Source organism: Tamandua tetradactyla, chromosome 9 (genome assembly GCF_023851605.1).
Source record: "Tamandua tetradactyla isolate mTamTet1 chromosome 9, mTamTet1.pri, whole genome shotgun sequence".
In the NCBI taxonomy this organism is placed as follows: Eukaryota; Metazoa; Chordata; class Mammalia; order Pilosa; family Myrmecophagidae; genus Tamandua; species Tamandua tetradactyla.
In genome coordinates this window covers 58,835,533-58,979,711 of record NC_135335.1, presented here as the reverse complement: position 1 = coordinate 58,979,711, position 144,179 = coordinate 58,835,533, and the positions used below count along the sequence as shown (strand labels likewise).

The following is a 144,179-nucleotide window of genomic DNA, read 5'->3' as shown; positions in this document are numbered from 1 at the left end:
CAGATCAACATAGACTTCTACCATCTCTGATGTCCCTTTGTACACTTTGCAAGAAAAGAGGCAATGGGAAAACATGTCCTGATTTAGAAGTTTGGTTATGTTCACTGGAAGGACAGATCTTCACCTTGATCTCGAGTAAGCATGGCAGGGCCTGGACTGGATAGCAGTGACTAAGTCAAGAGATGGGCAGACGAGGCACTGCCCTTGGAAAGGACCAGAACAAGGGATGCGAAAACCTCCAGGGTCCTTCTGCTCAGCCTCTCCTTTCAGCACCACACTCCCAATACAAACATGCTTCTCTGCCACTGGGACACCCAATAGAGGGGGAGTTTCAAGTGAGCAGGAGCCTGGATCTGGGGCTCCACTGTATGGTGACAAGCAAGTTACTTGACCTCTGCTTTCACTGCCTCTGCAGTATGAGGTTAATCATAATGCTATCTACTTCATAGAGTCATCATGAAGATTAAATGAGTTATGGTATGGAAAACAGGCAGAATTACAAACTGGCCCCCAGATTACCAGCCCTAGTGTTCTTGGCTTGTAGAGCCTTCTTTTTGAGTTCCTGGCATGGATTAGGTCAAAGTAGATTAAATTGCCATTTGGGGGGGGGTGAAAAATGGAGATTATCAGTAACATAGGTTTTAACTGAATAGCAAGTGTCATATATGTGGTAGCTATATTATTGCCACCTGTGGATCTATGCCCCCATCTTAATGGCTCTTTAAAGAGGAAAAGGAAAAGGCTGGCACACTCCCAACTCCAGGCTGGAAAAACTCAGGGAAGGCTGTGATTCACTGAGCATAGGTCATGTGCCAACTCCCCTGGACAAATCACTGTGGCCAGGAGGGGAATGCTATGATTGATCTAGCCTAGAGAACATGTATAATCCTATTGGCTACAATTCAAGTCAGAAGAACTCAAACACTAATTCTTGCTAATGATTGATGGATGGTGTGCTGGTCTGAATCTGTGGTGGACCCCAGAAAAGCCATGCCCTTTGATCCTCATTCAATATTGCTGGATGGGAGCATTTTGATTGTTTCCAAGAAGATGTGACCCACCCAATTGTGGGTGGTAACTTTTGATTAGATGACTTCCATGGAGGTGTGTCTCCACTGAAGGTGGAGTTGCTTGCTGGAATCCTTTAAAAAAGGAAACATTTTGGAGAGAGTCCCCTTTTGGTTGAGCCATGTGAAAGCCAGCAGACACCGTCATGTTTGCCATGTGTCCTTCCAGCTGAGAGAGAAACATTGAACGTCATCAGTCTTCTTGAACCAAGGTATCTTTCCCTGGATGCCTTTGATTGGACATTTCTACAGACATGTTTTAATTGGGACATTTTCTCGGCCTTAGAACTGTAAACTAACAACTCATTAAATTCCCCTTTTTAAAAGCCATTCCGTTTCTGGTGAATTGCAATTCAGCAGCTAGCAAACTAGAACAGATGGACTGATACATAGTGCAAACACAGGGTAGAACTCAATTAGGAGAAAAAGTTACACAATAAACATGGGGCACCTTCTCCTCATTTCGCCTCTTCAGAAGTTTCTACCACTGAGCATCATTACAGAATTAATTTATGCATCTATAGGCATGCCTATGGATAGGTAAAGAGATAAATATAAATTTCTCTACCCCATTTTCCACACAGATGGTTGGGTGCTGGCTAGTTTCCATTCTTTCTCTAGAATTCCTGCCCTTGCTCTGTCCTGCCCTGTGCCTGGGAGCATTTCATGGCCACCCTGTTAACTGCACTAGATCAGAGGGTGGGGCTGGGGCTGGGATGGTGAACACCTGGGACAATTGCCCAAGAGGGAGCTGATCTCCTTCCCAGGGCACCAGAAAGCCTGAGTACAGAACTCCTGTTTCACCTTGGCAGGGCTGACACACCAGCTGTCCATGATGCCTCAGGGAAGGGCCACAATGTTCCAGAAAGGTTGTACTTTGATACGTCAACACCCATTCAGTCTATTTTTACCTGCAGTCTCAGTATCGCGTGGAAAGCCAGAGCCAGGAGAGGCAGGTCACAAGGAATGTTGTTGATGTGGAGAGAGTTGGGGAGGACAAAACAGGAGGTTAGGTGGGTGGGCCTGAGCCCTGGAGGCAAGAAGAGGCCCTGGGAAGCCACAGACACCCTAGTTCTGGTTGACACCCTTAAAAGGGGTTTAATTGTACTTCTGCAGCCCATCTCACAGGGTTCTGATAGGACCCACTTTCATAACCAAGGAGAAAAAATTCTACAAACACAACATTGCAATTTTCTTTAGAGAGTGGTTTGATCATGCTTCATTCTTTTGCTGCTAAGGCACAGAACCTCAGGCCTAAAAGTGTTTCAAGGACCACTGAAATGTTGAAGACTTAGAAATATGTATATTGGCTGTGAATTATGGAATTAACAAAATCAAACCCAATAAATGTTTAATTTATATGGTCAGTTTTCATTAACTGTTAAATTGAGTGCTTATAAAAATCTTACTACATTTGAACACCATTTAATAAGTTTGATTTCCTCACTTTGCAGGAATTCAAAGGAATGCCCAGTGATTGTCAAGAAATAATAGCTATTAGTAAGTTAAAGGTATTGGGGAATCAAAGTCATATATTAGGTGACCATCACCCAGACCTCACCTACCCCCACCTCCTTCTCTGGGGGAATCAGGAACACACCCTAAGTGGCCCCCTTTTGGCCTCCCACAACCTCCACCTCCTTCTCTATTGTGTGCCGTCCCACACCCTAAGAGAGATGCTAAATCTAATGAAAAGGCCCAGCCAGACCTTGAACCTGGGAACAAGCAACCACAGATGCTTGTCAGAACAGGAATTCTCAGTGGCAGCCCCTGTCCCACCCCAAGTGGATTAAAAACCACACTCAAACATAGAAAGTGGTCTTTCTTCTCCGACGCAAAGTGGAGCATGTGGAGCTGCCGTCTACCATCCCGGACCCAAGCAGTTTCAGCCACTCGGGAGGCCAGCCATGATGGGATCCCTTCCCCTGCTCTTGAGCTGTGTAAGTAACAAAGCAATCCTTTGCTGGAAGCTTCTGTCGTGTCCATGATGAGCCTGTGTTCCCACAAAGTACCACTGTAGCAACTCATCCTACAAAAGGAGCTACTTGGAGCAAAACGATTTTAAAAGCAAAATCATTTAAAAATTTTAAAGCAAAAAAACACATTAAATGATGGGATATGAGGTTCCCCCCAACCCCAAACCCAGTAAGAGTTGGCAGGACCCTATAAAATCCTCCCATGCCTGGGACCAGCCCTGCCCAAGCACCTAGATCTCCATCAATCCCAGAGGACTGCATATTTCTGGAGTTGTTCCTACTTCCACCTTTACTTTTTCTTACACCATGAATATGGACAGAAGATACTTTAAAAGAAAAAGAAAAAGAAAAAAAAAAACAGACGCTTGGTCCAGAGACGAAAAATACAGAAATGACAAGTAGAGTTAGATGCAGCTTCAGGAACAGAGGATTTCAATGGGACAATTAGTGGAGCAGTAAGACCACAGCCACCACCGGCTCCTTTGTGTCTTATGCCTTTTCCAAGCCTGCTTTTCCCACCTCTTTCCCCAAAATCCAGAGAAAACAGATAGTTTAAAAACCCACACCTTGCAAACACCAATGATTTTTTTTTTGAAAATGCATGTATTCCGTGATTGTCAGTCTATTTTTAAAAACCTTCTTGGACTCTTCAGGTGCTAAATCTGGGGTCCACCTGCCTCGCTTCACAGTGAGCAGAGTGCCCCTCCCCACACCAAGCACCTAATGATTGCAGCAAAGGGGCATTTGTGAGGCTTTCCGCCCTGAGCACTCGTGTGCAAACAGACCATCCTTTGAACAGTGTACTTTTATCCAACACATTGATTAGTTATTGTGACTTGCAGCAAAGCTTGCAGGTATTAATCAAACCAATTAAGCCAAGTGCCAAAGACAGTTAACCACACTTCCATTGGCTGTCTTATGGGGCTGAGCTGGTGGACCAGCTTCCCTCCCTGGGAAGGCCAAGTTTCAAGAGGGATCAAAGGAAGATTCCCGAAATCATCCTGGGGAGGGGCAGGGACAGAGAGTCAGGCAGGGGAATGTGGACATGGTGGGATCTGAGGGGCAGGCATCCTTGTCACTGTACTCATTGCAGACAGTGGGCAAGCCTTAGGGCACAGGGCATCCACCTCTAGCCCTGCTTTGACTCCAGAGCACTTTGCAAACATAGCTTGGGTCTGGTTCCTTGGATGAGGAAGACTAGAACCTCACTTCGGTCACGTCCCTGAGTGCCAGGTGTGTGTAGATGGCGTTAAGTAGACAAAGGAGAGGTCAGCTTCTGGGGCAAGGCCCTCACTCCCTGAGTCATGCCAAAATAATTTAGGGGAGGAGCAGGATTTTGCGGTGGGGAGGTGCTGCATGGGCTGAGAATCGAATCTGGGTCTCCCGCATGGCAGGTGAGAATTCTGCCATGTAGCCACCTGTGCACCCAGGGTATTTTTCTTAAAGGAGTGAATGCTATCTCTGCTTCCAAGACAAATCCAGCCCCAGCCCTGCCTTTCAAGTCGAAAGTCATTTCAAGGCATGAATACCACCACCTGTTCACAAACAGATCCCTGGGTCTTTCTAGCAGCCTCCATCGTGCATCTGGGGCCACACTGTTGAGGTCAGGGCAGACCCTTTGCTCCTTGGGTCATGTGGGGTTTAGGGAAAACAGAGTAGTCAATTACCCCTTTACGTCTAGCTTGTGGGCCATTCTGGTTCAGAAAAGAGCTCCCTGGGAAGGCCAAGTTTCAAGAGCAGAAGAAAACACCCTCCTGCCATTCCACTTAAATCCCAAAACCAGTGGGAGGGGCCTCAGCGGGGACTAGGCCCTGGTCCTGCAGGACTCCTGAGGCTACACTGGGCTTGGCTTGTCATCATGGGGTGCAGCAGGACATTGGAGGAGAACTGCGGGTCACTGCCATGGGGGTCTGACATTTGTCTCCAACATCAGTTACAGTCTTAGGTGCTCAGTTTGCCCTTCCAGGGATATTGGCTTCTTTTATTTTTTTGCATGGGCAGGCACCAGGAATCGAACCCAGACCTCCTGCATGGCAGGCGAGTACTCTGCCACTGAGCCACCATCACATCACCCAGGATATTAGCATTTTAATGATTGTCTTGAGTATAGAAATTCAGCAAAACTCCAGGGATAATTGAGACATGGTTCTCTCTTTTGAGGTCAAATTGTGGAAAGGTATGTTGTGACAGAGAGCACCACATAAATCCCACTGCAACTCCAGAAGGCTGACTCTAAAGAGGGCTTAACTTCAAGAAGACAAGTGCAAGAAGTACAAGAAGACCTGAAATACTTGGGTCAAAAATGGGTGTTTCTAAATTACCTATAAATGCACCAAAGATGGTCCTCAAAGACCACCACAGGACTGTTAAAATACAGAACAGCTTCACTGATCCTATTTAGATGAGGACAGACTGAATCAGGGTGGGCCATGATCTGTAGAGCCTGGAGACCCTCTAGGGAGAAGAAAACTAGACGGAGATGCAGATGGCTGCACAGGGAGAGGAAAAGCCAGAGGGGAAGGCAGGAGGAGGCAGCAGGAGACAGAGGGCCATATGGCAGAGGCAGAGATGGAGACCCTCCAGTACGCCACTGACTTCAGAGGAAGCATGGCCTGCCGAGACCTTGATTTGAGATGTTTAGCCTCCAAACTGTGAGACAATAAATTTGTTGTTTAAACCAAACAAGTGCTTGGTATTTGTCCTGGCAAGCAGCCCTGGCAGACACTACAGCTATCCAGCCAAACTAGACTCATGTATGGTTAGGACTGAAGTCAGCCAACTTCTAGTGTTGGCTGAAGGATTAACCAGAAATGCTCCCAGCTGGGAGGGATGGTTGAGCAGAAACTTGACATGTACTGCAGACACAGGCCTGAGAATTCCAAAATGGTATGAAAAGTAGGATGTAGTCAAAACACAGTAAGAGGACTGAGGGTGTGTGATGATGGTGTGCAACGAGGATGTGCAATGAAGATGTGTCATGAGGGTTGCAATGAAGACATGTGAAGAGGGTGTGTGAGGAGGGTGTGCAATGAGGGTGTGCAGTTAGGGTGTGTGAAGAGCAGGTGTGATGATGGTGTGTGTGATGAGGGTGTGCCATGAAGATGTATCATGAGGGTGTGCAAGGTGGGTGTGCAATGGTGTGTTGTGAGGATATGCAATGAAGATGTATTCTGTGGGTTATAATGAGGGTATGTGATAAGGTTGTGTGATATGTGCAATGAGGGTGTGCAATGATGGTGTGTTGTGAGGGTGTGTGATGAAGATGTGTCATGAGGGTTTGCAAGAAGAGTATGGGAGAAGGGTGTACGATGAGGGTGTGTGATGATGCTGTGCCATGAAGGTATGCCATGAGGGTGTGCAATGAGAGTGTGCAATGGAGTTGCACAATGATGTTAAAGACAAATGGTGAAAATAGGGAGAGTGGTTTGAATGGTGGCCACTAAAACATATGTCCATGTTCTAACTGTCCCATGTTGTGAATATGACCTTATTTAGAAAAAGGGTTCTTTACAGATATAATTAACAATCTCAAGATGAGATCATTCTCAATTAACTGTGTTGGCCTTAAATCCAGTGACAAGTGTTCTTATAAGAGACAGAAAAGGAGAAGACAAGGACACAGTGGAGAAGACCATATAAAGTCAGAGGCAGACACGGGAGTGACGCTGCTATAAATCAAGGAACACCTGGAGCCACCAGAAGCTGAAAGGGGCAAGGAGAGGTCCTCCCTGGAGCTTCAGGGAGAATCTGGCCCTGTCCACCCTTTGATTGTGGACTTCCAGCCTCCAGAAGTGAGAGAACGCATTTGCTGTTTTAAGTCATCACATTGCATTAATTTGTTAGGGCAGCCCTGGGACAGGAACATGCAGAGTAGAGGGATTAGGGTGAGGACAGGGGTTCTGCTCCAGGCAGTAAAGGGACCTGTGTTGGTTTGAAATTATTATGTACCCCAGAAAAGCCATGTTTAATCATGATCCACTCTTTGGGGACCAGACCTATTGTTTAGGGTGGAATCCTTTGATTAGATTGTTTCCATGGAGATGTGACACACCCAATTGTGGGTGTTGCCTTTTGATTAGATGGAGATGTGACTCCACCCATTCAAGATGCATCCCTAGTTTACTGGAGTTCCTTAAAAGGGGAAACATTTTGGAGAGAGTTCAGAGCCACCAGAGAGAGCAGATGCATAGACATGGACTTTTGGAGATGCAAAGCCCAGCAGACATCACCATGTGCCTTCCCATGAGATGTTAAGCAAGCCAGAACCCAGAGTTGTGTCCTGAGGAGCTACATGAAGGCCCATAGTTGCTCAGAGAGGAAACTACTGGCATCGGAAGCTGGAAGCAAAAGTACCAGGTACAAGGGCCAGCAGATGTCAGCCACATGCCTTCCCACGTAACAGACATTGGCTTTTCTTGGTCAAGGTATCTTTTTCTGGATGCCTTAGTTCAGACATTTTAATGCTCTTAGAACTGCAAACTTGTAACTTAATAAATTCCCTTTTTCAAAGCCATTCCATTTCTGATATATTGCATTCTGGCAGCATTTAACAAGCCAAAACAGGCCCTGTGGGGATTTGAACACCAAGCCCTAGATGAGCAGAGCAGGGCAAGAGCCAGCATCTTGCCCAGGAGAGCAGAGACTATGGGCTTGCTGGGCAGTGGAGTCTGGCATCAGAGGTCCAGGTAAGGAGGGCCTGGGACCAGGGGAAGAGCCTGGCCTGGTGGACTGTGGGTGCCCCCCTGTTCCTGGCCATCAGGGAAAGAGGCTGCATGGCCTTGCAGAAGAACAGGGCTCAGTGTCACCTGAGTCCAGAGGCTGGGTAAGCCAGGGCACAGAGAAAGCTGGGGTTCAGCTTTCCCACCTGCCCTGGAGGCTCAGCTCTTGGGGATAGCAAGTCCAGCAGAGCAGGCTCAGCTGGTGAAAGAAGGAGGTCTCGGGAGGTCTCCAGGGCAGGTCGCTCCCGTAGTGAACAAAGCCCACAGAAGCAGCCCACAGAAGGTCCTCTAGGGAAAGCAGGAATGCACATGGAAATGGAGATGCCATGTTCCCAGGAGAATGTCGCCTTCTAGGGCCCATCAATGGATCTTATTTTTACATTTCATCTATTTAAAAATTTACCCAGCACATTCACACAGCAAGTTAACCCAGTGAAAGCCACTGACTTTGGGGTACAAATCTACGAGTTTTTGCAAATACATAGAGATGCCTGCAGAAAATTCCTTGCGCCACCCCTTTGTGGCCAGATGCCCTGCCCTTCGGCCCTGGCCACCACTGATGGAGTCTCCATCCTATGTCACCGTTTCCAACATGCTGCAGAAGTGGGATCATAAGGTGCATAACTGCATGAGCCTGGCTTCTTTCACTCTGCATAACGTTTTTATTGAGATTGAAACCACAGTTTGTTTTCCATTCCCCAGTCGAGGTTTCCTAGGCATTAGCGAATCCCAACAAAGCTGCTATATCAACACTCACATCCAATTTTCTGCCTGGACCTAAGTTTTCATCTTACTAGGTGTGCAGGTTTAAAATTATGTACCCCGTAAAAGCCATGTTTTAATCCCGATCCAATCTTGTGGGAGCAACCATTTCTTTTAATTTCCATTCAGTACTGGAGGTTGATGTTTTTTATTGGATTATCTCCATGGAGATGTGACTCACCCAGTTGTGGTATTAACTTTTGATTAGATGGAAATGTGACTCCACCTCTTCCAAGTGGGTCTTCATTAGTTTACTGGAATCCTTTAAAAGAGGAAACACACACACACACAAAAATAAAATAAAAAATAAAAATAAAAGAGGAAACACTTTGGAGAAACATCAGAAACAGAGCCTAGTACAATGACAGAAGCCTCAGAGCTGACGGAAACTTCACAGCAGAGCTGACACAGATGCAGACACTTGGGGAACAGAGACACGAATGTTTGGAGACACTTGGAGCCCAGCAGACATCGCCAAAGATGTTAATCAAGCTAGAACCTGGAGGGAGCTCAGGGAAGGCAAGAGACGAAGGCCAGCCCCAGAGAAGCAAAGTGAGGAACCCCCACAGGAACAGAGACTAAAAGCAACAGAGCCCAGGAACAAGGGACCAGCAGATGCCAGCCACATGACTACGTAGCTGTCAGAAGTGTTCCTGACCCATTGGCCTTCCTTGAGTGAAGGTATCTTTCTCTGGATGCTTTCGTTTGGACATTTCCATAGGCTTAGAACTGTAAACTTGTAACTTACTAAATTCCCCTTCGTAAAAGCTGTTCCAGTTCTGGAATATCGCAGTCCAGCAGCTTGCCAACTAATACACTAGGTAAGTACCAGGAGGGAGGTGGCTGGAGCCCCTTCCCCAACCACTGGAACTTATTACTAACTACAGAAGTATAACCTATACCCACACCTACACAACCACAAACGTTGGTGTGTGTGCTCTACCTTAGGCACACAGGACCTCAGGTATGCACCTTCGGATATGTTACCATTATGGGTGTCGGCACACTCTTTTCATGGGTCCATTCATAGCCCATGTCTATTTTACCAATTTAGATGTTTTTTGATCACACAAATGTACCACCCCCAACAAGCTGCCTACCCCAACTGCCTCCCCTACCTTCTTCCCCTGATCTGAGGGACCCATCAGTCTAAATCCTATGTTTATTTGCTTGTCCTTAGTTTTACTGCTGGGTTTGCTCTAATGGGTAGCATCCATCTCTTTATTTAATATCCTTGATCTCTTTGGCTCTCATATCTTGGTTCTGTACTACAATTAGTATTGCAATTAGCTAGGAACTTCTCTCTCTCCTCCCCCAATATCTGATAGGGACACTATTTTACTTCCAATTAATTATAAGGCAATCAGAAAATATATTCTGCTTTTCTTATAAACTCCCCACTCTCTGGAGTTTTGATCGATGTCACAGGCCTACTTTGTTAAAAATATATAGCCCTCCTACACTTGGCTGGATGCCCTATGACCATCTTTACATCTTAGTTTCACAGACAAATGTCTATTTCATGCTCGCCACTGGACTTCATATGTTGGCCTCTCCAATGTCACTGGTTGTCTGAAACTCAGTAGATTACTCGGGAAGGAAGGGTTCATTGGAACTGATACTTGCCTGTTCAAAGGAGTTTCTCTGGCCTTTATACCTGAAAGTTCTTTGGCCAGCTGGCACAGTGTTAGATTTTGACAGCAGTCTAACACCGGAGGGACAGTGCAAGGAGGCAGTGGTAAGAAGACATTTCCCTTTCAGAGTCTGCAACTCTTTTTTTATTCAGACTCCACAGACCAGCTCCAGCAGCATCTCAGGCCCCCTCTCTCTACTCAGTGACCAGTTCCATGGTGGCTCTGGCTGTACCCTCATACCCCGCTCGCTGCACCCAGGGGCACTTCCGGGCAGTTTCAGCTGGTCCAACTCTCCAACAGTAGTCACAGCTACAGGGCAGCGCCCACTGTGCTCAAGCAATTTCCTTCACCACCAGCAGGCTGGCCCTGGAATAGCCATGACGTCTTTGATAAGGTCTGAATCTCAGCCTTGGACAGGGGTCTGGGGGAGAGGTGGGGGTATTTCTCCTTGGTGCCTGGTTCCTTCATTGCCCCCTCTCTATCAGCTCAAAGGGAGGACCTGTTATTTTGTACCTCTTCTTTTTTAGGGGTTAGCCATCTTTTACCAGTTAAAATTTGTTACATTGAATTCTCCACTGTTTCCTGTCCAGACCCTGACTACTGACTGTGGCCAGTCTGTCTTCATTAAACACGAACATCCTAAGGACAAAAAAGCAACTTTGTGTATGTGCTCCTGTGGTGGTTGATTTTCTGGCAAAAAGAAAAAAAACACAAAACCTTCTATATACATTTCTTTAGGTCTGTAGCAACTGGGCAGGTTTTCCTTTTTTTTTTTTTTTTTTGCACCTTTTTTGTTTTTTTGTGCATTTCTTTCTGCTGTGGTACTTTCATGTTGCAAATTCATTAATTCTATATGACTTACAATTGCACTTATGTAAAATCTAATGTTCCTTTTATTTATTTTTTTTTTAGCTCTATTTCATTTATTTTTTTTATTAATTAAAAAAAGAATTAACAAAACAATTAGAAATCATTCCAATCTACATGTACAATCAGTAATTCTTAATAACATCACATAGTTGCATATTCATCATTTCTTAGTACATTTGCATCGATTTAGAAAAAGAAATAAAAAGACAACAGAATAAGAATTAAAACAATAATAGAAAGAAAAAAAAACAAAAAAAACAAAAACAAAAAACCTATACCTCACATGCAGCTTCATTCAGTGTTTTAACATAATTGCATTACAATTGGGTAGTATTGTGCTGTCCATTTCTGAGTTTTTATATCCAGTCCCGTTGTACAGTCTGTATCCCTTCATCTCCAATTATCCCTTCTCTTTTTTTTTTTTTTAATTAACGGAAAAAAAGAAATTAACCCAACATTTAGAGATCATACCATTCTACACATGCAATCATTAATTCTTAACATCATCACATAGATGCATGATCATCATTTCTTAGTACATTTGCATTGGTTTAGAAGAACTAGCAACATAACCGAAAAAGATATAGAATGTTAATATAGAGAAAAAAATAAAAGTAATAATAGTAAAATCAAAACAAAACAAAACAAAACAAAACAAAAACCTATAGGTCAGATGCAGCTTCATTCAGTGTTTTAACATGATTACTTTACAATTAGGTATTATTGTGCTGTCCATTTTTGAGTTTTTGTATCTAGTCCTGTTGCACAGTCTGTATCCCTTCAGCTTCAATTACCCATTGTCTTACCCTGTTTCTAACTCCTGCTGAACTCTGTTACCAATGACATATTTCAAGTTTATTCTCGAATGTCCGTTCACATCAGTGGGACCATACAGTATTTGTCCTTTAGTTTTTGGCTGGATTCACTCAGCATAATATTCTCTAGGTCCATCCATGTTATTACATGGTTCATAAGTTTATCTTGTCTTAAAGCTGCATAATATTCCATCGTATGTATATACCACAGTTTGTTTAGCCACTCTTCTGTTGATGGAGATTTTGGCTGTTTCCATCTCTTTGCAATTGTAAATAATGCTGCTATAAACATTGGTGTGCAAATGTCCGTTTGTGTCTTTGCCCTTAAGTCCTTTGAGTAGATACCTAGCAATGGTATTGCTGGGTCGTATGGCAATTCTATATTCAGCTTTTTGAGGAACCGCCAAACTGCCTTCCACAGTGGTTGCACCCTTTGACATTCCCACCAACAGTGGATAACTGTGCCTCTTTCTCCGCATCCTCTCCAGCACTTAATGTTCCTTTTATTTTTATCCCCCCATGTACTGGGGCACTGTAGTTAGAAAAAAATACATTTTAAATTCCATAAGAAAGGAAAGTTTTGAGAATATTTAAAGCAAATTGATAATAGTAAAAGTGTTTTTAAAATTCCAGTGCTGAAAAGTCCCCTGGCGGAATGGTGAGAAAGGCGGGAAATTCAACTTGCCCAAGTGGAGAATTCTTTATATTCTCACAGGCAGTGGGGACAGCCAAAGCAATAGGCTGAGCCCTCAATCTTGAGGTTTGTTCATATGAAACTTAACCCTGCAAAGGATAGGCTAAGCCTGCTTAAAATTAGGCCTAAGAGTCACCTCCAAGAGAACCTCTTTTGTTGCTCAGATGTGGACTCTCTCTCTCCAGCCAACACAACAAGCAAACTCACCGCCCTCCCCCTGGCTACGTGGGACATGACTTCCAGGGGTGTGGACCTTCCTGGCAACGTGGGACAGAAATCCTAGAATGAGCTGGGACTCAGCACCAAGGGATTGAGAAAACCTTCTCAACCGAAAGGGGGAAGAGAGAAATGAGACAAAACAGAGAGGCTGGAGGGAACTGCCTGAAAATGTAGAGCTGTGTTCCAGTAACCATGTTTCTTAAAGATGATTATATGATGATATAGCTTTCACAATGTGACTGTGTGATTGTGAAAACCTTGTGTCTGATGCTTCTTTTATCTACCTTATGGGCAGATGAGTAAAACATATAGATTAAAAATAAATAAATAATAGGGGAAACAAATGTTAAAATAAATTTAGTAGATTGAAATGCTAGTGATCAATGAAAGGGAGGGGTAAGGGGTATGGTATGTATGAGTTTTTTTCTGTCTTCTTTTTATTTCTTTTTCTGAATTGATGCAAATGTTCTAGGAAATGATCATGATGATGAATATACAGCCATGTGATGAAAAAAAATTAAGTGAAATTCAGCAATTAAAAAAAAGAATTCTAATGCTGAAAAGTTACTTGCATTTTTATGAATACTCTATATATATATCACCTGTCCTAAGGGAAGGCCACCAAAAGTCCAGGCAAGGGATCCTATCAAATAATGTAGTTTAACATCTAGATAAAAAATAAAACAGAAAAAAAAACTTTAAAAAATAGACATTACACATCTCAGTGCAAGTCTTGTAAATATAACCAAACACTGATAACAGCAAAATGTTTCCCAGAATTTGTTTTTACACAATTCTTTGGGTAGCATTAACATTTATTAGGTCGGAGGCAAATCGGCAGAGAACCAACAAATCAAACTGTGGTTGACTGAATTATGTACCCCGAGTTCGATATATTCTTAATCTTCCTGCATCCCTGGGGTGTGAGCCCACAGAAATGGGAACTCTTGAAGATGCTATTTTTTTAGATAATGGGTGGCTCAACTGATAAGGATGAGTCTTAATTCAGATTACTGGCGGTCTTATAAAGAGAACCCAGAAGTGACAGGAGCAAAAAAAAGAGAGGACATGGCCATATGATGGGAGGCAGAGATACAAGCCAAGAATCCCACCAGGTGCCAGTGGCCAGTACTAGCATGCTACCAGCCCCGGCAAATCTATTAACTTTTTTTTTTTTTTTTTTTTGGCATGGGCAGGCTCCGGGAATCAAACCCAGGTGTCCAGCTCGGCAGGTGAGAACTCTGCCACTGAGCCACCATTGCCACCCTATAAACTTTTGAAACCATGAGATAATAAATTGCCACTGCTTAAGCCAATCATTGTGTGCTCTTTAGTGATAGCAGTGCAGGAAAACTAAGGTTTCCCTGTTCTCTGAAAAATAAGCTAAAATGTATTCACTGGCAATGTCATATTTTAGCCTTCGTAAAAGGAAAGTAAATAAAGGATCTTTGATACTTAGTTCCATTCCAATGGACCAAACACTGGTCCAAACTGCTTGTCCGATACACTTGCCAGTCACAAATATTCCTCCAAAGAACAAGCCCTCCCAGGCCTCTCCCCCAGAGGCTTTGACCTTTCAGGGGCAAAGAGCACTTTCATTTGCATTCCTGCTCCTTGAGAGTTTGAATGAAGAAAAGAACGGCCAGTTTTTAAACTGCCCATCCTATCTTCCTACTCCATTGTCTCTAGTTCTAAAATAGATTATTGTAGGGCTGTGACTTTTTTATATGCAGAGGTTTTTTCATAAAGATATAATGTGGGGAGGAAAACCAGTCTTATTCAGTTTCCATTAAGACACAAACTCACATGACACATGTATGTGGTTAAGGACAGGCTGTATTTGGTGGCAAGGTCTTAAAAGCATTTTTTCAACTTTAAAATGTGCTCTTTTCTGAATTAATAAGCTATGTCTTCTGAGATTTTATTTTCCAGGCTTTTTAAACTTTCCTCTTTGTAACGAAGAAATCTGAAAGTCCTATCATGCCATTCTTTCTGGTGTCTCTAGATTAAAAATAGATAAGACACTTATTAGCAATTTCTCATAGCACATGTAATAAAGTGTTTATAAAATGCAATGAACTTTAAACGTTCTAAAAATTTGATTATTTATGGTCTCTCTCTTATTTACAGTCACTTATATCTGTAAAAATAAAGCATTCCTATTTTCTTGACCAAAATGGGCATTTATTTTTAGGTGAAAAGATCAATAACAGTATTAACAGATTTTACTTTGTTGAAAACTCAAAACTAGTCACTAGCATAATGAAAATATTCTTCCATCTAAAAGTTGGTCCAGTAAAACCCAAAGGATTGTCTTAAGGCAACAAAACTCTGTCATTAACAATGTATCTTTTAATTTTCTCTTTATTTATAGATATTTTTATTTCCTAAAAGATAGTAAGCCTTAGTAAATATAATGCCAATATCAGTAGATGGACTGTAAAAATACCAAACTATAAGAATGCTCTGAAATTATAAAATAAACAGAGAAATTCATTTTCAATGTCAAAAGAAAAACAGAGGACCAAGTTTAGGGCTCACGTGTCAAAAGTAAAAGGAACACAAGTAACCATAGCTGACCCCAAAAGCAGCCGAGAGGAATTGTACTTGCCGAGTGGCTTCCCACTGTGAACACTTAGAGATGAAGAGCTGCAGGGGGCAGCCAGGCTGTCAACCCAGACCCCTCCCTGTCTATTTTCAGCCCTTTCCTCTCTAGGAACTCTTTCCCTCAACATAAAGACGTTCTACTCATCGCATCTTCTACAAAGTTCTTTGTCAAACCCAGCGCCCTGCGAGTTCTCACCCCGGGTAGCTGGCCTGGGGAAGTCACAGCAGACACGTTGCCATCTCCCAGGCATCCCCCGCGGTCTGCTTTCTGTACCCGTTACCCCCTGAAATCATGGGGTCCCAGGGCGACAGTGATAACCCGTGGTGAATTCAAGGGGCAGCTCTGCCGGGTGGGACAATGCCCCCCCATGCACACCCTGACTCTCATAGCGACGTTACTCTCCCCACAGTTGGATTCCTTCCTCCCCAGCTACTCCTTTCTCCCCGCCCTCCTCCTCAAGGCTGGAGTCCCTACCGCTGCACCCTCAGCCCTCTCCCCCCACCACATACATCCTTCCAAGGACAGCCCATCCACATCTGCCTATCAGCCAGCACCCAATCTGGAGGGTCCAGATCAAGATTGCCAGTTCTGATCTGAATCACATACACATACACACACACACACACACACACACTCAGCCCACTGCTCACTGCAGCCCTCCACTGGGCTGTCTCAAGGGCCCATAAACTCAGCAAGTTCCTACCTTGGGAGAGACATAAAGGTCTATTCAAGAGCCCCTGCCAGCCATGTGGGAGCAGCCCTGGAAGCCTCTCTCTTCCTCTAGTCCCACATACAGTCAGTCACCAAAATCTAAGATGGTGCAAAAGCCCTCCCTTCCTTATCACGTCTTGTCTGGTCTATGGCAGAGGCCTCCTGTCATGGTTAGGGACAGGTGTCAACTTGGCCAAGTTGTGGTACCTGTTCATCTGATTGGGCAAGCGCTGGCCTGTCTGTCGCAATGAGGACATTTCATAGGATTAGGTCATGATCACGTCAGCTACATCCACAGCTGATTCCATTTGCAATCAGCCAAAGGGGAGTGTCTTCTGCAATTAGTGATGCTAAATGCAATCATGGGAAGCCTTTTAAGGAGGACTCAGAGGAGACAGGTTGCATTCCTGCTTTGGCTGGTGAGCCTCTCCTGTGGAGTTCATCCAGGCCATCCATTGGAGTCATCGGCTTTGCAGCCTGCCCTGTGGATTTTGGACTCTGCATTCCTATGGTCACGTGAGACACTTTCATAAATTTTATATTTGCAAGTGTTCCCTGTTGATTCTGTTTCTCTAGAGAACCCTAACTAATACACCTCCTAATTAGTTTCCTTACATCAAAGACACCTTTGAACCAAAAAGCATCACCACACTCCCTCTTTAAGACCCTTCTGTGGCTTCTCACAGCTACGAGGCACCATCTGAACTCCTTGGACCGGCTGTGTTGCCTCCCACACTTCGCCCAAAGTCCTGTCCACTTTCCCCACACATCCCCATGGACACCAGTTCAGAGCACAAGACACCATTTGCTCCATTTGGCCAGGTCACTCCTTGAATAAACACACAAGATATCTCCAAAGATGGAGGAAGAGGAGATGGAGGGGCTGTTCTATGAGGGTCTCAGAGAAGGGGACCCTTGAGCTTTAGCTTGGATGCCAAGGAAGTACCAGCCAGGCAAGCAGGGAGGAGGATATGAATTTAGAGTAAGACTGGCCAGCTCCAGTGGGGCAAATTCCTCCACCATCACCCAGCAGCCCCAGAGCAGGCCAGTCAGTGGACTTGCTGGACCTGCATCTCTGAGGAAGAGGGGAAGAAGAGGGGTGCAAGAGAGGAGAGTATGGGAAGGGTGGACATTGGAGCATGATAGCTAGCTTTAAATTCTGGCAGAGGCCTGTGAGGGTTGGGCCTTACAATTTCTGTAGGCAACGTGGCCTCAGTGGTACTTACCTCCCCGTTGTCTGCCCGGCTGAGATCCATTTCTGTGCTTCGTGGTTGAGAATTAAATTCTTACTTTTGAACATGCTACCCTTTTTAACCATCAGCTTTTAAACCACTGGACATACTATAACTTGAGAATCAAGAAAAAATGAAGCTAAACTTTTCTTTCTAACAGGATCAATGTTCTCCCTGCAAAGTCTGGAAAGAACCCAACTTGAACCCCGTGCTGCCCTGAATCCCACACGAGGACGCAGCCAGGGGCTTTGCTTTCTTTTGCTGGTGACTTTGACAGGCAGCACCTCTCCGAGTGCAGCACCTGGGTCTTACCTCTGCAGGCAGGACCAGGGGGAAGAGTTATCTTGGGGGAGAGAACAGGGAGTTCTCCTGCCATCCATACACCTGGGTCCTGACGGCAGCTCATACTTACACGTTCTCCTTCAACGTGGCGAGGTAGGACTCGGTGTCCGCTGGCAGGACAGCCCCCTCTAACCCCGACAGGTACCGGCAGACGTAGGAAAAAGTCTCAAAGGGGATGCGAGCTGGCCCGCCCTCCGGGTCCACGGTAAGGATTTCGCAAAGGTGCTTCATGGCAGTGTTGATGGACTGCAAATGGAAGAGAGGAGAGCCCATCACTCCTGGGGTTCATGAACACTTAAAGCAGGGCCTCAAACGCTCCAGCATGGTTTACAAAAATTTTCCACCATGTACCTTCTCTCTCTAAATTAAGAACCAGGTGAATTTACAACTGCCATAATGAAATAAAAAGGAAAGGAAAGGTTTGGATGAGGATGCCAATGGTCCAAAAACCTTTTTTATTCTTTTCTAAATTCACAGATTATATTAATATTCAAGTGGGTATGACTCTTAAGCAAAAAGAGGAAGCGTCGCTTTCTTGAAAGACAGAACTCTAAGCCAAGCAGAACCGTTCAGATGCTTCGGGCCCAGTGGCCGGCCTGGGTACAGGGCCAGCTGTTTCCAACCCGAGGCAGGGTGGACGGACAAACCTGCTGATGTCTGCCCGAGCAGGCCCTGTGCAGGCTCCCCACCTGTCTGTCCTATCAACCCAGTGAATGAAGGAAAACATACAGCCGTGGTTAGATAATGCACGCCCCACGCAACCCCCGATATACACAGAGAAAGACATGCAATCATTAATTCGCTCCATGCTTGCCAAGTGCCTGTTATGGCAAGGGATTTAGCTGTGAGCAGATGCTGATATGGGTTGAGTCATGTTCCCCAAAATAGAAGTACTGAGGTCTGTGCTGGTTTGAAGGTATGCACCCCAGAAAAGGCCATGTTCTTTCAGTCCTTTCCTGTGGGTACAGACGTGTTGTGGGTGGGACCTTTTAATTAGGTTGTTTCCATGGACATGCGACCCACCCCGTTCAAGATGGGTCTTAATCCTTTTCCTGGAGGCCTTTTAGAGAAGATAAAAGATAAAAATTAAAAAGCTCAGGGACACCAAGAGATGCAACCAAGGAAGCTCAGAGAAAAAGCCCCTAGAGTTGCTGAGAGGAAGGCACTGAAGTCAGAAGCTGGGAGCAACAAGACCTGGGAGAGAAGGACCAGCAGGCACCGGCCATGTGCCTTCCCATGTGACAGAGGTGTCCCAGATGCTGAAGGCCTTTCCTCAGAGGAGGAATTGCCCTGTTGATGCCTTAATTTGGACATTTTCATGGTCTTAGAACTGTAAACTTGTAAGCTAATAACCTCCATTGTAAAAGACAGCCCATTTCTGGTGTGTTGCATTCCGGCAGCTTTAGCAAACCCAAACAAGGGTCTAACCCCCAGTGTCTTTATTTGGAAATAGGGTCATTACAGATGGAATCAGTTAAAAGGAGGTCAGACTGGAGCAGGGCAGGCCCTAAGCCAACGTGACCAGTGTCCTTCTAAGAGGAGGAAATAGAGGGAGTTATTAAACTGCCACAAGCCAAGAAACACCAAAGATTGCCAGCTAGCCCCCCGCAAAGTGAGGGGAGAGGCAGGGAATGGATCCTTCCCCACAGCGGAGCCTGCCCTGCCGATGCTTTGATTCCAGACTTGTAGCCTCCAGAACCTGCTGCTTGGGCCACCCAGCCCGCGCCCCCAGCAAACGCAGCCGGACGCCAACAGCACTGTGGCATGTGCCAGCCCTCGCGAGCTGGCTGCTGAATCCCTCGGGATTCAGCCAGGGGCTGATCTCCCGCTGGTGGCCACAAGTCAGCCCCAGGAGGAGTGTTTTCACCATGGAAACAAATCGGGGCTCCTCCCACTGAGAGCAGGCTGTGAAACACTCCCCGACTCTTGGGAAGTGGAAAGGGTACAAATAATGCGTAGTTCACATTTGCAGCAAGACTCAAAAGAGAGGCCAGACTCCCCCAGGGAAGCTTCCTGGAGGATGAGTCCAGAGCTATGCTTAGAAGAATAAAAATGGGAGATGGGGGTGGGTGGGTGAGAGGCTCATTCCCCCCAGGAAAGCTGCGGGTGCAGGGAAGGTGTCAGGCACAGTCACATACAGACCTGTTGGAACAGAGCTGTGACCACAGCGGGATACAAACCTGGTGTCCTGTCTCTCGGAGCCAGGCTCTCAGCTGCAGGCGGCACCTGCCCTAGACCAGGCACCCCCAGAGCTCGGCATCACTGCTCTCTTTCCTCCACCTGGTAACCAGGAGCGGGGCAGGCTGGTGTCGCCCACCGTGCACAGGTGAGGATTGAGAGGCCCAGCGGGGCTGGGGGATGGGAGCCCAGCAGACCAGCCAGGACTGGCACACCAGGGCCACCAGCTCATTCCACCAGCTCCAAGGCCCCTGGGCTGGCTTATGGGGTGAGGGACGGGGCAGAGATGCCCCTACATGCCAGGATTTGGGGCCTCTGGGCTGCTCAGCCGGGACTGGGGGTGTCTGCACCCCCCATTTTCAATCTGGAAGCCCACCTGCCGCGCACTGGCTTCACGGCTGGGCACTGGCTCTGTGGTGGTGCTGCGGGGTCTGGCCCAGCCCCGATGTTAGTCTGACTCTGAGGGGGGATACGGCGCCCTAATTAGGAGGAATGACCGAGTCCCTCCTGCAGCGCTGCAGACATTTTCTCTAAGGACAATGGACCCAATGGTACAAGTCACTCCTCCGAGACAGGACCCACTAAAACCAAACTTGTGGGTCTTACCATCCATTTTCATTGTGGGAAACTTTCTAAAGACAGGTTGTTAGGTTAGTATTTGCTTTTACAATTTGCTTTTACAAAAGCGGAAGGAAGTCATCGCCAGGTGCAGGCTGGCGGCGCCTGGGCCAGGATGAGTCAGGGAGAGGAGGCCGCACATGAGCACTGCCTGGCAAGGCACTCAGATGCTTCAGAGGAGACAGTATTTAAGGAAAGAGTAAATCCAAGCCTTCTACCAAGCCATCACGACATTACCAACGCCATCCCCCCCTTTTTTTGTTTCTGGCATGGGTAGGCTCCTAGAACCGAACCAGGGTCTCCAGTTCAGCAGGCAAGAATTCTTGCCACTGAGCCACTATTGCACCACCCGAAGCCATCGCTTTTGACAATAAGAATTGCAGCAATTTTCATATTTGAAAGGATTCATAAAACAGCTTACTTGATTTTTGTATTGAGAGTCGAGCACCTTAGAAACATCGTTCTCCGTCTGGAAGGGCTGCGGGCGGTGGGGCCTGTGATCCTGGGGCCCTCTCCCCAGCAGGGGGCCCCCAGCCCGCCGCTTGCCTGGCGTCCGTTCATTCTCACGTACAGAATGCAAAGAGGGGGCTTCCTGGGGGAAACGCCCCGCTTTTAACCAAGAAATCATGCCCCATACCAAAGCTGAAGAATAATCACGGAGGTACCTGCTATTTCTCCTGAGCATTTTCAGTGTGCCCGCTCAGTGGGGTTTTGCACAAAGCCCGAATCCCAGCGGGTCTTGTGATGGCACACACCCTCTGATCTCGGGTTCACAGGCCCCAAATGCACCTCTTAGCTGCAGTGGGAATTACAATACAGACCCGCTTCTCAACCCGTTTCAGCAGAGTAAGAAGGGAAGTCTGGCCTCAGGAGGATGGAGCGCGTGGCACCAGGAACCGAGTTGAGCATGGGACTGGCCCCAAATTTTACTTTTAAAAAGCCTTGTTCACTTCCTTTCATTATCCTTGGAGGTTTTCTCATTTAAAACACGTTGCTGGGGCTTGCGGAGGGCGAGGGGCAGCAGGCAAGGGGCAGCAGCCATGGCTGCTGGGGGTGGGCCCAGAGGAAAGCGGTGCCCACATGAGCCTGGGAGGGCGAGAGGCAGGCCACGGTCCACATGGACCGGGTGTGGCCCTAAGGACAGCTGGATTGGCAGAGGGCACACCCCACCCCGCTCCTCCTTCCCACAGAGGGAGACAGGGAAGCAATGAGTGGGGAGGGTGCTGGGGGTGGGGGCAGGGTGAGCCCAGGGCCCAAGGGCAGCTCCACAGGTGCTGAAAATATCTGCCCCCGAGGCTCTCACCCGGGGCGGGGAACAGCACCTCTTCGTTGACCCCAGGGGATGAAAGGAATTGTTGGCCTCAGACTCCTCCTGGACATCTTAGAATAGGCTTCCAACCTGAATCAAAAGTGGAAGGGGAGGTATAAGCCGGGACAGGTGGCTCTCTTGGGTCAAGAGGGTACAGTGATGGGGCCAGGTCACCAACCCAACATGCTGAGCACAGCTCTGGGTGGATACTGTTCTATGAACTCCAAGGTCAGCGCTTCAAAAGTTGCTCTTCTCCACGACAGATCACCTCAGGTGTTAACTCTAATAAGGTGGCCCCAAACTGCAGGTTGCAGGTCCCATGGGGCCACGGAGTTCCTGGGGGTGGGAGAAGGTCCCACCTATCCCCACGTGCCTGAGGCATTGTCAGGAGCAGCTCTGGAGCCAGTGGTCTCAGCTCAAATCCCGTTTCTACCACGCCCAAGATAACTGACCCAAGACAAGTTCCCTGACCTCTCTCTGCCACAGCTCAGCATCCTGCAATTCGGCAAATGGTCCCTTCCTCAAAGGGTTGTTGTGAGGATTAACGAGAGTATCCACAAAGGGCTCTGAACATTCCGGCACATGGTCAAGAACCCAAAAAAGGATGACTATGGTTGTAAGCAAGATTATCAGAAAACGGTGTCATGCATACGTACGTTGGCAATCGGCAAGTTCACGAAGTGCAAATGCATTTACAGGTCGGACCTAAATCATCCCGTTTGTTGCCATTATGGAGCTTTTTAATCAGGGTGTATAGGGGCATGAAGGTTTTGGTTCATGAAATTTTCCTGTGTTAAAAAGAGACATTCATGCTTAAAGCCACCTTGACCCAGTGCCTTAACATTTAGGCTCATTGATGGTGCCATTTTAAGTCCTCACAATCTAGCAATGTGCCCGTTTCACGGGGCAAGTGTGCCAAGACATTGGGAAAGATGCCAGAGTCACAGAAACACTTGGACGATGATTTAACATACACATTCACTCTTCCCGGAGCAGCTCCCATGCCCACCCCCGTAGTGAGGGAACAGAGACCCCTGCCTCCAAATTCATGTACACCTAGACCCTCAGAATGTGACTATGCTGCGGCTTGGAGCTGTAGGTACCACAGAAAAACATGGTAAACTTCATCCATTTCTGTGGGGGTAAGCCCTTATAAATAGGTTGTTCTGATGAGGCCATTTCAATTAAGGCGTGGCCCACCTCCATCAGGATGGGCCTTCATCTTTGTAGACCTTCACAGGGAAAGAAATCCAGAGGGAGCAGCCAGAAGCAGAAAGTCACCAGAACCTGGAAGAGAAGGGAGAAGCCAGGAGAGGCCGCCATGAGCATTGCCATGTTACAGTGGAGCCAAGGACCAAGGATCTCTGGTCACCAGCCCCAGGACACCAGTTTTGGGGAAGAAAGCATCACACTGGTGATGCTTTGATTTGAACTTCTGCTGGCCTCACAAAACATGAGCAAACAAAAGTCCCATTGTTTAAGCCAACCCATTGCACGGTATTGCTTTGGCAGCCAGGAAACTCAAACTATGACCTTATCTGGAAAGAGGGTCTTTGCAGATGTAATTAAGACAAAGTCACACTGGATTACAGTGGTCCCAAACCCAATGATCATGTGCTTATGAAAAGAGATGAGGACACAGACACAGCCCCATCGGGGTGAAGACGGAGGCCAAGATGGGACAATGAAGCAGCCATAAGTCAAGGAAGGCTATGGATTGGAGCCACCAGAAGCCAGAAGAAACAAGGAACAGGGTCTTCCCTAGAGCCTCAGGAGGGAAGAGGACACTGCCAACACCTTGATTTTGGACTTTTGGACTCCGGAGCTGTAGGACAACCCATTTCCTTAGTTTTAAGTTGCTGTGTTTTGGGGACTTTGTTACAGCCACCCTAGGAAACCAGGACACCTCTTAACCAAAACTTGTGGCTTTCGGTGCAATGACTGGAGTGGGGTTCAGCACTTCAAGGACGTCAGAAAACATTGCTCACTCTGGAATCTTCAGCCCTCAGCATAGAGCTGAAGGTAAAGGAGTGCTCCACAGGTATACGGAATGGATGAAGGAATGAATGAATGATGCACATAACTCACAAATTTAAGCAGAGGTTCTTCGGTCTTTTTAGAGCTGTTAAATTTGATTAATCCGGCTCGAGTCAAGCCACGCCAAGTCTGTGCATGGATGTCAGCAGCCGATGACAACATCAATTATGCTGATGCAGACAGAGACCAGATACCAATTTTACAGATGGCCTACGTGAAAAAAAAAATGGCACAGGCAGTAATCCATTATAACTGCCTCTCGTCATCTCGCTGGAATTCATTTCCTCTCTTTTGAAGGTATTTTTTTTTTTTTTTTACAGCATAAAAATTAATGCTCTGATGCCAAAGTACGTGAATAAATACTTCCTAGAAGTCACAGAGGGTTTTCTCATGGCGACTGCGGCTCGGACGGGCACAGACAACGGTGGTACCTTCGGGCTGGTGTGCAGGACAGCCTCCCTGACTGCACAGTGCCCAGCGCAGGGCGGTCTGCAGAGGGCAGACAATCTGCAGAGGGGATGAGCAAGGTGTGGGGAGGGAAGGGACCAGGCACTTTGGAGGGGTGGGCGTGGGGGTAGAATCTGCCTCCACACTGGAAGCTGATCCTCGAGTCCAGAGCTGGGCAAGAGGCAAGCATGTCCAATTCATCTGTCCACATCAGAAAAGTGGCCACGAGCCCAATGGATGTAGCCAAAGGCAAACACACAGGCTACTGCAAAGGTGGGTGTGAGGGTCAGGGAGAAAGGCAGAAGCCACATGGGCTGGCCAAGGTGCGTCTCTGGGCATGTTTATGTTCTAAGAACAAAGCACTTGCTGTGTTACAGGGAAAAACTAAAGAATAGATGTTTTCTGCATTCTTTTCCCTATTCAGTTTAGAAGGTGAAGTTCTATCCTTAACAAAATGTCTCCATCTAGTGTCATGCACTATCAACAGACAAGAGTTATTTTCCAAACATTCAGCTTTGCTTTAAATCTAGTGTTAAATTGTCATGGTTAGGGAGGTAAAAATGACAAACATGAGATCCCAAAGCATGAAATAGCCTACTCTTTCTCATCATTGTTAGGTCAGATTTTCATGATTGAATTTAGAGGCAGAAACCATAAATGTTAAGTCAATATCAGATAATGTGTCATTATTAAAATCCTGCTTTCACCAAGTTCCAGATTAATGAGGTATGTGGTGTTAAAGGTTTACATATCTTAGAAAAGCCATGTTTTAATCCTGATCCATCTTGTTGGAGACAGTCATTTCTTTTAATCCCTATTCAGCACTATAGGTTGGAAACTTGATTAGATTATCTTCACAGAGATGTGACTCGCCCAATTATGGGTATTAATATTTGATTAGAGGGAGATGTGACACCATCCATTCCAGGGGGGTCTTGACTAGTTTACTAGAATCCTTTATGAGAGGAAATATTTTTTGGAAAGAGCAGCAGAGATAAAACAGAGCCACGAGAACCATGACAGCCCACGCAGCCAGAGACCTTTGCAGATGAAGAAGGAAAATGTCTCCAGGGTCCCTTCATGAAACAAGAAGCCTTGGAGAGAAAGCTAGCAGAGGTCACCACGTTCACCATGTGACTTTCCAGTTGACAGAGAAACCCTGAACTTCATTGATCTTTCTTGAGTGAAGGTAACCTCTTGTGGTGCCTTAATTTGGACATTTTTATAGATTTACTTTAATTGAGACATTGTCACGGTCTTGGAATTGTAAACTTGCAGCTTTAACAATCCCCCCCTCTTAAAAGCCATTCTGCTTCTGGTATATCACATTCCAGCAGCTAACAAACTATACAAGAGGCAACAAAATTTTCTCCAATAGTTAAATTAATAAGTCCTTGTCCTTCCAAATAATACCCCACTGAGGTAATTCCCTGGTGAAATCTGAGCCCTGTCTTTGCTACAGGAGGGTCCTTATGATAAGCACCCCATAGCTGCTGCCCTCTCCATAAATGAGGCTCCTAAGTTGCCTTGGGCCGTTACTCAAAAAACTACAGCTCATTGTGCAACCATCAGCTGACATCTGACTTCACTGAGGATGCAGACTTTCTCACTGGGGCCACCAATAGGAGAACAAGTAAATTCCCGGGTATTCACACAATGGAATATTACACAGCAGAAACAAAAGAATGAGCCACAGCGATTTGTAAGAATGCAGGGGAATAGACCTGAGCAATACAATCTGCAATGGAAAAAAGTTCCAGAAGGATTTTAACAGCATGATTTTCTTTTCAGTAAAGTTGAAACCAACTAAAATTAAATAATGCCTTTCTCAGGATATAAAAGCATGAGATTCAGGACAGTTGTTATTTCCAGCAAGGACTCAGTGTCCAGAAGGAAGAGGCGAACATAAGTAGCTTTAAGTTATTGTCACTGTTTTGCTCGTGTTGGGGAGTGGTTCATGGTGCATATAACAAAAAATAATTTTAAAAATTAAGATAGAAACAAAGAGGCTCATGCACAGACCAAAGATGAGTGTGCACCATGATCCAAGGATTAGAAGTGATCCAGCTATGGGCGCTGGGTCCAATAATTGAAAGGAGGGTGTGGGTGTAAGCAAAAAATTCACCTCTGCAGGCAAGGTGCTAGTTCTCTCTTCTCCACTCACTTTCTTCATGGTGCAGAGTGATAATTTTCCCTTTGCTTAGTCCCCCAATCTCACAGAGGGACTCAAACAGTACAGCTGAAGAAGGTTCTAGACCAAGAACCCCCCACCACCACCCCTGGCCTCCTCCCAACACACTCACCTCGTAATTGGAGGATTGCCTGTGTCTTCACATACCTCACATAACTAACTAGACACAGGCTAAGTTGCGATGAAATCTATTAGTTACTATTACTAGATTATAAGTAAAGTCAAAAGTAATTTTGTGGTTTTTTTCCACAGAGGCAGAAGAAGATACTTCAACGAAATGATGTGCAGCTTACTAAGATCATTGGTGCATTCTCTTTCAACACCCGGATCTAAACAATTTTTAATAGTGTTTATGTATTTTATCTACTCTTCACATCTTTTAAACTGAGGCATTCATGGGGATTTAGCTACATAAATTCAAACAGCTATAAGGCCAAAAAGATAGTTTTTTCCAGGCAACTGGAAAAAACAAACAAAAAACTGCTTTTCTCACAAAGCTGATACGGTAATGCAAGTGTTTATTCCAGTTACTGAAACACTTAAATTTTTTATTGTGGTATATATGTCACCTAACATTTTAACCACAATCTAAACAATTCCGTGGTGTTCATTACATATACAATGTTGTGCTACCATCACCACTGTCCGTTACCAAAATTTTTCCATCACCCCAAACAGAAACACTGGCCCAGTTAAGTGTTAACTCCCCACCCCCCACATGCCAACCCAACCCCCAGTGACCTGCACCTAAATTATTTGTAAGACAGCCCTGTGACCACTCAGAAGTAACATGCTATTTATAGGTACGTACCCCACCAAGTGTGCTACATCCAAGGGCTAGAAATTTCATCCACTCCACTGTGTTTTCGCAACGATCCAAATCTAAGATAGCTCTGAATTTTTCGATTGGCAGACACAAATTTTTCCACTTCTGCTCAAGATCTGCTAATTCCACATACCGCTTGTGGCTACACTATTTGGGAAACACAGGTGGACACAATATAAGTTTTAAAACCTGCAAAACAATAGAGTGTTGGGAACACTTAAACATTTAACAAATGGCCCACGGAGCAGGAGACAGGTTAGCATGGCGATGGTATGCATTGGGCCTGGGGTCCCTGGGGGTGCGGGGAGGGGTGGCCAGCTAGTACGGGTGACATTTTCTTTCTTAAAAAAAAGGATTCTGAAGCAAATATGGCATAATGCCGTGACCTGACTAAGGGGTTGTTCTGACACAGGGTACATCATCCTCTGCTATCTGTATGGAGTATTTTATAACAAAAAGTAAATTTAATAAAATAAAGCCCCTAAACATGTTAATAGTTAAGTGGAAGAAATCTTGAACCTCAAATAAATGTATTCCTTCTACTATTTTGAACCATTTGTGAAAACTGGTAACCTCTGAGATCTGCTAGTATCCTGTGTAAAAAAAAAAAACTCTGAGCAATTTTAGCATGTCTTTCCCCAAACTGCACTATTAAATGGTTATTAGTTTTCCCCTGATAAAGAACCATGGGGGAAAGTCTTAAGTTTCAAAATCAGTGCATCCTACACAGAAGCAGAATACTTCAAAACTTATCTGGGGTTGCATTAGTTTAAAATAAAAGTTATACCATTGATGGGTACTGTGAGCAATATAGCTCAATAATTACAAAGGCCAGGCCTTGCTCCATAATGCTTTCTATTACCCATTTTTCTAAAAATGTGAAGGAGCATCAGGAGAAGGAAGGCTAGAGGGTTGGGTAGAGGTCTCAGGTCTCAGGCCGTGTATAGGAAGATTCTCCCCAAACCCCCCAGGAGGCTCTGTTAGGAGGGACCAGACCCCTCTGCTGGCCCACGTGGGTCCAACAATCCCATCTTGCAGATTAAATAGAAAACAGATTCTACTTTAGCATGGACATCAACTTAACACATATTTCAAGAAGGGACCTGCCACCTCCGTTTCTGGAATTTCATATTTTCACAATGATCTTTTTTTAAATCCATCATCATTGAATTTTGTCTTAATTTGGTCTATGGAATGTTATTTATAAGAAATCACATGTCACTTTCCTACAGTCCAATCACAAATAGCTATTTTGGGTCCTTTAAGCTAGTGTGAAGCTACTGCATGTGAGATATTTCTTCTTGAATAAGCCTTGAAGGCCTGGCAGGGAAGCAGGACTTCTGTGGATGACCTTGTGGTTTGTCTTGCTTTTACAGGATGGGTCAAGACTGATCATCAAGTAATAAGAGCTAGAACAAATGATGAACAAAACAGACACAGACCCTCCCCTACCTGTTTGTGCAAAACTTTGAGGAGTCCTTGAGTCAGGCCTGTGTCTGTTTTCTGGGTTGCCACAGGCATTTCGATTCTGTCCTTTACAGGAAGTGGATCTCCTCTTGACAAAGCTGAAAAATACCTAACAATGAAAGACATCTCTGAAGGACCATGGATAAACCAAGAGCGCCCTGTGTAAATGTGGATTTTTTCAAGCCAGGAGCACGCGGGGATTGGAAGGAGAGCTCCAGGTACCCCATGCCTGGGCTTAAAAGTCCTGGCTCCTCCATTCAGAGTTCTGGCTTAGCCTTTCTCTGCCTCAGTTTCTCTCTGTGCAGAACAGAGATCAGGAGAGTCCCTGCCTTCAGGCCCCATTGGGGACCGAGTGCAGGGCCTGAGCACAGGACCCACAGTGCCCTACCATGTGCCATTCTCGCTCAGCAGATGCTGCGAGTGGTTCTGGATGTTGCTAAAGGAGATGGAAGGTTTTGGGCCTTGGTGAACTGCAGTATCTGGCTTCTGTTTGGGCTTGGTCTTCCCTTCACTTGGCCTTACCTCCTTTTGAGGTGCTTGACTTGAAATTTAAGCAACTACATGACTAATATTTTTATCCTTGATTCTTCCTTTCTGGGACACTGACAGTGATAAGAGGTCTGGGCTAGCAAGTCAAGAGGGGCCCCTACCCAGTCTCCACAACTGTGGGGGTGCCAGGCAGGGTCTTCCACAAACACCCGTGGGCCAGAGGTGACTCCCCTATTGAAGCCACATCACTAGCTCTAGAGGTTTCAGCCCACAAAAAGGACCCACAGAACCAGGAAAATGAACACTAGCCCACCCAGCAGAGCCACAGGTAGGCAGTAACCAACAACGTATGAATAATTGGAACATCTCTGCAAATGTAACAGATAAATGGGGGTAGATGATTGAGAGGACTAAAAGGACGTTTCATAGCTCATCCCCCTCTCTTTCTCCAAATTCAGCTCCCAAATTCAACTTCGTTTTCATGCTTGTAAGAGAGCTCCAGCTGGGTTCTGTGGGTTGAACTTCCAGATGCAAGGAAAAGTAAAACGGAGGCAGCTGTCAGACAAACAGGGCCCTAGAAACTTTGGGGTCAGCACTGGCTGATGAAATCTCCAGGGCTGAGCTGGAGGGGTGCTTAGTTTTGTCATATTGCTCCCAGGAGGGTTTCCACCATGTTGATTTTATTCTGCACAACCCATCAGTCACCCAGTTCCGAGTGCACTTAGAGCACGGGATCTCCAGAGCGAGCCATTTTGTCTTCATCCCACCCAGGGGCATTTAACCATGCCTGGAGACATCTTTGATGGTCACAACTGCGGTGGAGGGTGCTCCTGGCACCTCTAGATGGAAGCCTGGATGCTGCCCTGCAGCCTGCAATGCACACAAAAGCCCCTTCCCCCAACCAAAGGGTTTTCAAGGGCCTAATGTGGGAAACCCTGATTTAAAGGGGAAGCTGACTTGTGTTACACTCTGCTTGTCCTCTCCAGGCACAAGTGAGCCAAAGCTGCCTTTGACACTCGCCCAGATCAAGCCTCCATTGTGCTATGTGATGACATCATAAGGGACAGTGGACCAACTGTTCCATCACAGCACAGCAGACAGGCTTGGGATAAAGGCTCACTCACCTCTGATGCCTTCACCACCTGTAGAAAGAGGCCTAATCCAGTTCTTGTTTTTTGTTTTCATTGTTACAGTTCCCTCTCACCCTCCCCTTATCCAGATGCTGTTTTCCCATCCTACAATACCGCACCGCCCTGCCTTAGCCTCAGTCTCTTTCAGAATTTCTCACAGACACAATCACCCACTTCTGAATCCCATGACCCTTTAATATACGCTGACCACTTTCCACCTTAACTTGAGTTATTAATGTGTTGCTTAATGACTAATGCTTGGTTTCACTCTAAAACTCTAAAATTGTTCCTGAGAAAAAGGAATGGCAAGGAAGGAACATTCAGAAAGTTCTCAGTTTAACCTTTTAAGTTAAAAGTGAAGTTTAGACTCTCCAGGAGTGAAAAAATGCTGGGGACAATTTACCAACACAGAGACAGCTGCATATCTATGATTTATAACACCAATTAGTTTCTCGCATTAATGAGATCACACGTGCATTATATGCACCTTGACTGTAACTTCCTCATTGTGGATTGAATTGTGTCCCCCCAAAAGCTGGTTTCAAGTTCTAATCCCTGGTCCCATGAATGTGATCCTATGTGGAAATAGGGTCTTTGTGAATCATTAAGATGAGGCTAAAATGGATTGGAATGGGCCCAAATCCAACGACTGGTGTCCTTACTAGGAAAAGACCTTTGGACACAGACAGAGAGAGAAGGCAGCCATGTGGCAGAGGCAGAGTTGAGTTATGTAGCATGCCAAAGAATGCCTTGAATTGCCAGCAAGTCACTTCCAGAACCCTGCAGACTTTAGAGGGAGCATGGCCTTGCCAACACCTTGCTTTTGAGCTTCCAGCCTCTGGAACTGCAAAACAACACATTTCTCATTTGTAAGCATACCCCTCCCCCCCCCCCCAAAAAGTGAAGCTTTAAATAGTTGTCTATAAAATATTACCAAATATTCTTTAATGTTCCAGGAAAAAACTTTACTAAATCTTGAAATTTTCTATAGAATGGAAATCAAATCTAAGTCCTAACAATCTTTTATTTGGGCTTGACTAACAGTTAAAACCAGATGCCACTATTTTTTAGGGGGGGGGCAGATACGAACCTTGAAGGACCCTTTCAGAAGGCAAAGCACTGTATTACCTAGTAGTAGCCTTGTATGGGCAGCTGAATAGTGGACCCCAAAGATATCTAGACTGGAACCCCTGGAACCTTATATGCTAATAGAGACTTTGTAGTATGACTGAGAACTCTGAGATGGGAAAATTGTCCTGGATTATCCAGGAGGCCCACAAGCCATCACACCCCTATAGGAGGGAGAGAGAGGGACACATGAAGATGCTATCCTGCTGGCTTTGAAGACAGAGGAAGAAGCCATGAGCCAAGGAAGGCTGCTATAGAAGCTGGAGGAGGCAAGGGAAGGGGCTCTCCCCTAGAGCCTCTGGAGGGACCGCAGCCCTGACAATAGTTGGCCTGGGCTCAGTGAAACTAATTTTGGACTTGACTTCTGGGCTCCAGAACTGCAGGAGAATAAATTATCATTGTTTTAAGCCACAAAGTTTGTGGCAATTTTTTACAGCAGCTCTGGGAAACGATTACATCTTGGCTAGAAAGTTCAGAGAAGGTCATTAAAATCTGACAAACTAAAAAGTAAGCTACATCTATACTTAGACTTGAGTTATGTCCTCATAGAAGTGAGCCTCCATTCATCTAAGCATGTTTATCAATAAAAGGGCAAGGACCCTTCCATAAAATCAAATTTCTTTCAACAGCTCTAGATTCAGTTGTCCTGAAACTCTGGGATTATGAATATCTGTTACTGCAAATTGGTTAGAATGTTTGTTGCAACAAACTGTGAAATTTCCTTCCTGTGCAGCTGCCGGTAGGGAGGCATCTTCGCAGCCTGGGAGGGGTGGGGTGCGGGCGGTTGACCCCATGACCTCAGTCATTCTAGTTCTAATAAACTCAACCAGGATTCTCTGAGACTGGGAACAGATCAAGGATTCCTTCTTGCATAAATCAAGTTACAAGGAGGAACCCTTTATTACATGTTATTACACTGTGATAGTCCGAATTTATAACATCAGGTGGAAACGTTATATCCAATGCAGTTACTTTCAAGTTGTGGTCCGTTGTCTTAAACACCACTCGTCAACAACTGAGTTGTCACTCTGTAGCTAAGCGCGCGTTCTACCCTAACTTCTGCTCTGATTGGCAGTCACACGCCAAGGTACTTTCGAGAGACGCACGACCCCTGAGTGTCCCGGCACGTAAGTAGGGCTGGAGGCTGCAGGCCGCGGCCGAGGGGCTTACCCCGCGGACCACTGCAGGACGTCGGCGGGCTGGGTGCGGATTGCAGCCTTGGTGAACTGCTTCAGGATATCCGGCAGCTCCGGGGGAATGTGGATCTGCTGCGCGCAGAACATGGTGTCGGGCAGCGGCATCTCTCCCGAAGACCACGAAGCAGCCTGGGAAGAATCACGGGTGGCTGCGGAGAGGAGAGGACAGGAAAGGAGGGGGGGGGGGCGGTTCCCCGAGCTTCGGGGCTCTGCGGTCGCCGGGACCACATTGGGGCTTAGGCACCGCACACCCCCGGGTTTGAGGCTGAGCTGGGGTCCCGGGGCGGGGGGCTTTACCGCCTCTTCCTCCGGATCCTAGGGAAATGAAGCCCAACGGTCCCTGCAAGCGACACACCGGACCTTGCCCCTCCCCAGCAAGCAGCAGCGATTGTTTCGCATCGGTATCCAGGCAACCGGGACGCGCGCGGGTCCGGGCGCCGCGCATGCGCACACATAGGAGGCGGCTAGGCCAGGCAGTGGGCTTGCCCAGTCTGACTCCCTAGTCCTTCCTCCGCTAGCTCGGGCTTTAGAGCTGTTGAAGTTGCACATTTCTAGCGGAAAAGGGCCTTTTGATCGATTTTCCACAGCCACATGTGAGCGGCATACTCACAAAGTCCCTTTTTTCCCCTTGCTGTGGCTACTCGAGGCTTAGGGGCAAGGTGACTCGGGTTCTCCGAGGTGGGACATTTATACAAAAGTGTAGATTATAATCTTCCCGGAATTGAGAACTGTTACCCAGGGGATGCTCTTCACGCAAGTGATCACTTTTTTTGGGAAAAGAGGGAGAAAACTGACCTGGATCTGGAAGAGCTGGATAGGGCTGGAGGAGCACCTATAATACAATCTTACTTATGAATATGTGGACCAAATACACATATATTTGATCAAAATGAAACCAGCAATGGCTTTAAAGTAACACTGTAAAAAAAAAAAATTCCCAGCAATGTAAGTATACTTTATTTCCTTAAAAACTTTAAGATGGAAATTTGAAACATTCTGAAAACTAGAGAAAACAAAATGAACCTCGTTATACCATAAAATCAGCTTCAAAAGTTTTCAACATTTAGTTGTCTTGTTATATCATCCATTCCAAACTCTTTCTGGGTATTAGAGGGAGTATAAAGTTGAATTCTTTAACATAACCTAGAATGATGGCATTCCTATCAATAATTTACATCTCATTCGTAATTTTAATACCAAAATTTCCTACATAATAAATTAGAAAGTAAATTAAAAATTTATAGGCCACTGAAACCAACAATTCATAAAAATTCTTAATATTGAGTGGGCCACGGTGGCTCAGCAGGCAAGAATGCTCGCCTGCCATGTCAGAGGACCCGGGTTTGATTCCCGGTGCCTGCCCATGTTAAAAAAAAAAATTCTTAATATCAATATCCTTTCATATTCACATTCTCCTAAACGAATCAATAATGTATTTTTACTGTTTTTTTTTACCCCAGATCTAAATAAGAGTCTCTCATTATATTTTCTTTCTATAACTCTTAAGATTAGAAAATATATTACTGTAATGGACAATATAATCAACTTCAAGTTGAAAATTTGACTAAGTAAAAGCATATTTTAAAAATAATAAAAAAAAGCCACCTGGAGTTTAGATACAGAGAAGTTGATTCCATTTAACTTGTCCTAAGTAAGAAATGGTGGTTGAGCTAATACACTGGGTCCTAGGAGGAAATGAGCCACCTGTCTTCTATTGCAGTAGCTTTGCATAGACGTAATTCTGATCTATTCGGATGGGTGCTGACCAGGCCACATGCAGGGTTTGAGTCCTGGCTGGCTCCAGCCGCTATCCTTAACACCCACAATGTATGAACGTGGCCCTGCATCAAGCCCCACGATGGCTCTTTACCTGAGAAGTTGGTCCGATCTTTCCTTTTGGTCCACATCCCAACAAATGAATCACACAACACATTTCCAAGTTAACAACATTGGTAAAACTGAAAATAATCAATATTCAACGTTGATGAAGGTATGGGAAAATAAGGACTCTTATACACTGGATAGGAGTGTCATTAGTGTGTTTTGGGGACAATTTGGCACTATAAAACCTTTTGATGACTTAGCAATCTTCTAGGAAACTATCTTGTGGAAATACTAGCCTGAGTGTTCAAAGTTATATGGAAAAGAATGTTTACTAAAGCATAGTTTGTAATATAATAAAATGGGACAACTGTCTTCAGAAAACTTAAATCATGGTCTGTCTACACAATAGAATACAATACACCCAAAATTTAAAAATGGAGCAGCTATTTATGGACTGGTATCAGATGCCAGTTAACATACAAAGTGAAGAACACTTCCTGAAGAACAAATCTACCAGTTAGCATGACACCTTTATTGTGATAAAATGATTCTGTGAATGTATGTTTATTTACATAAAGCAAATCTGCAAGGGTACAGTAAACCATTAATGGAATACGCTGATGACATGGGGTTTTATTTTAACCATTTAGCCATTTTTTCCCCCTGAATTCATTCATTTATTTACTTGCTCAACACTTACTGAGCACTGATAAATGTTAGGGACTATTACTAGATTCTGGGAATATAGCAGTAGTCCAAGTAGTTTTTTTAAAAAAATCTCTGGAGCTTCCATTTAAAGGGGGAAAAATGTAAATAAACAGGATAAGGAAACCATATAGTATGCTTAATAATATTAAAGAAAAAACTACAGGAGACAGGGACACAGGAAGACTCCAGTAGCTGCAATTTTAGATAAGCCTCACTGAGAATGACACTTATGTCAAGAAATTCGGTTGGAGGAGCCGGAGGAAAAACACTCAGGCACAGCAAACAGCATGTGAAAAGGCCCTGAGGCCCAACCAAATGTGAGGACAGAAAGGCTGGCTAGAGCACAGCAAGAGTTGTGCGTGTGTGATGGTGGCTGTTGGGTGGGGGTACGGGGAGAAGGTATTGATGCTGTTATGAAGAGAAAAAGAAGAGCCACAAGTCTTGCCCAAACTTGAAGGCCATTGTGGACTCTGGCTTTGAGTGTGATATCATCATCACACACAATGGCTTATGCTGTTGAAGGATTCTGGGTAGAGGACTAATATATCTGAATTCTGTCTTAAGGTTCACTCTGGACTCAGTGATGGAGAAAAGAATAGAAAGCAAGGGCAGAGGCAAGGGAGCACAGGAAAAATAGCAGTATTCCAGGCAGGAGATGATGGAGCTAGGCACCCAGAGGCAGCAGGGGAGATAGTGTGAATTAGATTCCTGATTTTTAAGAGAAAAGATTTGCTGTCGGACTGGATACGGAGTGTATGAGAGAAGGGTCAAGAGTGTTCCCACCATTTTTGACTTAGCAACTCTAATCCATCCAGTTGCTTACCAACTGAGATGGAGTTTGAGAAAAATAGCAGGTTTGGGGTGGTGGGAGATCAAAAGCTGTATTTTGGACCTGTTCATGGGATTGTAGGCAGTTGTCTGGATGGATGTGTCTAGAGGTCAGGGAACAAGGATACATATGTGGGAGTCATCAGTGTACACTTCATCACTATAGCTATGAAACTGAGCAAGAGCCCCAAGTCCAAGGGTATAGATGGGATAGAGGGTCCAGACTAAGTCCCAGAGCCTTGAAAACAGTTGCAAGACAAGATGGAGCTAGCAAAGGAGTTCAGTCCAAATATGTAGGAGGGAAATTTGGAGAGTGTGGCATCCTGGGAGCCAAGGGAAATGTTTGATGGACAGAGAAAACAATTGTGCCAGATGAGACAAGTTGAGACCTGAGACTTTTAGTAGTAGTCACTTTTGACCTTTACAAGAGCAATTCCAGTGGAATAGTGGGAGCAAAAACCTGGATGGAACAGGTTGGGAAGAGAATGAGAGAGCATGAATGGGAAACAATTGAGTACAGTTAACTCTTTGAAGGCAGTTTTTTAAAAGCAAAGAGAAATGGAGCAATTGTTGGAGGAGAAAGTGGGGTCAAGATTTTGTTTACAGTGGAAGAAAGGAGAGCAATATCTGAATGATGATGGAAATGAGGCAACAAAGAGACATTGATGATGCAGGAGAGGGATGGAACTGTAGAGCACTTGGCAGGTGTTATCTAGTGATCCAGTGGAGGGTTACAGGGCTCTGGAAGTTCACAACTAGACAAGGGGCCACCTTTCACATGGCTGCCAATACAAACGGCAAAGCACACTCTGAAGGAGATGTGCACAGTCTGCACAGACATATGTCTTGGCCCAGCAAAGGTGGCCTTAGATAGCTTTTTTATTAAATTGTGGAAATACATATACAACATATACTTTCCCATCTCAACCCAAGCATACAATTGAGTGGGATTAATCACATTCACAATGTTGTGCTACCCTCACACCATCCATTATCAGAACTTTCCCATCAACTCAAACAGAAACCTTATACCCTTTATGCATTAATTCCCCATTCCTCCTCCCCACCCCACACCTGGCCTTTCTGAGTTTGCATATTCTAGCTATTCCATATAAGTAGTATTATACAATATCTCCCTCTTTGGGTCTTATTTCAAGCAACACGATCTCCTCAAGGTTCGTCCATATAGTGGCATATAACATAACTTCATCCCTTTTTAAACCTGTGTAATATTCCATTTTACTTATGTAGCACATTTTGTTTTTCCGCTCATATGCTGATGGATACTTGGGTTGCTTCCACCTTCTTAATGAGTTCTGGGAGTGCTCTGTATATTCTGGATACATGCCCATCAGGAGTTATGTTTTACAGATATTTTCTCCTGTTCTATGCCTTGTCTGCTCTTTCAGAGCATAAGTTTTTACTTTTGATGAAGTCCAATTCAACGTTTTCTTCTATCCATTGTGCTTTGAGTGTTGCAGTTTCCTCAGTTTCTCTAGTTAGGTCAGAAGAAAGTTGGGAAGAAAGTTGGGTTTAGGCTTGACAGCATAGTTTATCTAAGAAATCTCTGCCTAAATATTTTCTTCTTTGTTTTCTTTTACAAATTTTAGTTTTCTCTTTACATTTAGGATTATAATCCATTTTACATTAATTTTTGCATGGATTCAATTTTTAAAAATTTTACATCTGGATGTCCAATTATTCAGCACCATTTGTTGAAGATTTTTGCATCCTTGTCGGAAATCAGCTGTCCACATATATGTGGATCTATTTCTGGAGTCTTTATTCTGCTCCATCAGACCAGTGGATTTGTGCAGCCAGCAGAAGGGGCTGATCAGATTGAACAAAGAACAAGGAAGTTCCTGGACAGAATATGAACCTTCTTTTTCTGAAGAGGAGTTACTGAACAAGCAGGAAGGCAAGGGTACTTTACATATGTAAAGGAAGAAGTTTCAAAAAGATGTAAAAAGCAACCTCAAACTAGGTTAACTGGCTGTTTTCATACAGATGTTTTTAAATGAAGTATGGGACTGAATGGAACTAGACTACGGTTGAAAGAGGAATTATGGGTCGGGGAAGAAGTGCCTATATTTATACAAAACAGTAACTAAGAGAATGGTCATCACAGACTTGGCCTGGTGGGTCCTTTTCTGAGCTCCCCATGACATTTCTCTCTCATGCCCCACTCATTTTTCTCTTCATTTCCACTCTGAGCTCCTTGAAGGCTCATTTAACTATAGTACTGAATATAATGTCAGAAACATATCAAACACCCAAACACACCTGCAGGGAGGATATTACCTCCTTAAACCTTTAATACACTTGAGATTTTGGTTTTTCAGCTGGAGCCGGGGGAATCACGACCAGGTTCTGAGTTTCACCACATAATTTCCTCTGCTGAAAAATTTTAATCCCACACGTTAAAGATGGCCTATAACTCAAGTAGCATTTCCCCTATCACCCCTACATTTAAAAGAAGCTAAAATATACCTAAATGAAAAAATATCATAGAAAAAATTTGAAAGTCAATCTAAAACCAAAGGAAACAGAAACAGTTTGAAGCAAGAAAGTATGAAGCATGAGGATCTCTTTGCACAGGGCGCTTAGAAGGAAAATACCTCATGTAATTCTTTCCTTTTTACTCTGCAAAATATGGGTCAACTGTGTAAAGATGAATTTAATGATCTTGCTCTTATCAAAGTATCAATCTACGAGAAACCACTCTGATGAAGCCTAAGTGTTTCACATCTAGGAGTAGGGCACAGAGGTAGGTTCTGCTTTTCCTAATGAAGATGGTCTACAGTTATGTTGCGGGAGGGGGAGGAATGGGTGGGATGACCTCTGCAACTATACTTCTAAACTTATACTAAAACAGAAGGAAGGGGCTGCGATCACGTGCAACTTGGGAGTTGATGCTTTTCCCACATAATCACTATATATTCAAATACACGTGTTATCTACCTATGCTGACTAATGCACATTTCTATAATTTTGAAGAAATCTTGCAAAGAGCAAAAACAAACCAAAAAAACTAGGCTACAACTAACATTCACTTTATTCAACTTTGTTCTAGACAACAACCAACCACATTAAAAAAGGAGGATTTTAGAATAGGTATACAGTGATCAGGTCTGGGTATCTCAAGTGTGTGCTTTTACAGAAAAGTAATGTCCCAGATAATAAAATGCTCTACTTAGCTCCCACAACAGTCACTCCTTACCCTTACCATCATTGAACTCCCATGTAAAATACTATGCTACTTTCACAACTATAACATGAGGCACTCATACAAAACAAACAGGAATTAAAAAATTTTTAAAATTGATACATACACACACACTGTATTATCTCTAGGTTGTGTCAGTGGCAAAGACATTGTTGAGGATTATGTGAAAGAAGCCCTTACTCAAATTAGTTGTCTAAAAAAGAAATGACGCACCATGCACTAGGGTAACTTTCCAGAAACCTACAGCCTCCAAGTCCTGAAACCTAGAGGAGTCAGCTTCTTCAGAATATCAGGCTAGTTCCATCCCCTTACCCCATATTACTGACAGCCCCTTCCAACAAGAAAAGGTTAGAATGGGCAAGGCCCAAATACCCCTAAAGAGTGGGAGAAAGACCAAAGGTGATGGTGGAGTTATACATAGAAGGTAGGGTTTAACAAAAGATTATGACTGCTGAAACATTATACCGATATTTCCTTTAGTCTCCAGTATCTTAGAGCAGCTAGAAGCAAAAACCTGAAATTGCGGAATTGTAACCCACACCAAACTCTGAAATCTGTTCTACAACTAATTGTTGCACTGTGCTTTGAAATTTATTGCTTTTTTGTTATTTTTCACAAAAAGAGGAAAAAAAGTTGTGATAAAATATTTATTCCTTCTAGCCTCCAATATTCTGGAACAGCTAGAAGGAAAAATCTGAGATGATAGGATGGTAGCCCATGACAAACTCTGGGATCTGTCCTGTAACACATGTTGAAGAGTGCTTTGAAAACTATTGCTTTTTTCTTTCTTTGCTTTGCATATATGTTATAAAATAAAAAAAATTTTTTTTTAAATGGCACAGGCGAGCAATACACTAAATAGAAAGCATCTGATGGAGGGGGCAAATTTAAACAGTGCTATACAAGACAGCTTAAACAAGGAAGCCAGAAGATCGCCATAGAGGATGCTCCTAAGAATATTTCACTCTAGCATTAAGGGTTTTCACTCTTGTCTTTTCATTACGACAGAACAGTTAAGCATTCTAAACTGGAGTATTTAAAAAAAAAATCATTTAATTTTACAATGGAAAACAATTACCACACCAAGTAAAGAGCTTAAAACACTCAACCCTGAAAATGAGATGAAGGGGCTAACTTGCAAAATTTTAAAAAGTGCCAGCATTCTTATAACGGCACTACATTCTCCTATGTGTGTGAGTGCATGTGTTTGCAAATGAAAATTACAATGCAAAACTGCCCAGTGTTCCTTTTCTGTGGTTTTTAAAAGTCATCAATTCAACCTCCAATCAAGAATTACACTTTAATAGTAGCATTTTGCCAATATGCAACAGAAATAGTGTATCTAAGATAAAATCATTTGAAGGAAGGTTACTTTCTATTAGTTGAATAAGTGAAAAAAAAACACAAGACAAGAATTCACAGTAATAACAATTATATTAAATGTTGAAATAAAAATTACTTTTTGTTTACATTTGGAATTAAGATGTCCAATCTTCACTGTCTCTCTAGAGACCTAACTTCCAGGAAAAAAAAAAAAAAACCTAAAAACATGAAGCTACATTTAAGGCTAGCTATACACAAACTTCACATTGGCATTTTTCTTCAGTTTTCATCTCAACTATTAGAACTTCATAGGTTAAAAATCAAACATAATTTGCTAATAATGAACAACAGCACACTTCATACATGACAATTTGATGACCAGTCATGTAAAACTGACTCTAAATGTTGATTTGTCTTCAATTTATGAATTGCATTAAAAATAAAGCAAAAAGGCCATCTTTCCTAATAAACTTCCTTGAAGACAGTTTTAGCCCAATGTAAAATGAAACAAGATTACACTATGATTAAAAAAATAAATTCTACAAGGAGAAGGGCAGCAATACTAGCACTTTTTGAACTATGGGTTTTAAATATTTATGAAACTACTGGTTAATAAAATCTGGATGCTACCCCAAGTAATAAATATTACACCAGCAAATGTTTCCCTAATGAAATTATCTCTTGAAAACAATAGGACAATGCACAACAGAAAAAACAGGGAGAAATTCTTAAGAAAATATAAAATTTCCTGACAGTTTTTGAAATGGAGGGCAAGTTTTTGGCCACTCATTTTTTTTTTTTTTTTTTTTTTACAAAATATATCTTGATAAGATTCATTTAAAATTTTGTGGCATGGGTGGGTCACGGTGGCTCAGCAGGCAGAGTTCTCGCCTACCATGCCAGAGACCCGGGTTCAATTCCCAGTGCCTGCCCATGCAAAAAAAAAATTTTGTAGTGTAACAACCTTTCATTTTTTTATGGTGCCCACCTAGATCTCTTACTGTTAAAACAGATAAAGTGTCCCAATGAGTTTATATCAAGTTCTACAAACGCTTTGAAAAATTTAAAAAGAAACCTAAATTAATAATCAGTTATGTGCTCAATTCAGTACTTTTCTCCCAAAGAAAATAATCTATATAGAGAAATAATACCATGACAGTTGGTATTATATTTTTAAATGTTGTGTGTGGTGTTTTTTGTTTTTTTTTTTACAGTAGGATCAAATATTTGAGGTAAGGGTAGGGCAAGTAAATTCCTTATTTCAAATACAAGAGATTGGGCTACTACAAAGTGCCAAATAGTATGTAACACTGAATCCTATGTCGAGATTTTTTTTTTTTTTTTTGATACTGATGTTTTGAAATATATTTTAGAGTAAAGTAGTTGCTTACCACTTAGGGAAAAAATTGTTGAAATATAAAAACAACCAGAACATGTTGCCCTTGATTTTGGTGGGTTATGTTTGGCTGACTTTCATATAAAAACAGTCTTCAGATTTTAATCTATGGATTTTAATACTATATGGGAATTCTTTTATAGTTCCTCAAGACCTATGCTATCCATTTCTATGCAAATCTCAAGATTACCACTCAAAAACAAGTGTGCTACCCTTACAATATTCCATAACCATTACATACTTGGATCATAAGTGCAGTCATGCTCACTAGTTCTCTAAACTTCTAACTTGAAGTTTTAGTTATGAGGAAAAACCAGGTTTGTTAATATTCAGTTCACTGAGCTTTCACAGCATATTTCCAATGAATACATTTCTGCTCCTATGTTTAAGGCCAGCTCACCGAGTTTCCTTCTGGACAAATAAAATCAAGTTGGTTTTATTTGTAGTTTTATTCTGTAAACAAAAAGCTTTGGAAATGTTGGGATTTCCTGATGGAAAACCTGGAGAGATGTAATCCCTAGGCTCAGCCAATGATGTGCTAACCAGGAGGACTAGGAGTATGAACTGGTCTTCTCTAATGCCATCAATCTAAGGCCACAAACTACATCTCCAGCTAGCAAACATCTCACAATGTGCTAATTCCAGTAAGATGCAGTATTGTTGGTGACGTTACCTGTAAGATTTATGATCTCTCTTGTATGACTTTTGGCCACTGCTGTCAAAAAGAATAATAAAAAAAAAGATGGGGAATGGAGGGGTAGGTAATAAAAATTTTCATTTTGACTTTTTTTCTAAGTACAGACATGCCTCTAATAAGCACAGAAACCCAACTCCCAATGCTGATCACCAGGAATATTAAATTATCAAAATCAAAAATAATTTCCTTACCTAGCACAAGATACTATACAATTATTACAAATACAGACACATGGGGAAAAAAATTAGGCAGTAGAAAACGTACAACAGCTTTGGTGTTATACAAAATAACTTCCAAAAACGATTAACAGTGAAGCACAAAGTTCGATTTTCTTACCACAGACATTCCACTGCTGATTTACACTTGTTTCCTTTTACGTTCTTGGTAAAGGCTGAACAGCCAAAAAGACAGAATGTACAGTTTACTTAAAAAGAACTGCTAGGAACACCCTTAAATTGGGCTCCAAAAAAACGTCATTAAAAAGTCTTGCCTCTGCACTACTGCTCTGTGGCACGTTTCCTGTCAAGATCACAGCAGGTCCAAAATAAAGTGACAACTAGATTTAATAAATTAATATACATTTTGTTTAAAGATGTACAATGCACATTCTGTTTAATCCGAGGTTTTAGGGCATCAAGGAACTTCTATTTACACATATACAGATCTCAGACAGCAGAGATGTCGGAGGATGCAGGGAGAGCAGGGTAGCCCTAACCTGCTGCTCTCTGAAGGCCGAGAATACAAGTCAATACATTTAACTTAAAAACAATGCTGAGAGATCACCGGGGAAAATCTCCAGAGAGAAGTCCACAAAAAAGGACACGTAAAGGCAAAGGGAAGGTCAAGATACTTGAGACAACCACTTTATTCTTGGGACGACTGTGGAGGTGGCGGAGATGTGCCTTGTTTGCCAGACTTCCGTTCATAGTTCACAAGGCGCTGCCCTACAAGGTATCTAGATAGGAAAAACAGAGTAGTTAATTTCCTGTAAAAATAAAAGTATGATCTTACATGCTAAAACGTCCTTCCCAAGAGCAGCGAGTGACACTTTTTAATGCAAATTAGATCATCTTACTCCTACTAATTCTGCAAAGGTTAAGTAGAAAGGGGGAATGCTGGAATGAATACTTGCAAAAGGCACAAAGTCAGGCACATTGAAGAGAGGTCTGGATTTGTGGGAAGGAATGTGAACAGAAGCCAAAAGCAGGGAGGACGCAGATGCTGTGTGATGAAGCATGGGCTCCACACTGTAGGTTAAGGGGTCTCAAAAGCTCAAACTCAGAGGCCAGGCGGGTAAGATGGAGCAGATTTATGCAGAGGATTTATTTATCTGCAGAATTTCACATTAAGACAGTAGACACACATGAGAAAAATACATAGAAATGAAAGAAAGCTGGAAAGGAGGATGGTAAGACCTGAAAAGCTCTAGTAGCCTGGTAGAAAAGGAGAAATCAAAGGATTCAAGATCCCAATGAGGTTGAAGGGGAGATGGTTGGAAATGAGTGCATATGGATAACAGGTCATGGCCCGCAACAGAATATTAAGTGTTCTTAAGATTTCAGATGTGATAAAGGCAGAAGGTTGTGGTAAAGGGTGCAGGACTGTAGTAGCAGAGGTTACTGTGGTTGGAATGCTAAGGCTGGAGAGACAGTTCACAAGGACACTGAAACCTCCCATGATGGTGGCAAGAATGAAGGAAAATCAGCTCATGATCTGCCTCACTAACTATGGGACAATGCCTGGGGGTGGACCAATAGCCTGGGGAGCAAGACCCCTGGAGGACAATGCTAGAGTTGGCAATGTGCTTTTACTTTTTAAAAATTGCTCTAATCCTACTGTCTCTTTATTCATGATCTCATAGTTTAATCCATTTACTTTTCTCCTACTAATTTCTTTTCCTCAAGTCAGCCATTGCTTACCTGACCCATTCCCAACTGAAAAATTCTTTTCAAACCGAGGATTTTGCAAATGTTTTAAATGACAAATGAGCAATACCTAATGTAATATACATAGCACTACCTGACACATGAGTAATCACAGAACACATCAAGATACGATGAGAATATGCTTTGGTCTGAAATACTTGTACACCAAAACATTAGAAAACAGAAAGAAAAACTACTGTAGCATGGGCATTAACAATCTTCATTCCAAATCAGTTTCTCCCAGTCTTCTCCATTTCCATGTTGCCAGTTATTCAGACCAATGGAGTCCTTACCTCCATTCTCCGTCACAGTCCACATCCAACCCTGTCAGCAAATACTGCAAGTTCTATCTAAAAATATATCCATGATCTGAGTACTTTTCCCTCCTGCAGTTTATAATAAGCATAAAAATTAAGAAATGAGAACATCTTAAAAAGAACGGCTACAAAAAGGAACTCCAAACTTACTTGTCATTTTTAATATGTTCATAAAGGCGCTTAAACTGGCGGACCTGAAAGGACAAGATGCCCATCAAGACCACAACCATCAGTAAGAATGGATAAATCCGCCGGTGGACCAAGTTTTGCATTTCCGCAGTAACACCTGTAAAACCAAAAAAGAGGAACTCTGAATATATGCAAGATAGCAGTGAAATGAAAATATGTGTGTTCCCTAACTGAGGGTGCTGTCAGACCAGAAGGGGCATTCCAGAGAAGCATCCAAGCTTCAGTCTGGCCTCCAATACCACAATCTGCATGAGCTAGAATTGCTGAAAACCACTTGACTCCTCAGTGAGGCAGAGGAGCTGGATTAGATGATTGCTAAAATCCCATCCAGTTCAAACACTTCAGGCCTCTAATGCTCAGAAAGAGTGGTGTCAATTATATGTCAATCATGTTCATAATTAAAAAAAAAAACACAAAACTGTGCTTCTACAATGAAAGATCTGTTCCTGAAACCATTAGAACATCCAAATATTTATTTTTCTACATTTAATTCAAGAGTTTTAATTCTTCCTTTGAGGGGAAAAGGTTTTAAAAGCAGAAGTACATTGAAGGATATTACAAAATTAATGTATTCAACTGGATTATTCTCAAACACCAGCAACAGTGTGCTTGGTGTAAAGGACAAGGGCTTTGGAGCTGAATTTTAGTCCCTCTCCTTAAAAGCAAGCTTTGGGCAAGATTCCCAAGCTCTGTAAACCTCACTCTCCTCCTCTCTAAGATGGAGTTAATAAAACATTTTTTTTGACAGAAGGATCAAACAAATGAAGGAGCAAAGGGGGGAAGAACACAGGATGCCTGAGAAGATGCCAACTGAAACTTGGGAATATAAGAAATGGAGTTTGGGCCAAGGTGTGGGGGAGGGAGGTGAGAACCAAACTGGAACCCTAGGGAAAATCAAGAGAAGGATCTTTATAAACTATGCCAAGGATTTTGAATTGTATTATTATTTTTTTTCACATGGGCAGGCTCTGGGAATTGAACCTGGGTCTCCGGCAAGAATTCTGCCACTGCACCATCCTTGAATTATATTTTAAAGACCATGGAGAACCCCCTGAAAAAGAAGACCACAGGGGAACAATGAAAGGCATTCTTCTGAAGGTTGTTATGGCCACAGTGCCAAGAAGTGTCATGGCCTAGTGTCATGGGGGCTCAAAGTAGGAAAGCCAAACAGGAGGCTATTAAAGTTCGGATCAGAGATGACGGAGATGGTAAGTCGAAAGGCAACAGAGAAGACAGATTCTTGAGGTCAGAAAATTGGGACTTGGAGACCAAATGAGTATGAAGAGCAGAGTCTGAGATGACACTGATGACCTCTTGAGGTTTCTGACTTAAGCAACACTACTCACTATAGGAAGGAATTCAGAAGAAAATGCTTTGGAGCAGAAAACTTTGTGCTGATCCCATCAGAATTCTCCACTATACAACAATAAGATATATTTTTCCAGTTGTTAAAAGTGTTACCAATTAGCACCTGAGGTTTATTCACCTCTCTGATTTTCTTTTTATGCTAAAGAATGTTTTGGAAAAAATTAAATATAATACTCACACTTGATTGTATAGGTATACGATCGTAGCATTTCCCATCAGAAGATATCTCGAAGGAAATCTGCTCCTACCTATTTTTAGGGGAGTCTTTATTTCACTATTTTATCAACCCGGCTAGAAAGAAGACGTACCAAAGGGCTCTATGACCCTCCTAATCATACTGTGAATAGTCAAATCTAAGAAAAGGAAATTTTCATTGTTTCAATTGGATGATATATTTATGTTTTAACTGAATTTGTATTTACAAATAAAGAATTTGAAGTCAAACAGCCTGTGATGCCTAGAAGTGACAAGAAGATAACGATGTTCGAGTGCTCTTTCTAAGTTTCACAAGCCAGCACTACTCACCTAGTAAAGGAACAACGCCAGATGCTATGACATAAGGTACACACAAGGAAAGCAAGAGCACAGAAATCACTGGAGCTGCCAATTTACGAATAATATAGTGAAGGTCAATATTCCGGATACCATTTGCGTAAACCTAAAACATTGGAAAAAACAAATTAGAATAAGGATGTGAGACAAATTCCTCCAGGTTAACAGAGCAATCTGTACTGAATACAAGCCAGTGGTTGAATCCATCAACCCAGAAGCATTCCTCCAACCGGTTAATTGTTTCTCAAGTCAAAGCAAAGTCTTAACACAAATATAAACAGAGTGCCTGCAAGTGTTTAACGAAATGAATTTGCCCCCCAACATTATACAGCCAGCTATGCTAAGTCATGAAATAAGACACTAATCTAGAATCATTATATACTACCCTAGTACAATACCAGATAGTATCTAGTTCAGTTGAAGACCACATAATTTGATGTAACTTTAACTTTATACATATCTTGTATAAGACAGATGTATGTTATTATATAAATCAAATTTTAACAAATCAAAAGGTATTTTAAGTAAAATTTTATTATGGAAGAATTCTATAGTGAATATAAAAAAAATTCCAAGAGCGTCCAGAACATTTCATTTAATCCAGAAAATTCTGTGGAATAACACTGCAAAGGAAAGGATCAATGGAAGTGGGAAGATATTAGGAGTAATGGAAAATAAAAGTGTAGTGCCAAGGGAAACAAAACATTCTCATTTTCTTCTCCTTCCCCCACCCCAGCCCCAGCACTTAAACCTCTCGCAGCCCAGCAACAGAATGTAGTCCAACTCAACCTGATCACCTCAGGAGTAGCCCGTGAGCATTAAGATATGAATGATAAATAGGCTTATCCCTCCAATGGCATGCCTACAATATCAAAGAAAGCAACCCAAATCTCTTTTAATTAAGAAAGCAAGGCATCCCAGTGTTTCTCAACCAATCCCAACTATTTTCCTTAAATATCACACACAGGGTACAAAAAAGAATGACATCAAACTGAATGAACCTTGGGGACAATGTGTCATGCAAAACAAGTCACAAACAAAAGAACAATTATGCTATAGTTTCTCTCAGAAAATACTTATAAGAAAACTGGAGCCTACATTGTAACCTCTTACAGCAGCCACATTTAGTTCGAAATTGTAAGTATTTTTCTAAACCCTGAAACACTGAGCTATATCTGTATAAGCTGGTATTTCTTTGAAACTTCGAGTATCTCGGTGATACCTAAGACTCAGGGCTGAGTTCTGCAGCTCTGAAAGTCAGCATTACTACATACAACAACAGATAAAGAAATAGAAAAAAAGATTAGGCTTCAATTAGAGATACAAACAAAGCCGATCTGGCTGGTACTAAGGTAAACCTGAATACAGGCAGGGTAAAAGATGACAGTGTATGTACTCTAGGTCTACTGTAAGAGACCAAAGGCAGAGAGGTTTATTTATCTAGAACCTACATTTTCTGTAATACACAATCTAAATCAACCTGTCTGGACAGCTCATTTAAACAACTCATACACATGGAGCCCAAAAAGGAAACAAGGACTTGTAATTCTGTAGAGCTTAATATAATACCTGGATACATCCCAGATTATGGTGGAATGTATAATTAAATAGTATTGGCAGAATAATTAGAAGTATTCGTAGAATTCCCAGAGGGACCGAAGATAAGATAGGTAACTACTAAACTTTCCCATCTGAAAAACCCCATACCCTCTCAAACATTGGGGACTCCCAAGAAAATAGGCCAAGCCCTTGATTTTGAAGCATGTTCTCATCATACTTATTTCTATAGTGGAGAAGCTAAGAGGCTTAAGAATTGCTTCCAGGAAACCTCTTTTTGTACTCAGATGTGGCGGGCCTCTCTCTCTAAACCTAACTCTTGCAAGGAAAATCATTACCCTTCACCCACATGGGACATGACATTTAAGGGTGAAAAATCTCCCTGACAATGTGCAACATGACTCCCAGGGATAGGCCTGGCCCTGCCCCTGGCCCTGGGATTGACAAGGCCTTCTAGGACAAAAGGGGGAAAAGAAGTAAAACAAAATAAGGCATCAGTGGCTAAGAGAATTCAAATCGAGTTGAGAGGCTATTTTGGAGGCTACTCTTATGCAAGCTTCAGCTAGGTACTGCTAATTGCCTTGGTTTGCCAGTCCCCAACAAACATCATCCTTGTTAACACATAAGAACACCTAGGGCTCAAACTGAGACTCTATAAAAAGTTTCCCTCACTAAGTTAACTTTCTTGAAACCTATAACCTCCAAAGGGTTCCTAGACCAGATAAATCCTGAAACCCAGAGGAGTCAGGGTCTCCAAGACTAAGTTAACTTTCACTAAGTTAACTTTCTTGAAACCTATAACCTCCAAAGGGTTCCTAGACCAGATAAATCCTGAAACCCAGAGGAGTCAGGGTCTCCAAGACTAAGTTAACTTTCACTAAGTTAACTTTCTTGAAACCTATAACCTCCAAAGGGTTCCTAGACCAGATAAATCCTGAAACCCAGAGGAGTCAGGGTCTCCAAGACTATCAACTATTTACACCCTCCTATCCTTGATTGTCAATACCCCTTTCCAACATGAAAAATTTAGAATGGACATTCCCCAAAGAGCCCTAAAGATTGGGAGAAGGATCAAAGGATCAAAGAAGGAGTAACAGAGAAAACAGGATTTAACAGATGAGTATGGTTGCTGAATCACAATACTGATATTTCTTTTAGGCTCCTGTGTTTTGGAGCAGTTAGAGGAAAAAATCTGAAATTGCAGAATGGTAACTCATAGCAAACTCTGAAATCTGTTCTGTAACTACCTGTTAAAATATACTTCGAAAATTATTGCCTTTTCTTTCTTTTTTCTGTCTATATGTTTTATTTCACAAAAAACGTTTAAAAAATCACATGCACATGTGAGAAAATAATGCATCAGGAAACAAGATATTATTAAGGATCAACACTCACACGCTTCAGCTATGACTAAACCCTTATTTTCACACTCCTGCACAAGGGCCAGAGTAAACTGGCATTCCCATTATGAGGACATGCAGTCATGACCCCTCCAATCCATCTCACTTATGGTAAACTTCTGAAACAGCTGATACGTTAGAAATAGCATCTAAAATGGTTTCCTGGTTTCCCCCACCTCCAAGAATCAAGATCTCCTGGCAAAGGAGTTTTTGTGCATGCTGGACTGATAACCAGTTTTTATTCACATGTATCTAAAGGATACCACAGAACTACTAACGCCTCACTTATTTGCTGCTGGTCTGAAATTAAAGAGGTTCGCACCCAAGTAAAATTTCTACATAGCTAAAACTAAAGAAATAAATACTGAAATCTTATGTTGGTTATTTTTGCATAGAGATGTTCTTAAAATGAATTATCATATTTCCTAGCTTTTATTAGTGCCCAGAAGCACATTTTTTTTCCTGATGATTCTAATTATTTGATGGATTCTTTAATATAATAACAGTCCTTAGTACTATGAAGCTAGAATATTCCCAAGCAGCTCTGCTTTTTTTAATATAGGCAGGCACTGGGAAGTGAACCCGGGTCTCCGGCATGGCAGGCAAGAACTCTGTCTGCTAAGCCACCGTGGCCTGCCCGCAGCTCTGCTTGTAAAGTCTATTACTGTTTTTTCTTTTTTTTCCCTTTATTTATTGCCTTTCATAACACATCTAATTTTCTTTCCCCCAACGTAGTGAAGATTCAGAAACCTGAACACCAAAAAGAATCAAAATTCTTGCCTATCCACTGAAGGGAGCAGTGTGTATGAGTGAGTGAGTGAGTGAGTGAGTGAGTGAGTGAGTGAGTGAGTGTGTGTGTGTGTGTGTGTGTGTGTGTGTGTGTGAGCCCCTAAAGGACCTCCAAAAGAACCCACACAGGGCCCCCAGGAGAACCAGCATTTGGTTCATGCAGAAGGCTTTAGCTACCAAGAAAGGATTTCTACTGCCCTTTAACCCTTGCCTTGAATCCCTCTTTCCCATCCCAATCCTGGGGAAATTAAAAGCAGAAAGAACAGGAGGTCAAAAAAAAAAAAATTCTTGCCTAGAAAAAAGCACATAATAGCAAGTTTCACTTCTGCTTTGGACAAGGTTCTAGAAACTTCAAACTACTAGCTAAAATCTTAGATACGAATAAGAATCTCATCGCCCAAACATAATCACTCTTACTCCTGAAAACTGATCTTTCTTACCTGCTCAATTACTGTTTTCAACCACCATTGAGGCCCCATCAGTGTTATAGCTGCAATGATTTTGGCGTGCAGAACTCCAAGTGCCCAGTCCTAGGGTAATAAAAACCATTGAACAGATTTTTTTGTTTTGTTTTTAGCGATTAACCCACCAATGAGGCTGTACAATTTTCTTATATTACTTTACTTAAAACCAGAAATTCTGCAGGATTGGCAACAATTTTACAAAAGACGAACATACACTGGAAACACTAGGGAATTTTTCCTCCCACATTTTTGGTTCAATGCTTCTATCAAAAATCATTCTTCTAGCTTTTGGACATCTATATTACTTTCCTAAGATAATTTGGAGAAGTATGAACATTAATGAAGATCTCAAGCAAATAAAAAAACCCATGACTTTATTTCATGAAACCATCCTCAGGCTGAGCTTACTATGGGAAAAGAAGAATGTGGAGCCAAATTTTGCCTAAAGAAACCACACTAAAGGCTCACAGATAAGCTTATAGTTTGGTGCATTTACAGTTCTCATCCTGAAATGTCATTAGACTTTCCACTGCTCTCCAATTCCCAATACTACTGCCACAGGAGGCGACTCACTGGTACCCTGCCGTGGAGCCAGGGGGATCACTACCCCTAGCCCCCATCCCAACCAAGTGACCTCTTCAAGTGCCAATCATATCATGGAAATAGGTTTCCCTGATTACAACCCTGAAGTCCTTGGCATGAGACATAAAACCCTTTATAACCTGCCTTATATTTTTTCTTCTGGAAGTACTATTATTGATATAATTTCCTTGGATGTATCCTTCCAAACACTTATCTTTCCTCTCAATTTCCTATTAGTCCATTTTGCTCTGTGCTTTGTATTGATCTTTCAGGACTCCAATCTGAGCCTCAGTGGTGACTATCCATGTCTTTAATTCACTGATTGAATTTGTTTGAAATTCATACCATATAGCTCCACATCAATTACATTTTGTTGCTATTTGTGCATACACCACTGCACTCAATCTCTTATTATTATTATTATTATTATTGGCATGGGCAGGCTCCAAGAATCAAACCCAGGTCTCCAGCTTGGCAGGCAAAGATTCTTGCCACTGAGCCACTTTTGCATCACCCTCTTATATTTTTTTATAAAACTGTAACTATACATACATATCACAGAGTTATTTTAACCATTATTAAGTGTACACTTCAGTGGTGTTATTTATATTCACAATTCTGTGCTATATCACCCCATCCCATTCAGTCTCATGTGTTTTGTTTTTCCTGAGATTTGGAAGCTCATGGCACATCAAGCAGTTCTGTGACTGGGCATGTGTTCTGATTGTTCTGTCTGATCTTTCTTCCTGTAGCTGTTTGACCCCCTTAGATAAATCACTTATTTTTCCAATGCCAGCTCAAAAAGGCTCAGGTCTAACTGCGAGAATCTCCTAAAGGGATGCAAAAGGATCTTTTACCCTTTAGAACTCTGGGATAAAAGAAAGCCAACATCCACCTTTTCTCCCCTAACAGGGAGAAAAGCCTCTCTTCTTTCCCTAGACCTTCCCTAGCTCACAGGTGGGAAAACCCAACCCACCATTTCAGCTCTCTCAGTTATTAGGAGTAAGGAAAGCACACAAGTGAGGTTAATCCTGACCTTCCCTTGAGAAGGTCCAATGATTACTGAGCTTCAAGCTCTTTCAAGATCTATCGTCCCTGCCAACAGGAAAGGATACACGACACAGATCCTCTGCTAGAATTTCAAAAAGAGATGTGCAGCCCCTTGATGTAGGAAAGGCAAATAGCTTAAGAGTTAGAAATGGAGAAAAAGCAAGTTGCTCTTCTTTAACTTTGGGGGTTTAATCCAGAACTGGACAACATACTGTGCAAATACAACTTCTACTTTCCACCCACTCAAGGCATGTTTTGAGTCATGTCATCCATTGCATTATTTAACTGTTGTACAGAATTCAAAAGCATGCACATGCCACACTTTATTTAGTCTCCCTCTACTGATGAATTATCTGTGTTGCTTACAATTTCTTTGCCATTATAAAAAACGACATAATAGCTGAAAATAGCCTTGTTTATGCCTCCTTCTGCCTACATGTAAATATTTCTTTGCAGTCAATTCTGAAAAGGGAAACTGCTGAGCCATAATTATACAAGCATTTTTAAAGTTTCATAGTGTCAAACAATTATCTAAGGAGACCATGACTTCTTAAGTGATGTTGGGTACTGTTAAGACCACCATGAACATATCTGGGCCAAACATATTTGGGTTATGCTGTGGTGAAACAGGATACATGCCATGAGGAACTTGGGGTGCTTCAGTAACAAAGTATGAGGAAAGGTTTGGATCACAGGATTTCAGCTTGTGTTAGGTGATTTTGGAGAGGATTTTAGGAAGGAGGGCTTTGTTCTATATCTGGTGCTGCCAAAAAGCATAGGTAATTCTATGACTGGGTGTGTCAATAGATCTTATCTAGCAGGAAGGACAGAATAAAACTAAACATTAGCTGCTAATAAAGCAGCAACAGTAACTTAAGATCCAGTAACCATCCAGGATAGTTTCAGCATCCACTGACAATCCTTGCTGGAATCAGTTATTTTGTTAGGTATGGCAAAATGGCGATTTTCTAATTGTTTGTCCCTCTACCTTTATTAGCTGGCATTATTCTGTTAAAATAGCTTTCCTTCAGTCACTGATGTAGCATTTCTTACAGAATAGCATCATGTATACATAGTATTTCTCTTTATTTCCCATTTCTCTCACCTATTCTAGTCTATAAGCCAAACTAGACTAAGGCCAACCTACACGTGCATGCTGTACCTCACATCTGGGTCTGTCCATCCATCCCTTCCTGGACTATCTTCTTCCTGTCTTAGTCACTCCTCCTTACTCTATTTAGGTATCTCAGACAGTATTGCCTATAGAGAACCACAGTTGACACCTGGCAGTCTCAGGTTAAATTCCTCTCCTACACAATGCCACAGGTTCCTTGGTGCTGCTCTCAATCACAGGCCCAATTATCTTTCCCGCCAGAGTGTAAGTTCCTCAAGAAGTCCTCCTGTAGTTTCATTTTCACCTCAGTTACACAACACAGGGTTTGGGTACTGCGGTAGTTAGGTTCAGCTGTCAACTTGGCCAGATAAAGGTACCTAGTTCTGTTGCTGTGGACATGAGCCAATGGTACGTGAACCTCATCAGTTGCTGATTACACCTGCACTCGGCTAGGAGGCGTGCCTGCTGCAAGACTGATGTTTAATTTAATTGACTGGTGCTTAAATGAGAGAGCTCAATATAGCACAGCCCAAGCAGCTTCGCATACCTCATCTCAGCACTCACGGCTCAGCCCAGGCCTTTGGAGATGCAGAAACAAATCACCCCGGGGAAAGTTGTTGGAACCCAGAGGCCTGGAGAGAAGGCCAGCAGAGATCACCCTGTGCCTTTCCGCGTAAGAAAGAACAGTTGAACGTTAGCTGCCTTTCCTCTGAAGAACTAATGAAATAAGTCTGCTTTTACTAAAAGCCAATCTGTCTCTGGTGTGTTGCATTCCAGCAGCTAGCAAACTGGAACAGACAGACATTAAAACACTCAAGTAAATATTTCTGATAAAGTTAATGGAGGTTTATCAGGAGAGCAGTAAGGTAAATATGTCCCAAATAATTTTCAGTTTTGAAAAATCCATTGTAATAGGCAAAGAAAAGGTAAAAGTAGACCTGAAAAGCTTTTGAATAATCAAAGTTATTGCCTAGCTCCTTTTCTTTAATATTTTTTAAGAATCTAAGCTCTGAATTCTACGACATTAATAACTTCAGTCTCTGAGTTCAATATAAGTTAAATTTTTTTCTATTATAAAGTTTAATTTTATTTTTCCCAAAATAAGAGCATTTTGACCTTTGCTGTGACACGTGGGCTCCCTCAAGATGTCTTTATTACTGAGGCTATGACTTTGTGGGTAAACACACTGTAATTATTCAAATGTGCAAGTCATTGCTTAAAATCCCAAAGACAAAAGAGTAAGGTACTATGCCCTAGCTGAAAGGTGAAAAGACCAACACTTTTGTTTGTATCTTTTAATACTGGTGAAGTCTAAATGAACAGCTAGTGACATTTTAACCTATAAAATAAGCTCTTTTGAGGTTGTTTAAATAATCTGCATACTTTGAAAGCAAAAGATTAAAGGCTTTTTTTTCTTTAAATAGAGAAATGCTTATTTTTCCCTCTCACTTTTTCTTTCCTCTTGGCATAGCCAAACTCCCTGCAAGTATTATCTGCACTTACTGTCCTATTCTACCCTTCACTTTTCAATCCCCTGCAACCTAGCTTTTCCTCCCTTGATACTTGAATGTGTGCACTCACCAAGGTCAATAATATCTGCAAAAGGCATTTAATCAACTTTACATGGCTTTCTAGACTAGAAAAAGTTAAAGCACTTTTCAAAAGAAACCACTTAAAACCCCTGAATATAATAAAAGGATTTTTCTGATCCTAAATCCTTAACAAAATATCAAGTGCAAACGACATGCATTTACCTGCCACGGGTAAAAAAGAGGTGTCTGATCCAAGGGAACTCTCAGTGGAGCAACAATAACCAACTCAAACAGAAGCCCCAGAAGGAGTGGCACGACTCCAGCCAGCAGCACTGCAACTATCAACGTCTTCATTATCTGTTAGGAAATAAAATGTCATTGCATCAAAAGTAATCTCTCTGATTTTCAGCCAAACTCTTTACTGTATTTTGAAGTTCAGTTTTCTTCTTTTACCTGATGCCTTACAATATAATAACTTTAACAGTTTACATGCTTTTAAGTTCATGTTTAAATTAGGTTTCTAGACTATGTAACTATAAAAGCTCAAGCTAATATGAAAACTTGAAATTACTATGCGATGCTGCTATACAAAGGGGAAAGTCTAGAAAATTCATTTTATTACATATTAACTAGGTGTCTGTGGTTCTTTTTCTCACAATCCCATTCTGAGGATTACGCTTTCATTTGACCAACAAGAGTCATTGACTGGCCCAGGTCCCTACCCATCAGTGACCCAAACACAGGCTGCCTGTGACTCCTGTAATAGGGGCAGGGATCTGTACAACATTGCTCAGGTGATCACTCCAGCTGACCAAACCATCTTCCTCAAAAAGAGATCTGTCCAACAGAACTTACAATGAAATCAGAAATGTCTAATATCTGTGCTGCCCAATACAATAAGCCACAAGGCTACTCTAGAATTTGGACTAAATGGCAAGAGGAAAATAAAGCAGACACACAGAAAAGAAGAGCAGCAATACTGTGAAAGGGCAACTATGAAATCAGTCTTTAAAGCTGTCTTGGTTTCTGCTGATCTTCCTTAACCTTTATTAATGTAGCCTCAGAAAACATATGTCTTTCAACAAGGGACTAATAGGGTAAGCCTAGAAGACTGAATTAGCTGGTTCCTATACTGCAAATATAGTTGTGTGCGTTTTTCCTTTAACCCTCAAAATAGATATATTAATCTATGTATATGGCTCTCAGAATGAACCAGAAAGCTACTGTCTTAAAGGAACATTACTTTTAATTCAAAAAACTCTCTTGACACTAGCAGCATAATGAAGAAACAAAAATAAGACGAAGAGAGAAATGAATGGAAACATTCACTACCCCTGTCAGATGGTAGCAGGTTTTATTTCTGAAACCTACCATGAGGGACCATTCTTTAACCTTCTGGAAGATCACTCTGCGTCCCTGGGGCATCCATGCCACCAGAACTGTCACCGCCCTTACAGTCAGCCAGCAGACATAGAGGCCACAAGCAGCTGTGTACAGCTCATGGATTTTGGCAGTCCCCGTCCAAAATGACATTAACCAGCGGCCAGCAAATACTGAAAATAAAAAGGCTGATGAATAAAAAGCCTATGTAAAGAGAAACATAAGCTTGATGTTTTTATTGTTCTAGTGTTTTTCACATTAAAAAGACATCATATTTTGATATATTAGTGTCTTCAATTAAAAAAAAAACACAACAAACTCTAAGGAGTGTACGATTGATTCATACACAAATCAAAACAGTGGTTGGGGAGAAGCTCTTATGACATGCACTAGATTTGCCATGTCAATTGTGTGTTCTTCCAGGATGGAGAAAGCTTTCTGTGTGTGTGTGGGGGGGAGTTGCTTTGTCATTATTATATACTGAAATTATTATGTACATAATAGGTCAGCTGTGAAGAATTTACATTCTATTATTTGTGCTGCCAATATTTTTAATATTTAGGAATAGTGCAAATAATGCATAGTAATTTTTCAACTGGCTGGCTTATGAAGACAAAAAGCTAAACTTATTTTAATATGGCGTGGGCACAATACTTTAAAAGTATAATTTAAAAAGAGTATTATCAATTTTCTTAGGAAGAATTTAAGAGATCTAAATATACCAGAACTTCAGTGAAATCAATCTGAGAGTTAACAGATTGACTCACGAAGAGTTATAAATAAATAATACTGAGCACCACAAAAGTCTCTCAGGAAAGATCATTTATGTAATTTAGTAACTTTATACATTTACTCTTAATAAGGCTAGGGAAAACAAGGCCCATATTTTCAGCATTATTCTTCTAGCAATTAATTCTCCTCCCAAGAGTATTACTATTTTTAATATCTAAAAGGGGCTAGTCGGTGTGCTGAGCATTTTCCATACTTTATCTCATTCATCTTCACAACAAGCTCCTAGTGTAGATGCCACCTTCATTTTAAAGATTAAGGAATCAAGGCTCAGAAACAGAGCCTTGCCCAAGAATACACAATGTAGGTAGCTGGATTTGAACCCAAGTCTACATGATGGCAAAACTCATGCTTGTGCCCACTGAATGATACTACCTCCAAATCAAAGTAAATCATCTCAACAGTGAAGTCTTACAAGACCCAATGCTGGTAAACCACAGGCTTCTTCGCAACTTCCCTCAAAACAGTATGGGTATGAACATAAGTCACTTTTAAACACAAATACATAATTTGATAATAAACATCAAAAGTATTATTTTTAAAAATGACAAGTAATTCAGATGACTTTTTGAGATTACATAAGACAATGTCCATGGAAAATGAGTACTTTTTACTTCCAAAATGAATCATAAATTTTTATCTTGGTTTGTCCCCTTCTGTTCTAATATAAATGAGTCCAAAAAGGTGGTGAACTCTAAATGGACCAATGTCCCAATATTCAATAAAAATTAAGAGACAGAAACTATTTCTAGTTTATACTTGATGAAAAAAATCACATTTCCCCAAGATATACCCTTTTAAAACAAAGTCCCATTATACGCTACTAGCTAAAAACAAGGGTAAGCTCATACCTGGTAAAGTAAGGCAGATGAGGCTGGCGATCAGTAAGGTTATACACATGAAGACAATCAACAGAAATATCTGCAAGATGAAACATGAATGGGCACAAATGGTTGTTTATATGACCACTGATTTATGACATTGCTCAGAAAATTAACACAATCTACCACTAAAAAGAAATTGCCAGTATTTTTATTTCTAGATTTCCTTTCATTTCACATAAGAAGGATATTTTTACTTTAGGTAAGATTACCTATGATTTAGGCCAAAAGAAAAATAAGCATCCATTCTCATACAGTCAAATACATCATCAAGTAACAAGCAAATACATATATATATATATATATATATTTTTTTTTTTTTGCATGGGCAGGCATGGGAATCGAACCAGGTTCTCCAGCATGGCAGGCGAGAATTCTGCCTGCTGAGCCACCGTGGCCCACCCACAAGCAAATATATTTTAAATCGGAGAGCATAAAAAAAAAAAAAAACAGAATTACTTAAATGTTCCCTTATTAGTCACTAAAACTAAAAATTACAAACTAAGAATATTCACTCATTTATCAAATATTTGAAAACAACTTTTCATGAAAGAAAAGCTGACTCTGTTAACAGTGCTATCCAATTAGAAACTTCTGTGATGATAGAAATGTCTGTTTCTACACTGTCCAATATAGTAGCCAGTAGCCACATGTGGTTGCTGAGCATTTAACATGTGGCCAGTGTGAATGAAGAACTGAACTTTACATTTTACTTAATTTTAATTAAATTCAATAAATGAAAATAGCCACATGTGGCAAGCGGCTACTGTACTGAAGTGTGCAAGTATAAAAACAGGAGGGGAACGTTTTACCCAACGGTAGAGGGGCGGCCATCACTGCTTTCCCTTCTACCTAAACAGTGTAAGCTGTCACAAGACCACCAGGCAGAAAGGGCAGGAAGACTTTTGAAAAGGACCAACTAGAAAGCACAGAGAAGAGATTCTGAGGGTTTGTCAGCTTTGACTGATTAAAAAACCCTTTAGCTCTGGGACAGAAGGCACCTTTTGCTTAGAAGGCCTTTCTCAGTCTCTGGAGAACTGAGAGGGCCAAGTAAAGACCAGGAATACAGTAAAAGGAAGCTGATATGTGTTCTGCTTTTAAATCGCCTAAGAGATAAAGGAAAAACTGACCTTCATATTTCCTTCCTAGTGAAACAGCAAAGTCTTCTAGAACAAGCTGCTGCACAAGGAATAAAGAATGCCTCAAGCAAACAAAGCAGCAGGGAGAACTGTTCACTGAATATTGTTGTAGCATTCAAGGCTCTCCTCTCTGCTCCCTACCGATTTAAGAGCCTCAGCTCTCACAACTCACCATCTACACTCCACCCTCCAAATACACTCGGCTTACCAGCAATTCCAAACCTACAGGGCTCACCTACTGCTTGTCCTGGGCACATGCTGGAAGGCCCTTCCCACTTTCCATGTCTTTCTGTCTAGCCTCTCAACTTTAAAGATTTAATCAGGGAAGGCCACGAAGGCTCAGCAGGCAGAGTTCTCGCCTGCCATGCCGAAGACCCGGGCTCGTTTCCCAGTGCTTGCCCATGTAATACAAAAAAAAAAGATAAAGATTTAATCACGTATCACCTCCTCCACGAAGATTCCTTTGTGTCCATACTATGGATCAGTGAGCCTGATAAAGCACAGTACCCTCTGTGAACACTATCAGGAGAACCCAAATCAGTAATACTTGTTTTCTTGTCACCTCAACTAGAGGATAAAATGTTTCAGGGCTAAGACTGTGTGTCTGATTGCTAATTCCCTTACAAATACCTAAAATATCACAGGTACTCGACATATTTGCACAATCTAAATGAATAAATCAGTATTTTTAATCTACAAAACTCGCCAAAATATTATCATGCCCAAATTTGTAAAAGAAGAAACTAAGGCCAAGTTTTAAAATAATGTCACCAGCCCATAAAATTATTAAAGGTCATCTAAAATATCAGACTGAGCATGGATGAATACATACAGTGGTCAGCAATTTACATTTCTGACAAAATTCCAAATCATAGTTTAGAGACCAAGGGTCAGGCAAGTTCCTTTTTTTAAAAAATTTTTATTAGTAAAACCAATCAACATACAATATGAACATTCTCTTTTTTCATCACATAGTTGTATATTGATCATCATGATCGTTTCCTAGAACATGTGTACCAATTCAGAAAAAGAAATAACAAGAAAACAAAAAATTTCATACATACTATACCCCTTACCCCTCCCTTTCATTGATCACTAGCATTTCAATCTACTAAATTTATTTTAACATTGGTTCCTGTTCTGGTTAGCTAGCTGCCGGAATGCAACACACCAGAGACGGATTGGCTTTTAATAAAAGGGGATTTATTTTGTTGGTTCTTCAGAGGAAAGGCAGCTAACTTTCCACTGAGGCTCTTTTCTTACGTGGAAGGCACAGGATGGTCTCTGCTGGTCTTCTCTCCAGGCCCCTGGGTTCCAACAACTTTCCCCGGGGTGATTTCTTTCTCCATCTCCAAGGGCCTGGGCTGAGCTGCAAGTGCTGAGATGAGGAATGCCAAGCTGCTAGACTGTGCTACATTGCGTTCTCTCATTTAAGCACAAGCCAATTAAGTTAAACGTCACTCATTGCAGCAGACACGCCTCCTAGCCGACTGCGGATGTAATTAGCAACAGATGAGATTCACCTACCACTGGCTCATGTCCACAGCAACAGAACTAGGTGCTTTCACCTGGCCAAGTTGACAACTGAATCTAACTACCACAGTTCCCCTTATTATTTATTTATTTTTAATCCATATGTTTTACTCATCTGTCCATAAGTTAGATAAAAGAAACATCAGGCACAAGGTTTTCACAATCACACAGTCATGCTGCAAAAGCTCTACCATTATATAATCATCTTCAAGAAACATGGCTGCTGGAACACAGCTCTAAATTTTCAGGCAGTTCCCTCCAGCCTCTTCATTACATCTTAAGTAACAAGGCGATATCTACTTAATGCATAAGAATAACCTCCAGAATAACCTCTTGACTCTGTTTGGAATTTCTCAGCCACTGACACTTTATTTTGTCTCATTTCTCTCTTCCCCCTTTCAGTTGAGAAGGTTTTCTCAATCCCTTGGTGGTGAGGCAAGTTTCTTAATCTGATCTTCTGTTTCATCGAGATAAACATGGCATCAGCAAACCAGATCTTACAGTACTTAGATGAGGATTAAATGGGGGAAAAAATATTAAAATGCCCATTCCAGTTCCTGGTACACAACAGAAATCTATCAGCAATGTCAGTACCTTATTTACTCTAGCAACTTTGATACTGTCTCAAAAATAAGGAACCAGAGGAGGGGCCAAGATGGCGGCTTAGCAATGTGCGCGTTTTAGTTCGTCCTCCAGAACAACTACTAAATAACCAGAAACAGTACCGAACATCTCCCAGAGCCACGTCAGTGACTGGAAACACAGCGTACCCGAGTTGGGACCAGCTGGACCGGCTGCAAGCCTCCCCAAAACTATGAGTTCCCCAAGCCACGGAGCCCGGCACCCCTCCCCCACAGGCGGCTTCCCAGAGGGAAAGGAAAGAGATTCTAAACCTGGTCAAGGCAGAGGTGGCTCACTGGGCTCAGGGAAAAAGAGGAAAGGGGAGGAAATGGAGGTTTTAGTGGCTGTGTCTCTACAGAGACTTGGCAGCCTCTGGATTCAGCGGCTGGACTTCTCAGGCTGCAACTGCCCAAGGCATAGGCAGAAACGGGCTGCTTTCAGGGCTGTCTCCCACCTGTGCCTTCCCCAGAAGAGAGGTGAAGCCCAGCTCAGGTGGAATCCCTCCCTCAAGGAATTCAGACCCCAGAGCTTGGCAATTTGAAGCCATTAAAATCAGCCTACAACCTCTCCTCTGTCTCCACCATGCCCCCAGCAGGGAGAGTCTTCCAAAGTTAAAAGTGCCGCAACATCTTTTGCTGGTACGAACCGCAGGCAAACGCACCACATACTGCACAGGATAGAAAAAACAGAGCCCAGAGACTTCACAGGAAAGTCTTTTAACCTGCTGGGTCTTACCCTCAGGGAAAACTGACGCAGGTGACTCCTTGCCCCTGATAGGAGGCCAGTTAAGTCCAGGAAAACCCCGCTCCAGTCTATAATACCTGCGTAGACCCTCCTAAGGGTTGGGAGGGAAAAGGCACCACACAAACAGGGCAAGAAATAAGAAAAAAAGAACTGAAAAATTATCCTCTATTAAACAAAACCTAAGCTAGAGGTCCAGAAAAAGCTGAACTGAAGGTCAAAGAACAGATAGACAACAAATTCATCTGGCAAGAACATCGTAGGTAAGAGAAGTGAAAGCAATCACCAGAATAAACTAATTAAGGTAATTAAATGTCTAGATGCCAGCAAAAAATAACAAATCACACCAGGAAAATTGAAGATATGGCCCAGTCAAAGGAACAAACCAATAGTTCAAACAAGATAGAAGAGCTGAAACAACTAATTTAGAATATATGAACAGACATGGAAAACCTCATCAAAAATCAAATCAATGAATTGAGGGAGGATATGAAGAAGGCAAGGAATGAACAAAAAGAAGAAATGGAAAGTCTGAAAAAACAAATCACGGAACTTATGGGGATGAAAGATGCAGCAGAAGAGATGAAAAAAACAATGGTAGATTTCAAGAGACAGAGGTTAGAATTAGTGAACTGGAGGACGGAACATCTGAAATCCGACAAGGTACAGAAACTATAGGGAAAAAAATGGAAAAATAAGAGCAGGGACTCAGGGAACTGAATGATAATATGAAGTGCACAAATACACGTGTTGTGGGGGACACGGAAGGAGAAGAGAAGGGAAAAGGAGGAGAAAAACTAATGGAAGAAATTATCACTGAAAATTTCCCAACTCTTATGAAAGACCTAAAATTACAGATCCAAGAAGTGCAGCATACCCCAAAGAGAATAGATCCAAATAGACGTTCTCCAAGACACTTACCAGTCAGCATGTCAGAGGTCAAAGATAAAGAGAGGATCTTGAAAGCAGCAAGAGAAAAACAATCCATCACATACAAGGGAAATCCAATAAGACTATGTGTAGATTTCTCAGCAGAAACCATGGAGGCGAGAAGACAGTGGGATGATATATTTAAATTACTAAAAGAGAAAAACTGCCAACCAAGAATCCTATACCCAGCAAAACAGTCCTTCAAAAATGAGGGAGAAATTAAAACATTTTCAGACAAAAAGTCATTGAGACAATTTGTGACCAAGAGACCAGCTCTGCAAGAAATACTAAAGGGAGCACTAGAGACAGATACGAAAAGACAGAAGACAGAGGTGTGGAGAAAAGTGTAGAAAGAAGGAAAACTGGATACGACATATAAAATACAAAAGGCAAAATGGTAGAGGAAAGTACTACCCAAACAGTAATAACACTAAATGTTAAAGGATTAAACTCCCCAATCAAAAGACATAGACTGGCAGAATGGATTAAAAAACAGGATCCTTCTATATGCTGTCTCCAGGAAATACATCTTAGACCCAAAGATAAACATAGGTTGAAAGTGAAAGGTTGGGAAAAGATATTTCATGCAAATTACAACCAGAAAAGAGCAGGAGTAGCTATACTAATATCCAACAAATTAGACTTCAAATGTAAAACAGTTAAAAGAGACAAAGAAGGATACTATGTACTAATAAAAGGAACAATTCAACATGAAGACATAACAATCATAAATATTTATGCACTGAACCAGAATGCCCCAAAATACATGAGGCAAACACTGAAAAGGGAAATAGACACATCTACCATAATAGTTGGAGACTTCAATTCCCCACTCTCATCAATGGACAGAACATCTAGACAGAGGATCAATAAAGAAACACAGAATTGGAATATTACAATAAATGATTTAGATTTAACAGATATTTCTAGGACATTACACCCCACAACAGCAGGATACATCTTTTTCTCAAGTGCTCATGGGTCATTCTCAAAGATAGACCATATGCTGAGTCACAAAGCAAGTCTCAACAAATTTTAAAAGACTGAAATCATACAAAACACTTTCTCAGATCATAAGGAAATGAAGTTGGAAATCAATAATAGGCAAAGTGCCAGAAAATTCACAAATATGTGGAGGCTCAACAACACACTATTAAACAACCAGTGGGTCAAGGAAGAAATTACAAGAGAATCTAAATATCTCGAGGCAAATGAAAATGAAAACACAACATATCAAAACTTAAGGGATGCAGCAAAGGCAGTGCTAAGAGGGAAATTTATTGCCCTAAATGCCTATATCAAAAAAGAAGAAAGGGCAAAAATACAGGAATAAACTGTCCACTTGGAAGAACTGGAGAGAAACAGCAAACTAACCCCAAAGCAAGCAAAAGGAAAGAAATAACAAACATTAGAGCAGAAATAAATGAAACTGAGAACATGGAAACAATTGAGAAAATCAATAAAACCAGAAGTTGGTTCTATGAGAAAATCAGTAAGATTGATGGGCCCTTAGCAAGATTGACAAAAAGAAGAAGAGAGAGGATGCAAATAAATAAGATTAGAAATGGAAGAGGAGACATAACCACTGACCCCACAGAAATAAAGGAGGTAATAACAGGATACTATGAACAACTTTATGCTAATAAATACAACAATGAGATGAAATGGACAACTTCCTAGAAAGGCATGAACAACAAATTTTGACTCAAGAAGAAAAACAGATGAACTCAACAAACCAATCACAAGTAAAGAAATTGAATCAGTCATTCAAAAGCTTCCCAAAAAGAAAAGTCCAGGACCATACATACGGCTTCACATGTGAATTCTACCAAACATTCCAGAAAGAATTAGTACCAACCATGCTCAAACTCTTCAAAAAAATTGAAGTGGAGGGAAAGCTACCTAATTCATTCTATGAAGCCAATATCACCCTCATGCCAAAACCAGGCAAAGATATTACAAAAAAAGAAAACTACAGACCAATCTCTCTAATGAATATAGATGCAAAAATCCTCAACAAAATTCTAGCAAATCGAATCCAGCAACACATTAAAAGAATTATACATCATGACCAAGTAGGATTCATCCCAGGTATGCAAGGATGGTTCAACATAAGAAAATCAATTAATGTAATACACCATATCAACAAATCAAAGCAGAAAAATCACATGATCATCTCAATTGATGCAGAGAAGGCATCTGACAAAATTCAACATCCTTTCCTTTGAAAACACTTCAAAGGATAGGAATACAAGGGAATTTCCTTAAAATGATAAAGGGAATATCTGAAAAACTCACAGCTAATATCGTCCTCAATGGGGAAAAACTGAAAACTTTCCCCCTAAGATCAGGAACCAGACAAGGATGTCCACTATCACCACTGTTATTCACACTGTGTTAGAAGTTCTAGCCAGAGCAATTAGACAAGAAAAAGAAATACAAGGCATCAAAATTGGAAAGGAAGAAGTAAAACTATCACTGTTTGCAGATGATATGATACTGTATGCCGAAAACCCGAAAAAATGCACAGCAAAACTACTAGAGCTAATAAACCAGTACAGCAAAGTGGCAGGGTACAAGATAAACATTCAAAAATCTGCAGTGTTTCTATACACTAGTAATGAACAATCTGAGGGGGAAATCAAGAAACAAATTCCATTTAGAATTGCAACTAAAAGAATAAAATACTTAGGAATAAATTTAACTAAAGAGACAAAAGACCTATACAAAGAAAACTACAAGAAACTGTTAAAAGAAATCACAGAAGACCTAAATAGATGGAAGGGCATACCATGTTCATGGATTGGAAGACTAAATATAGTTAAGATGTCAATTCTACCTAAATTGATTTACAGATTCAATGCAATACCAATCAAAACCCCAACAACTTACTTATCAGAAATAGAAAAATCAATAAGCAAATTTACCTGGAAGGGCAGGGTGCCCCGAATTGCGAAAAGTATCTTGAGGGAAAAAAAACGAAGCTGGAGGTCTCACGCTGCCTGACTTTAAGGCATATTATGAAGCCACAGTGGGCAAAACAGCATGGTACTGGCATGAAGATAGATATGTTGACCAATGAAATCGGATTGAGTGTTCAGATATAGACCCTTTCATCTATGGACATTTGATCTTTGATAAGGCAGTCAAACCAACTCACCTGGGACAGAACAGTCTCTTCAATAAATAGTGCCTAGAGAACTGGATATCCATATGCAAAAGAACGAAAGAGGACCCATATCTCACACCCTATACAAAAGTTAACTCAAAATGGATCAAAGATCTAAACATCAGGTCTAAGACCATAAAACAGTTAGAGGAAAATGTAAGGAAATATTTTATAAATCTTATAATTGGAGGCGGTTTTATAGACTTTACACCTAAAGCAAGAGCACTGAAGAAAGAAAGAAATAAACGGGAACTCCTCAAAATTAAACACTTTTGTGCATCAAAGAACTTCATCAAGAAAGTAAAAAGACAATGGGAGACAATATTTGGAAACGACATATCAGATAAAGGTCTAGCATCCAGAATTTACAAAGAGATTGTTCAACTCAACAACAAAAAGACAGCCAACCCAATTACAAAATGGGAAAAAGACTTGAACCGACACTTCTCAGAAGAGGAAGTACAAATGGCCAAAAGGCACATGAAGAGATGCTCAACATCCCTGGCCATTAGAGAAATGCAAATCAAAACCACAATGAGATATCATCTCACACCCACCAGAATGGCCATTATCAACAAAACAGAAAATGACAAATGCTGGAAAGGATGTGGAGAAAGAGGCACACTTATTCACTGTTGGTGGGAATGTCAAATGGTGCAACCACTGTGGAAGGCAGTTTGGCGGTTCCTCAAAAAGATGAATATAGAATTGCCATATGACCCAGCAATACCACTGCTAGGTATCTATTCTGAGGACATAAGGGCAAAGACACTAACGGGCATTTGCACACCAATGTTTATAGCAGCATTATTTACAATTGCAAGGAGATGGAAAAAGCCAAAATGTCCATCAACAGATGAGTGGCTAAACAAACTGTGGTATATACATACGATGGAATATTATGCAGCTTTAAGACAGAATAAACTTATGAAGTATGCAACAGCATGGATGGACCTTGAGAACATTATGCTGAGACTAGCCAAAAACTAAAGGACAAATACTCTATGGTTTCATTGATATGAACTGACATTAGTGAATAAACTTGGAATATTTTATTCATAACAGAGACCATCAGGAGATAGAAATAGGGTAAGATATTGGATAATTGGAGCTGAAGGGATACAGACTGTGCAAAAGGACTGGATACAAAAATTCAGAAATGGACAGCACAATACTACCTAACTGTAATATAATTATGTTAAAACACTGAATGAAGCTGCATGTCAGAATGATAGAGGGAGGAGGGCTGGGGACATACTGAAATCAGAAAGACAGATGTCAAAGATTGAGACGGTATAATCTAGGAATGCCTAGAGTGTATAATAACAGTGAAATGTACAAGGTACAATTTTAAAAACGTTTTTGCATGAGGAAGAACAAAGGAATGTCATTATTGCAGGGTACTGAAAATAGATGGTAATTAATATTTTAAAATGTCACCTTCTGTGTGAGACTAAAGCAAAAAATGTTTATTTGTTACAAAATTAATATTTTGACTAGTGTATTTCCTAATATAACTTATGTAGATAGTTTGATTGAATGCCATAAGTACTTAGAATCTCAGGTAGGACATCAGATTTTGTTGGTTTGTCCAGAGTGATGCCCCAATGAATCCCAGAGTGATTCGATCAGTGAGTGGAAAAGTATCTGCAAAGCCCCCTTCGGAGAGTGGTGAAAACGGGGAGAAATTCAACTTCCCCAAGTTGAATTCTTGATATTCTTAATATTCTCACAAGCAGTGTGGACAACCAAAGCTATAGGCAGAGCCCCCAGTCTTGGGGTTTGTTCATATGAAACTTAACCCCGCAAAGGACAGGTCAAGTCTACTTAAAATTTAGGCCTAAGAGTCACCCCCAAGAGAACCTCTTGTGTTGCTCAGATGTGACCCCTCTCTCCAGCCAACACAATGAGCAGTCTCACTACCCTACCCCTCTCTACGTGGGACATGACTCCCAGGGGTGTGGACCTTCTTGGCAACGTGGGACAGAGATCTTGGAATGAGTGGAGACTGAGCATCAAGGGATTGAGAAAACCTTCTCGACCAAAAGGGGGAAGAGGGAAGTGAGACAAAGTGTCAATGGCTGAGAGATTCCAAACAAAGTCGAAAGGTTATCCTGGAGGTTATTCTTATGCATCAAGTAGATATCATCTTGTTATTCAAGATGTAGTGGAGAGGCTGGAGGGAACTGCCTGAAAATGCAGAGCTGTGTTCCAGTAGCCATGTTTCTTGATGATGACTGTATAATGATATAGCTTTCCCGATGTGACTGTGTGATTGTGAAAACCTTGTGTCTGATGCTCCTTTAATCTACCTTGTCAACAGATGAGTAGAATATATGGAATAAAAATAAATAACAGGGGGAACAAATGTTAAAATAAATTTAGTTTGAAATGCTAGTGATCAATGAAAGCGAGGGGTAAGGGGTATAGTAGATAAAATTTTTTTTTTCTGTTTTTGTTTTATTTTTCTGTTGACTTTTTATGTCTTTTTCTGAATTGATGCAAATGTGTGGGAAATGATCATGATGATGAATATGCAACTATGTGATGATATTGTGAATTGCTGCGTGTATGTGTTGGGAATGTTTGTGCTTCTTGCAATTTTTTTTAATTAATAAAAAATTAAAAAAAAAAAAAAAGGAAACCAGAACACATGGAACTTCAACTCTATGACCAAGCTCTATAATTTGACAAGCTTACTCAACTGATCAGATTTACATATATTTTATTGCATGAGGTTAGCATAACATAGCTTTTTGACAGAAAATGATGTTTAAACAAACCACTGTATCATAACAGCAATAATTCTCAATAGAAACATGAAAAAAAAAACCCCAGAATTCTGGTTTATAGTATATAGTACCTACCCTGAGTGGAAAATTTAAAGGCCGACGGTAAGGCTGAAAACCGACAGGTCCTCCCTGCTGGAGTATGGCTTGGTGGGCTGCATGAAGGCCTTCCCCCACCACTGGAATAGCATTGTTATTTCGAGCATGCTGGTTATTATTAACTTGCTGGTTTGCACTGTTCTCATTTTCTTCCTGGTCTCCCAATAAATAGGAATGAAGATCTCTGTATAAAAATTACATCAGTGAAAATTTCCATTTCAGGTGAATAACATGGCAGACATAGATTTTACATTCTTAATAATTGCCACTAAGAGTGAAAAATGTACAAGTAGAATCTGTACATAGTACTATTTTACCTGAAGCCAGACTAAATGTTGGTGCCTGTTTTAAATTAAAACTTTTAAAATTCAGTTATCAATTGTAGAATACCCCATAAATTCCATTTATTTTATCAATTATTCAGCCAGTAACTGAGGAGAAATTAGTTACCAAAAAAAGTACAACGTACAAAATAGTCTCTGTGAGTATTTAAGATCTTTTACAATCACATACAAGCAAATCCATATTTCAAGGTAAGTTATCTACTAGATGCCAAATATTTTAACTCACAAAGACTCAACTTTTAAATAAGTACATAATGTGCAAAGCTTGAAAAAAGTAAGTAAATGATATATTCTGACTAAATAAGACACCAAAGCCAAGAATAGCTCATTCACCAGCTCTAAAATAAAGTAAGTTAGGCTGTTCGTAATGTACTGACAAAAAAATTTTTTTTTACACTACGCAATGAAATGAAACAACCTGGGCCAGCAGCAAACTCTTTACAATCATTCTCCATAAAGGGAAGGACAATGATTTAATGAAAAAGAAAAATTTTAAATTCCTGGCAATAAGTCATATACATTTGTAAGACATTGCTAAATCACTATTTAGTAAAACTAATTTTTCTTGAGCAGGGCATGGAGCTTACTTTTTCAGAAAGGCTATTAAACTGATTCAAATGATACATCTGAGGAGCCAACTGCCTATACTTACAGTAAATATCCAGCAGTAACAGTCCATGCTCGCACAAGCCCCTTCAGCCACTGTCTTGTATGGCCCTGTTCAAGCAATGCAGGCAAGACAACCTGAAGCAGAAGTAGCTCAAGGGACAGTTCACTCACTGGTGCATCACTAAGATAATTAAGAAGAGCCATGATTTATAATGTGAATTTTATTTTCCATTATAATTATATTATCTGGAAATATTTAATGGGATTACAATGAAATTCCATGAGGCACTGAATGAGCTCGCTGTCTTCATCACATTCCCTCTTGAGTCCAGTGAGACTTTCCTCCCAAGCTATGCCAAAATTCTCCTGATAAGGGTTGCCAGGGACCTTTGTGCTGTTAAATCCGATGGTCAAGTCTCAGTTCTCATCTTGCTTGCCATATTAATTGCAATTACATGATAGCTTACTCCCTTCTCAAAATACTTTCTCCATCAAGCAGCTTCCAAGACCCCATCTCTCCAGGCTCCCTCTTCCTTCACATACCATTCTAAGTAAATGGCAACTCCATCCTTCCAAGTATTCAAAATAGATACTCTGGAGCCACCTTGCCTCCCTTCTTTTCTTTTTTTTGGCATAGGCAGGCTCCAGTAATCAAACCTGGATCTCCAGCACGGCAGGCAAGAACTCTGCCACTGAGCCACCATGGCCCACCCCCTCCCTTCTTTTGGAAACATTATATTCAAATAGCCAGAGAATTCTGATGGCTGTACTTAGGAATATTCTAAATTTAACCACTTCTCACTACCTCCACTGCTATCATCTTCCTTTAAGCCCCCACATCATTCACCTGGATTACTGCATTATCTTCTTAGCAGTTTTCCTACCTGATGGGGCCACCCCAATCCAATCTCTTGCCGTCACAGCAGTCATAGCAACCCTCTTTAAACCTACCTAAGATCACTCCTTTGCTCAAAACTCTTCAAGACCTCTCACTCACGCAAGTGGAAGCCAAAGTCCTAAAATGGCTTGTGAGGTTCTCCTGGATCTGGCTTGCCATGAGCTCTTCTGACCACATTCAATCACCCTGCTACCCTCTCTCTGTCCCAGCCAAACCACCAACCCTGCTAGTTCTCAAACAGACCTGGAGCCTCTACACTTGCTCTACCCCTGCTCAGAACACTCTTGCTTCAGGTGTTTGCAAGGCTCATTCCCTTACTCCTTCAGGCCTTTCTTTCCTCCATGTCACCTCCCCAGGTCTTCACCCTCCTAGCCACGCTAATCCCCTTTCCCTACACTGCTTTCCCCACAGTACTTACAACCCTTTAACATACTACATTTATCAATTTATTTTATTGTCTTTCTCTCTCCCACTAAAATGTAAGCCCCACAAGGACAGTGATTTTTTTGCTAATCTGTTTTAATCCATTCCATCCTGTGCTGGTTTAAAACTATTATGTACCCCAGAAAAGCCATGTTTTAAACCTGATCCAATTTTGTAGGGTCATATATATGGTTTAGGGTGGGAAATCTTGACTGGATTGTTTCTATGGAGATGTGATACACCAACTGTGGGTGTGGCCTATTGATTAGATAGAGGTGTGACCAACCCATTTAAGGTGCGTGTTGATTTGTTTACCAGAGTCCTGGTAAGGGGGTAACATTTTAGAGAAACCTCAGATGCAGACACTTAGAGAACAGTTGCTTCCCAGCTGACAGAGACACAGATGTTTGGAGATGCTTGGAGTACTGACACAGAGAGACGATGCCTAGACACAGGCAGAGCCCTGCAGACATCATCATGTGCCTTCCCATGAGATGCTAAGCAAGCCAGATACCCAGAGCTGTGTCTCAGAGGAGCTAAATGAAGGCCCACAGATGCTTAGAGAGGAAACCACTGGTATCAGAAGCTGGAAGCAAAGGAACTGGGAATGAGGACCAGCAGGTACCAGCCAAATGCCTTCCGACGTGACAAACACTGGCCTTTCTTGAAGTTCTTCTCTGGATACCTTAGTTTGGACATTCTATGGAACTGTAAACTTGCATCACAAGAAACTCCCTTCATAAAAGCTATTCCATTTCTAGAGTATTACATTCCAGCAACTTTAGCAAACTAAAACATTTCCCTAGTGCTAGAAATAGTACTTGACATATGATGGGCCTTCAATTTCACTGAGGGAATGAACTAAACACTTACATAGTACAGAAATTTTGCTACACTTCTAGCTAATAAATGACTATCAAAATGGTTCTCTGCCAAAAATACATGAAGCTAGAAACCTGTGTTTCCTGATTTTCAATATGGCTGGATTCAAAATATATACTATATGAATGAGGTAAGAATTAGGAAACCACTTGTCAAATCTACAAAAATCTTAAATACAAAAATATAAAGTTCCAGTGCTAAAGAGTAATAATCCAAAATGCTATAAAGTAATACTGCATTTTAAATCATTTACTGGCATTTTTCCAGCCACTTAAACTAACTGGGAGATAAATATTTCCAGTTTTCACTATGTGTGAAACAACAAAACTTCTTTCATTGACAATCATGGTCCCATGCAAGACATTAAGGAAGTTAAAAATTATTTCCACCATCATGTACAAAATGACAAACACTTATAAAATAATTCAACAGATGCTACAAGAAACAGGTACTATAACAGTGGAGACAACTTTAAAGAAGGAAATGATGAGTTACTCAAGTTTGAGAACAACTTGGAAAATAAAACCTTGATCTGAATCTTAAGGAGGGATATTAAGAGCTTGCCAGGGAAACACAGGGAAGAACATTCCCAACAGAAGGAAAGACAGAGAACAGCTGCCACTTATGGGAGACTCAATGGACTTTAGCATAATTAGACAGAATTCATCCTTGACAATGACAGGACGCAGAGTGAGATTATGCCAAACCTTACACGTTATTCTAGATGAGCTGGATGTGGCCATGCAGATTATGGAGGAACTGGTTTTAGAAAGTCTAAACTAGAAGCCGTTACGTTGAGGGTAGATTATAAATGGAGAACAAGAGAAAGGCCTAAAAAAAGGTAGTGAGTGGTAAACCAAGCTAGATTAGTTAGATCAGAGGACTAATGGAAGAACTGACAAGACTTAAAGACTGATGGGAATAAATCTGAGGAAGAAATCCAATTCATCTGGCAGATTTCTGGCTTCAGTAAATGAGGGAGTACTGCAAATCACTCAAAAGAGGGAACACTGGAGGAATGAGGAAGACTATGTTTCCAAGTGACTTAAGTTTCTAAACCAAAAAAAATGTTTTTGATCCATAAACACTGTATTCTATTTTTAATCAATAATTAATGTGCAATTTTGGCTATATTCCTTACAATGTACTTTTCATGTAATGATAATGCCACTACAAACTATCATTTATCATATGATAAGTCATTCCAGTCCTGGAAAAAAATTTCAGTAGCAGAAAAAGTCTTCCTCTGGAAAATAACAACCATTAAACTAATGTGTATGTGATCCAGAACATAGTAAAATCTTACTATATGGAAATTTTCAATAACCATGAGAAACGAATGTTTTAAATGTGTATAATCAGAATAACAATTCCCTAACAAGGGATAAATTAGTAAAACTATTCCAAATTTTTAAAACTTACCTGTAGAGCATGACATTATATGGAAGAAAATTAGGGAGCAGACTCTTAATTATACGTATAGGAAGCCAAAGCATAAGGAGGACAATTGAGCCAAAGACAATCTGCAATGAGAAAAAGGACACGACAATACTTTCAGTAACTCTCCGCTGAGAGGAGGGCCGATCTCAGAGCATATCCAACCACACGCTATCCAAGTCTGCAGACCACTCAAGGCCCCAAGTGTTCTCATACTCTGTACTATACCCGAGTTACAGCGTGAAGAATGGAATAGGATCCTCTGCCTCTCTCTCTCTATGACACAAGGGATACAACAGAACTGCAAAGGACAATCACTGCTTGGTGTGTGACAAGAGCAGGAAACTTAAAATAATGAAGGTGCAGAATCACATGCAATTTAAAAATCACCCGTAAATATATGAGACGCTACCCATTTTAATGGTTACAGAAGTTTCTAAGGGGCACAATATTGCTTTTAGAATTTTATTTTGTAAAAATCAGGTATGACTAATTTTATCCAAGTAGGGAAGACACTGTGAGATGCTTCTAAGAGTTTAATTTAGAAGCCATTAACAAGTCTCCACTGTTCCAATGCAAATTAAATATAATTAAGAGATACTTAATGTACCAATCAATTATACCACATAAGAAAAAGCATTTTGCTTTATTAAATATCATTTATTTTAACAAAGTAATGAATAACAACTACTTGACACCTATGTCTCATAGCATATAATATGTTATTCAATATACTCTACATGCCCCCCCCCACCTTGACAAAATAAATCTAAGGGCAACACACTTTATTAAAAGAACAGTTAATAAGTCCACTTACCACTGACAAAATAAATCTTCGAAGATGCCTGTAAATGGGCAAATGGATCATTTCCTGTACTGGGTTAAAATCTGGATCATTCAAATTCCTTAGAAACCATAAGACACCAGGTCGTAGTACCTGCAAATGTGTTTTAAAGGCTATAAAATAAAGTGTTCACCAATATCTCCAGGCTCTATATATGAGTTAAAACATTAACAGAAAAAAAAGAGCTTTCTAAAATCATTTTGGCATTCAAAATGGGTTCAAAGAAAATTCATATGCTTCTCACTCATGGGAAAAGCAGTACCTAAACCAGAATCTTTATGAAAATGACCTTGTATTTGATTGTCTTTAATGTATTTAACCATTCATTGAAAAACATTTACTGAGCCAAATTTATCAAGAATCTAAATCTCTGAAATGAAAAATAATAAAACAAATCTATCATTTGTTAGTTATGTAGTCATTTATAAACAGCCCTAAAACCAAAGACCTGATTTGTTTTATAGTTTCCCAGAGGAGCTAGCTTAACTAAGAAATCCCATACTCTCACTTAATTATCTATAAAACATACTTTTCCTTTTCCCCCATTGATAATCATCAACCCAAGAGGCTGTAAGTTGTGGGGCACTGAGTGAGTCTGGACACTGGACCCAGTGGTACAAACTCACTGAACTACCTTGTGGAAAACATTTAACCTGTCAAATCTCTTCCTTTTGCCATTCTTCAAATGAGGAGACTGTAATATAGGGATCTCTAGGTGCCATTAACTCTCAAAAATATGAGGATTATCAACAAAAACCCCCACAACCAAAACCTGCAAACTTTTATCATAAAATTTTATCATGCAGCAATATAATCTAGAGTTCTTCTATGATTTCAATTAAAAAAATATATTGAACTTGCTTTAGTCTCATTTAGTTGATTCAAAGAAAGAATATAAGTTTTATTTTTGCAAACAGGTTTACTGAACTTATACTATGATTCTGGAGAAGGTTTTACTTCCTCTCCCCCAATCCTTACAGGAGTAGAGTCTCTGTGCTGCTGACTACTTCCATCCATGCCTGTATTTCTTCTAGGTTGGGCTATCATAAAGAGGATGGGTGCCTTTGTTTCTCACTGTTACCCTAGCATACATCAGTGTCCAGCACTCTGTGAACATTCAGTAAACATTTGATGAAAGAATACTCAGCAACAAGCATACTATTCAGAAGTCCTCAATTTTATACTTTCTGGGAAAACCATTTAGGGGAGAGTGCCAAGATGGTGGCTTAGCAAGGTGAGGGATTTAGTTTGTTCTCCAGAACAGCTACTAAATAGCCAGGAACAGTACAAAACAACTGCTGGGGCCACGTCAGTGACCGGTCACACAGTGTACCCCAGTCTGGATCAGTTGGACTGGCTGCGAGCTCCCCCCAGAACCGTGAGTGTCCCAAGTCGCAGCAGCCAGCACCCCTCCCCCACTGGCTGCTTCCCAGAGGGGAAAGGAAAGGGACTTTACCAGCAGCAGGGGCTGAGCACAACTAAGCTTCAACTGAGGAATTAATTCACAAATTCTGACTACCAAAAATAGGCCCCCAGCTCAGCTAAACCTGGTCAAAGCAGAGGTTGCTGATTTTTGTCCCATCACCAAGGGGGCAGAGCTAATAGAAAAAGAAAAAAGACAAAAAATAAACAGGTTTTTTGGATCGGATAGCACACAATACTTTGAAAGGATCTGGACCCTGAAGCAAAGGAAGGGGCACACAGTATCTGAAGATATGCAAAGCAACATACCAACTTATGCTCTTCATTGGCAAACCTGAGGAACGGGGGTCCTGCTCTGAGAAGGATTTTTCTCTTTCTTTTTTGTGGCTGTGTTTCTACAAAGGCTTGACTGCCTTTGGATACAGTGGCAGGGCTTCTCAGGCTGCAACTGCCCCAGGCATAGGCAGAAACAACCTTGTCTGAGAGCAAGTCAGGAGTCTGTGCCTTCCCTGGGTAGGGGTGGGGCCAAGCTCAGGTGAATTCCCTCCCTCAAGGAATTCAAATTACCAGGGCTTGGTAATTTGAAGCCATTAAAACAAGCCTACAACCTCACCTCTGTCTCCACCATGCCGTCAGCATGGAGAGTCTGCCAAAGTTAAAGCCCATCATCTTATGCTGGTGGGACCTGTAGGCAGACAAGCACCACATACTGGGCAGGACAGGAAAATCAGAGTCCAGAGACGTCACAGGAAAGTCTTTCAACGTGCAGGGTCTCACCCTCAGGGAAAACTGACACAGGTGACTCTTTCCTCCTGACAGGAGGCCAGTTTGGTCTGGGAAAATCTGGCTGGGGTCTGTAATACCTACAAAGACCCTCCTAAGGGTGGGGGGAAAAGTCACCATACAGGCAGGGCAAGAAACAAGAAAACAAGAACTGAAAAATTCTGCTCTGTTAAACAAAACCTAAGCTAGTGGTCTCCAGAATAAGCTGAACTGAATGTCAAAGAACAGATAGACAACAAAGTCATCCAGCAAGAAAATCCTAGGTAAAAAGATATGAAAACAATCTCCAGAATAAACTAATTAAGGTAATTAAATGCCTAGATGCTAGCAAAAAAATAACGAATCACACTAGGAAAACTGAAGATACGGCCCAGTCAAAGGAACAAACCAACAATTCAAATGAAATGCAGGAGTTGAAACAATTTTATACTTCCTACTAAACCAGAAGATTGAGCTTGAAATGAACAGTAATCAAATACTGACCCACTTCCATCACCTTCAAATTTGTAATGACCACAATCAAAACATAAGATTGGTAAAGGTACCCACCCATCTGGCAGGTGAACTGGAATTATAAAGTACCCTCACTGTAACTTCACACTCAGGTGCCAGCTTCAAGACCATTTTACACAGGTAACCCAACAAAACCACATCCTGCACACACTGCCGGCATTGCATTCCTTTGAATAAAGTCCAAGACAAGTTCACGGCACACAAAATTCCAAGACTTTCTTTAGAGGATGGCTACAACATATACCATATTAAACAAGTACTTTTATTTATTGTTTCCCCAGTCCAATTATTTACAAATTCAAAACTGATTATAGACATTAATAAAACATTATAGACAATAATAAAACATCCATTTCTGAGGCATCTGACTAAAACCACTTTAAAGCAATCAAGCCAAACTTCCCTTAGTTGTTTCCCTGAATTAATAACAAAGAATATGGGCTAGTGAATAAATCACCATAGTCTCCAAGTCTTGATTCTGGTAAAAACACAAGTCCTTTTCACAAATGTACAGTGTGGGCACTTCCCTGCAGAACTCACCTCTCTCAGCAGCAGAATGAAGGAGGCAAAGTAGAACACATAGACCATTCCCACTAGCCAATGCAGAAACATGGTAGTACCTGGAGCCGACTGAAAGCTCAGTTCTCGATCCTTCAGAGTAGCATCAAACATTTCCTATATCATAACATAAAGGTCAAGACATCTGTATCAAATATATATGCCAAATTACCATCTCTACTAAGATGTGAAAAATGATTAGGAATGTAAGTTACAATGTTCTAGGACTGCAGTTCTCATAATGCCATTTCATGGTGTTACAGAAGTACACAGAACATAAGATCAGATTGCATTTCAAAGATGTATAAACTATTTAGAAAAATTTTAAACATAAAACAAAAAAGAATGACAACTGATGTATAAGAACATTACTGATGCAGCTATTATGAAAGAAACATTTTTATTAAGGTAAGACATTTTCTCAGTTATAGGTCTCCTTTCATGAAAAGCATGAATAGTAAGGTATGAGGAAATGTTATCTCAGAGGCAAAGGCAGCTCTTCTACATATAAAATATTTCCAAAAAATCAAAAAAAGATCACCGACAGTCATTTAAGATTATAATCAAGACTGAGCATCTTAGTTAAAACAAATGGTTATACTTGAATTAGTATAAAACATGTTTTCTTATTAGTATATACAATGCTTTAGCATTACCATAAAATTAGAAAAGCAAACTGAGTGAGATAATTCTCCACTGGTTATCAGAAAGTCTCTAGTCAAAATACACTGGCATCAAATATTTATACAAGGGACTTCCAGTCAACCAAGAGAGTGTCATGAGACACTACAGGGAGCCATGAACCCCGAAAATCTTTGAAGTGGCAGAGCCACTTCCTCAAAACTCTGGAAAACAGTTAAAGGGTTGGAGTAAATGGGCAAGTGCCCAAGTAAGAAAATGCAGCTTTAAAAGCCGGAGGTACGAAAAGATGAAAGCAACCCAAGTGTCCTAATTATTTTGCTAATTTCTGTTTGGGGTAATGGAAAATTTGGGTAATGGATGGTGGTGATGATAGTGCAACACTGTAAATGTAATTAACACCACTGAATTACATATCTGAATGTGGCTAAAGGGGAAATTTTTGGTAGTATATATGTTACTAGAATTTAAAAAAAAAGATTGTACAACACAGCAAACTTTAATGTAAACTATGGATTATAATTACTAATATAACAATATCCTATCAATTGTAACAAAGGTATCACACTAATGAAAAATGTTAATAATGGGGATACATATATGGGAACTCTATTTTCTGCACGATTTTTCTGTAAACCTACAACTAATCTAATTTCAGGGGAAAAAAGGAAGAAGCAGCTGGAGAATAAGGCAGATCACCAAATGACAAGGACAAAGATGTAAGCAAAGGAATTCCAACCACTGTGGCTAGCAAGCATAAAAACACAACAGCTCCAGGAGAATGCATGGCCTGTCAACACCTTGACTTTGGACTTTCATCCTCCAAAACCAAAAACAAATAAATTCCTGTTGTTTAAGACAAAACAACAATAACAGTGGGAGAAGCTCATGATGCCCATCTGGTCCATTCTCCTATCCCATTCTTAGCGTGGTAGGGAGCCAGTCTATGCTTCCATGTAGGTCCCTAGCCTTATTCTACAGGGAACAGAGTAATCCCTATGCAAATACTGGGGTACCTGTTTGTAGGTGCCAAGAACAAACGAACTAGGAACTCCTCTCTGATTCACCCTCTGAGAACTTGTCCTGCAGGTAGAAGCAGCTTGTAGACAGCCAAAGTAGTATAAGAAACAATTAATTAAAAGGTTACCTGACCATTATGTGCAATTGTTGATCTTAAACCTAACATTAAGGAATAAAACAGAGCACCCAAGATGGAAGTCTATTTCACAGGGAATAAAGGATACATTCAAATTCCTAAGGAAATGAGCAAGCATAAGCACAGGACAAGACTAAGATAGGGTCAGAAAAGACAAAGGACCCTGCACTTCACATTCACCTTGGGCTGATCTTAATAGAAGGGCTAAACTCTAAAGGACCAGCACCAACCAACACAGTCAGTTTGCAAACACTGTAAAAGGTGTTCTTTGTATTCATCTGTTTGGCACTCGAGGAAATTTCTGTCATATTACTAAGTGAGCATAGAGACTAAATCTCAGAGTTTACACTTCCAACAGAATGATGCGTGAACAATATGAGAATCACAATGTGAGACAGAAAATTTTTTTTTCAATGGGGATTTATTAGTCTATAAATTTACAGTTTGAGGCCATGAGAATGTCCAAATTAAGGCACTGAGAGGAAGATACCTTTTCTGAGGAAAGGCTGCAGGCACCCAGAGTTCCTCTGTTACATGGGAAGGCACATGGCAATATCTGCTGGTTTCTCTCTCCTGGGTTCTAGTTTCAGTGGCTCTCTCAGTTCTGTGGGTCTTTGCTTAGTATCTCTGGGGAATTTCTCTCTAAGCTATCCTTGTGTTTCTGCCTTTTATCCTTTCACATGAAGGGCTCCAGCAAAGGATTAAGACCCACCATGAATGGACTGGGTCACATCCCAATGAAAACAGCCTAACCAAAAGGTGCCCCCCACAACAGGTCTGCCCCCACAAGAACGGATTAAAAGAACATGGTCTTCTCTGGGGGTACATAACAGATTTAAGCACATGCCTTCTTGAGGAGGGGGAACAGAGGAAAAAAAACGGTTCCCAGGCAGAATTTAAAGTCATTCCATTAGTCAGCCAAATTAGACTCGCTTTTTTCCAACAAAGCTTAACAGAAGACATACTGGTGAGCTAACAGTGAAATGGCAAAAGAATGAAATGCCACACAAAAGCTAAGTGTGGCATAGTGTGCACAAAAACTTTTGTGCTACCAATGAAACGGGCCCAAATTGGAACAGTAAGGCAAAAATGGTGAGACAGAAACTTTTTTTTTCCAATGAGTATTTGATCATTTTATTTACAAAAATAAGCAGGACTTAAATCCCTCTCTGATGAAATTTTTCTCTTCAAATAAGTTTACGTAGAGAGCCTTGAGATGTACCAATTATAAAAAAATGTTGAAATGAAGACATTTTTAAATTACAAAATACAAACCAGTACTTTATACAAGAATTCTCTATAAAGTTCATCGATCAGTGTAAATAATATTGTTTCAGCCAAATGTAAGGCATGTTCAGTTTATCTTATTTTGTAGGGTTATTTCTACTTTGTTGGAGACTTCATCTGTCCTGATTTTTCTTTGATTCTTTAGACTGTTCAGAGTATCTGCTAGATTTTTCCCATCGTCTCTCAGCGTCATTCTGATACCTATCTTCATTGTTTCTAGAGCCTGAATGTTTTCTATTTTTTTTCCTTGACGCTGATCTATCTTCTCTTCTAAAATTTTCACTGTCCTTACTTCGGTGTCTGTGTTTCTTATTTTCAGAAACAGAATTTCTTCTCTTTTCTTCTTTTTGGGATCACCATGCTCATTTTCAAAATCTATGTGCATTTCTTCATCTCTGTCATTCATAACTCTACTGTAACTATTTCACTCAGATGGCACCCTTCTGTTTGATGTATATTTTGTTGTGGGATCTCTCCAATTTAGATTCCTTGAATTTTGATCTCTGTGTTTTTCTGACCTTCTCTCTCTCTCAGTCCTTGTTTCCTGGTGCCTTTGTTCTGGTCTTCTTTCTTTTTATTTCTTATCATTTGTTGAACGTTTTCTGAGCAATTTATCTACTTCTTTATTTCTGCCTTTCTTTTGTGCCTGCTTTCTTATATCCTTAGCTGAGGCAGAACTATGACTACCGGTAGTTGAAGAATCACTCTCCCCACTGGAAGATTCTGAACTGCTTTCACTGCTGTCAGATTCAGAATCAGAAGAGTCAGATTCTGAAGAGGAAGACTCAGAAGAGGAAGAAGGGGAGGATTTATTTTGCTCGACATCTGGTTTCTGGGTAACGATGACCTTTGGTGTATTTTTGAGATGCTCACGTATTCATCCATTAAACCTCCAAGACCTATAGATGTAAAGAAGTTGATGGCAAACCAAGTATTTCTTGGATTATCTCGGAGTAATAATCCTTCAAAGAATGACTGTAGGTTTCATCCTTTAACCTTGCATTAAGTTTAGGAAGACCCGTGTATTCACACAGTTTCTGAAAAAATATTTTGAAAAAAATTCCACTGGATGATGTAGTGGTTTCTTCACTTAGCTTTATACATTCAAGAATACTTCATGGAAGTGAATCAGTGTATAAAAGGTGAGTAAACATCTTAGTAACATTTGTCAATTTGTTTGTTTTCAAGCGATGGATGGTGTCATACTATGCTTTGAATATACTTTCAAAAGATTCCATGTATTCTTTTTTTAGCATGCAAAAACGTCCTGCTAATAAGCCAAAAAATTTCTCCTGTGTTCTTTGTTGGGCACAGCAATCAATGAGCACATTCTTCAAAATCTAAACTTGACTGAACAGCAAGATAAATTGTGCGACAAAATGAAACCAGATTAATTTCTGTTTTGTCAAGAATAGTTACTTTTTGTCCTTCTTCATCTTCTTCTCCCTCTTCATCCTCCTCTTCCTCCTCTTCTTCACTATTTCCAGCATCCTGGTCTGTGTTTGAGTCACTGTCTCCTTCATCAAAAATTTCCTTCTTAATGGCTTTGTGCTTCTCTTTATTATCCATAAAATTAGGATCCATCTTGAAAACATTAAGAACATCTTCTGGATTATAATCATCCTCTAGAGGAAGCATATGGATGAACTGATCTTCTTCCATTAGATTAAGTCCCTCTAGGATAACAGGGTGGTCCTTGAATCCATCCTTACATACTGCAAACATCACTTCAGTCATATACTGAACTCTTTTGCCAATTTCAGACTCATGGAGAATGTTTCAAAGGCATTCAAATATAGCGTTAATTCCTCTTGGTGAGACTTCCGTTAATTTGAGGCCACATTCCTTGAGAAAACCAACAGCTACTTCAACACTATCATCTGTTGGTCTTTCCAGGAGCAAAGTGAGCATCTCTAAGTATAAAACTTCATGTGCCATATTTTGGTTAATAAGATGTGCTATGAATTTTGAAGCAGTCAAACAAAGTTGCTTATCATTTCTTTGATAGCCTTTTCGAAAATTAACAATTAACCTCTTGAGGATTAATTCTCCGATTTGTGGAAATTTTGAATTGATTAATTGCCACTAGTGCTGCACAAACATGGGTGAAGAATGAAGAAGCACTCTGTGTTTGCAGAACAGATCTGGACAACAGTCCTCTTCCTCTAACTATATTTTCTGGAAGAAGCTCTTGAATAATAATACCTGTATTAGAAATGCTGACTTTGTTGATAAGACCATTGATTGACTTCTTTAGGGCCTCCCAGCTCATCGTCTGGTAAGCTAAACTGTTTTTATCTGTTACCTGTTCTTGCATCATTCTGAGTTTTGCAGGAAGAATATATGCTCCACCAGTAAGGAGAGGATCCAGCTCATCTTTCTTCTTCTTTGCAGTAGGTTCATCCTGAGTAGAGGAACTCTGGGTTACTGATGGTTCTGGGCTTCTTCTCCCAGAAGATGGGGATTTCCGGGACCTTTTCCAGGCCATATCTCTTTTTCTTTTTCTTCGTTTTTCTCGATCTCTACTTCATGATTCCATGCCACTATCATAAGAATGTCCTCTTCTTGAGTGATCATGGTCTGACCTGCTATAATCAAAGTAATCTCTATCCTGGGGAGATCTTCCTTTTCTGCATTATTTTTGTATGTGCCACACTACTTTTCATTTTGTTGCCAGTTGACCCAATGAGTCAAATACTTTTTAAGCTGCTACAAATGGCAAGTACCCAATGGTCTGAATTTCTTGACAATTTACTCTTTCTGTCTGCAAATGTCACCTAGAGCTCCACCGTGCCGCCATTACACCAGATATACATCCAAGACAGAAATTTTAAAAAGGAATCAAATACAGTAACCAATACAAAAAATTCTCCAGGGGGTTTCAACAGCAGATTGGAGCTGGCAGAAAAAGAACCAGTGATCGCAAAGACAAGATAATCGAAATGACTCAGACTAAGGAGCAGAAGGTAAAAAGAATGAAAAAAACATGAAAAGTGCCTAAGAGACTCGTGGTACACCATGAAGCACTCCAAAATACACATTATGGGAATCCCAGAAGAAAAAAGAGAAAATGGCAGAAGGAATATTCAAAGAAATAATAGCAGAAAACTTTCCAAATTCAATAATATACATGAATATAAACAACCAAGAAATTAGTGACTCCTAAACAGGATAAACTTGAAGAGAACAAAGTCCTGGCACACAGTAGTCGAACTGTCAAATGCCAAGCACAAGAACAGAGTTCTGAAAGTTGCAAGAGAAAAACACATGTTATGCCAAAGGAGTACAATAAGATTAAGCCCCAATTTCTTATAGAAACCATGGAGGCAAGAAGGCAATGGGAAAAAATATTTAAAGTGCTGAAAGAAAACAACTGCCACCCAAGGATTTTATATACAATGAGACGCCTTCAAAAATAAGGGACAGATTAAGAAATTCCCAGATAAATGAAAGCTTAGGAAATTCATCACCACCAGACCTGTCCTAAATGTAATGCTATTCTTCAAATGAAAGGAAAGGAGACTAGACAGTGGATCAAATCAGCATAAAAAAATAAAAACCTCCAATAGAGGTGACCATGTGTGTAACTATAAATACCAGTTCTATTGCACTGTATTTTAATTCTTACATGTTCTAAATTGCAAATGCATTGAAAGTAATGGTAACTCTATGGTTATGGACATTACAGTGCATAAAGATACCTTTTATAAACAAGTAAAACAAAAAGGTGAGATGACAGAGGGTTATAGGAACAGGGTAGGTATATATGCTTTAAAAGTAAGTTGGCAGCAAATCCAATATGACTGTTATAGATTTAGAATGTTAATTTAAGCCCCATGGTAACCACAAAGAAAATATATGAAAAAATATCCAAAAAGACATGAGGGCAGGCAATGGTGGCTCAGTGGCAGAGTTTTCACCTGCCATGCCAGAGACCTGGGTTCGATTCCCAGTATCTGCCCATAAAAAAAGGAAAAAAAAACAAGAAATGAGGGGGCGGTGCAATGGTGGCTCAGTGGCAGAATTCTCACCTGCCATGCCAGAGACCTGGGTTTGTTTTCCCAGAGGCTGCCCATGACGGAAAAAAAAAAGGAGAAGGGACTCAAACTGGTATACTACATAAAATCCAATAAATGTGAAAGTCAGTATTAACAGAAGAACTGAGGAAGAAAAGGGAGTAAAACTCACAAAGACCAACAGCAAAATACAAAAGAAAGTTGTGCATTATCAGTAGTTACTTTAATGTGAATGGATTAAACTCTCCAGTCAAAAGGCACAGATTGGCAGAAAGGATAAAAAAGTATGACCTAACTGTATGCTGTTTACAAGAGACTCACCATAAATTCAAAGACACAATAAGTTGAAAAGTGAAAGAATGGAAAAAAATATAACATGCTGTGAATCTAATTAACACCACTGAATTATATATTTGAATGTGATTAAAAGGAGAAATTTTAGATCATCTGTTACCAGAATAATGATTTTTAAAAAACTGAAGGACTACACGACATGGTGACCCTTAATGTAAACTATGGACTATAATTTATAGCATAGTTATAATAATACTATTATGTTATATAGTATATATATAATATATACTATATAGTTATATAGTATATATATAATATATACTATATAGTTATATAGTATATATATAATATATACTATATAGTTATATAGTATATATAGTAATATAATAATATTATGTTATTATATTAACTGTTTCATCAATTGTAATACAAGGTACCACTCTCATACAAAGTCTTAATAACAGGGAAAACAGTTTGAGTGTGTGTGTGTGTGTATGTGTGTGTGTGTGTGCATGGGGAGTTGTTAAAAAGGAAGCTGTATTTTCTGTATGACTTTTCTGTAAACCTACAAGTTCTCTAATAAAAAATAAATATGCAAAAACTCTCACAGAAAAATTAGCAACATTAAGATTGCACAGTACTAAATTTTCAGAAATGACGAGCAAATTATTATCAAATATTTACTTTCTTTTAAAAGGAAAATGTCCTAAAAATCTGTTTTGGAGCCTTTAAAATTATTAGATTGTATTATAATGAATAATAAACTCACCAGGGAACAAATATCCAGCCACCAGCCGCAAATGAGAGGGAACACTCCAATTTCTACCACCACTAACAAAGACACCTTAAGTAAAAGTAAATTTAAGTTATCAATATCACCCAAATATAGAAGAAGCAGTTTCCAGTTGTAACTTAAAACAGGAATTACCTTTACAACAATATAGCAGACTCCCAGTAAACGGCGAGACCTATGAAATTTAACAAGAGTTGCCAAGCCCTACATCACCTAGTTAAGGAAAAACTAAGCATCTAAATGTACAATAAAACAAATTAAGCAATCGCTTAATACTTTTTGACAAACAGAATTAACTTACTTCAGAGTTTGTTTATTCTCACCTTACTACATATACTGCGATCTGCACTAAGAGAACAAGGAGACAAGAAACAATATTGTCATTATTGAATAATAACATTACTGAATAATGAATAATACCATTACTGAACAAATATGATGGTTCATAAAAGGATACGTGACAAATTATCAGTGTTATTGCTAAAAGTATATACCCAACTATAGTTGTGATTAGACCTTCAAAATGAGATGCTTGGACCTGGAAATAAGAAAAAAATAAATAAAATTTAATCTTACCCCCTTGCCCAGCTTTACCAAGGTATTAAACAATCCAAGATGACTGAAAGTGAACCACGCAGGCAATTTATGACTAGTATACGATCTAAAATCCCCTTTGGATAACATCTTTGCAAGCCAGACTCTCCAACTCTCCCAGACTGTTAATATGAAAGGGTAAAGAAAATAAAGAATAACATTTCATCCAAGAAGAGAAAAAAAAAAAAGTATGGTAAATTAAATTTTACAAAATTAAAGAGTTTTAATAAAATAGTCTATAGACGAACCCTGAAAGCAGGAGCCCTCTGCCTGGCACATCCTTCTTGTCATCTCATTTCTTACTATGAAAGTTAACTATTTAAATTTCCCTTGTTTTCCAGATCTGTTCCATTCCCAACTATAAGGAGTAAGAGTCTAGACAGTGACAAATATTGCCTGTCTGAAACTTCTTTGGATACTGAGTTTCCAACAACAAGTGGCGATATTTTAGAAAGACCAAATCTGTCAAAACATGTGTCTGATCACTGAAGTTCTATCTTTACAGGGTGAGAATCTGCATAAAGCTATATTAAATAATAAAATATCCTTCTGTCCTTTCAAAACACCAAATTTTGAAATTTGAGCACTGTCAGGATTCACATACACAAATTGAATAGAGGATTCCAAAAGTCCTTTCTTATGTAGTTTCTAAGGCCTCTAAAAGGTGGTAGTAGTAGCTGTCCAAGCAAATACTTATTTTTGTCTCTAAAATATACTGATAAAATGCCAAAATGAAAGCAAATGCTTTAGAAAACGCCATAGTTCATCATTCCAAAATAGTCTGCCCACTTTCTTCTACACTGATTGATACACTAATACATTTCAAAATTTGCTATGGTGCACCAGGGGCAAAGGGAGAGAAAGGTGCACTCAAGTTCATGGAAGAGGTCAAAAATAAGTCTTCTAGAGTGCATGGGTTGTTCAGTGGTAGAATGCTTGCCTTCCATGCAGGAGATCCAGGCCCAATTTCCAAACCATGCACTCAAAAATAAATAGATAAATAAAATAAGCCTTCTAGGAAAACCTAATTTCAGCATGTGTGCCTCCAGCCCACCCAAAGGCACAGAAGATGGTGCATTTGGGAATATTCAGAACATCTATTTGTTAGATGACAACAAGACCTTTTTAATTAAAAAAAAAGAAGAAGAGGAGGAAACTGTTGGGTTACCATGCCCTCTAGCACATATTAATTTTGGAGGTAACTAATGAAAGTTTGTAAAAGTATACTTACATGTTCCTCGAATCCCAAACCAACAAGGGAGAAATGACCAATGTGGTATGGGCAAAATGCTAAAAAGGGGGGGAAAACTCAGTGAGAACTTCGACATCAAAATAATGAACACTCCTAGTACCACAATCTCCCCTCCCTTCCCCCAGTAAAGGATCCTGGGCCCACAAGTTTCTGGGAAAATGTCACATCTCAAGACTGAGGCCAAAATAATGTAGCATTCGGGGCACTCTCTGTAACCAGAGAATAAGAAAGTTCTCAAAATCTAATAGGATTCATGTCAAAAGGACACAAACTTTTGTGAAGTGGGTCTCACAGACAAAAGAAAGGATATGATCATCAGAAAGAATCATGATCACAACTGATGGAAATACACTGGTTACATACTAACATACAAGCTCCAAATACTCCAAAGAAAAGGTCAAAATAACCACAAAAGGAAAAAAAGCAACATAACGGAAAACACTTTCATCACCAATGGAAGTAGTCAGTGTAACAATTCTTTACTCTGGAAACTGACAATGAGAGGGAAATAAATTAAGCATCCGTCTTCATCTTCCTGCACAATTTTAGGTTAACTAAATAGTTCTAGTTGAAAAGAGTAAGTTATTCTTTACAGAAGAAAGCCAACTTATAATGTAAAAAAATGACAGAATTTGAAAATCATAATTTTGCAATGCCTAATAAAGGCTCATCAAAGGATAATAAAATCATTAGCTGAAAGACTGATAGAATATTAAATAATTGCATGATACTAAAATACCACTCCCTTACCCCAGAGATTACTTTCTGATGGTAATGCAGAAAATGAAACCTAAAAATAAAGGCCTCAGGCTGTTATCACCTGAATCCATTGATAAAAGTAGATAATTAAACATTTTTTTCCTCTCATGCAATGCCATGTTAAAAGGCAAAGCATAATGATGAAGGACCTTGCCTCGTATGTACCTAATCTCAGTTTATGGGAACACCATAATTACATGGAATCTTGAATAGGGTGTGAGATCTTGTTGGTTTGTCCAGGTTAGTGTGATGCCCTGATACATCCAAGAGTATCTGGGAAAGAGAATTTTTAAAGTACCTGCAAAGTCCCCTCAGTGGATAGGAGTGAAAGAAGGAAAATTCAATTTCCCCATCTGGGGAATTCCTGATATTCTCGTAAGCAGTGGAGATAACCAAATCAATAGGCTAAGCCCTCAATCTTGGGGATGCCTCTATGAAACTTATTCCTGCAAAGGAGAAGCTAAGCTTACTTATAATTATGCCTAAGAGTTATCCCCAAAGAACTTCTTGTTGCTCACATGTGGCCTAAGGCAAATCAGGTGAAATCACTGCCCTCCCCACTACATAAGACATGACTCCCAGGGGTGTAAATCAGCCTGGGAACATGGGACAGGGCTCCAGGGTTGAGCTGGGACCCAGCATCATGGAACCGAGGTGGCCTTCTTGACCAATAAGGGGAAGAGACAAATGAGCAAAATAAAGTTTCAGTGGTTGAGAGATTTCAAACAGTCGAGAGGTTAACCTGGATATTATTCTTATGCATTACATAGATATCTCTTTTTAGTTTGTGGTGTATTGGAGTTATTGGAGGGAAGTACCTGAAATTGTTTCAGTGGCCCTGATTCTTTTTTTTTTTTTTTTTTTTTCATGGGCAGGCACCGGGAAAGGAACCTGGGTCTCTGGCATGACAGGTGAGAACTCTGCCTGCTGAGCCACGATGGCACGCCCAAGCCTTGATCCTTGAAGATGATTGTATAACTATTTGGTTTTGACACTGTGACCGTGTGATTGTGAAAACCTTGTGGCTGAAGATCCCTTTATTGAGGGTATGGACAGATGAGTAAAAAAATAAATAAATAATGCAGGGGGGAGGGTAAAAACTTGGGTAGACTGAAACTCCAATGGTCGATGAGAGGGAGGGTAAAGGGTATATATGTGTGAATTTTTTCTTTTTATTTCTTTTTCTGGAGTGATGCAAATGTTCTAAAAATGATCATAATGATGAAGGCACAACTATGTGATACACTGTGTACTATGTATGGACTGTGTGTGTGAAGATTTCTCAATAAAAACAGCCTTAAAAAAATGCACCTAATCAGGCTCTTAAATGTAACTTCCATTTTCAGAAAAATGTAGAAGACAAAATAATAAGGTAACAGACATCATGAGGAAACAAGCGGACAAATGTAGAATATGAGGTGCTATAAAGAGCAACTAACTCAATCTCTTCACAAAAATCCACGATTAAATGCAGGACGTGGGGGCAGGACAAAGAGAATTTTCTAGAGTAAAAGAAACTGAAGGCTTAAAAGTAATATATGGACCTTATCTGGATTCTGATTCAAACAAACCAACTATAAAATGACATTTTAAAACATATCCAGGAATTTCAAATATGATGGATCACTACAGGATATAAACCACACTCTTTTTTGTAAGGTGTAATACTATTGCAGCTATATGAAAATATCCTAAAAATATTTAAGAATTTTTCTGGTCTCTTTTCCTCAAAAGACTCTTTTGCCATGCTAAAATTTTACTTTATTCTTAATAGTAATATTTTAAAATATTATGTTTATGGTGAAAAATATACATATATGTAATATATATAATTAGAAAAAGGTCAGGGTCAGAGAGGAAAAGGAATCAATCATTAAGAGAGAAGTCAGAGTGACTCTATTACAGAACTGGTCTCTAAACCTTTTTAACTAAATATTTATTCCAATGGCAGAAAACTTTTTTGTACATGTACTCACAATACACTTAAATTTATTTATAAACTACATACATGCACTATATTACTAATATATTGTACTGTGAGTATTAAAAAGTACAACAAATCTCAAAAGGTTTAGGAAAAAACATGCAGAAATTTTCCCTAATTCACCCTCACTTCCCACTCTGAGTCACTCTGTGAGATGACTCAACCAGATCAGGGGAAAGTTCCAGCCTAGCAACATGTAAATAGTAACCCTGGGTGCCAGCTGAAACAAATGATTTCTAAACCATTACTCAGCAATTACTAGACAAGTATTCTAAAATTAAGGCTCATTCCTTTCTACTAGGAGACAGGAGCTTTGCAAAGATCTATTTCTGCAAAGTATATGATCAAAAAATGTAGTTGGAAAACTGTCGGTAAAGCAACCCATGCAGGAAAAAAACGTGTATGCTTAATTCCAATGGCTGCATTCATTTAAAAGGAAAAGTTAGTCCCTTTAAGGAAGAAAATTTCATGGGTCATTTCAAAAGATGGTAATTAATTAATGTACAGAGCTGCTTATTAAAGTTTACTAAGAACAAATTTTTTTCATAATATAGGCTTAAAGACTGCATTAGAAAAAAATTTACTTAGATGAGATCTGAATTACATAAATGAGAATTCTTAAAGGCGAATGAACTGTTTGTTCCATATCAAACAGTAATTTAGCATTTAGTATTTCTGCAAAAGCAAAAGAAAAGCAAAAGATTAAATTTTAGAGAACATTTTCTCTTTCAAAGAAAACTTGGGGTGACTTCAAAACTATTTTACACTCTACACATGAATTATTCCTTATATAAAATAAGTACAGACACACTTTCATTCTCACAATGAAGGGGAAACAAAGAATGAACCTCCTATGGAACTTTTCCAAGTTATTTTGTTTCAACAAGATACCTATAAATTTTTTTCCTTTTTTACAGAAAATACTTAGAAATATTTTATATTATAGTCAATCCAAACATTCAATGTATTTTGATCTTAAGGGCTTCCTGTTGAAGACAACTCCTTTCTAGGTTGCAGTGTCATCCCTAACACAGAAAGAGAAACTTGGAGTTTGATGGAAGAAGTCTGGGGAAGAAATGGTTACTACCATTCACTCAGCACAGCTAAGGGATGCCTCACAGGCACCCCACAAGGGATTTCTCAAAGGTCACCTCTTTGCATAGAGCTATGCAGCCTTAGGACTATCTATGAGACAAACACAAATCACAGCACAGCTAAACATATGACTGTCTGAAATTTCGCTCCTCCTCCTGTGAAAGATACAGAAACCAAGTTCTAAGACCTGGTGTACCTGGGTTAGTTTCCCTTATATCTCTCTCAAGTGAGAAAAACCTCTGTCAATTGTTCTCCTCAATCCTGATTCCCTTCCTGTAATTACTCCCAGTGGGAGGAACTCCTGTGTGTATGCAGTTGTGAGCATTTGGAAGTTGCTCTGCATGCAATGGAATTTGGTTCTAAGGGCAGTTCATACTTGGGAAAGGTTCACTGTCCTCCTTCAAGTCTGTAACTATCTCTGCCAACAGTTTTCAAGGCAGTCCCTGCCAAGGCATTGGTCAGGATTTTATCAAAGGGAAACAAGCTTGTCTGCCACAGGGAACAGGACACAGGTATAAAATACAGAGGTGGGATAGTATACGTTTCCAAGTCAATCTAAAATCAGCTTCTACAAAAAACACAGAAGCACCCAACAGAAGCAGAGAGGTGGAACTACAGTCTAGGTTGCTTTGGAAATAAAATACCTATGCATCTAAGGCCTTCCTATGGAGCATTCCTACCTATAACCATTATCAAGTATTCCTCACTATTCCTACATTAAAAAAAACAAAACAAAACCACAAAGCAAAAACCTTTAACAAGGCTCCTAAAAAACTAAATTCAACCATAATACCATTTTAAAAAAAGTATAAACGCCACTTACCAAAAACAAGAATGAACAGTGTATTTAAAGACACCACCCAGAAGACATGTTCCTAAAGGAGAAAAAACATTAATAAAACGCATTCAATTGATATTTGGTACATAGTTAATTGGACTACTCTACTTATTTAAATATAGGATTGAATTTTCTCTTTAAATTTTGACATTTCAATCTAAAAATTGTGTAACTTTTTTTCATTAGATAGCTCATAAAGCCAAACAATAAAACTCAAAAGTTAATAATGATATACACAGAAAATACAAAGAACCATATGAGCAACACAGTAATGTAAACTGCACAGTGCTTCCTTCAGCATCCACTGCGTGCTCTGTCCTGAACTCCCCCTGCAGCCTCGAGCCCTGCTGGGTACTCTTCTGGAGCACATGGCATAGACTTCTGAAAGTTCACTCACTGCTGTGCTGCTGCCCCTTTTGAAATGATCTCTTCTGGTCCTTCCTCTCCCTGGGGTGTCCTGACTTTCTCTGTTCCTATCACAGATCTTCATGGTTCCTGATTCATTCCCAGTTATATATTATCACTACCAAGATGACGGCCACAAAGCTATTCCTATAGGCAGGTCACCAGACTTCAGACAGGCTCCATGCTGACATGCATAATGCCCACACCCATGTATCCAGGCCACCACCGCTCCACCTCCATGCCCTAAGCAGATTAAATTATCTTTCGGGGTGGTATTTGGAGGGGCAGGGGAGAGGAAGGGGACTAACATGGTAAGATTTTCTTTGTAGAAGGAATATTCAGATCAGGTCCCTTAATATTTCCCAAATCCACCTGGAAAGAGTGGTGAACAGTTTGTCTAAAGAAGTGACTGCTATATCCCTACTCACCATGCTGGCTAATATCGCCTGAATTTTTTCAGCTTCTCTGCCTTAAGGGCTGCCAACCCATCCTTATCCTCAATCTTTCATACCTTAACCTCTAAGTTACCGTCTCTAAAAACTTCCTTCTGACAAACTCCTCTTCTGACCAAGAAAAACCTGATCAAGCCTCTTCTGTGCCCCAGACCCACTTCTTAGCAGTCTCGGTAACTCTAAACTTACTTGTACCCATGTTCATTTCCCTCTGGTAAACTATAAAGCACCTCTGAGAGAAGGGAAAATATTTTATTCATCTCTGAATCCCTCAGTAATTATTACAGTAGCTAGTATATGGTAGGTAATAGTTTTCAATGAAGGAATGAAGCCGTCCTGCAAAATGTTTTCTTTCAAAAAGTAGAGTGGGTTTGAGTCAACACCACTGTCTGAACTGTTTCTGCCACTCATTTATGAGTAGCTGATGAGGTAAGGGACTAAAATGAGTTATATGGGTAATAAATACTTATTATATAAAGGCCATGATCAAACTTTGACTAGGTCCTCACCAATATCCCATTACTACCAAACCATGAATTACTGCCAAATACATTCCTAAAAATCTTCACATTACTAATGTCAACTTTCCTTTCCTGGTTTACTTACCACTATGTTACACCCCAAGCAACTACCTAAAGTGACTCTTTTGAGAGGGCTTCCCAAAATGACTCTTTCTGCCTCCACTAGATGGGTACATGAAAGAACACAGGACCAAACCATGCTACAAGCACAAGGAAAGCCTGCCTGAGGAGGACACCTGCAGACAACAGAGGAGATTGATGTAAATTGCTTGCTCCTTGATGACACTGTTGAGCCTCTGGATTAAGCAACCCTCAAGCCCACCCCTTCTTTGGACCTCCTGTTGTGTTATTATTATAGGCAAATGTTTCTGCTACCTGTAGCCACAGTAATCTGGATGCTCTAAGCTACTTAAAATTTCCAAATGGTAAGCAAGGTTTTACACCGCAGGACCTAAATGCAGCATCATTTCTCCTTTAAAGAATGGCTTCTTCAAAGAACTGTTCCTGACCTTAGATATGTAATCTTTACTAATAAGGACAAATTTCCCAGCACGGGAGAGCTTCAGCAAACAGGAGATACCTAAGAGCAGCCCAGAACTCTCACTGTACACGTGGTACAAAGTTCCTTTGTTTCACTTACAGGCATGAAATGTGACATGGTAGATTCAAAATATGGCCAAGGTCTTCTTAACTACCATTAACTTTGCACTTCATTTTCTTTTCTAAAACTGAAATATTTAATATTTGTCCTTGAAATATTATTAGTTTTATGCTTTTCCAATATTTTCCATACAGTCTTCCAACATTTAAAGCAATCAAAAGCCAAAGGACATTCTGACCTTTAGTATAAAAGGCAGCACATACTGGAAATCTGAATTTATTGAATGATACAATAATAAAATAATTGTTATTAAATAGAATGAGTTTACTTACTAGAAAAACTAGTGATCCATCAAGTCCTAGCATCTAAAAATAATAATACATGTTAATTCAATATGTAACACAATTTTTAATTCTATTTATGAAAGGTTCACTTTCCTTTCGACAGTTTTAAATGCAGTCCTCACTCATTACTTTCCAATACTCTGCCTATGACTTTCAGAATAAAAATTCCTATCATGGCAGTTTTATATATTCTCTTTTTATTCCAGATCATATGATTACAAAATCTACAGAAAACCCCATTTTGGATTCAACTGTTACATCAGTCAAAATTTCATGAGCAAACTATTATTTTTGTCAATTGAAATACGAAAACATGATTCAAATTTAAATTTGTTACTTTTTCAAAAGTCCACAATTTCAGGTGATATATTCCCTGAGCGGAACAAGATTTGTATTAAAGGCAGAAAACAGAAAAACAGCCATTAATGAACTCCTTGCCATATTTTAAGTACTTTTACCCTAAATAGTACATCACAATTTTCTCTAGAAATTAAGAGTTCTGTCAACTAATCCCATCAAATATAACTTAGAAATGAGAGTACACATTTAAATACGACTAACTTCAAAATATAACTTAGGATTAAAACCATAAGATGCTAAATATAGATTTTTTTAAATTTTTTAACATTTTTTAATGAGAAATATATATACAAAAAAGCAATAAATTTCAAAGTAGTTATAAACAGACTTCAAAGTTTCATGTGGGTTACAGTTCCACAATTTCAGGTTTTTCCTTCTAGCTGCTCCAAGACACTAGAGACTAAAATGATTAATATAGTTGTTACTCACTCGCTCCCACGTAAGCTCTTCTGCAGCTCGGTCCCATTCTAAAGCATTCCAGTTCATGTCATCTGTAAGTATAATGACAGTTTAAAGATTCCTAATGGAACTTGAACTATAAATAGAAAATGGCACTCTTTAATTTGGTACTTTGGAAATGGATATTGAGAAGCTAACCACATTTAAAAATTTTCCCTACTGAGAATTTGCTTGTTAGGTAATAAACAAGAGAACAAATAAATAAGATGTTTCTATATTATGATAAAATGCTTGTAAAGAAATAAGCATGGTTATATAAAAGGAATTCAATAGCTCTGAGTTAAGATGAGATACAGAAGAGGTGTGGAGTTAGGATTTTACTTTAGTATAGTGGGAAAATCATCACAACATTTGAAAGGCAAGAGAGTAACATGACTACTATGTAGGGAATAACATAGTAGGGCCAGAACGGAAGGAGGGAGACGAGGGAGGAGCTGCTGACTTAGACTAAGGGAGAGACTCAATGTCCTGGAACTGAGGAAGTAGCAGACCCTACCCTCAGCACCTTGAAACAGGCAGCCACCTCTCCTGGGAAAGAAAGGCTTCTTGCCTCCATTACACAATTGACTTTTTTTCATTCTTCAGGTGTCAGCTGAAATATAACTTACTCTTATCTAATGGGAAAACTTTATTTAAAATAGGTCTTTCCCCAACATCATCCTCAGTGCTACCTGTGCAACTAAGTGTACTCATAAATTTGGTCACCTGGGTCTCTCCTACTTCTTCACTAGACCAGAAACTCAATGAGGGCAGGAGCCTTATCTTTTGCTACCTACGGCTGGTTAGTAGGCCCGGTCTTGGTTCTTAAAGCACATTCTGAAGTCACAGTCCTAGAAAATGAGAAACTGTTTTCTTTAGCTGGTACCTACCCTGAAGTATGCACTTCAAGAATTCTTCTTTGATATTAAATACTGTACTGACTCAAAGGAAACAGAAAGGGAGAAGCTAACAATTAAGGTAAAGCTGTATCAAATTCCTTGAAGAAAAGGAAGATCTATTCCAACTCACAAATAATTTCCTCCAATCTGCCCTATAAAAGTTTCATAAAAAGTAGGATTTTAAAACACAAACTGTAACCTGCTTCATACAAAAAAAATTCTATATTTATACATTTATATATAGTCATTAGTTCAAGTTTTCCAAAATAAAGTAAAAACAGGTTAGAAATAGAATTTAAAATCCATTAAAATTTGAAAATCCAGTCTTTTTTGTCCAGTGCAAGCTGGGACTGGAGTCACCATCCAGAAAAGTGAGGACACACAAGCAGCGATTACCCTGGGCCCCATTATTCGCATCTGCTGCATCTTCAATGCCTGCATCATCTTCTTCCTCATTGTCTTCCTCCTCCTCTTCTGCCTGATCATCCTGAGCATCAGGGTTTTCCCCTACCACTGCATTTTCAGCTGGTGGATTAGCAGGCTGATCAGGGGCAATATTTTCGGCACCATTTCCTCCTGCAGGAGCCTAGAATAAGAGCCCAGAAATTTAGCTAACTTGTCTCGATTTTTCTCTACAGCCAAACCATGCTCCTCCCCTCAAAATGCAAAACAAGCCAACAAACAAAAACCCTTCCAAAAGTCAAAAAAAATACCTCTCAAAGTTACCTCTTCCGTATGTATTGGATTTCGGATCAACTTGACATATAAGGATTAATTTATTAAAATTACCTTCAGATTATATATATTCATTCAATATAATTTAGGAGTTTAACATTTCACAAAGCATTAATAGGGTGGATTTATAAAACTGTCTATCTTGAGTATTTCATTCTGTAATCATTTATAAGATCTGTCTTTACTAACTGCTACTTTATACGTATATAAATAAAACTTAATTCATGGTTTCAGGTGAACACTTAAAGGAAAGCTTTCTAATTTCCATTCAGTATTAAGAAGGTATATGTGGCTGTACCAGTTCCCAAATGCATCTTCCTATTGCTGTTCCTACCAAATGCAAAACACAATTGTAGCTAATTAAAATACTCAATTCTCATGCGGCTAATGAGGAATCTAAAAGAACTGCATTAAGTGCTTCAATAATAAAAGCTTAAAATTTAAGAGTATCATTTCTTATAGTCACATTGCATATGTGTGCTTTTCAAAGAGCATGAAAGAATAATGTGAAGTTGTACTCTTAATTCTGTAGAGAAAAAAAGATACAGCAAAATTTTATGAAATCTCTCAGAGTAATCTGGGCAGAGAATAAAAGTCCCCTTAGGGAAGAAGGGGGAAAATATTAAACTCCTCCACCTGGGAAATTACTACTAATTCTTGCAAGCAGTGGCAATAACCAATTTAACAGGCCAAGCCCTCAATCTTGGGGTGTATCCCTATGCAACTTACTCCTGCAAAGGGGACACTAAGCCTACTTATAATTATGCCTAAGAGTCACCACCCCCAGAGAGCCTCTTCTGTTGCTCAGATGTGGCTCTTCTCTTTAAGCCAACTCAGCAGGTAAACTCACTGCCCTCCCCTCTACATGGGACATGACTCCCAGGGGTATAAATCTCCCTGGCAACATGGGACAGGACTCCCAGGATAATCTGGGACTCACTGTCATGGGATTAAGAAGGCTTTCTTGACCAAAAGGAAGAGGAGAAAAATGAGACAAAATAAAGTTTCAGTGGCTGAGAGATTTCAAACAGAATCAAGAGGTTATCCTGGACGTTATCCTTATGTATTACATAGCTCTCCCTTTTTAGTTTATGGTGTATTGGAGTGGCTAGAGGGAAGTATCTGAAACTGCTGAACTGTATTCCAGTAGCCTTGATTCTTTTTTTTAAAATTTTTTTATTAATTTTTTTTAAAAAATGTAACAAACAAAAACATTCCTAACATATCATTCCATTCTACACATATAATCAGTAATTCACAATATTATCACATAGTTGCATATTCATCATCATGATCATTTCTTAGAACAGTTCCATCAATTCAGAAAAAGAAAAAGACAACAGAAAAAAACATACATACCATCATACCATACCTCTTACCCTCCCTCTCATTGATCACTAGCATTTCAATCTACTAAATTTATTTTAACATTTGTTCCCTCAATTATTTATTTTTATTCCATATGTTTTACTCATCTGTTGATAAGGTAGATAAAAGGAGCATCAGACACAAGGTTTTCACAGTCACATTGTGAAAGCTATATCATTATACAATCATCTTCAAGAAACATGGCTACTGGAACACAGTTCTACATTTTCAGGCGGTTCCCTCCAGGCTCTCCATTACATCTTGACTAACAAGGTGATATCTAAATTTAATGCATAAGAGTAACCTCCAGGATAACCCCTCGACTCTGTTTGAAATCTCTCAGCCATTGACACTTTATTTTGTCTCATTTCACTCTTCTCCCTTTTGGTTGAGAAGGTTTTCTCAATCCCTTGATGCTAAGTCTCAGCTCATTCTAGGATTTCTGTCCCACATTGCCAGGAAGGTCCACACCCCTGGGAGGCATGTCCCACGTAGTACCCTTGATTTTTGAAGACAATTGTATAACCATACGGATTTTACAATGTGACCATGTGGTTGTGAAAAGCTTGTGGCTGACGATTCCTTTATCCAGGGTATAGACAGATGAGCAAAAAAATAATTAAATAATGGGGATGGAGATAAGGGGCAAAAAAAAAAAAACATTGGGTACCTTACAATATTAGTGCTCAATGAGAGGGAAGGGTAAGGGGTATGGGATACATTTTCTTTTCTTTATTTCTTTTTCTGGGAGTGATGCAAATGTTCTAAAAATGATCACGGTGATGAACAAAACTTTGTGATGATAACAATAAAACTGAATGTGGTGATGAACTACATGATGATACTGAACCTTCAATTGTGTACTCTGAATGGATTATATGCTGTGTGACTATATCTCAATAAACTGCATTTTTAAAAATTTGACAAAATCTAACATAGAGACAAAAGAAGGTTCTTGAAAGGAAAATTAAGTCATTAAGTATAACTGTATTTCAGTCAATTTTTCATGGTAAAATTTTGACATGTTAATTGTTTTCACATGCAAGTAGCTTACTTATTGACATTTTCAGGCCCTTTAATTTCTCAATAAGCAAAACCCTAAATATTTTTGATATCCCCTTTCTCCATGCCATTCGCAAATGGTCTTGTGTCTAACTATATCATCGCTCATCAACAGAAAATAAAACTGCATAAGATTGTATCAACAATGTCCCAATTTTTCTAATTTTGGAAAAGTTCCCACTCAAAAGCAACAAAACTGTCACTTTAAATATGAAAAAACTGATACAGACAATAGGTAGCCTTCTTAATATTATGCACATGTCAGAAGCATATCCAGGAAATTTGCATCTTAACTTCCAAGTTAGAGCTAAGAGATTATGAAGGTAAAAAATAAAAGAACATTTTAGTATACGCCCTAATTTTATTTCCAATTCCCCTAAAAGACAAAGATACAAGAGCATTCTTTAGACTTTCCACATCTCCCTTAAACTTCTCCCAAACCTTTCCACTGTCCTGCCTTGCAACAGCAAAAGTACATTCATGAGGGACATAAAAGTCAAGAGTTCAGTCTTAATGAATGGCAATAACTCCCATGCCCTAGCCAATTAAAATCAATTTGCCCATGCGTGTGAGGACAGCGGTGAGAATTACCTCATTTTGGTGATGCCCAGCAGCATTGAAGGGTGGAGCAGCATGCTCCAACCAAATCGGTGCTCCTCCATGGACTATCTGTTCTCGCAACCACACCAGACTGATGAATGCACAAAGCGTGCATGTTACCACAAAACAACCCTGCAAACAATCTGCCAATAAATTTTCCCTATTAAAAAAAAATTACATAATTACTCCCAAGAACACTTAAAACCAAGAAACCAAAGTTAACATTTCAATTTACACTAAAAACTCAAAAAGAACACACAAAATCATAATTTCCTGGGTGAAGTATCCGTTTCTTACGAATTACTCTGATGATAGTGGACCTCTATATATTATAAGTTGACCAAATATATATGTATTATACTACACATAGAGCAACTTCAGAACCATGTAGAAATTAGCTATTCATAGCCTCTCTTTTGAACATTGCTGAAAAACAGGAAGGCTGCAAGCAAAGAAGACAAAGCAGCAAAACACTCAACAAATTCTGCCTAGCCCTCCCTAAGAACTTTCTTTTCCTCATTTTATACACAATTTTAGCAAACGTTGTTAGTGATGCCTGAGCCTACACAAAAGAAAAAACCCCAGCAAATCAGAAAAGGGAGAAACACCTCCAAAGACAGGGATGATAAAAATGGAGGCTAATATTTCATACGTGACATTAAACAAAAGTCTATAAATAAAATTCAGAAAAATTAAACTTGGAAAACAGATCAAGGTTTTGATGCTAATTGGACATATAACAAAAGTAATTCATTCCCTCAAAAATTCCAGATAAGAAAAAAAAATCCATATACGTAAAGTATGGATTTTGTATGTGAACTACTTTCATTTTTGGAAATACATGAATAATTATAATACTGAAAAAACAGCTTGTATTTTTCTTCTCTGAAGAGGCTTATCCATCCCTAGTCCATGTCTATGATTTCAGGGTAGCTCTAGAATCTTGATAATCCTTGGAAAATCAAGTATTATAATGGAAAGACAACTTCTTCCACGGAAAACCTAAGGAAGGATCAATATGGAAGACCTCAGCCTAGTAGTTCAAACTTAACTTCAATGATTCATCGCCTAAGAAGATATCACCTGGAATATCTCCTAATCAAAAGGGGACTCATAACCAGTCCTTGCTAAAGAATTCTCCAGGTCATTAAAACACTCCCTTCTTGACTCCTTCTTTGCCATCAGCAGAAGGAATTATTGCTTGTCATAGATTTTAAATGGTCACAAACTCATTGTAGAATCTCTTCTGGCATGTCCCCTTCAATCTGGGCTGGCCCTGAGAGTGAATGACAAGAAGTGATGGCCCACAAGTTTCTCAAAAGGCCTTCCAAGTTCCCTTTCCTGCTCTTTTAGAATGTGTCCTAGCACCACTATGAAAAAAAGTCCCAGCTAGCCTTCTGGAAGATAAGAGGCCAGGCAGAGGAGAACCAACACACCCAGACAAAGCCAACAGAGACCATCCAGCCTATCCAAACTGTCAAATGGCTGCAGTCACACAAGTGACCTAGGAAGACAAACAGATGAACTTAGTTGAGCCCAGCCTATTGCTGACACTAAGAAATATGAAGAAATAAAATGGTTGTTGTTTGAAGCCACCAGGTTTTTGGAATAGTTTATTTTGTAGCAATGGAAAACTAACATGCTACATTTAGAGATCACCTGAAGAACTCAGATAAAGTCTGTAGTAGTTGCTAAGATAAAAGAAAAATTTTTTTCTGTAGATAAAATGAAAAACAGATGACTGAAAAAAAGAAGTTTAAATAGTTACAAGCGCTTTTGGAGAAACTGGATCTATTCTTCAAATTATAGAAGGCTACATAGAACAACAAACAAGGCCACAATTACAATTTCTTTTGCATATTCTCAGAATGCCTTGTACATTCGTGTAGTTTTAATGAGTAGTATGTTAAAGACAATTCAAGAGGCCTATAAACCAATTAGGTCACAGAAAAAGAAAGACTGCCAACACAGGGCAAGCTACAGCTCTGAACTTCAGTGACAATTTTGCTATACTTTATATCGTAATTAAAATTTGCATAAAAGGTTGATGATTTGCCCAAGATCTCCCCAAAACTTGCAGATGCAGGGAATTTTTAATTCCAAGCCCAGGGTTCCTCCATTACAACTAGCTTCCTCAATGCATGACATATGTGATTCAAATTGAAAAATAAAACAGACAATTCAACATTCCACGAACAAGAAGTAAAGGTAGGTAAACAAGTAGAGTACTTCCTTGTTTGTCTAGCATTATAACTGCTATGGTTTTCATAAAAGCCTGCAGTTCACATAGCCAAAGCCTACCAAATTAAGCTTTGATAAACATAAACATATTTAGTCATTTAAAAGAGAAACTGTTAAAGAAGTCCTATTTCTCTGCTTTATAAATAGCACAGATGGAAACTCAATGTACCTTTTATAGACAACCATATACTGCCTGCTACAGTATACTCTCAAAGCTACAGTGATACACAGAATTTCAACCTTGAACTAAATGGAATAAGAATGCCCTTTTTTAAATGACTCTGTTTTAGTTTTAAAGGTGATAAAACACAACTTCCACCACTCTTAGCAGTCACCCCTTGCTTTTTTCTGACTTCCCTCCTATTTCTAATACTCTTCTTTGTTTCTTATACAGTTACCTAAATTAAAACTTAAGTTGAACTGTCAAATACAAAGACATACTGAATGGCAGGTAAGCCATATAAGTTTGATTTTTCTTGCTTCTATACCAAGATTCTGTTCTAGAGGGCTGATGTAAAAACCTGACATCCAGAAATCTGAAATTCAGAAATAAGAAAGTCATCCTAATTTGCCTTCTATTGCACCATGTGGCATAAAATGAGTGTGTCAAGTTACTGCTTTCTCCTTTCTGACATGTCTCCAGCCATTAAGGTCCAATTTTCAAGGTCCTTGTCTACTTCTAAACATTGCTTTATACACACTGTTATTCAATAATGAAACCAAAAAATGCTTCTATAACGTAAATAAGGTTCATCTTGAAAAGTGTTAAAAATTTTACCTATGCCCTAAATTACCAAGGAAAATAAGGTATCCAAAATAAGGTAATTGCAGATACTTCAATGTTTCTAATCATTTTTTGGGCAGGATTCAAAATACTGACGCAGTCACAAGAGACCTAAAAAACCTCTTCCCTGCTTCCTTGTCTATCAGAAATTTAACATGCTCTGTTCCTCTTCTCTACCGCCATTTGACTTATTTTTATGGTAACATGCTCTGATTGCTTCTGCTCCACAAGTCTTACGTTGTTCTTTGTCTTTACTGATATAGGGATCAGAAACCAAAAGTCAGCTAGACACAAGGAAAAATTAGCAAATATGGGTGCACTTTTGCAGTCTTAATATTCTAATGATTCTTGACATGGTTAATCATTTACAACATTTCTAATTCTGACAAAAACAAAACACGTTGATGTTTTTCCCAAGAAAATGTAATTACAATGCATATATCAAATTAAGATACAGTAAAAAAATAATAATAAAGTACCAAATAAGATTTTAGAGTCCATTCTAATAATCACAAGAAACATTTAAAAAAAATTAAGTTTAAGTATATTATAAATACTATTTAACACATTTAAATGAACACTCAGCATATGAAAGTAATAGTATATACACCTTGTACGGCATAAAAGCCTATTTATTTAACCAGTCATCCTACCACTGAAACAGTCCTTTAAAACAGGTATATTTTAAAAACAACATGATACATATGCATCAACTACTTTTAGAATAGTTCTTTTAGAATAAGAGACGTAAAATGTTGTTTGCTCTCTGAACAGGAGAATTTTCAAATTTTAACAAAAATAAATGGGTGTGTGTGGGGGAGTAATCATCAATTATATCATGCAATTTTTTATTGTCACAAAGGTCAATACTCACGTGGACAGCATGTCCAGTGGCAGTGTCAGTAGTGAGCTCACAGAGCCAGTAAACAAGCACTTGTAGATGCGGCCTGTCAAAAAAGGGCATGATGGCATACAATCACAGCTCTCACCATGAACTCACACAGTCAATCAAAAACACAAAGGTAAACAGAACACAATGAATGATGTTGAAACAAACTTTAAGTCACTACAAATCCGATACTCAAAATACCGTTTAAAGAGAACATGGTCAAGCATAAAAAGTATTAATGAAGAATAAATGTTATACAATAATGTTAGTTTAAATTCTATCCAGATTTACCTGCTTGTTTTTATTGAACAAGCTCAGAAGTTTGAAAAGATAAAACAACCTAAAGCAGAGATCTCCAAAATTACAAAAAGGAGAATTTTTATACTCTAAAATTTGAAAACCCATTAAGTCTGCACTTGTAAATAAAGAGTTTGAATTCTAGAGTAGACATTATTGAAGGTATGAGGATTTTTCAATAGAGTGACATGCTCTAATACCATGAGTAGTAACCTAACAACCAATTTTTAAAAAGCAAAGATTCAGGGGGTACAAGGATAGTTCAGTGGTACAATTCTTGCCTGCCATGCAGGAGACCCATGGTACTTTCCCAATCTCTCACCGAAAAAATTTTTCTTCAATATATAGTGCTGCAATAACAGGACAGTCACATGTAAAAAAATGTGACCCCCACCATACAGCACACACAGAAAAAAAGGGTGTATAGGTGGTTCAGTGACAGAATGCTCACCTTCCATGCAGGAGACCCCAGTTCAATTCCCAGACCATGCATACACACACCCCCAACCCCCCCCCAAAAAAAAACAGTTCACGGGTTCTCAAAGAGGTAAAATCTTAAACGCAATCATGAGGAAAAAGCATAAAGTATGAATCAACGCATTTCCATCCCCATATCCTCTTAGTCAGAAAGGACAAGGATAGAATAAGATAACAGAGCAGATTGGAAATGGATCCCAAAAGAAAAAAGCTGAGTGTTCTTTCAAACCAGTACTTGTGCATTAGCTTAAGCATTTCCCATTGCCTTACATCAAAAATATTGTGACTTTAATGGATGCTTTCAAAAGCCAAGTCAAAATTGAAAGTCTGAAAAGATTTTCTGTAATAGAAATTATTTACATATGTGCATAAAATATTCAAAGCAAGCATGCACTTAACAAATAAATCAACAACAAACCAAACGACTATAAACAGGAAAAAAAAATGAGTTCATAATTATGGGCATCCTTACTAGAATGCAATGTGCCCACTAAAAAATAAGGTGAGAATCTTTCATGAGAGGATGGCAGATTAGGGAGTGCCAGGACTCAGTTCTTCCACCAAAAAACTCTTAAACAGGCAGGAATGTCTGAAACAATTACTTTGGAACTCAAGAGGTCAGAGGAAAACTAAACAGTATCCAGGAAAAAGAGGAGGAAGAGGCTGATAAACTACGCAAAGAACAATAAATTGCTTTTTCTTTGAGGCAGCTATTTGCTTCTATCCCCCATTCTCACCGCAGACTGCCTTGGGGTCCAGCCCCAACCTAGCTTGCTGCTGGTGACAAAAAGAGATGAAAAATCCTCTTTCCCATGAATAGGAGTATGCCGAACCAAGCACTAATCATGGGTTTCAATTTGGAAATTGGGATTGCTGAGGGCCAGGCTCTGAGGGGAGCTACTGTTGTTGGAGAAGCTCTTGTCACCCTTCCTGATCTCTCCTCAGGGCACTTTGGAGCTGGTCTGTTCTTTCATGGGTCCCTGACCCTGTTTTGGCTGGGAAAGACTGACTTGGAAAAGTTCTCTCCAAGATGCCCTTCTTCCCAGAATTTGCCCTACAAGCAAAGGCAGCTTGAAACAACAAAAAGAATATAAAAAACTATGGAGGTGGACAATCTGGGACAAAGGCCTGCCAGCTTCAAATACCTGAGGGAGGTCTGTCTCCCGGGATACACAGAGGACAACCAAATTCTTGTGAACAGGGGAACTCCAAAACAACGAATAAACAAAAACCCAGGAAAAGACGCAGCCCCAAAAAGACAGGAAAAACCATTTACATAGTACCCGCACATAGTATGTGCCACGGGCAGACCTCCCTAATTTGAGTACTGAAGTATAAATGCAAACTCTTCCAAAAAATTGAAGAGCAGGTCCGCAGGTTTGAAGGTATTATGTACCCCAGAGAAGCCGAGTCTTAATCCTCACTCAATATTGTAAGGCAGAAACTTCTGATTAGATTATCACCAACAGAGATATCATGCCCAACTGTGATTAGATGAAGATGTAACCCTGCCCATTCAGGGTGAGTCTTGATTAGTTTACTGGAATTCTTTAAAACACTAAATATTTTGAAGAAACCTCAGAGCCAACAGAGAGAGCAGACAAAGACAAATGGAGAACAGTTGCTACATAGAACAGAGACACAGACATTTGGAGGTGCCTGGAGCCCAGCAGATGTCATGAGATGAGCCAACGGAAGCCAAGAGATGAAAGTCAGCCCTGGAGAAAGAAGCAGTGAGGGACCTCCACAGGAACAGAGGCTGAAAGCAAAAGAGCCCAGCAGCAAGGGACTAGCAGATGCCAGCCATGAGACACTTCAGCTGACAGAGGTGTTCCAGACCCATAGGCCTTCCTTGAATTAAGGTATTTTTCCCTAGATGCCTTAGTTTGGACATTTTTATGGGCTTAAAACTTTAAACTTGCAACTTAATAAACTCCCTTTTATAAAAGCCATTCCATTTCTGAAAGATCGCACCATTTAACAAACTAAAACAGGAGAGAACATTTCATAATTCATTCTACAAGGCTAACATCACCCTCATACCAAAGCCAGATAAAAAAAGGAATGAAAACTGCAGGCCAATATCTCTTATAAATATAGATGCAAAAGTCCTCAACAAATACCAGCAAACAAAATCCAACGGATTTTAAAAATTATACACCAAGACCAAGTGGGATTTAGCCCTGGTATGCAAGATTGGTTCAATATAAGGAAATCAACCCATGTAATACATCACATTAACAGAATAAAGGGGGAAAAAATACACAATCACCTGTATGGATTCAGAAAAGGCATGTGAAAAAATACAGCAATCTGTCTTGATTAAAAAAAAAAAAAAAAAAAAACTTCAACAAAATATAGTGCATATATGTAAAGCTGACAGCTAATATTCTACTTAATGGTGAAAGACTGAAAGCTTTGTCTCTGAGATCTAGAAAAAGATAAGCTTCCTAATTATTCAGAATAATTAGATATGTGGGTATCTTTTAAAAGGGGGGGGGAAGTGAGTCTGAAAAAAATCCATCTTCTGTGGTCCTAGAAAGAAAGGTCTAGTATATTTTAAAGAATAAATTTTTAATTCTTCCTAATTGTGGTTCATTTTGCTTTTTGAATTATTTCATGAACAATTATTAGTCTTCATATGCTGTATTAATTTCCCCTCCTATATTTATTTAAGAAACTGATCTGTTAAAATGTAGTTCTTCCTTGAGTAGGGCATGAGATTTTGTAGGTTTGTTCAGAGTGATGTCCTGATAAATCCCAGAGTGATTTGAACAGTGAATAAAAAAGTATTTGCAAATGGTGAGAAAGAAGGAAAATTCAGTTTCCCCATTTGGAGAAAGGCTGATATTCCTGGAAGCAGTGAGGACAACAAAATCAATAGGCCGAACCCTCAATCTTGGAGTTTGTTCACATGAAACATATCCCCCAAAGGACAGGCTAAGCCTACTTAAAATTAGGCCTGAGAGTCAACCCCAGAGAACCTCTTTTGTTGCTCAGATGTGGCCTCTCTCTCAACCAACACGTCAAGCAAACTCACTGCCCTCCCCTTCTCTACATGGGACCTCACTTCCAGGGGTGTAAACCTCTCTGGCAACATGGATCAGAAATCCTAGAATGAGCTGGGACTCAGCATCAAGGGATTGAGGAAACCTTGAATGAGGGGGGAAGACAGAAATGAGACACAATAAAGTGTCAGTGGCTGAGAGATTTCAAATAGAGTCAAGCAGTTATCCTAGAGGTTATTCTTATGCATTACACAGATAACCCCTTTTTAGTTTAAGGTGTATTAGAGAGGCTAGAGGAAAGTGCCTGAAACTGTAGAACTGTGTTCCAGTAACCATGTTTCTTAAAGATTACAATGGTAATACTTCCACAAAGTGACTGTGTGATTGTGAAAACTTTGGTCTGATGCTCCTTTTGCATGGAGCAAAATGGACAGATGAGTTAAAAATATGCATTAAAAATAAATAAATAATAGGGTGAACATGTTAAAATAAATTGGGTAGAGGGAAATACTACTGGTCAATGAGAGGGAGGGGTAGGATTATGGTATGTATGAGTTTTTTCTTTTTTCTTTTTCTTTTTCTGTAGTGATATAAATGTTCTGAGAAATGATCATGGTGATGAATATACAACTATGTGATGCCACTGCAAGCCACCAATTGCACAGCAAATATGGGATATTCATATGTTAAGAATGTTTGCACTGCGTGTTGATCAGTTTTATTAATAAAAATCTTTTTAAAAGCCTCTGTGTCTACCTTTATTTTGGTCATAAAAGTGGACTCATTCATGGGCAGGCAAAAAAAAAATGTAGCTCTTAATTAAGATGTATGTATATATTTTTTTCCAGGTGAGGTTTTCCTAATACACAGTATTATAACATCATACAATTAAACATCATTGAAATAAATAACATTACACAATTATTACCTTGTAACATTAAATAGTTATGTAATACTTAAATAACTCCAACCAAAGGGAAATGAATACTTACATGCTGTTAGAGGGACAACTCCCAACCATGCAAAGGCCACAAGTGTATAATGAAACCAGTATCGTATTGCAGTGCCAATACTTGTAACCAGTCCAGCAAAAATGTCTTGGATTGGAAGCCGTGAAGGCATATCCGGGGAATAAACTATAAGAAGAAATAAATACATGTAATATAACGCAGATTTAAAAACACATTTATTTTCAATTATAAAATCGGCAGGAAGAATTTCCCTAACTTTCAGTATTTGTACCACACTTAAAAATTATTTTCTATAAAAGTTTAATTGAATAGTTACAATAATACCACATTTAATCAGAAGTCATTCAGGAGGCAAGTCATGTAAAACTGACAAAAAAAGGTCTTTGAGCAGGAAAAAGGCCTCCAGTTCACATTCTTCACTCATAACCATGATCATCATTTAAAGTTAATTTACACAATTTAATTACCCGGTTTCCCAAATACAAAGCAAACAGGAAGAAAAGTAAAACTAGTGTATGTTTATCAAAGAAAGAATCTCCTTAGACTAGCCTCAGTCATGATTTATAAAGCACTACAATCTGCATATAGCCATTTAATACTGAAGCAAAGAACCCTACTAATTTTGTTACCTTCCACCTCTCTCCTCACACCCAAGTTTTAGGACATTAAGTAAAATTCCAAATATTAAATTCAGATCTTCCTTTCCAACTTTCTGCAAACATGGTCCAACACGTTTTTACCATTTCTTAGAAAGATCCCCTTTTAAAATTGTTCTAATAAAATATGCTTATTGGGCAGTGCAACGGTGGGTCAGTGGCAGAGTTCTAGCCTGCCATGCTGGAGACCCGGGTTCGTTTCCTGGAGCCTGCCCATGCAAAAAAAAAAAAAAAAGCTCTACACCAAAAGAAAAAGAAAAAAAAGTTAATGGAATAAAAAAGGGTGGAGGGTAGTGGTGGCTCTACATCAGGTCACTCAGAAAGAATATTTAGGGGAAAATCAGCCTCTCACCAGTGAGGACAACACAAGGAATTATGAGAAATAGTTTTAAAACCAATGCTCTAAAATTATGAGAGCACTATCATAACACTGTTTATTGCTATAAGAACTAAGAACCATTAACAAATAATGGTTTATTTTTATTTTATTAACAAATAAAAAGTACTTTTTATCACAAACCCATAAAGATGCTCATTTCAAAAGTATTATTTTATAGAGGGATTGTAACCCCATACCTTTTGAAGTTTGTTCTGTAACTACTTGTTAAAACGTATTTTTGAAATCTGTCACTTTTCTGCATATATGGAATATTTCACAATAAAAAATGTTTTAAAAAAACTATTTTATATACAAGAGCACTATTACACCAGACTTTGAGAAAAATTAAAAAAACACAATATGATTGTCAAACAAAAATGTACAAACTATTATTAGCCTGAAAATAAAAGCCCACATGTATATTCCCTAATATACAACCTTCATGAAGATGTACAATTATTTAGTCTTATATAATCTTACTCTGTAGAGCTTTTATACTTGACAGAAAATTAAAACACTGACTAGAAAAATAAAGTTAACAATGTAACAAAATTTACATTTTGCATAAAGCTCCAAAAATGAAAAGGTAATAGCTTTAATCTCTTATGCTCATCACATAAAAACAAAGTTAAGCACTAATTTACCTCCAAAAATGAAAAGGTAATAGCTTTAATCTCTTATGCTCATCACATAAAAACAAAGTTAAGCACTAATTTACCTCCAAAAATGAAAAGGTAATAGCTTTAATCTCTTATGATCATCACATAAAAACAAAGTTAAGCACTAATTTACCTTATTTATAGTGAGCAGCTCAAAATGCCTTAAAAATAATTTATTAAAAACCCACAAAAAACTTTCGTAAGAACAATGTACTAGGATCCAAGAAAATCTTGATGATTTATCAATATACTCCTCTACTTATTAAGATGAATAACATTAAATATTAATCAATAGGCACAGAATTTTAATATAATTTAATAATAAGATATATTATATATTATTACATATAATAATCTAATAATAAGATATATCAAAATTTAAATATCTACAAAATAGAGCTTAAAAAGTTAGCCTTTCTCATGAAATAAAGGTGATTAAAACATCAATTTTATTATTAATCAGTATCCTAAATTACAATTTTATCTCAAAGGTCATCCCATATTTGAACAGTGACTAGATATTTGAAGAAATCAAGGCATCATTAATTCTTTTAGGTAGATAATGCTATTATGGCTATGTTTTTAAAAAAGAAACCTTGTTTTCAGAGATACAGATGAAATACCACTGGATTATCTTTAAAATAATGTGAAAAGGATGGAGAGATGGCATAGGAGGGCACTGGTAGAGCAAATGAAGCTATGAGTTGAAAACTGATGAAAGTGTGTGATGGGTACATGTGGGTTTATTATAACTTTATACATTTGAACTTGTCATAATAAAAAAGTAAAAGTAAATACATTTTAAAAGCCTATTAAATTAAATCTCACACACATATATTTGTGTATATACAGTATGTACATCTTGATATTCAGTTTTTAAAATACTTTGCTGAAATGGAATAGCAATAGCCTTATTATCAAAGACCAATCAAGTTGAAAATATTCGCTTTAAAACTGCATAAAACATTTATGCTGCAAGTCATAAAAAAAATACAGTGTAAAGTTCTAAAGAACTTACTTGGTGTGAAAGCAAATCTGTGTTTGCATAATTCACAGTATTCTTTTCGACTGTGTTTCAGCCACTGAACTAAGCTGCAATTACAAATACATTCTGGTAAGTACAATGTTTACAACAAAGAAACCTTAAGGTTTCGATGAAAATTAATGTTCAATTTTTATTAAAAGTTTACATACCATAGAACTTTTACAATTTTGACAATCTCAAATTTATACTAACTTTTTATAAAGGATGCCTCAATCATATAAAAACTACAACAGCTGAAGATAAAAACAATATGTATTTTTACTACTAAAAAGGTTTAACTAATCTAAATTGCAATCGTCTCAAAACCAAATACACATGAAAGAATCTTGAGGCATCACATCAACTGTAATATTGGTACTGTACCTGGCACCTAGATCTAAACCTGGCTCTCCCACTTACACAGTAGACTGTGTGACCTAGGACAGGTGACTTAACCTTTCTATGCTTCAGGTTTCTTCATTTGCATAATAATAATCCACCCTCATGATTAAATGAGCTAATACTTGTAAAGCACAGAGAACAATTATCAACACAAAGTATTTCATAAATATAAGCTAAAATGTCCAGCTAACTAGAAAACCCTAGCACTTTCAAAGGACAAATAGCTGCATTATTGCTCCCCACAAGTGAAATTTAAAAAAGGGTATTTAAGCATTCCTGGAAGACAGCTTACCAAAATAACAGTCAGGACATTAAGGATTATGGGCAATTTCCCCTCTAGTATTTTTAATTTTTACAACAAAACTTGAAAAAATAACTATTACAAAGTTCACTGAAACAGAAGATCAGACATACAAAATTTTCCAAAATAACTACCTACCATTCTTGATGAATAAACTTAATACTGCCAGTACATACACAAGGATGATAGAGAGGCTTTTCAGGTGTTCCTTCTGACCGACACACTCTACATATGTCTGTTAATTTAAAAGAAAACTTGTATTAGTCTTTGGTCTTCACCTTTCACAAATTAACAGATGACCAAAAATTATAACACAGTGTGTTAAAGGGAGAATCTAGCACTTGGCAAAACATTAATCAACAGAAAACTGTGATTAAGGTGACAAGTATGTATCTGAAACCAAAACATTTCCTAAATAATGTATAGAACAGTTAAGCTGTTCTTTCTATGAGAGCTCTACAAATAAGTCAAAGTTGAAAATAACAGAAACAGTAGGTTTTATTTAAAAATGCATTCTCCCATTAACAAGTAACCAATGAATACATGCAAAATCAAGTCCTCAATAATACTAAACCACACATAAGGACATCAAAAAACATAGTTAACAGGAGCAGGGCAGGTTCAATAGAGACCCCTTTCTCACTACCTCATTCCTATGAGATACACACACACACACACATACACACACACAGCTAGAAGGAAGAGGCAATCTAAAGACCAAGAAGGTGCCAGGTGGAGAGAAGTGAGCCAGAGGCTGCCTTAAGCAAAAGCAACCAGTGCCCAGGGCTGCTGGGTCCTAACTGGAAAGTGGAAACACGAGCCCCTCACCCCACCACCTTGAGGCTCTCGAAGTACCTCTGTGGATCCAACTACCACCACAACCAAGCGGCTGCAGACACAAGAAGAAGGAACACATGTTCGCTTGTGTTTTGTTTCTTCCACGTGCAGCCTACAGAAACCTGGCAGCAACTTTTACCTAGACCATCTTAACGATCCACCAGGGCCATGGGCAGACCCAGAGTGGCTAATACAGGGTGAAAGATGGTGTACAGAGGGCAGGGGCTTAACACAATCTTGACATGCTCTTAGTGAATTCCTCATTAACAAGGAATAATCACAGTTCTCAACACGAATACCAGCTGCCGGCCATACTGGATTACCCTGTGCACACAGCAGTGCAGAGCACAGGCCCGGACATAAGAGCTATTTGCTACTGCTCCTTCTCGGGTGGCCAAATGCCACTTGTCCCTCCCTCTAAGAAGCTGAGGGACACTGGGTGCTAGGGACTAGAGCGATGTCTCCTTTGGTTATCAATCAATAATCACTCTATCACCCTGGAATGCCCTGGTATTACCAGAACGTAAAAGATATCCACGTGCCAATCTTGTCCTAGTCAGGGTCAGGACAAGGTGGGGTTTCCCGTGTTGAGTAAAATTAAGTGCAGACTCCACTCCTGGTGACACCCTTCCCTCAATATCTTTCAGTTTCAGCTCTGCAGCCATGCACTCCGGAGACAGCAACCCCTTGCCCCAACCCGGAGATTCTGGTTTCCCGTAAGTCGCCTGGTGGATCCCGGCAGTAATAACACCCACGATCGGCAAGGGTATCATGTGTGGTCAGAATTACAAGGGGTCTGATCCTCTTCAAATCTCCCACTTTCACCTTCATCCTTGATGAATGAAAACATCCTTAGTAAATGCTTTCACTCGGATAGGTATTACGCTGGACCGACTTTCAGCACTGGCGGCGCACTACGAACGCCCCTGACGCACCATCTTTCTTTGGCCACTGCAAAGTTGTGACGACAAACAAAATAGAACCCCACTCCCATTCCATCATTACCTACTGCAATTTCCAGAAGGCTCGTCTGCATTGAACACACTAATTTTTTCCAAGCACTCTGCAGCCTGGGAAAACTCAGCGAAGAGCATGGGAAGGGCGCCAAAAGGGGTGGGACCTGCGTGGCTCGCTCCACCCCCATACGCACACCCAACCCAACTAAAAGCGCTTTAACTGCAACAAATTTGATCTACGATAATAGAACCGGAATTACTGCGGCTCTTGTCACCAGACTTGCCCGACTTAAAGGAACGGAAGTAGACTCTTCCCAATTACTCGACAAAAGTCCATATAAATGTTTTTCATCGCTGCCCTCCCGGGTGCAACTGAGTAATCTGCGCGCATGCGGCATTCCACAGATAACGGCAGTTATTTCTTAGACTCCCTATATGCAATCGAACCCTGCGCTTTCCCTCACCCAGATTCCCTACCACCTCTGTAAACCCCTGGTTTGCAACAGTAGGCACAGCAACTACCATGTAAAGGGAAAAGAACCACGAGGAGTGAAACGATCAAGATTATCTAAAATCTCCACTGGTCAAGGATGCAGATTAGCTCTAGAATTACATTTCCTCCAGGAAGGAGGAAATCACGATACCAGCAGCAAGTACTTAGAGGATCGAGGATTAATTTTTGACTGAGGCATGTACTACTGGGAGGATCAACCAGGTAGGATATCAAACAGGGGTTGGCTGGTACATACACAGAGCAAGGCTACCTGCACCACCCCACCGCCAGCTGTGGAAATATGAAGGAGCACAGAAGCGACAGTATGGCAAGTGGGTTCCTAGATGGGAGGCGGTGTAGACCGAGACAGTGGGGTGATACCACTACGCTCACCTGAAAGAGGGTCACCATGCTGCCTTCTAGGAATGTGTTGATCAGTCTGGCACTGGGTTCACAAGCACAGGACTGTAGTGGAACAGACAGCCCTTATTGGCAGACTACTGCCAGAGGGACACTGGGGCAACAGGGGCAGAGGAGACATATACATGGGGGTGCAGGCCCACTTATCATCTGCTGGGCTTGTCTGCAGGTGGGCCGGCTGTGTACCCCTTCTTATAGGCCACCCCCAGCAGGATGGCCCAGACACACACTTCAAGAGCTCTCCATAGGGACAGGCAGTGGAATCCCACCTCCTCACACATGTGAGCAGTCATGTGTGAGGTGAGACAGAAGGGAGGGCGGAGACCGAGTGACAGATTGGGCACTGATTTCCAGACATCCCCATCCTTTTAAAAGACAAACCAGCAAGTACAAAATTTTAAAAATACAACAAATCCTAATTCAATCAACAACCCAATTCTAATTCAGTACCATTTAATCTAAGTGATTCTAATGTGGAATTTAGTCTTAAAAAACAATATCACAAATCTATTTTACAGTATTGACTCTGCTTTTTCCGCATGATGAAACACGTCTAAATGAGCTTCATTCAAGAGCTCTTTATATATAAATATTCCCCCAAACAAAGAGGCAAAGATTGCTGGTGTATATATAATCCTCGGGTGATAAACCCTAGTTAGAAACACCTGTATGTCAAACATTCAGCTGTTTTCTTCAACCTAGCAGCTGCCAATACCAGCTTAGACTATGCCATGGGCATATGCACCCCTTTTCAAAGAAGTAGAGGCCAGGAAAAAGCTGTCCAAGAGATAAGCAGCACTTGCTCTTGCCATATACCCTCAATTTGTATCTGATAAATTTCTGTATAGTTTAGCTAATCTGTGTGTGTATGAAGTGAAAAGGATGACAGTTTCTTCCCATCCTACCCATGATACAGCAGAAAAAATCTAAAGCATGAAATAGATAAACAGAGCTCATGGCTAAACATTTATTTTGAAAGGAGTCATAAGAAACTGTTTACAGTTGCTACATTTAGTGGATTACAGTTGAGTTAAAGAAGCCCTTTCCTTCTCTTTTGTGTACTGTTTTGCTGGTATCCTACTTTAAAAGTCAAAAGCTTTTCTATATATTCCTATATGCTTATGTTCAAAGAAAAACAAACACAAGAATGTTCATAGCTGTATTATTCATTAATACCTCCAAAATGAAAACTACCCAAATGCCAAGTAGTATAACAAATAAAGTTTGGTATAGTCGCACAACAAAATACTGTATGTCTAAAAGAATAAATTAAAACTCAAAGCACAATTTGGATGAATGTCACAAAGTTGATGTTGAGTGAAAGAAGCCAAACACAAAAATACCTACTCTACAATATAAAATTCAAAGCCACAAAACCCCAAGATACATCCTTAGAAGTTAGGAGAGTGGTTACTCTGGAGGAAAGAGGGAGTAAAGACTAAAAGACCAAGTTCTGGACCAAGATGGAATAGGCACACTTTCCTCTATTTCTCCTCCTATGTACAGTTAAAAATCTTGGACATTATATATAAAACAAACATAAAAAAAGATCTTTAGTCTAAAACGTGGAGAGAAAAAGTGAAGGAGCTCAGGACCCAAGAAACTACATGGCAGTGAGTTCTCTGGGTTTTATTTTTTGCTTCAAATATCTTGAACTGGGTGCTAGAGAAGTTGGCCCCAAAAACACCAATAAGAGTAGACAAAAAAATCCCCAAAGAGACTGTTTTCTCTAGCCAGAGGTGTAAGAAAGAGGAAACCTAGCAATATAGAAAACTTTTAAACAATAACTGCCGCTGGTACCCCAGCACACATCACAGAAAGAAAAAATGCAGGTCCACCCCCACGTGTCAGAAAAGGTCCAGTGCAGTGAGGAACCTAGACTTTCACCATTCCAGGGGTGCAGCAAGGTTCCCTTTTCCCTCTCATCCTTGCACTCCTCATCCAACCCCCCTACTCGGTGGAGAGCCAGGATTCTCATGCCCAAGCACTGGTTAAGAGGCTCCCTCCACCTTCCATCAAGGGTAGTAACAGCAGAGGCCTGGTCAGGATTCCAAATCCCATTTGCACTAAACAGTAACAAAGTACCCTTCTCCACCAGGTATCAAAGGATGCTGAGAAGGGAACCTGGAACCATCTGGCAGTAATGACCCAGTGCCTCTTTCCCCTACTAAATAGTATCAAGAAACCTGCTAAAACAAAATATTTAAATAAGGTTCAGAGGCTTGTAACATAATATCCAAAATGTCCAGGATACAATAGAAAATGACTCACCATGCTAAGAACCAGAAAATGGTCATTGCATCCAATCCAACCCTGAGATGTCAAGGCCTTGGAATTATTTGACAAGTATTTTAGAACAGTTGTCATAAAAATACTTCAACAAGCAACACAAACATTCTAGAAAGGAATGAAATAGCAAAGAAACAGAAGATACAAAGAAGAACATCAAGTGGTAATTTGAACTGAAAAAAAAAAACTGTTGGATGGACTCAGCAAAATAAAGGGCAGAGAAAAGAATCACTGAATTTGAAGATAAAACAAGAGACTGCCTAATCTAAGCATAGAGAGAAAACAGATTTAAAAACAACAACAACAACAAACCCTCAGGGCCCTCTGTGACTAACAAAATATCTAATATCTGCTCACCAGAATGCCAAAAGAGGAGGAAAAAAATGGGGTTTGAAAGAGTATTCAAAATAGTGACTGAAATTTTACAAATTTGGCAAAAGACATAAATCTACAGACTCAAGGTGAAGAAATCTCAAAAAGGACAAACCTAAAGAAATCAAACCCAAGATACATCAGAATCAAAGTTATGAAAACTAAAGACAAAGAATGAAGGGGCTATGAGGGGAGCTTGTGAGATCACTGGTCTCTTTTTTTCTTTTACTCTAAGGTGTGTTGATTACCCAGGTCTACTCACTTTATGAGGGGATAAATGGAGATAATACGAATGTAGGATATTAACTGTATATCAGTTTGAACTGGAAAATCAACAAGAGGAAGAATAGGTATATTAACCCATTTGTTAGTTGAAGTCATCTTGATTATACGAACACAGTAACAGAGTAGGCCTTAACTGGGGAAATTTATCCTAAAGGAAATTTTAATATGGCACACTATTTCCAGACAACAATTAATGATCTTTCTCTTATCTATTTTCACCTTTAATAAACTGTTAAATATAAATATAGTATATTTAATATATATTATAAATACAACAAAATTTTAATAAAGGGACTAATGATCATTCTTTATTACAGTAGAGATATTTTACTCATTTATATTTCACAGAATACAAAATAAGTAAACTTACCTGTCAAAAGCTTTTTTAAATGAGCATTTCACTGAACTTGTGAATAGCCTGTACAATTTAAACCTATGAATAAGCTTCTATTCTACAAATTATAATGCATGAATGAAAACTTTCTAAAATATAATACTTTCTAATAAATTGCATTAAGCGAAAATACATTTTTGAACTATTATAATGATCACATTTCAGAAACATTATTTCCATTAACAATACTATTACACAGATATGATGAGAGAATAAAGATCTCCAGGTTTTTTTCTTCGTTGGATCTTAGGAGAAAAACAAAGAATTGGGAAAATTAATTTTAAATTTTATGGTATTCCTCAAAATGATAAATCCAAGTTGAGGTTCTCTTATTCTCAAAATTAAGCTGAAGGAATTAACTGGTATTTGATCTTGCATGCTTTTTTTTAATGACTATTTAGTATAATATACCAAGAACCTTTAACGAAGGCAATTAAACAGACTATTTCTTTACAGAAAAAATTACCAAAACACAAGCCATTTGACTTTGATAATAGTAAAAGCTGCCCTATATTAGTGCCTATGATGTTTTAGACACAGTTCTAAGCACTCTGAATACATTATTTCAGTGAATCCTCACAATAACAATATGCAGTAGATAATGTTATTATCTCCTTTTTATATTTTGGGAAACCGAGTTCGAAAGGGGTAAGGTAACATGCCTGAGGTCACAGCTACTAAATGGAAAACAGCACGCAAGAGATCTGGGATATTAATGAACTGTCCCACTATCAGACCCAAATGAATTATCAAGCAAGTTAGTGAGGGAATGAGAATTTTAATCTAAACCCCAATTCCAAAAAAGTACTCCTTTTAACTTTATCATACTTTTTCACCACCACTTTAGTTACGTGATCAAGTTTTCCTGAATGTCTTCTATTTTTCACAATTTCATGTCAATGTTCTATATACCTTTATTATCTACTTCTCCAACTTTTTAATTATTTTCCCATTTTTACAGTAACTGATTGCTTCCTATAGTAAAACATATTAAATTATGAGTAAAGCATAACTAGGTAGTATATAGCAGCTCATTAATAAGTAGTTTTATTACTAATGAAGATGGATAGTTCCCCACATTTTACCAAGTTCTATTTCTTTGTGAATTATCTGTTTAAATCCTTTGTCCCCTTACTGATCGGAGTCTTAACAAAAGGATAAGAAAGGGTAACCTTCATAATTTTCTTTATAGTTACACTCCTATCATAGCTTAATAAGTCTTTAAACTTCCCCTTTTTAAATTGCTATGTTTTATGTCTGCTGCTTGGGCCCAGACTACAAAGAAAACAGAAAATAGAAAGAACCAAGTAAAACTTTAGAACTGTAAAATACAGCAGATGTGGGCTCTCTCCTGGGCTCAAGCTCAGGAGAAAGTAGCTACTATCAATAAAAGCACTTGTACAATTCTTCTGAGTTGCCAGCTGACCTAACTGCTTTTTCTTTTCATGAAACACTCTTTTTCACTATGAAAAAAAGAAAAAAAGAAAAGTTACAGTTAATCGAGCTTGGGTATTTGGTAGACATTTTCTCAAAAATGAAGTGAGCTTATCATATCAGGAAGGAAGGAAAATAACTGACAGTACTTGCTGCCAATGATAAAATTCACAGTATTTGCTGCCAATGATAAAATTCAAACTTTGAAGCAAACCTTAGGATTTTAGAAAATTTGTATTTACTTCTATGAAAATGACAACTTCTCCAATACTTCTCAGGATAAGAGTAGTAGTGAAGGTAAGCTTTTATGTTGTATAAAGAAATGTATCAACATTTGAAAGATCTGTATAGCTCAATGATCCAGTATGTACCAAATGGTCAATGCATGATGTTACAAAATCAAACATGAGTAAGAGAAAGACCCATAGATTTTTTTTTAAATAGCTTTATGAATTAATTACCAACATACATTACTGCAGATAAAGTGTACCTTTGATATGCTTGACACTGGTAAAACTATCACCACAATCAACATAATAAACATATCCATCACCAACAAAAGATTCCTAAGGCCCCCTTTATACTGTATTACATTCCCACCAGCATTATATAAGAATTTGTTTTAAGAATGCAAAGTGGTCCTGAGACCAAAATTTTATAACCACTGTTCCAAACAATCTCCTTCAAACTGTTCCGTTCAATGCCAGTGCCTCTAGGCACTTTGCAAATAGAAGTTATAGAAGAAACATTGGCACAGTTCCTTAGAGACATAATAGGTATTAAATATTTGCTGGAGAAGAAAGCAAAAAAGACATGTAATCTTCAAATCTTTGCTATATCTCAAATGTATTATAATAAAACTGTATACTAAAAAGGGATCAATTTTATTGTGTGTAAACTACACCTTATGAACTTAAAGTCATCTTGAAAGAACACAGAATCAGTTGACAGAAAGAGGAAAGACAAAAAAGTAAAAAGAATATTTTCAAGTTCTAAGAAAGAAGTGCACTGAGAATGCTTCAAGGTCTTCAGAGTCTTCAAGAACTCAAGTCCAAAACTGCACTAATCTATTCCTATTCATAGTTGATGAAACTACACTAGAAATCGATCATTTGTAACTCCTTTTCTTTCTACATTATCTCACTAACAGCCGTGTTCTAACAGTTCTTTCCTAATGTTTCTTCCTTTCCATTCTTTCCATTCTTAGTGCCTTGATTTAAACTTCTACTATATACTGCTTAGCCTATCACAGTAGCATTCTCTAACATACAGTCAGAATTAAGTTACAATTTCTTCCCCTGGGATATTACTTCCTGATCCTTTTCAAAAAAGTCTTTTCATTTTGCCTGTGTTATAAAAGTAAATGATCTTCATAACCTTATGATGAGATAGAGATGTAAAACCCACTGAAGTAAGTCTGATCTGGAAGAAATGGGAAATAGGTGTCTGGAAGAAGATAGTCAGGTAGCCTAGCTTTAATTACTCACAGTATTTCAGTCTAAGTATTCTAATTCAACAATATAGCAGGAACCTTTTGGGACAGACACCACAAGCCATGATTTTTACTTTCACACTATCTTCCCCTACAACCACCACCCAGTTATCAAGACCTAGTTCACAATAGGCTAATCGAGTATAACTCCCAGAAATTCGGATTTAGGATTTGCTCAAGAAAGAGTTTATTCACAGAAGTAGAGAGTAGCAAAACAAATAGTCTCCCTTCTGCTTAAAACTCTCCCATAACTGCGTCTCTCTAAAGTAAAAGCCTTACCCCTCTACACCCTCCACTAGTGCCATGACCTCATAAGTCTATCCACTCTCACTCCAACTAACTCACTCCCTTGCAGCCACATTCGTCTCCTGGTGATTTCCTGAACACTCCAGACATGCTTCCATCCAGAGACTCCACACTGGCTATTACCCCTGCCTGGAATGCTATGCCCATAGATATTTGCATAGTTAACCCCTTCTCATCCTTTGTTCCTTCTCAGTGAGTGCTTCTTTTACAGCCATATTGAAACTGCAATCCCTGAACTCATATTCTAGCAATCCTTATTCCCTCCCAATTTACTGTTCTCCAAAGCATTTATAACCTTCTAGTTTTGCCTATATAATTTATTTTCGTTTTTTGTTTTTTCCTGTTTGCCATATAATTTATAAGATGTTTATTTTCTGTCTTACCTTACTTCTCTACTAAGCTAATAACCAGAATGTAATCTATGAAAAAAAAAGAAATTTTGTCTGTTTTGTTCCCTGCCTAGCTCAAGTGCATAAGATGGTGCTTGGAATGTAGCAGGTGCTCAGTAAACAAGTATGCTTGGCTACAAGCAACCCAAAGCAGTGAAAGCTAATTTATGGTAAGATGAATGAAGCTGGCATGTCCGGAAACAGAGATGAAAGATCATGTGGTTCTACAAAGAGAACAGCTATCTGATTCCTGACAACTTCTCATCCTTTTAACTTGTTTCTTCCAAATCTAAGTCACCTCAAGTTGTCATCATCCAGCCAAATTACTAATTGTAGTATACTACAGCCTCATGCTTTCCAATTAATATACTTAATAAAGCAAAAACAACAATTGCTCTGGCATCACAGAAAAAATTACTAAGATTATTTTGCTAGTATAAGCAGTAATTTACAAAATGAAAAAGAAAAAATCAGTTTTATATATCACTGGGTTGAAATGAAAATGTTTTAAATCATCCATTTCATACATCAATACTTGCTTGCAACATCTATTCCAATACTGCAGTGCTTTTCCATTAAAAAAAAAGTTTATCAAACAAAGGACAGATTTTTATTTTTTTCCTGAAACTGAAACAATCTTGAGGCATTGAAGGGGCAGGATCCTAAAGCATAAAAAGGAAGGTCTGCATATCTGAGGTCTCCTCCAGTTCTCAAGTTTAAAGATTTGATGATGGATAGCCGTTTACATAACACTCTGCATTCATACGAACTACATACAAACAACAGAATGACTCATTCCCTGTGTTCTGAGAATGGAGTATAAACCTGCTAATTTTACAAAAATAAAATTCAATACACGGAGCCTGCCTATGTCAAAACAAAACAAAACAAACAAAAAATTTAATACACTGAACCCTCTAAAGGCTTTAAATCTAGAAACATTTAATATGAAAGGACAAAATCCATCTGGCAAGTAACAAATTTTCTAACAGAAATCAGTATTCTTTAATACAAATACAAAACATTCTTGGCATTATAACATCACAATACGGTGCTATCAAAGGAAAACACGCTACTTTTAAATAGGAGGGAGGTATTAACACTGTTTACCTGATTGGTATTTTAGTAAGATTCTTAATAATCTTTGCTCAGAATATCAGATTAACATACTTTTTTAAAAAGCAAGAAAGTAAACCACAACATTAAGTGCATTTTTAACACTGGGTGACAGGATTATTAGTTGCTTTTTAAAATTTAACGTTCTTTATATTTTGCATTTTTTCCAAATCTCCTACATAAAATTCTTTTGTAATCAGATAAAAACCTAAACTGCATTTTTTGAATTTTGGAAATAATCTACAATACCCGACTTAACACAGAGAACAGTTATTTTCCAAGTTTTCTGGCATCTTCACTTTATCATTTTCATTATGAAATCCTTTTCTCTAATCCTCCATTTCTCACAAATATTTTTTCAAATTAAATATAAATTTGAACATTTCAGGAGACTTTCAATTTGAAATTTTGCAAAAGTAGGCAAAGGTACTGACATTCATTTTCATTTCACAATGGTTTCATAAAACAAACACAAAATAAGTTAATGCAAAATAGAGGGTCAATAATAAGTTATTCCTACATTGAATGCCAAATATACACTTACAAAGTATCTAATTTAAATATGGAGTCTGACCTGTGTTTGAACCTTGTCTTTGCCATGTCCTACCTATATGACTGTGGGAAAGTTTTTTAATCATACTAACCCTGAGTTTCTTCATCTGTAAAATGGAGATACTGCCTACCTAAAAATAATAAGAACTGAATAAAATATGTACAGTGTTTAGTAAAGTACCTGCCACTCCCCAGTAAATGTTATTTTAACAGGCAGCAGTGTAAATAAATATCATTTTACACCATACCCTGATTATAACTTTACAAGGTAAAAAATATTTAACCATTAGAAGTACATTGAAAATACACTTTCACATTCTACAATTTCTGAATTACCAATCTTACCAGAAACATATACAAGTACTATATTAAATGTCCAATATAAAAAGAATGGGAATTTACTATATGAGTACATACCAAATGACAATATGTGTATGTGTGTTTATCTTACTAGATTTATTCAACAAAACTTGACTCCAAAGGGATGTGAAATCTAGATATGACGACTTACATGCAAGGACCACCTGTCTAAAAGAATATTATATATCTTCAGCAGATCTACCTTACTATATTTCCTATGGCAACTGACTTCACTCGCTGTATATGATGAACACAACTGTGGCATACTGAAAGGAACATTCTTTTTGCAATCAGAATACCTGGGTTCAAATCTGGGTTTTACTTCGCTGTGTAAGCCTTGGACAGCTATTAAAATAACCTAAAGCCTAAATACATCCATAAAGATAACAATACCCACCTTCTCCATCAATCTATTATGAAGGTCAAATACGGATGTGAATATGCTTTGTAAACTGTAAAATGCCACATGCACAGAACATTAAAGTTGAAATTCTTATTATCTAAGGAAAAATCTTTAAAAAATGAAAAATCAAATTTATCAACTCATTACCTATATAGATAATACAAAACTTTATCACTCATTATTGCACTCCAGGACAGTGCTCAATGATTCCACTTCATTTAAAACCCCCCAAATCGCAATCAATAAATTGAAACGGGCTAATCATAGTCCCATAAATAGTGTCAAGGCACTTAAAAATGTACCTGCACCGATAACCGTAACTTCAAGAAGTGATTAATGTCACTTAATTGTACATCTGACAGGGGCTAAAATGAGAACACAAATTTTTTTAAACAAAAAGGATAATTTAGAAATTCTCTATATAGACTCACTGGATTATTTGATAGACTAAAATATAAAACCGCTTAAAAAATAGCTTATTACCTGCAGTAGATAAGCAAATGCATTTCAATACTCTTAAGATGTAAAGATTTATACCGTCCAGTTTACAAAGGTCAGATCGTTCCAAAACAGCAATATCCAAAGACAGGCACTCTCAAAGCAAAACCTGCTTATCGATGTCAGCTTAAAAACAAAATAAACTAGACCCCAACAAAGGAAATCTAGAAGAGTTTCTAAAGAGCCTCCTTCGAACGAATTCTTTCGATCTTCCTCTTTCCCCCTCAGTAAACAAATTCTTTAGGGTCAGGCAAGCAGAGGGCAAGGTTTTTCAGTAGGGGTCAGTTAGTTCCGCTCCGCCGTCACCTGGCGGGGTATTTTTCGCGAAGTTTCAAAGTCAACAAAGAAGTTTTGTCGTGAAGGGGTAGGGCCTCTGTGGCAGCGGGCAAAACGACATCGAGACAGACAAAAAAGGGTGGGGGAAGGGGATGCGAACCCCCACACTCCAGCAGCGAAGAAAGCGCCCCCTCCCCGCCTCACGGGACCGACAGGATCGGGCGCGGGGCGGCGGTACCCGCGCGGGTCCGCAGCAAACCCAGACGTCCTCGGCCGGGTCCCCGCCCCCTGGGCCCGCGCGGGCGGGAAACGGCGGGGGCGCGGTGGGGGTCACCTTCCCCTGCCCGGCCGAGCGGCCCGAGCGCTAGGACAGCGGACAAACGGCCCCGGCGCCCGACCTGCCACTGTCACGGCGCGCCCCCGCCTGCAGTGGAGAGCCCCCGACGCGCCGCGTCCCCGCCTCCCCACCTCGAGCGCCGCGGACCCGCGCGGGCTGGGCCCGAACCCGGGCGGACGTGCAAAGGCGCGGGCGCCGTGGCGACACTGACTTACCTTCTTCCGTGGTGTCCATCTTGTTTGGGGGGGGGCGGCGGTGACGCAGCCGCGAGGCACCCGCGACCGAGACCAGAGCCTTCCGGCCGGGGCGGGGAAAAAGGGAAGGGGAGGAGGGGAGGAGGGAGAGGGAGTCGGGCCCGGGCCGGTGCGTGTGCTCAGGTGCGAAAGAGAAGCGAGAGGAAGGAGAGGGGGAGAGGGAAAGAGGCTGACAGAAAGCGAGCGAGACAGGGAGGGGGAGGGGCGGGGAATGCGAAGGGGCGAGGCCTGGGCGGGGCGCGGAGGCGGAAGGGGCGGGAGTACCCAACGACTAGGTTCGTCACTTCCGGTCGTGGCGCGCACGCTCGGTCGGTGGTGTCCGCCGGGGCAACGAGTGGCGCCTTAGGGCCCTGAGGGGAGGGGGCGGTGCAGCGGGTCGGGGCCAACTTGACCTAGTCCGGGTGTGTTCCGGAAGAGCAGAGTTGAAACTTAAGCAGGAGCTGAACGTGGGTTGCGCGGTGTGGAGGTGACCCAAAAGTTAGGAAGCCGAAGAAGAGAATGCAAGAAAGGGAGACTGCGGGTCGGCCTTGGATTTGGCCGACGTGCAAAACAAAGGCCCCACCTTTGGGGAAGGGGGATACTTCAGAGTTTCCTGAGGCTTCTGTAGAGATTGAAGTTCTGCTGGGCTCTGAGCCTTGTGGGCCCAGGAATCTGCATTTTCCTTCAGGACCCGTGTGGTTCTGACCCACGTTTTGAAGAAGCACTTTAACACCCGTGAAATGTTAGAAGACAATTATAACTTAACCAATATTCCTCCCAGGGAGAACGATTCCCTCCGTAAAACCTCTTAGGCTGGGAGTTGAAACATAATTCCTCTACAAGATAGGGCTTTGTTTACTGAGTTGTGGATGCTTGTCTGGCCAGAGCTGAATTGCCTGGGGCTGATGAAAAGCTAAACTCTCCTCCCATTAGTTCTCCACCCTATTTTGACCGTAGTATTTGGCTTTTTGTCCAAATAAATGTGGCGATAGGTCGAGAATACACATTAGAAGGGCTCTCCCATTAGAGCTGCCATAGTGGAAAGAAGCAAAGATGTCTGTCCGACCTCAAGGGGAAAAAAAAAAAAAACATTAAGCAGTATACAGATGGCAACAGAAAGATTGAAGGATGCTAGTCACCCTTTTCCGTCTGTGTGAGTGGAGGAATAGGAAAGACCCCTCTCCTATTCCTCATAATCAGAATAAGACTTAGAATAAAAATAATGAGATGGAGAACTTCAAAAAAAGGGCAGCCCTTGAAGAGTAGCATCATTCTTGTTCACAAGAACTGGAGCGAAGCAGGGAAGAACTAAGACCCTCCTTGAGGCAATAGTGGAGAGCCACCAACTTCAGGGGCTGTCCAGGCAACTTGAGAATTGAGCCAATAACTGTACTTTAAGTATCTTTAAACTATTCTGTCGCCCAAGAAATTGGATTTGAAGTAGGTTCATTCCTTGTTCCTCTTCTGCTGCACCCGAAGGATAGCTCACACTCCTTGTGTGGCCTGTAGGAGAGCATTTCTCACTCAGTTCAGGCCAGGGGCACAGTTCAATAGAACTGGACCTTGCCTTGGACGTTATAAGGGAAAAGGATTCTGAGAGGAAGAAACACTGAGATTTGCTCAAGTACTTTAGTACTTAAGGGCAGATATGTGGACCTGTGGGCAGTAGAGCCAGGTTAGGACTTGGAGAGATGCCTGTGTATGTGGGGGAGGAGTGGTGAGCCACCTCCTTTTGTCTTTAGGTGCCTTGTCTTGTGATGCTTAGAGAAAAGTTAATCTTTTAACCAATTTTCCCTTCTGCAATTGCTCCAACCTTATTTTTTTATTAGTTTTTAAATTTTTAAAAAAGGTATTACAAGAAAGAAACACAAATTCTTAAAATATGATCATTCCGTTCTACATATGTAATCAGTAATTCACAATGTCATCACATAGTTGCATATTCATCATCATGAACATTTCTTAGAACATTTGCATCCATTCAGAAAAAGACATAAAAAGACAACAGAAAAAGAAATAAAACGAAAACAGAAAAAAATTATACATACTATACCCCTTAACCCTCCCTTTCATTGATCACTAGCATTTCAAACTAAATTTATTTTAACATTTGTTCCCCCTATTATTTATTTTTATTACATATGTTCTACTCGTCTGTTGACAAGGTAGATAAAAGGAGCATCAGACACAAGGTTTTCACAATCACTGTCACATTGTGAAAGCTTTATCATTATACAATCATCATCAAGAAACATGGCTATTGGAACACAGCTCTACATTTTCAGGCAGTTCCCTCCAGCCTCTCCATTACATCTTTTTTTTTTTTATCACAGATGAATTGTGTTTTATTATTAGCTGTCAGCAATTGGGTGGTCTTTAGCAAGGTGTTCAGTTTTTTTTTTTCCATTCTACATATATAATCAGTAATTCTTAATATCATCACATAGTCTCCATTACATCTTGAATAACAAGGTGATACCTATTTAATGCGTAAGAATAAACTCCAGGATAACCTCTCGACTCTGTTTGGAATCTCTCAGTCATTGACACTTTGTCTCATTTCAGTCTTCCCCCTTTTGGTCGAGAAGGTTTTCTCAGTCCCTTGATGCCGAGGCTCAGCTCATTCTAGCATTTCTGTCCCATGTTGCCAGGAAGATCCACACCTCTGGAAGTCATGCTCCACGTAGACAGGGGGAAGGTGGTGAGTTTGCTTGTTGTGTTGGCTGGAGAGAGAGGCCACATTTGAGCAACAAAAGAGGCTCTCTTGGGGGTGACTCAGGCATAATTTTAACTAGGCTTGACCTATCCTTTGTGGGCTTAAGTTTCATATAAACAAACCCCAAGACTGGGGGCTCAGCCTATAGCTTTGGTTGTCCACACTGCTTGTGAGAATATCAAGAATTCAACTTGGGGAGGGCTCCAACATTTTTCATTCTGCCTTTGAGGGTTAAGTATAAGACCTGCGTTGGGTCCTCAACTACTACCCTTTGAAATTACTAAGTCAGTCAGGCCTCTCTTGATAGGAACCCAACTAAACTGTTAGGCAAAAGAGGGGTATTGATATAACAAACTGGGGAAAGGGTAGCAGCCCACTGGGCCTCGGAGACTCATACACCCATGGCCTCTAACTCTCCCACCATCCCTCAGCTCTGTTTCTCTGCACTTTTGATTCATACTGTAGACTAGCTTCCTTCATATGACTGAGACAACCATGGTCAGCTCTCAACTTCACATCTACTTCACTGTCAGAGGGGTTGAGGGTGATAATCTCTAGTCCCAAGTTAAAAATTACCAGGGTACATCATTAATTGATCCAGCTAGATGCCCATCCTTGAACCATATGACTGCATTAAAGAGTTAGGAATTGTAAGAAGATGGGCACTATCATTGATCCATACTTCTGAAGTGAAGAAAAAACATTCCTAACAAGAGGGATGAAGATGAAACAATAGATGTCCACTATAATTAGACTCTTCATTTTTTCAAGTTCGAACACTAGAATTACATAGAAATATGTTCATTTGTCATATGTTTATCCAAGGAAACCAATGTTAGAAGTGGTAAAGAATTGCAATCTGAATTAAAAATGTTACACTGATTATGAGAGACATTTTATTAAAGATGTGGCACACATGTGGCTCCAGCCTTATCTGTGTGTGTGTGTGTGTGTGTGTGTGTGTGTGTTCACTCTGCCATGTTTTCCGTATAGCTGGAAAATGAGCAACAGGGAGAGTGTTTGTTGAGATCTTCTATTTCTTCTTAAATCAGTGTAGGTAGTTTATGTGCTTCTAGGAATTTGTCCATTTCATCTAGGTTATCTGATTTGTTGGTGTGCAGTTGTTCATAGTACCCTCTTTTTTTTTTTCAACAAAATATTTCCTTTTATGTCTGTGTTTTTTCAGCTGATGTAAAGTTTTGATGTTAACCTAAAAATGAAGTTTCCATGAAGTAGAAAACTCCTCAGCAGAGAACCAAGTGTTCTTGAAGGGAATCTCATTTATTTATTTTTCTGTAACAGGGTACACTAACTAAAAATGTGGTCTTCATTTTTTCCAAATTTTTTCTGCCAAACCTTGATGGGCGAAGTGAATTTTTTGCTGAAATTATTTTCTTGGATAACATCTCTTTTGGCTTTTGTTGTCAGTTTCTCTCATCCAGCTCACTAGCAACTGTGTTCAAAGAAATCCTCTTCCTATTTTCCAATGTATGCATGTCTCTCCAACTCCTTTTAAAGGTCAGTGATGGGGGCAGGACACAATGGCTCAGCAGGCAGAGTTCTTGCCTGCCATGCCAGAGACCCGGGTTCAATTCCTAGTGTCTTGGTTCAAGAAAGCTAATGAAGTTCAGGGTTTCTCTCTCAAGTGGAAGGGCACATGGCTAATACAGTCAGAATTTCTCTCTAATCTAGAAAGGTATAGTGAACATGGCATCATCTGCTAGCTTCTTCTCCTGGCTTCCTGTTTCATGAAGCTCCCTGGGAGGGAGCTTCTTCATCTTCAAAGGTCACTCGCTAGTGGGCTCTCTGCTTCTTGTGGCTATGTCGTTCTTCTCTGGCTCTCTCTGAATCTCTGCATAGTATCCTCTTATACTCCTTTTTATTTCTGTGGAGTTGGCAGTAATATTCCCCCTTTTCATTTCTGATTTTAGTTATTTATGTCCTCTCCCTTGTTTTCTTCATCAGTCTAGCTAAACCATTTCTTGGTTATGCCTATTAGTTTAAAGAAATTCGAAGAGAAACTTGAGAATATATATGCAGGGAAGGGAAACCAACAAAAAATGATTTGAAAAATAACCACATGGAACTTTTAGAAATAAAAAATGCAATAACAAATAAACAAAAACATGGCTGATTAGACATAGTTGAAGAAGAAAGAATTAGTGAATTGGAAAGTGGGTTAGAAGAAATTATCCACAAATAGCCACAAAAAACCAAACATGGAAAATCTGAAAGACAGGTTAAGATACATGGAGATGAGAGTAAGAAAGTGTAACGTATGTCTAATCTCAGTTATAAGAAATAAGGGAGAAAAGAATGAAGCAGAAGAAAAATACTGGAGATACATCTATTGAAAATATCTGGTAAAGACTAGGAGGAAAGAATATTTATTTCAGAAAGTCTAACAGGCCCTTCTGTCCCTCAAGGTGGTCCTTTATGCCAGAAATCTGCAGTGTCAAGGTTTCAAGTAACCTCATTTGCACCTCCTATTTGGTGAGGCACAAAAGGCTTATCTTGAAAAATCAGAAATAAATGTTCAATAACAGGAGAATGGTTAGATAAATTGTTTAACTTCCTCACTGGACTATTCTTTAACCATCAAAGGTGATTAATGGGGAAAAAAAGCAACTTAGGAAAACACCTGTAATAAAGTAAGTATAAAAAAACAGAAGGAGATACTTCCATTATTTTAACTATGTCAATAACATTCATGCATTTTAAAGTACTCTTTTTGCTCTAGAATGGGGCAAGCCAAATTTAGGCCTATTTGACTCTCTAAGTTGCAAGGAGAAGATATGTGTTGATTATTTTAGGTTATGAGTATATACTGTCAAGATGCACTGGAAAAGTCAGATTGCTATCTCATCTCAACAGTCTCTGGTTCCCAAGGTAGCATTGCTTGGAAAGTTCCAGCAATGTGCCATTTGTTTGTTGAATGGTGTTTATACTTGCTGAAAAATTACTCCTATTGGACTGCTTTAAATTAGGCCACCTCAAAGGGAGTAGCCATTTCTCATGTTCAGCCCACATATAGTTGCTTTGACTTCCACACTAAACCTTGATCACACCAACCCAAGTAGCTTACATAGGAAGGAAAGTATTCAGGCCACTTGGCTTAAAAAGATATGGTACACATGCCCAAGCATTGGTCCACACTGGTCACTGCTCTGTTATTCATTCCATATCAAAGCCTGGGCTTTTGAATTTTAAAAGTCTTGATCCAGAAGGACCCGGGACATAAACAACTGATCAGGGGATACAAGGAAATTATTCTCCAAGGCCACCAGCCCCTGTGCTACATCTTGGCCTCCACTGCCCTCACCCTAGGAGACTCAGAGGCAATCTTAGACCTATTTTCCAAGACATACCACCTCAAGACAATTCTACTGTTTTGCCATGCAAGGGTGGATGATCCTGTGGGCTTTACCCTGACATGTGGACATAGGTACCCTCTGCCCCCAGATTCCCCTAAACCTGTGAGTCCAGGATTTGAGCACAGGGTCTTCTACTTCTCAGGGGCCAGCAAGATGTACTCCTGCTTCCCTTTTACTCCAGTCTTCATGTCATTAGTGGACTTTATCTAGTCTGCAGAAGGGATCAGCACTTCATGAATTTTTCCCCATTGACTGTTTATGTCCCAAATCTTTCAGGATCTAGACTTGCAAAATTCAACAACCCAGGTTTGAGAAACTTAACATCTAGGAGATATAAAATTAAAAAGCCTTTCTCTTTCATTCTATAATATTATTCTCCTGAAGCAGTGAATGAAGTTGAAGGAATAAGGGAAAGGTCAGGCATTATGAGAAAATTTGGTCGGGTTGTGGGAGTGATCTTCAATTCTTCAATCATTCCCCTACTACATAAGATTGTCTTCTGTGTTGTTTGAGACTCTGGGCCTGTGACTCCTTGAGAGCAGAGGCCACATTTCATTTACTAATGTTTCTCTGAGAGTAAGACAGAGTGTCAATAAGTATTGGCTGGATGAATTAAATATACTTTTCCAGGAAATACTCTGTGTTGCTGAAATAGTGGCATGTGTATGTTGCTATTTCTTAAGAAAAACTGAATTAATGTAACAATTGAAAAGTTAATTGAACAACAATGTATTCAGTTTAGCTTGTCTATATGTTTATATTTAGATTTCTTGGTCATAAGGAATCCAATTTCGGTTTAAGTAGATATTCTCAACAACAATGAACTTTGAGTCAAATCACATAAAACGGAGTACCATATATGTCGTTTTCCTAACACATCCACAGTAGTCACGTAAATATTACTAGGTCCTGCACAACTTGGGAGTTGCAGAAAGGAAGCATGGCCCAGGTCCTTCCTGCCATGGATGCGACTACAAAGCCACTCATAGCCCCAAGTGAGAACTCCATGAATACCCAGGCACAGGGACCCGAGTTCACAGAGACCAATACAAGCAGCCAAGGAGTGTTGCATACTAAAGGATCTCCAGGGCAAGAGAGAGAAGGGAGCGGGGAGACGGCAGCTGAACTGTTGGCGAGAAAGTTGCATATTCAATCCGGTCTTGGTTTGCTAGACCACCTAAATGTAAAACAGACCTTTCTGGATTGATCTACCTTTCTGGATTGAACCCCTCTGGATTCCTGGGGAAGGTACCCTAAAGTGGAAAACTCTGGAGGAAGAAAAGCCTCACAGAAAGGAAAAAAGGGGGTGAACTGAACTGCTCTAAGACAGGACAGGTCTCACAACTGAAAAGTGTAAGGAAAATGGGGTAAAGAGTGAGGGAGGTAAATTAAATCACTGTGGAGAAGCTAGGAAGAAAATTCTGCAAAAAAACCAAACAGGCAAACAAAACAAGATTCCTGGAGAAGGAACAGGGGAAAGGAAGCTTTTTCTTAGAGGTGAAATAATTGCACAAAAGAGTGCAATCTTAAAAATTGTCCTGCATGTCCAAGGCAAGATTCAGATGAAGGAAGAGCTGAGAAAATCTGAACAGTTAATCATGGGCTATTCTAAAGATCCAGAATAAGTTGGGCCAAACATAAAAGAAGAGCCTTAACACAAATCCAGTCAACAATAAAATCCTAGGCAAGAGGGAGAAACTGACCTTCAGAGTTAACATGTCAAAATAACCAGATACCCAGTGTTCTAGTATACTAGCTGCTGGGATGCAACACATCAGACGGCTTGGCTTTTAATAAAAGGGGATTTATTTAGTTATAGTTCTTCAGAAGAAAGGCAGCTAATTTTCAACTGAGGTTCTTTTTTACGTGGGAATCTCTGCTGGCCTTCTCTCCAGGCCTCTGGGTTCCAACAACTTTCCCCAGGGTGATTTCTTTCTGCATCTGCAAAGGCTTGAGCTGAGCTGAGAGTGCTGAGATTAGGTATGCTGAGCTGCTTGGGCTGTGCTATGTTGAGCTCTCTCATTTAAGCACCAGCCAATTAAATGAAACATCTTTTTTTACAGCAGGCACGACTCCTAGCCGAGTGCAGATGTAATGAGCAACAGATGAGGTTCACGTACCATTGGCTCATGTCCACAGCAACAGAACTAGGTACCTTCACCTGGCCAAATTGACAACTGAATCTAACTACCACACCCAGACATCAGAAAAAAATTACAAGCCATACTAAGAAACAGAAAGATATGGTTCAGTCAAGGGAACAAATTAAAACTTCAGAGGAAACACGATTTGGAACAACTAATCAAAGAAGTTCAAACAAATCTCCTAAATCAATTCAAGAAGATGAAGGAAAATTGGATATAGAGCTAGAGGATATTAAGAAGACAATGCTTGAAGATAAGTTGGTATGTTATCAAATTAGTAGGTTATAGATGTAGGTCAGGTAATACAAACCCCAGGGTACCGAAAACAAAATATTTTTAAAATGTACAGAAATGAGAAAGAGATCAGTCAGATACATCTCAAAACATCAACTTTAAAGAAAAGGAGTTTGCAATAAAAGAAAAGAGAAGCAAAAAAAAAAAAAAGACATGACATGACATATAAAAATTGAAGGGCAAAATGGAAGTACTGCCTTTACAGTAATAACACTGAATGTCAATGGATTAAACTCCACAATTAAAAGACATAGAGTGGAAAATGGATAAAAAAGCATGTCCCAACTATATTTTGTTTACAAGAGATTACCTTAGACCCAAAGACAGAAATAGGTTGAAAGTGAAAGGATGGAAAAAAGATAGTCCATGCAAATAACAAACAAAAAAGAGCTGGAGTAGTTATACTAATATTGAACAAAATAGATTGTAAGTCAAAAGCTGTTATAAGAGATGTAGAAGGACATTACATTAATAAAAGGGGCAGTCCACCAAGAAGAAATAAGAAATGTTAATTAACATATCATAAATATTTATGCACCTAACCATGGTGCCCCAAAACACATAAGACAAACAATGGAAAAACTGAAAGAAGGAATAGACAACTCTACAATAATAGTTAGAGACTTCAACACACCACTCTCATAAATAGGACATCTAGATAGAAGATCAATAAGGAAATAAGAACTTGAATAATATGATAAATGAACAAGACCTAAAAGACATATATAGAACATTGCATCCCAAACAGCAGTATATACATCCTTTTCAAGTGCACATGGATCATTTTCCAGGTTAAGCAAAATTTGGGGTCACAAAACAAATTTAAACAATTTTTTTTTCTTTTTGCATGGACAGGCACCAGGAATCGAACCTGGGTCTCCGGCATGGCAGGCGAGAACTCTGCCTGCTGAGCCACCATAGCCCACCCATAAATAAATTTTAAAAGATTGCAATTATACAAAACAACTTCTCTGACCAAACTGAAATGAACCTGGAAATCAGTAATAGGCAGAGAACTGGAAAATGCACAAATATATGGAAGTTAAATAATACACTCTTAGGCAATCAGTGTGTCAAAGAATAAATTACAAGGGGAAGTCAGTAAATACATTCAGATAAATGAAAATGAGAACATGATATATCAAAACTTATGTGATGCAGCAGAGGCCATGCTCTGAGGGAAATTTATAGCCCTAAATGATTATGTTAAGAAGAATAAATAACATATGTACTTTAATTAACAGAACAGTTATAAAAATGTGCTATTGTCAATTTTTACAAATGTTCCACATCAATGCAAGGTATTGGTGGTGTATGGAAATCCTGCATTTTATGCATGATTGTTCTATAAACCCAAAACTTCCCTAATAAAGAAAAAAAATCCAAAAAAGGAGGAGGAGGAGAAGAAAAAGCTAAAATCAAAGCCCTAATTGCACTCCTGGGGAACTAGAAAACAAAAATCCCAAAGTAAGCAGAAAGAAAGAAAGAAAAAGATTGAGCAGAAATAAATGGAATAAAGAATTAAAAAAAAAATTCAAGAACACTAACAAAACCAAAAGCTGGTTATTTGAAAAGATCAATAAAATTAGCAAACTCTTAGCTAGACTAACAAAGGAGAAAAAAAAGAGAGAAGACACAAATAAAATCAGAAATAAGAGGGGGGCATTATTACTGACCTCACAGAAATAAAAATGGTCATAAAAGGAAACTATGAACAACTCTTTGCCAACAAATAAGAAAACCTAGATGAAATGGTGTTTCAGTTTGTTAAAGCTGTCAGGATGCAATATGCAAGAAATAGAGTGGTTTTTTAAAAGGGAATTTATTAGGTTGCAAGTTTATAGTTCTAAGTCCATGAAAATGTACAAATTAAGGCGCCAACAAGAGGTTACCTTCACTCAAGAAAGGCTGATACCATCCAGAACACCTCTGCCAGCTGGGAAGGCATGTGGCTGGCATCTACTGGGGTCTCTGTCTTTTGGACACCTCTCTCAGCTGGGAAGTCACATGGCGATGTCTGCTAGCTTTCTCTCCTCATTTCATAAGTCTTCCCTGGGAGTGTTTTCCTTTTACATCTCCAAAGATCCCTGGCTTTGTGGGTTCTATCAGCACTAAAACTTTTCCCCAAATGGTTCCCACTTAAGGAGCTCCAGTAAGCAACTCTACCTTGTATGGGTGGAGACAAAGCTCCTTGGAAGCCATCTAATCAAAAGTCACCACCCACAAATGGATGAGTCACATCTCCATGGAAACAATAAAAAAGTTCTCACCCAGCAATACTGAATGAGGATTAAAGAACATGGAATTTCTGGGGTACATGACAGCTTCAAACTGGCACAAATGGACAAATGTCTAGAAAAAACAGCCTACAATAACTCTAGAAGAAATAGAAGATCTCAGACAGATCAATTATAAGCAAAGAGATTAAATCAGTCATCAAAAATCTCCCAAAAAAGAAAGCCCGGGACCAGATGGCTTCACAGTGGAAATTCTACCAAACATTCCAAGAAGAATTAATACCAATCCTGCTCAAACTCCTCAAACGAAATTGAACAGGAAGAAATACTACCTAACTTGTTTGAAGAGACCATCATCTTCCTAATACCAAAGCCAGATAAAGACACTATGAGGAAAGAAATTTACAAACCAATTTCTCTTATGAATATTGATGAAAAAAATCCTCAATGAAATACTAGGAAATTGAACCCAACAGCACATTGAAAGAATTATTCACCATGATCAAGTGGATTTTATCCTGGGTATGCAAGGGTAGTTCATGTAAGAAAATCAATTAATGTAATATACCACATTCATGAAACAAAGGGAAAAAGGCACATGATCATCTCAATTTATGCAGAAAAGGCATTTCACAAAATCCAGTACTCCTTCTTGATAAAAAAAAAATTTAGAGAACCAGGAACAGAGGGAAACTTCCTCAACATTATAAGGGGCATATATGAAAATCCCACTGCTAACATCATACTCAGTGGTGAAAGACTGAAAGTCCTCCCTGAAATATGTGGAACAAGACAAGGATATTGTTATTCAATATTGTACTAGAAGTTCTACTTAGGCAAGAAAAAGAAACAAAAGGATCTACATTAGAAAGGAAGAAGGAAAAATTTCAACTATTTGCAGATGACATGATCATATATGTATATATATAGAAAGTCTCAAAAAATCTACCACAAAATTACTAGAGCTAATAAGTGAATTCAGCAAAGTGGTGAGGACAAGACCAATGCGCAGAAATCAATAGTGCATCTACACACTAATAATGAGCAATCTGAGGAGGAAATCAAGAAAAAAAAATCCACTTATAATAGCAACTAAAAGAATCAAATATCTAGGAGTAAATTTAACCAAAGATGTAAAGGACTTACACATGGAAGATTACAAAACATTCTTAAAAGAAATCAATTAGTTTGTTTGGTTCCTCAAAAAGCTGAATATAGAATTGCCATATGACCCAGCAATACTATTGCTAGCTATCTACTCAGAGGACATAAGGACGAAGACACAAATGGACATTTGCACACCAATGTTTATAGCAGCATTATTTACAATTGCAAAGAGATGGAAACAACCAAAATGTCCATCAACAGATGAGTGGCTAAACAAACTGTGGTATATACATACATACAATGGAATATTATGCAGCATTAAGACAGAATAAACTTATGAAGTATGTAACAACATGGATGGACCTTGAGAACATTATGCTGAGTGAGATTAGCCAAAAACAAAAGGACAAATACCGTATGGTCTCACTGAAATGAACATTATGAATATGACATTAGTGAATAAACTTGGAATATTTCATTGATAACAGAGACCATCAGGAGATAGAAATAGGGTAAGATATTGGGTAATTGAAGCTGAGGGGATACGGACTGTGCAACAGGACTGAATACAAAAACTCAGAAATGGACAGCACAATATTATCTAATTATAATACAATTATGTTAAAACACTGAATGAAGCTGCATGTGAGAATGATAGAGGGAGGAGGGCTGGGGACATAAATGAAATCAGAAAGAAAGATAGATGTTAAAGATTGAGATGGTATAATCTAGGAATGCCTAGAGTGTATAATAATAGTGACTAAATGTACAAATTTTTAAAATGTTTTTGCATGAGGAAGAACAAAGGAATGTCATTATTGCAGGGTGCTAAAAAAAAAAAGAAATCAATTAGGATCTTAAAAAATGGAAGAACATTCCATGCTCATGGATTGGAAGACTAAATCTTGTTAAGGTGTCAATTCAGCCCAAAATTCAACACAATCCCAATAAAAATTCCAACATCCTACTTTGCAGAAATGGAAAAGTCAATTATCAACATTATTTGGAAGGGTAAAGGGCCCTGAATAGCAAAAAATTATTGAAAAAGAAGAACGAAGTTGAAGGAATCACACTTCCTGATTTTAAAACTTATTACAAAGCTACAGTCTTCAAAACAGCATGTTCTTACGAAAGGATAGATATATAAACCAATGGAGTAAAATTGATGTTTCAGAAGTAGTTCCTCACATCTATGGCAATTGATTTTTGACAAGTCTGCCAAGTTCCACTTAATTGAGAAAGAATAGTCTCTCCATTAATGGTATTGGATATCCATATGCAAAAAATGATGGTGTACCCTTAGCTCACACTATAGACAAAAATTAACTCAAAGTGGATCAAAAGCCTGAATATAAGAACCAGAACTACAAAACTCTTAGAAGATAATGTAGGGAAGCATCTTCAGGATCTTGTGTTAGGTAATGGTTTCTTAGACTTTATACCCAAAGCACAAACAATGAAAGAAAAAAATAGATAAATGAGACTTCCTCAAAATTGCAAACTTTGGAGCATCAAAGGGCTTTATCACAAAAATGAAAAGACAACCTACTCAATGGGAGAAAATATTAGGAAACCACATATTTGATAAGGGTTTAATATCCAGAATATATAAAGAAATCCTACAACTCAGCAAAAAAAGGCAAACAACCCAATTAATAAATGGACAAAAGATTTGAGTAAACATTTTTCCAAAGACGACATAAAAATGGTAAAAGGCATATGAAAAAATGTGCAACATCATTAACATTAGGGAATTGCAAATCAAAACTACAATGAGATACCATTTTACACCCAGTAGAAGTCTGCTATTAAGAAAACAGAACTACAAGTGTTAGAGTGATGTGGAGATTCATTCATCGCTGGTGGGAATATAAAACGGTGCAGCCCCTGTGCAAGACAGTTTGACAGTTCCCCAGAAAGCTAAGTATGGAATTAACATGTGACCCTGCAATTACTCTATTACTTATATATCCAAAAGAATTGAATTCAGGGATTCAGATGAATATTTGCACACTGATGTTCATAATGGCATTATTCATAATTGCCAAAAGATGGAAGCAACCCAAGTGTCCATCAACTGATTAATGAATAAAGAAAATGTGGTGTATATGTATATATACATGATAGAATTTTATTCAACATGAAAAAGAATGAAGTTCTATTCATCTGACAACATAGATAAACCTTGAAAACATATGTTGAATGAGACTAAGCCAGACACAGATGGACAAATATTGTATGATCCCACTGATATGAACTAATTAGAATAAGTGAACTCATAGAGTTAGAATCTAAGAATATAGGTTACCAGGAGTTGGGTTTGAGGTAGGGAATGGGGAATTAATACTTAATTTGTAACTAATAATCTATTTGGATTGATTGTAAAGTTTTGCAAATGAATGGTGGTGATGGTAGCACAACAGTGTGAGAGCAATTAATAGTACTGAATTATATATGTGAATGTGGCTAAAAGGGAAAAGTTTTGGTCATATACATTTTACTAGAATACAGATTACAAGATAAAACTCAGGACTGTACAACATAGTGAACCACATTGTAAATAATGGGCTATAGTTAATAGTACAATTATAAAAATGTTCTTTTGTGAATTATAAGAATTGTACCATGTTAATGCAAATCTTAGTAATAGGGTGCTATGTGGGAAATAAGTACACCCTCATGTAAAGTATGGATTTTAATAGTTAATAGTACAATTATAATATTCTTTCATCAATAGTAATAAGGGTACTATACTAATGCAAAATATTAATAACGGCGGGGGTATATACGAACACTGCATTTTTTACATAGTTTTTTCTGTAAACCTTTAATTTCCCTAATTAAAAAAATAATAAATGGTTAAAAATTTGTAGTCACAGTAAAGAAAAAAATGTTAAAGAAAAAATTACTTGAAATTTAAGCCAAAGCATTGCTGAGATGAAGAACTTCAACAAATCCACAGTTCTATTTTTGTCCAGATGTTTATTAGGAACATTTTCAATTATATGGAAAAGTTGAAATAGTAGAAAAATGAACACCCATATGCCCTCACCTTGAGTCAACAATTGTTAACATTCAGCCGTATTTCACTATAGTTTTTCTTTTCTTCTCTTTTCTCTTTTTCCCTATCATTTACAAGTATGTGTTTCTGAACATCATGACACTTCACCCCTAAACACTTCAGCATATATTTCCTAGGGTTAGAATAATCTTCTATAAAACCATTACCACAAATGGAAATCTAACAGTTCCACAGTAACATCTAGAACCCAGAGTTTCTCTAATTATACCAAATACGTTTTTTGTGGTTGTTTCTCTTCAGAACAGGATCCAATCTAGTTGCATGCATTGCAGCTGGTTTTGTCCCTATAGTTTCCTTTAGTCTAGAATGGTTTCTATGCCTTTTTTTTTTTCATCAGCATGCCTGTTGAAAGTTATCTTACACAATGAATCTGATTGCAGATTTGTCTGATTGATTCCACTTGGTGCCATCGAACTTGTTCTTTTACCCCTTGTATTTCCTGTAAACTGGAAGTTAGTCCTAGAGACTTGATTTTATTTAAGTTAAACATTTTTATAGTAAGAATATTTCATTAAGGGTTAATTTTTCATATTGCAGTCCATCAGGAGACACAGAAAGATAGGTTGTACCACCATAGGTATTGTTGCGTTTGATCACTTTGTTAAGGTGGGGCCACCAAATCTCACCATTTATTAAGTATGTGGGATGATACATTAAAGCCACAGCCTTTTAAGTCCTTTCATTAAAATCTTTTTTTTTAGCATAATAGTTGATTTTTATTGAGCCTTCTTAGGTGCTTAGCACTACCCTAAGCATTGTTTTTTAGTTTTTTTTTAAAATTTTTTATTAATTAAAAAAATTACAGGAAAGAAACACAAACATTCCCAACACATACACTCAGCAATTCACATCATCACATAGTTGCATATTCATCATCATGATCATTTCCCAGAACATTTGCATCAATTCAGAAAAAGACATAAAAAGACAACAGAAAAATAAAACAAAAACAGAAAAAGAAATTTTACATACTATACCCCTTACCCCTCCCTTTCATTGATCACTAGCATTTCAAACAAAATTTATTTTAACGTTTGTTCCCCCCTATTATTTATTTTTATTCCATATGTTCTACTCATCTGTTGACAAGGTACATAAAAGGAGCATCAGACACAAGGTTTTCACAATCACACAGCCACATTGTGAAAGCTATATCATTATTCAATCATCATCAAGAAACATGGCTACTGGAACACAACTCTACATTTTCAGGCAGTCCCCTCCAGCCTCTCCATTACATCTTGGTTAACAAGGTGATATCTACTTAATGCTTAAGAATAACCTCCAGGATAACCTCTTGACTCTGTTTGGAATCTCTCAGCCATTGACACTTTGTCTCATTTCACTCTTCCCCCTTTTGGTCAAGAAGGTTTTCTCAATCCCTTGATGCTGGGTCTCAGCTCATTCTAGAGTTTTTCTCAATCCATTGATGCTGAATCTCAGCTCATTCTGGGATTTCTGTCCCACGTTGCCAGGAAGATCTGCACCCCTGGGAGTCATGTCCCACATAGACAGGGGGAGGGTGGTGAGTTTGCTTGCTGTGTTGGCTGGAGAGAGAGGCCACATCTGAGCAACAAAAGAGGTTCTCTTGGGGGTGACCCTTAGGCCTAATTTTAAGTAGGCTTGATCTATCCTTTGTAGGGTTAAGTTTCATATGAACAAACCCCAAGACTGGGGGCTCAGCCTATAGCTTTGGTTGCCCACACTGCTTGTGAGAATATCAAGAATTCAACTTGGGGAAGTTGAGTTTTCCCTCGTTCTCACCATTCCCCAAAGGGGACTTTGCATATACTTTTCCGCTCACTGATCAAATCACTCTGGGATTCATTGGGGCATTTAGCTGGACAAACCAACAAAATCTCATGTCTTACCCTCATTAAAATCTTTTTCATTAAGCAGGACTGCCATTTTTTTTAAGTTTTTCTTGAATTTAAAATTGCACATTATCTTTAAAAACATTCTAGTTAATATTCATAAAGACAACTTTGGGAGGTTTTTTTGTTTGTTTTTATTTTTTTGGCATGGACAGGCACCGGGAATCGAACCCGGGTCTCCAGCATGGCAGGCAAGACGTCTGCCTGCTGAGCACCATGGCCTGCCCTAAAATTGTGTTTTACATAGCTTTCTGCATGGGTTAAATAATTTACCTCCAAAGATGTGTCCACCTGAAACCTCAGAATGTGACCTTATTTGGAACAAGAGTCTTTGCAGAAGTAATTAAGCTAAAGACGTCATAATGAGATCATCCTGGATCAAGGTGGGCCTTAAATCAATGATGCATGTCTTTATAGGAGTCAGAAAACGAAAAGACATACAGAAGACAAGGCCATGAGAAGATGAAGGCAGAGATTGGAGTAATGCACCTATAAGCCAAGGAATGCCCAGAGTGGCTGGCAGTCACTGGAAGCTAAGAGAAAAGCAAGGAACAGACTCTCCCTCAGAGCCTCCAGAGTGAACCAACTTTGTCAACACCTTGATTTCCAATATTTGACCCCCAGAATTGTGAAAGAGTAAGTTTTTGTTGTGTTAAACCACCAAGTTGGTTGAGGTTATTTGTTACAGTAGCACTAGGAAGCCATACACCTAAGCTCTTTATCATAAAGTTCCCATAATATTTCCAGTGAAATAAAACTTCATTCTACTTGTATTAATCTCCTAAAAATAAAGACAAACCATGGTTGACTCCCACGTATCTTTCTGAATGACCTGTCCTGACTGTCTGTCCACAAGATATAAACTGAGTCCTGGAGTTCCTGCTGAAGACACCAAAGGAGGAAAAGGAGAGCCTGGGAATTCCCAGGCTTTAGATCAAGCTGCCATACTTTCACCTCATTCTTCTATGTAGCCAGACAAAAGAGTAAGACAAGCTTTATTTCATACCCACTTACAAAAAAGGTCACCCACAAACAAAGCA

The 144,179-nt window shown here is 39.5% G+C and overlaps 2 protein-coding genes and 1 pseudogene across 5 annotated transcripts; all 3 read right to left on the bottom strand.

The window, feature by feature from the left end:
• Positions 1-14,573: 14,573 nt before the first annotated feature.
• Positions 14,574-33,093, bottom strand: ROPN1L (rhophilin associated tail protein 1 like). 2 transcript variants are annotated; one of them, XM_077116855.1, is made up of 6 exons: positions 32,962-33,093; positions 32,639-32,813; positions 28,707-28,830; positions 27,240-27,401; positions 17,719-17,894; positions 14,574-14,756 (listed from the first exon to the last, which is right to left on the bottom strand). In XM_077116855.1, the coding sequence occupies exons 2-6, from the start codon at positions 32,767-32,769 to the stop codon at positions 14,693-14,695; spliced, it is 657 nt and encodes a 218-aa protein (XP_076972970.1). In that variant the 5' UTR covers positions 32,770-32,813; positions 32,962-33,093; the 3' UTR covers positions 14,574-14,692. The 2 variants fall into 2 exon arrangements, with proteins under 2 accessions (XP_076972970.1, XP_076972971.1); XM_077116856.1 differs by having other exon boundaries at positions 32,639-32,793; positions 32,962-33,074.
• Positions 33,094-40,665: 7,572 nt separating this feature from the next.
• Positions 40,666-126,548, bottom strand: MARCHF6 (membrane associated ring-CH-type finger 6). Of its 3 annotated transcripts, none has more exons than XM_077116854.1 (26): positions 126,294-126,548; positions 113,008-113,104; positions 112,161-112,234; positions 109,470-109,613; positions 104,681-104,753; positions 100,773-100,941; positions 97,413-97,602; positions 96,109-96,170; positions 95,308-95,340; positions 92,982-93,033; positions 88,300-88,358; positions 86,932-87,012; positions 86,610-86,678; positions 86,451-86,525; positions 78,272-78,406; positions 74,987-75,106; positions 74,155-74,255; positions 70,573-70,710; positions 69,556-69,760; positions 58,526-58,595; positions 56,877-57,058; positions 55,728-55,862; positions 51,204-51,293; positions 46,991-47,123; positions 45,059-45,194; positions 40,666-43,621 (listed from the first exon to the last, which is right to left on the bottom strand). In XM_077116854.1, exons 1-26 carry the CDS (start codon positions 126,310-126,312, stop codon positions 43,531-43,533), a joined length of 2,733 nt encoding a protein of 910 aa, XP_076972969.1. In that variant the 5' UTR covers positions 126,313-126,548; the 3' UTR covers positions 40,666-43,530. The 3 variants fall into 3 exon arrangements, with proteins under 3 accessions (XP_076972969.1, XP_076972968.1, XP_076972967.1); XM_077116853.1 differs by lacking the exon at positions 126,294-126,548 and adding an exon at positions 114,532-114,658; XM_077116852.1 differs by lacking the exon at positions 126,294-126,548 and adding an exon at positions 114,496-114,599.
• On the bottom strand, positions 78,413-84,171 carry LOC143646347 (pre-mRNA-splicing factor CWC22 homolog pseudogene; annotated as a pseudogene).
• Positions 126,549-144,179: the final 17,631 nt, after the last annotated feature.

Excerpts from the sequence above, each read along its gene's own strand:
- ROPN1L (XM_077116855.1), bottom strand. The coding sequence starts at position 32,769 with ATGCCGCTGCCCGACACCATGTTCTGCGCGCAGCAGATCCACATTCCC. Across the intron at positions 27,402-28,706 it reads TCAAAGTTTTGCACAAACAG|TGTAGCCACAAGCGGTATGT; the intron begins GTAGGGGAGGGT and ends TTTCCCAAATAG. Across the intron at positions 17,895-27,239 it reads GATGTAGCACACTTGGTGGG|TCCATCAACACTGCCATGAA; the intron begins GTACGTACCTAT and ends TTCCATTTGCAG.
- MARCHF6 (XM_077116852.1), bottom strand. The coding sequence starts at position 114,556 with ATGTTTTCATTCATCAAGGATGAAGGTGAAAGTGGGAGATTTGAAGAG. Across the intron at positions 93,034-95,307 it reads ATGGATCACTAGTTTTTCTA|GAACATGTCTTCTGGGTGGT; the intron begins GTAAGTAAACTC and ends TTTCTCCTTTAG. Across the intron at positions 57,059-58,525 it reads CATCTGCCTTACTTTACCAG|TATTTGCTGGCCGCTGGTTA; the intron begins GTATGAGCTTAC and ends TTTTATTTTCAG.